This window comes from Watersipora subatra, chromosome 5 (genome assembly GCF_963576615.1).
Source record: "Watersipora subatra chromosome 5, tzWatSuba1.1, whole genome shotgun sequence".
Lineage (NCBI taxonomy): Eukaryota > Metazoa > Bryozoa > Gymnolaemata > Cheilostomatida > Watersiporidae > Watersipora > Watersipora subatra.
Genome location: NC_088712.1, coordinates 47,104,691 through 47,248,869, shown reverse-complemented (window position 1 = coordinate 47,248,869; position 144,179 = coordinate 47,104,691). Strand labels below are relative to the sequence as shown.

General features: G+C 35.8%; 1 protein-coding gene across 1 annotated transcript; it reads right to left on the bottom strand.

Annotated features, from left to right (window-relative positions):
- Positions 1-107,921: 107,921 nt before the first annotated feature.
- LOC137396428 (inactive serine protease PAMR1-like) lies at positions 107,922-111,434 on the bottom strand. The gene is made up of 4 exons (XM_068082708.1): positions 111,192-111,434; positions 110,165-110,410; positions 108,737-108,890; positions 107,922-108,276 (listed from the first exon to the last, which is right to left on the bottom strand). Exons 2-4 carry the CDS (start codon positions 110,225-110,227, stop codon positions 108,155-108,157), a joined length of 339 nt encoding a protein of 112 aa, XP_067938809.1. The 5' UTR covers positions 110,228-110,410; positions 111,192-111,434; the 3' UTR covers positions 107,922-108,154.
- Between the last annotated feature and the right edge of the window lie 32,745 nt (positions 111,435-144,179).

Genomic DNA, 144,179 nt, shown 5'->3' with positions numbered 1-144,179 from the left:
TTTATGATGTTTAAAAGGATCGGACTGGCAGAATGTTTTAACATCAAGTCAGCAAAACTTGATCGCGGTTCAAATGCACAAAAGAAGCAAATGCGCTGAAATGACATCACTAGTTTCTCGGTTGCCTGTCTCTCTCGTTATCGATGTTGGCTAATGTGTTCAAGCTGCAGCATCATGTGTTTCTATTCTGTTGGTCTACTGCTTTAAGGCAACTATAGACGTCGCAATCACACTTTTGTTTGAATCTGAAACTGCAATAAAGCTTTATTTAGTTTAAACTTGAACGATCCTTGAAATCAGATCACCCCAATCATCAAAAGCAGTCTTAAATGATAGAAATATAGCTATAATTTCTGATAAAGTCAACTAAGGTCTTTGTAAGTCCAACTTTGAGTTCTGATCACTAGCTCTTTATAAGAAAAAAGCTTTCATGTTATTTAAGATGCGTTTACGACAAGACCGCCTGGTTAAAAGAGCATAAAACTGCTATCAAAAATGTGTGCACAAAATAAAGTTTCTGACCTTGACATAGTCAAAGCAGTATCTGGTGCCATCCTCACCCAGGAAGCTGTGCAAGCTTAGCATTGGAACGAACTCAAGCTTGATCTGCTCATAGGGAGGAGATACCTGGATGTGCCACCTGCATGTAGTGTTGTCTAGATGATAGACTGGGAAACCTGGAGTATGAAAGTATCCAGAAGGAGCGGTATAGGTACACCTGCAGTCTAGTGGCCTCGTAGTTTGTCTTTTGTTTCTGCTTACTTCTACCTGTAAGAAATACAAGATGCAATACTAGAAAGCAGAATATACATGTGAATTCACAAATTAAGTGTTTATGGAGTTAGACGTTTACCTAGATTCTGTCCGCTGTGTTAGTGGCAGCAGTGGCTATTTAAAATCCTCAATTTGAGATAATTTCCAAATACAAACTTTTAACTGAGTGCATGAAAAATGAGCACAATTTCGTGTTGACATGATCTAATTTTTGATAAACTAGTCTAAAATTTTTGAAAACATCACAGCTTTATAAATGAAAATAATGAAGTTAAATAAATTGGAAAAAACAAACAAAACAAGGAAATTATGATTGAATGCAAAAAGTATTAAAAGAAAGCAATCCCTGTTGCATTTACATGCACAGGCAAGTTTGCCCCAACCTGCCCTCAACCTAATTTCATGCTTGCAAAAACGATAAGTTTTTTAAAGAAAATTTTTTAATTTTTTCAACCTTTTGTAAATAAAATAATTTCACACCGTGAATAATTGAATATTATAAAAAAATACATTTAATTAAGTTAACTTGTATACTTTCATATCACAGTTAAACTAAGAAACTGTTTTGGTTTTTAAATAATAACCAGTTTCTGTCACTCTCTTCAAACATTTCTTTTGTACAAGTCAGTGTTACTTCATTATTTTAACCCTGTTTGACGCCAAGGTCCTAACTGTGAAACTTCCATCTATTAATTCTTTTGCCAGGCCAGGTTTTTCAAAACATTGCTAATAATCTCACACCACAAAATGCCTTTTCAGCTTCAGAAAAAAAATCATTTTGAAACAGATTTGTAGTTTACAGATCTACCAAATCACCTACATACCTGCCAGGAGACAAGTCAATTATATCTAATACTAGCTGCATTACCTCCCTACAGGAACAGATTCACGTGCAGCATAAGGTTTATTGAGAGTTGTCTTTCGTACTGTATAACAACTCTAAATATGCAGTCTATTGGAATTGTTGCCCTGATGTATTATTATGTAAATTGTCTACTGAAATTGTTGCCCTGAATATGCATACACATATACATGTCAATAATGTTGGGGAGAACAATAGAAATATGCAATGTGTTTTACAGATAGATGTGTGTAAAATCTAGTAAATATTGTAGTTTCATGCATCTGTTCATACCCGTCTATATTTGCAGTTGGTGATCGCGCACTTCTGCCACCGAGCCCCCACCTTGGCTGACCAGTCTTTACCCGCCTCACAGTTGACCATTGCACTCTTGCACTTGCCTCGCAATCAATCGCCTCGCAATTAACCGCCTCGCAATCAATTGTTTCGCACTCAATCACTTTGCACTTGCCTTGCAATCAATCGCTTTACACACGCCTCGCAATCAATCACCTCGCAATCAATCACCTCGCAATCAATCGCCTAGCACTCAATCGCTTCGCAATCAATTGCCTCGCGCTCGCCAACTCATTCATCCGGAAAGCCGCGCCTGGATACTCTTGCTGCGCTTGGGGCAAAAAAGGTCTCCGGCGCATCCCTGAGTGACGCCACGGCCCCAAACTGCTAGCTGCATTACCCGTCCACGAGAACAGATTCATGTGCAGCAAAAGGTTTATTGAGAGTTGTCTTTCATATTGTAAAACAACTCCAAATTTGCAGTTTACTGATTTTTTTTGCCCTGATCACACTATGCATACACATATGCAGTCATATATGTCAATAATGTTGGGGAGAACAATGGAAATCTGCAATACATTTTACAGCTAGTCTACAATGCATCAGTCTCAAACCACTCAAATCGGAGTTGCTCTATTTGTGTACAGAGAACTGATAATGAAAATGACATTGCTAGGCAAACTGAAGTTCTTCAAACTGGCAGTATTAAAAAGTTTTTCATCTTTTAAAAAATTATACAAAATATTTTGTTATCGCCAGCATTTATTGAATGGAGACTTCTAGATGCTTAAAACACTAATCATGACTCACCAGTTTTTCGTCTATAGACTGTGTTTTGACATGGTATATACAAATAGTAATGAGGTTGCGTCGATAAAATTTATATGCATAACAGCACAGACAGTATGATGTCAAGGCAGATACAGCATTAGCACCTTACAATAATAAAACATAGCGCCAACATGATAGCCTTTGTATGAAATACAATAAGGAAAACAAATGCATGAAAATATATATATAATGAAAAATATGTTAGAAAATGCTGCATGTGGTATAGCAGAACATGAAGAACCTAGCATGACATAACAATAACACAATGTTAGTTCAACGTAACACTTGCAGGTTGACAAAATTTTTTGTTTCTCTGTCGGGTGTATGAACAAACAGTTTTTGGCTTGTGTCTACTTTTGAGCAGGCGACGTACAGCTGGTCATGGCTAAAGCAGGGTGACAGTAAGTCGATACCAATTGCTCTCTTTCTTTTCACCATCGCCTATCGGAACCCTCGGAGTACTGGTGCAAGCTCTGTAGTAATAAGTTACAGTAGGCCTACTCGTAGCTGGAAAAAAAATTAGTAACTCAGCTGCTGAAGGAAATGAACTTGTCCCACTATCACGAACAGTGGCAAATCCAACGTTATTAAGTAGTTGAGCTGTGGCAATTTATAGACAATACACTACAACATTGAATGAGAAGTACTTACCTTTTTGAAGTCGAAATTTAGTAGGTAAAACGCAGTAGCAGTACCCGTGCAAGTTCTGTAGTAGCTGTAGTTCTGTGTACTCGTAGCGGGAAAAAAAGTAAAAGTAACTTGGCTGCGGAAGGAAATGAACATGTTTACTATCACAAATAGTGGCAAATCCAACGTTTTCAACCCTTTCACTGAAGTAGACTCATTTATGCGTTTTCTATGGGCGACCTCTTAGACGCATTTTTGCGATTTTACCAGCAATTGCTAGTAACTGAATTTTATTATTGTTGATAACAAAACCAACGGTCTTTAGGACTTTTATGGTAGTGACAGTGTTGTCCTAAGATTTCTCTATAAAATTAGCCTAAAGTTTAATTTTAAATCTTTGTTCGAGAGTTTCCAACTTAAAAACCAAGATTTTTTGTGCCAGCTCATTAAATGCGTCCGAGTTAGAAAACAAATAACTACTTATGTTGATGAAATTATAGCCGATTCAGATTTTTGTGATTACACAGATAATTAAAATAGCAATAGCAGCACTGACTCTGATGGTGGTGAAAGTAAAGGTTTTGTAAGAATAAGGAGCATTGTAGAGGATCGTTTTAGCTTTGTAGCTTCACATCGCTTTATCAATGCACAAAGTATAGATACAATGAATTTTTTGCATAGCAGTGCTTGTTAACATGTTGGCAAAATAAAATATATAACCAAACCAACCGTTCTAGATGGAGTTTGAAATTGAAAAAATATTGTATACATATGAAGCAATATCGGCACAATAGCTGTCAGTAGGCCGATAGCTAAATTTGTACAAGGACGCAAGTGAAAGGGTTATGTATTAAAAGTGTGGTAATTCATAGACCGTACAACATTGAATAAGAATCACTTACCTTTTGGATGTGGAACTTCAGTAGGTCAGAACTGCGTTTTTCCAGTGGCCGCAAGAAACAAACGTTTACGTGACCTTCTCGGTACACGTTAGCAGTAAATATTAATTGCATGTAAATAACTACTCATAAATTTATTTTATTTACTGAGTAGTACATTTGTATAGCTGTATAGACACCTTTGTATAAGCCGCAGAACTCAAGACGGTGCTTTTTAACGCGGCAGCAACTTTGCTGTTTGAAAAGCGTGCTAACCGGAGATTTCGGTTAATGCGCTCTCGCGGTGAAAGAAAAACAACAGAATCGCCGCACCTCAATATAAGCCGCTTGTCTCAAATCGTCAGACAAAAGTAGCAGCTAATAGTCCGAAATTATGATATTTACTACTCATATTAATTCGGTTGGCATCGTACGACCGAATGGAAAAATAAAGACCGCTCTATAATTTATTTACTGTTACTACACATATTAATTCAGTTCGCTTCGTACGACCAAAATTCATACGACGATAAAGGAAAGACCACTCTATAAGGCGGACACATACACAGACAGATAGACAACGATTGCCGTTTATACAGTAGATAATTGAAAAACTGCACAATATTTAGTTTTTATTTTTACATGTTTGTAGATATAAGAAAGAGGTCAGGCAGACATTGAAAATTGGTTATTAGAATCCTGCTTTGATGATACGTATAAATACCAAAGTTTTCTTTCAGATTATTGCAGAATAGCAAATATAATTCTGCCTTAATTAGCAAATGCTATTTAAAAAAACAAAAATATTTTAGTGCGCATTACATGTAAGCTCTAGTAAGTTGATAATAATTTTAAAAATGCTTGAAATATATATAAATCGATTAACGTCATTCAAAGGCATGAACTAAAAACTGGTCTAAGATGAAAACATTCAAGCCTCAGCTTTCAACTATCTTTTCAAAGTAAACAAGCTGCACGAGAAACAGTAATTATGAAAATAATGGACACTTACTAAACGACCTCCTTTTCTTTGATATGCTTCTCCAAAAACTATCAAGCACGCTCCTAAAATAGCAAATAAAGCAAGTTTTGTCTGAAAATCCATTCTAAAAAACCTCTTTTCACTTGTTGTTACGGAACCACTTGAGCAGGCAATTAAAAATGTGCAGATTAACCAAACGACGAGTCACTGTTTTATATGGAAAAACACTCTGGAGAAGGCATGTAGCTCAGCAGCATTAAACACATAGTTGGCAACTAACACAGACTGCGTTGCTCTGACGCTGTAATGGTAATCACATAATCAGTAGACACCAAACATGACATTCCAAACGAAGTGTAAGACATGACAATGCCAAATGACACTTCGGCGAAAAACTCATTCATATGCGTAGCTTGCATCGTCTGTTGCGAGAGCCACTGATTGATCAAAGTTGTCTCTCATCCGACTGACTAGGCACATCACACAATCGTCTAGACTGTATGTTGCCTGGAAAACTGCAAGTTGAAGATGTAAAGTCTAAAGAAGCAAGAGTCGGCTGTCCACTACGTCTACAGATATTGCATATGGCATAAACCATAGCTTTTATCAAACATCAAGTTAGTTGATATGGCGACTGAAGTTTGAGGCAAGACTTCATTATTATGATAGGAACAAGCAACAGCTCTAGTTTGAGAGGTCCATGCAGTTTCATAAGCAAACTTTTAAAGAAGAAGCAAGTAATATCTGAGAATTTTATAAACATAATAAGTAATACATCAAATGAGATTTTAATATTCTTAAAAAATATATGATGCAAAAGCAAAAGTTAGAACTTATAAGACGAGTTTAGTTTTTTGATATGGGCTTGCAGATTATTCAATTACAATAATCTCTCCTATTTTGTAGAAGTTATGTTTTAGACTCATTATTAAGACAGAAATTTCTTCAAAATATAAAATAATTTTTTTAAGTATGAGCACAAATTGCCATACTTAAAAACCAATATTTTTATATAATTTTAAAGCTTCAGAACACTTAAATTGATTTATAAACTTCTCAACTACTATTATATGCTAGCACATCTACAAGTACTTCTACATGTGACAGACCGGTATGCCTATACTACATTTTACATATTTTATATTACTATGTAGCGTATATAACATATAGAACACTGTACATATATTATCGCACTATATAACATATAGTACACTGTACATATATTATAGCACTATATAACATACAGTACACTGAACATATATTATCACACTATATAACATATAGTACACTGTACATATATTGTAGCACTATATAACATATAGTACACTGTACATATATTATCACACTATATAACATATAGTACACTGAACATATATTGTAGCACTATATAACATATAGTACACTGTACATATATTATCACACTATATAACATATAGTACACTGTACATATATTGTAGCACTATAAAACATATAGTACACTGTACATATATTATAGCACTATATAACATACAGTACACTGAACATATATTATCACACTATATAACATATATTACACTGTACATATATTGTAGCACTATATAACATATAGTACACTGTACATATATTATAGCACTATATAACATACAGTACACTGAACATATATTGTAGCACTATATAACATATAGTACACTGTACATATGTTATAGCACTATATAACATATAGTACACTGTACTATATGTTATATATTACATAACATAAAAAAAAATTAAAAGGTAAAATCACTGTTTTTAAAAGAATGCAAGTTTTGATAAATCCTTAGTTAAATTTGAATTTAATATTTATTGAGCAGAGTTGGGATGAACAAAAATAGCACAACTATTTGAGTCACACTAGCAGAAATCAATATTAGACTTGACCTTGACCTTAACCCATGAAATCCCAAAAGGATGACTTTTGTCCGGTCATGGCAATGCCTTAATCATCTTAGTAAATACTAATACAGTCATCGATACCAACAAAATATTAATGAGTTTTCTTATTATATTTTGTAAAGTACTCAGCTACTTACCATCATGAACAATGAATTAATAAATAATTGCAGTTGAATATTAAAAACTAGCATACAAATACGACGTAGATATGTTGAGAATGCTGCAAACAACCGAGTAAATCTTCAGAATAAGTGTGCTTTTGTACTTTTAGATCTATATTAATAAATCACACTTTGTCATTGTGCCTGTGTGTATGCTTGTGTGTCCTTGTGTGTACTTGTGTGTACACATGTGTACACGCATGCGTGCTTGTGTGTACACGCATGCGTACTGGTGTGTACATGTGTGTGCCTGCGCGTGCTTGTGTGTATGCGTTTGCGCGCATACATGCTTGTATATACGTATGTGAGTACTTGTGTGTACTCCTGTGGACTACCTGGTTAATCAGAAAAACTTAAATCTATCAGTTCAATAGTTTGCTGTTGCAGTAATGACACATGTTTCACAATTACAATGAGTGAGAGAGAAACAAGAAAACAGAGCATCTGGAGACCCATTCTGCTGAATGATTAGGAGAGAGAGGAACTAAGTATTTTCCCTCGCTAATCCATTCCTTGTACTCATTGCCATAGCAATGTGCGAAATATCTGGATTAACGGTTGGCTTTTCTGTCTATTTTACAATCTTCTTGAACCCGAATGCTAGATTTAATGATTCGCTTAAGCTAAAAGGTTAAACAGTTTTTAATACTCAATCTAGCTGAGAAAACATAGTGCTCTCTCTAAAGTAATTATAACTTCAAGATCTCGTTGGATGAATTTAGCAATAATAAGTATGGATACTGCTCACCAGATAGGTAGTGAGTGTGTAATGTTTTTGTGTCACTGCTGTGAATGTATAACTACACATTGTTATATATGTCAATATTAAAAAAAAATGCGATCGGAAACCCTCAAAAGATTGAGGTGTGTTTTAAAACTCCAAATTTGAAAATAAATATTTTTTCAAATAAAAAATTGAGTTCATGTATAGTTTTCTATTACTCTAATATGCAAAAAATAGGAACTCAAAGATGAGTTGGGCGTTTATGCATCAAACCTGTTTCCGGTGATGCCGCTGTTTAGAAAATTTATGAAATGCTTTATTGACAAACTAAAACTGACTACTGACAACGTGCGAATAAGCAACCATAATCTTCACTAGAACTACTGCTACTATAGAGCAATGCAAGTATAATCATTACTATGTAGTTCAGCTACAAACTAACTGACTGTCATGAGTGATTTAATCACTCTGACTGGTACTCATAATCTGTCTCGTAAGTTTGAGCTTTTGCGACAGTTTTCTCTCAGTTAAAAGCTATAAGCCTCCAATGCCAGGGATTTTCTTCGTTTTCACCCAAATAGCTCATACATGTATGTGTATGTTTAATAAAATGATTCTAACCAGATAGAGTTTTGAGACCAATAAAAAAAAATTTTGTCGGCTGAATTCAAGGAGCATATGCGGGGGAAGTTAAGAAGTGAACAAGTTGTGGAAATGCATAGTGTTTTATTTATTTGGTTTTTTTGATTTAATCATCAAGATTTACTCTCTCTCTTCTGCATGTATGGGACTTTATTCCAAACTAGATTTATTCATGAACTAAATATAATGTGGCTATCTGCGCATGGGATTTGGCACAGAAGAGATTGTGGCTAGATGACCTACCTAACACCACCAATGGTCCTTCTGTGACTTGAACCACTGACCTACTGATTATATGCCGGCGCACTAACCACTGAACCACTGAACCACTGAACCACATCTGCTTCGTTTATGCAGACTAACAGACAGACACAATGACAAAATAGAATTTATTAATGGCAACCCTAGCCAGGTTTTTACCGTTTATTGAGCAATAAAATTCTAGGAAAATAATTATTCTCCATTCTTAGGGTCACAAGTTCAAATCTTATAACCAAACAAAACTGCAGTTGATACAAAGAATGAAAATTTGATGGTATATCAACCAAGGATTCAGAAACAGATTCTATCTCTAAGTACCATTTCCTGTGTGGAGTCTGGTGATCATGGTTCGTCCTACTTCTTATAACCATGACTTTTGTTGGCAGGTTTTAACAGCGGTTTGCCATTGCCTTCTGTTAGGTGGTTTTATTGAGACATCATCTCTAGCTAGCTGTCCGTTGGCTCATAGAGGAGCTCCTCCACCTGTTGTCAAAATTCAGTGGCGCACTAGCCACTGAACCATGGTTGCTCCGTTAACACAGACTAAACAACAGACACAAAGTGGCAAACAGACACAGATGACCAAGTAGGATTTATTAATGTAGATACTAGCCAAGTTTTTACTGTTTATCGAGCAACAGATTTAACAGCGGTTTGCCATTGCCTTCTGTTGGGTACTTTTATTGAAACACCATCTCTAGCTAGCTGACTCTTGACTCACAGAAGAGTTCTTTTCCCCTTTGTCAAATTTTATTTTCATTTATGCAGGGTTGCTAGCCACCCTCTTCATTCACGCTAGAGCTCAGATAGAAAAGCCGGTTTAGTTGCCGATGAACCAACAAAAATTACCAAGGTCAAGAAACAGATTAAGCAAGGAATTATGTAGAAAAAGTTACAGCTCGTTCACTGGTCAATCACTGTATGAAAGCTGCGCCTGTGCCAAATGGTCATAAACGCAACTTTGAGGTTGCAATAATAGATTTAACTTCAAAGTAATAGTTGAGCAATGAATCATGAGCTAAAGAGAGTTGGTTAGCTAAAAAGTAATATCATTTTCAAATCTAGTTTAATAGCTAATCAGACTCTCAAGTAGATAAACTGCTTTAATGCTAAAACAACTATAAAACTTGTCTAAATGTTTAAAGTTTGAATTTTTAATGAGTTTTAAATTTTTTATTACTGATAACTAGCATATATTTTAGATAGAACACAGCAAAATGCAATAATCTGCAAGGCATTCAGCTGGTCACATGAAACCAACTTACTTATCAGCGATTCATACATGTAGATGTGCATGCAGGCATGACAATCCGAAACTTTATAGGCGTTAGAAAATGGATGAATTCAACCCAAAAGTAATTATGACAGCGAAATATCTAGTCATATTCTTCTATTCTACACATTAGTAAAGCAGTTGGAACAGCGGGGCTAAGAATGAGTAGTTTGGTTGTGTGCCTGTATGCGTGTGTGTGTTTTATTTTATCAATTAGTAGAAATATAACATTAAACAAAATTAAGATATAGTTACAATATTGATTAGGTTAAAAAAATAAATGAAAAATTAGTTCCAAGGAGTGGTAAAGCATGATGAGTCCCACATGCACAGTAGCACTGCAGCTAGTTGAGGCACTGGGCCCACAAGAATTGGCACACTAAACTGCAGGTTTGATTAATCTAGGCTTAACAAATGACTTTGGAAATTAACTCTAAAACAAGTAAATGCAAAGGCTTTGCGTAACTCTATTTAAAGACTGTTCCATTGTGATGGTACTCTGTATTCGATTGTTTTTTGACCTGAAGCGGTATAAAATAATGGAGAAAGTAGATTGATGATAGGTAGATTGGTAGTGTCAAAAATATTCACACTTGTAACACCAGATTTTTAGAAATTTTGTATTATAGTGTGAACTTATTTTGTTTTGCCATCACTTGAATAAAATTTGTTGTGCATAAGCAGTGTTGTTGAATGCTAGACTATTAGGCTTTCATAACTTTCTACCTATGCCAGCCGCTGTGCCATCAAAATAGGTCAGTGGAGAGAAAAAATCTGATGGTTGTTATAGATGATTCATATTCTCTGATCATGTATGTGGCGAAGTCATATCTATCTAATTGCCCAAACAAAACCCCTTGCCCTGACTACGTGCCAACTGACAACAGGTGTTCTTCGATAGATATCTTTAACTAGAATTATCACATGAGCAATTATATAACAAACAGGTTGTAAAATTTAATGCAAACCATGACATTTATGATCACTGTTTGGAGTTGCTTCCCTTTGCAACATAACGATAGCAAGACAGAATGCGATTAGCATAGTTCTAAACACTTACAAACTGGTTCAAATTTTAACTCTTTTACTACTCAGCTAAATTCGCTATTTTGACCAAGTTAAGTTGAACTGATTTTCGAAAATGTGATACACCGCTAGCATTTATGAAATATTTAAAGAATTCACGAAGATATTGTTTTACTGTAAAATGCATCTTATTCAGAAGAAAATTTTTAACAAGATAGGCTTCTGATGCTTACTTTGCAATGAACGAATGCAGTGAATTTTTTTTTGCCGTAATGGTAGTGATGTGGTTTTCTTTTGCCGTAATGGTAGTGATGTGGTTTTCTTTTGCCGTAATGGTAGTGATGTGGTTTTATTTTGCCGTAATGGTAGTGATGTGGTTTTCTTTTGCTGTAATGATAGTGATGTGGTTTTCTTTTGCCGTAATGGTAGTGATGTGGTTTTCTTTTGCCGTAATGATAGTGATGTGGTTTTCTTTTGCCGTAATGATATTGATGTGGTTTTCTTTTGTCGTAATGATAGTGATGTGGTTTTCCTGTTAAAAAAATAGAATTGCTCAGCAAAAAGACTTTTGATTGGTTACAATTGATTAGCAATAAGGTTGATTCGTTGGAGAAAAATTGATTGGTTTAGTTAATGCTTATGCTAAGAGTTAATGAAAGTTAATATTTAGTAAGAGCTATCATTGTCTGTCTGTCTGTCTCTCTAAAGCCACAGTTACGAGGTGGAATAAAGGATTACACATGATTACATTAAGCTTTGTAGACAACAATTTAACAACTGCACTAATCAAGTCTGGCCCTTGAAAATTGATTACAACTAATTATCTTTCACAGTGCACCAGAGTTCTAAAGTAATTGTGTAAAGAGCATACTTATCTTGCACTTGAGAAGGCATGTTTACTTTTCAAGCTAGTGGATTACAGAGCTAGTAGTGATACGGAACAACGACAGTACTATGACAGATTTATTTGTTTCTAATTTACGTAACATCACTTGTCAATGAAAAACTTTATCAGATAAACAGTTTTATTAAAAGACCTCAAATGGTGAATATAACAGCAATAGTACTAGCGATGCTACTCACAAACAAATACACTCAGCACACTCGCATTCTGAGTGTATTATGTTTGTCTCCCTGCAGTGACCGTATAAATACACATTGTTATTTAAGCCAAACAGTAAACAAGTGTTTTCTTGAAAACCTCAAAAATTCTGAGATGAGTTTGAAAATTCCAAAACGTTTATTGAAAAATATAAGCATACGCTAAGTTTTCTATCACTCCAGAAAAGAAAATAAATCTTTTTTGTAAAAGATCTTGTGGCACAAAATATACTACTTAATTACTTTTAAAAGCTGAAAATGGCTTATCTACATTTTTGTAGCCAAATACCATGTAAAGATATCATGCTCATTCTTTTGCAAGTGTAAAATATTTATAATAAAAAAATCTAAAAATTTTTTGCTAAATATGCTAAATAACAATGCTAAATTTTTTTGGGTGTATAAGCAATTCTCAGGTAAACAAACAACCATTATCAGAAATTAAAAGCCTCTTTTTTGGAAAATTTTAGAACAGTTATTCTTAATATAATCAGAAGCAAACTTTTCAGAAAGGAGAATTGGTTAATGCAAAGAAAATGCTACATATATCGGGTGGAATGGCTCAACAGGTAATAGGTGATGTTGGAGGCCTCTGTGAAAACTCAAACACGGGAGTTAGGTCTGGTAAGATGAAAAGGTATCGTGTGACTCAAAGGGTAGAGAAAGTAAGAGGAATTAGATTAGACAAAAGTTATTTTGACAAGAGTCGAATACAAAGAAAAGTCAGAAAGTAGCGTAAACAAGGTAATTCCATGTGTATATGCAAGGCTTCGGAAAGCTTACCAGCATTTACATGCGGGTCAAAACTTGAAGAGGTATCAGGCTATAAAATTTAATGTTTGATCATTTGTCAGAGACTGCATGAACTTTGTTACAATGTGGCCTCAAAGGCTATAACTAAAGTGATTACTAGGGTCTTGTCATTTGTCGGTATGTTGGCCTCAGGAACTAATACATAATTTGATGATATTCTACAAAAGGAGCCAACTGCATGAGTCAAAGTAGTGTACAAATATTGGCTAATATGCCGTTTGGTTACTAAAAATCTAGTTAGTTTACCAAATACTAGAGTACTAAGACTGAAAGTAGTTCTTGATAACAGTTACTAGTATGATGAACGTCTATCGTGTTGTACAAGATTATCATGAGCGTTAATAAAGCACAGAAAACCGCTATCTGCACAATAATTCTATAATCCCAGATTAGTATAGGAGTCAGACTATCAGCCTACCAAGATGAACCTCATGAGTTCAAGACCTGTTTGTAATAATCTTTTATCCCGACCTGTAATCTCAAACCTTGGCTTCAGATGGTCAAACACAGCTTTTATTATACTAAAAATTGAAAATGTTGTCATAAATAGCATTGTGAGACAATTTTACTTTAAGTAATTGGCTTGCTGTCTGTCGGGAATCGACAATGACTTGCATGTTAGCAATGCTTGGGTTGAGCGGTATGGTAGAGAAGAGTTCTCAGTATCTACCACTTCCGGAACTGTCAGGTTAACCTGAAGGGATGCCTTAACAAAACGTCCAGTCTGACAGAGCCAGGTAGCCATTTCACTTTCCCAATGTGCAAAAGACGGAGATAGATCTTTAATGTGCCCGCATTTTCATTGTGGTACACAGGGCCTCCAAGTTATGGTCAAGATCCAAAAGACCCAGCAATTTAGGGTTGAAAGCTTGCTGAGAGCTTTGTGTCAGATCAGCATTAAGCAGGAATTCAACCACCAACCCAATGGTTGACAGTCAAAGGTGCTACCACTAGGTCACCATGACACCCTTCTTTGCTGGGACTTGTTACTTTTTAGTAATAAAGAGTAACAAAAAGCGAGTATCAATATTTCTGTGCTGTGTTAACTACACACTATGCTGTAGCAATGCATTTTTATATTGCAAACAGCTATTTTTAACGAAGGGGCAACCACCTGTATGTGAGATGAGGTAATGCTTATTCTCACATTGGAAATGATGTAAGACCATGTACGTAGAATTTTGTGAATATCACTTTAGAGTTTGACATAATTACTAGGCATGTAGAAGATATTAGGTTACCAAATCCCTGCCTTAATGGTATGGCATTAATAACATTGGCCGTCGTACCCTGTCAGGTGGCAAGATTTTTTTCTCGTTGAAATACGCTTTGACTAATGACCAGGTAGAGATCATTGAAAGCTTTAGGTCTGTGAGAAGTGTTAGGAACATTAAGCTTGTCTTTTATGTACTAGTTTGGTATTTCTGTGCTGGCGGTAAGCAGCAGAAATGACTTAACTGAAGTGAACAGACAACTAGTAGGGTGTCATGATCAAAGGTATGAGCAAAGGACAATTTTCCAAGCATTTTAGGAGGCTTGCATTCAATACATATTGTTTATTTAGGAGCATGTCAAATGGTGCCGCTAATCAAACCGTACTCTAGAAACAAGTTTGAACAGAATCAGTCAAGAGTTTTTTGCGGGAATGTCTTACTTACCAGAAGGTTTATCCATCACCCATGAAAGGAGAAAAAAAAGCGGCGTTGATGCTAAAATTTTTTGGCCGAGTTGGCAACTGAACAAGTCATGTAAACAGTGTTCCTTAGTTGACAGTATTTGATTGTGTGTGGTGGATTGTAGTTTCAAATAAAATTAAAACAGAATCATTCATCAAAATTCTTTAAAGTTGGAGAGAGGCCCACTTTAGGTACTATCGTATGCTAATAATTTATGTAACGCTGCAAAGGTGCATTGTACAGCATCAAAAATGTCGGTCAGTCTATGTGAAAGTTTAAAAAACTTTTGGTAATCAGATGACTATTATTCTAGTGACATGCAGCCCAATGAGTGTGTGGATGAGTGTGTTAATGAGTGTGTGAATGAGTGTGTTAATGAGTGTGTGAATGAGTGTGTGAATGAGTATGTGAGGGTGAGTGTGTGAATGAGTGTGTGAATGAGTGTGTGAGTGTGAGTGTGTGAGTGTGAGTGTGATTGTGTGATTGTGTGAGTGTGTGAGTGTGTGAGAGTAGTATGTAAAATGGATAATCTGACTCAGAATTTTCGCCCTGGCATTTTGCCTTAAAAAATGTAAAAAGTTCCAGCAGTAAGTTTTTCAAAATCCCCAGGGATTTTGAAAATAATGAATGTGAGAAATCTATATGTTATACGAATATTGCACGGCTGCCAAAGAGCACGCGACTGCAGTATCTAAATGCTGGTCACGCTTGCCATTTGTACAATCTCTTTTATTATACGCTTTTCTTCAAGCCTCTGATTGTCTATTTATTACACGCTTGACTGAACATTAGGTCATTTGCCAGCCGAAGCGAGAGCTTGCTAGATGCAATAGTAGAAACTACTAGTGTAAATGCATTAGCTCGCTAACAGCTGAAGCAAACATTTTATTGAGTGTACAACTGTATAAAAAACCATTTGATTTTCTAATCACACCGTCAGTGGCACTGGCGTACCCCCAGATATTTTGTGCAACAAAGCGTGCATGCTTTGCATAGACTAACAGCGCGTAATACTTGTCACAAAATCATTCAAGCGCAGAAAGGATGTTCATTCCGCGCATCTAACAACCGTATCAACATTTCTTCGTTACTAAGGAGTATAATCTGACAGGCGAGGCTTAGTTTTTAATGATTGTCTGCTCGCTATTTAACAAATTCACTAAAAATTTTTACAAATTCACTAAGATATTTTACAAATTCACTAAAACATTTTACAAATTTGCGAAAACATTTTACAAATTTGTTATAATAAATGGAAAAACTTAAAGAGTTGTATTATTCATCAGCCGGTTATCAGCGGGGTACAAGAGCCGCTGAAAAACTCCATAAAAAAACTTCCTGAGCTATCTAAAAAAGATATTCAGCATTGGTTAGATAAACAGCCTGTATACCAAATTTACAAACCAAAGCCTAAAAAAGTAATGTTTCCCCATTACGGTCAAGAAAAGCCAAATCACACTCACCAAGTAGATATACTTTATTTACCGCATGATGGAAAATATAAATACGCGTTGACTGTGATAGACATAGCCTCTAGATACAAAGAAGCCGAAACTCTCAAAACTAAATTAGCAACGGAAACTGTAGAAGCGATACAAAATATATATTCTAGATCACCACTAAACTACCCGAAAGAGCTTAAGGCTGATAAGGGTAATGAGTTTATGGGCTCTTTTATAAAACTGATGAAAGATCACGGTGTAAAAGTTAAAAGATCGCTAAACAAGAAAAAAAAAGGCATTTGTGGACAGATTTAATCGCACTTTAGCAGAAAAGGTTTTGCTCTTCAGTACACCGAAGAGATTGAATCAAAAAAGGCATCACGTCAGTGGGTTAAAATGCTACCAGAATTGCTAGAACCAATTAATGGTGAGGGAATGATTGAAATGAAACCAGTTGAAAAGATAAAGCTAGACAATGTTCCACAGCCTCAATACGAAGAAATACCGGAAAAACTGAAATTAGATGATTTAGCTCAATACCTCTATAAACCAGGAGAAGAGCATAATGACACGCGTTACAGAGCCACAGACGCTATTTGGTCTGTCGACATTTACAAAATTGATGAAATTCATTCTTTTGAAAAACAGCCAGCATTGTACACTTTGTGAGGTATTGATAACAGAAAATTTACGAGAGCGCAGTTGCATGTTGTACGTCCTTGTTTAGATCATCTTCTAGGTTTTTCTCATCACCTATTGGCAATACTCTCACCGCAGTTTTGGTCCAAGTTTTAGCAAACATCTTCGAAACTTGATCTGCCATTCGTTCGACAACCCCCTGTTCGTGTTTTTGATACAGCTTCTTTACATTCTCATCCAAAATCTTGCAAAGATCATCTTCAGTCTTCACTCGTGCTTTGACTAATCTCTGGCGATATTTATCTGACTCATCTTGTTGAGTTGTGAATTCGAGAATACTTATCGATGGTCCTGCCATTTTATTATATAGACATATTATTCGCGTGTAAGCTTTTACGATTAAGAAGCTAGTTACTGTAAAAAAGATCAACCCTGCGAGGTAAAATATTTGTTTTATCATTTACTGAGAATTAGATATTTACCGAGGTCAATGTTGAGAAAAAGCATAAATTCATTTACGAGGCCCGCTTTTATTTTGGTGTGATGTGCAAGGGGAATTATATCATTTTCACTAACCAATGTTTCAAAGGATTTTTTACACATGTTTTTAGTGACTAGTAGCCAGTGGATATTTTTTCTAAAATCTTTTGGTGCGGAAAAATAACTCTGGGTTATAAACTAAGTGGTAAGATTAGCGTGCCTTCCACTAAATGCGATTTTGCTGAGAGAGGTGTGATGTTTGTTGAGATCTTTTTCGGCGCTACAATCATCAATGATTATTAAAGACTTTCTTCCAGAAAATTTCCCACTTTTAGAGTGCAGCTTGATAAGATTGCCAAGATTGTCTATGAGTTTACCATTAACCATGACTGTAAAACGATTAAGCCTTGGACGGTTGTAGGTTTCGTTATCGTAAAATGTAGGGCAGATGATAAAAATGTAATCAAACGAGTGTAAGTAATATTTTTCGATTATGTTTAAGCGTGATACATTTTACCCGAGTTTGTACGCTCGCTGATAATCGTGTTGTGTGGATATTTTGGAAGTAAATTGTCCATTTATTGTTCGATATTACTAAGTTGGTTGTTTACAAAAGAAACGCGTTTGTCGGTCACAAGAAATACAAACGTTTTGCCATTGGCTTGTGTTACATCTTCGGACACCTTAAGCTTCACACAGTATTTGATCTGTCGACCCGTCCCACTTGATCTTTCAGCATTCAAAGTCCTCATATCTATAACTAAACCAAACTTGTCTGGATAAAATTTTTTTTGGTTGATGAACGTTTCTCGCTGACCACCAAAGTACTTGACTGCGACCTGATACGAGTATGGAGCTAAGTAATTTGATGTAAATTGCTGATTTGTAGTGCCATCTATATCTATTTTGACATCTTTTAGCATCGGATTATAATAAGTAGTGTCAACAGAGTTGTCCACCTTGAAAAACACCAAGATCGCTCGAAGATTTTCATAGCTGGCATTTATGTTTATTTCAAACTCAGACTTTTCTTTTTGTATATCTTTGGTCTTGTGAGATTTGTAATTGTTGGTAATGTGACTATGATTAGAATATTTTTGTTTAATGCTTTCAGCCAGACTGGATTCTAAAATGTAGTCATATTCCAAGCGGAGGTTGATCAGCGTATACTTACCCGCGGCAAATTTGATATGAAACTCTACATTGTTTTGGATCACCTGTGGAGTAAAGGCAGCGTATGTCAAAAATGAACCTAATGAAAAGAATATCTCTCATCATGAATCTTTGCAAAAATATCTTCAGCCGCACCACTTATCGAATGTCGTTTCTTTTTAGTCGCTGTAGACTGAATACCTCTATGCGTAAGATCATAAGTATATCTTTCTTTTAAATGTCAAAACTCTCTATATATCGCTAGATGAGCGTAGTTTGATATGTCAGATATAGTTTGACCATTTATGGTCATCTTAAACTTTTTTACGATTGCTGATATAAGATGATCGAGAATATCTGCTTCAGTTTCATTGCTGGCTAGTTTGAAATTGTAGGTAAGATTAAGCGATTCAGGGTAAAGAACTATATTGGGTGTTAGCTGTGGCACTTTAATTACCAGCTCATCACCAGTACTCGCTGTAGATGGATTGTGCACAACTCGCGCGCGCGATTTGGGCTCTTTTAGCCCCTGTCTGTCTCTCGCCGACGCGTCCTGGTTTAATTCTCCTGTATATATTTATTATAATAATAAATATGAAAATGGAAGGTAAAGACTTTAATTCTGATCTCGATGAAATACTAGAAGAGACATCATTTATCGACCCAGGCGCGTCATCATTTACCGAGCCGCACATTCATGAACAAAATGATTCGATATCTAAAGCGAATAATTGGCTTGCTCAAGCTGACTTGCCTAGCATTGATGAAATAATTTCAAAAAAGGGGAAAGGTAAGGTTGTAGATAAACGTTTGTTTTCTGCCATTGTTGAGGCTGTAAAACTCCGAGATGTTGATGGAATAAACATGGCTATAAAGATTTATGACTAATACTCGTAGCATGGAGGTACTTATGATGATTTTGTTAGTAAAAGGTTTCGCACGCAAGAAGAAATTGATAGCTATCTCGGATCCTCTTTTATAGATAGCGTACCTAATCCTCCTGTTAACACACCAGGTGTAGACATGCACATGCAAAATACAATCGGTGTAAAACTACCTGAGCTGAATATATACTCTGGCATAGATCATTCCAAGTTTGTTCTGATGGATGACGGTGGCCTCGCGGTAAAAACGAGCAAAGGCTCTCAAATGTTGACTTATGTACGTAACCCCAAGCTTTTTGTTAAGAATCCAAAGATCCCAACCGCGGAATATCGAGGAATTTTTGGCTTGGACAAAGACGAATACGCGAGAAGAGTACAAAAAAGCCAATGCTAGAACCGTCGCTTCGGTGGATGAAGAAGTGGATGCGGATCAAAGCAATTTGACAAACTTCAAGTCGTGGCTATCTAAACAGGGAGACGCGGTAAAAGACCGAGCAAAAAAATTTGTAGATTGGCTCAAAAGTAACAGACAGACATCAGAGTTTAATTATCGCGAAGAATTTGAAATGAGTGATGTAGCGGGAAGGTTACTGGAACGAGAGTTAGTAGCTATCGATCAAAGATTTCAAACTATATCAGGGCAAATATCAGTAGCTGTTTCAAAAGCTGCGGACCTGACGGATCAGATACAACAACTCGATGCTAAAGAGGACAAATCTCCTAATGAACTCGCAAAGTTGCAACAACTAAAAGATGAGTTGGATGCGCAAAATGGTTCAATAAGCAATCTAAAAGGAAAACTTGCGGATAATACGGCAAAGATACGAAAGCAGCGCAACCTAATTTTAGGCATTGGCGGTGGATTAGCGGCTGGAGGAATTTTAATGGCCATATTTGAAGCAGTAGCGAATGCATTGGAATCTGATGCGGTAAAAGCTCTTATTCCTAAATCTACCAATCCGAGGGATATTATCGAAAGCGGCATTGGCAAAATTATTAAGTAAAATCTGGAAGACTTGGCCGCGTACTTTCATGACAGATATCTAAACACTTCCGGCACAGTACAAGAATTTTGGCACATAATGGAAAACGCTGTAGATTATCTCGTTAGCAACTTGTGGATAATCATTGCCGCTGCATTAACTTTGTTAGCGTATGAAATAAATAAGCACAGATAAATCTTTTATGATGCCATAAAAGATTGTTACAAGGTTCGTTACAAAGGTTGCGTAGATTTTTACAAAGATTGTTGTGTAGATTTTTACAAAGATTGTAACAAAGATTGTTGCATAGATTTTTACAAAGATCGATGCATTACAAAGATTGTTGCGTAGACTTTTACAAAGATTTTTACAAAAATTTTCACAAAGATTGTTGCTTAGATTTTTATGTTACAAAGGTTGCGTAGATTTTTACAAAGATTTTTACAAAGATTTTTAAAAATATTGTTGCGTAGGTTTTAAGAAAGGTGGTTAAAAAGATTTTTACAAAGATTGTTAAAAAGATTGTTGCGTAGATAGTTATAAAGATTATTGCATTAGCGCAAAACCTCCTACACCCGCAGCTGTGGCAGCACCTACAAATATTTGCTCATATTTTTTTGTTCAGAGCTAGAGGTGTAGTTTAAAGAAGGCACTTTTATATCAGGGTGAGGTAGTGTATGCTTTTCACTATAGAGCTTTACATAAGTATCAAAGGCTGAATTTACCGAGTATATTTCATCAGTAGCCTCTTGCTTTCGAGCATTTTGCTAGTTTAGCCAATCTTGGTTTTTGGCTCGTTTGATGTTGTAATCCGCTTGTTCTGCGTTTAGCTTTTCTAGTGCCACATTATATCTCTTGGCTTCTTCTTGAGCTCCATTTTTATCAATCTTTGAAAAAAGATAATTTTCACCGGCAAATGCTAAAAAGTTTACGACGGCTCCCACTACCATAATCACGATACTAGCCATTTATTATATCTTATAAAATACTATAAGCTCCTTTATATCAGTACTGAATACGATACAGGTCACAATTCTGTCTACCTGAAGATTGATCACGTGTAGTTTATTAGTTAACACCCCGGAATACGTGAAAATCTCGAATTCGTCATTAAAAGATTGTACATCTAACCCCACAACGGATGAGTATGGCCACTAAAGAATAATATCTTTAATATTTCCACCTCGAGGAATAACTAGCTGAAACAAGGCTTTTTTATCAGAAACATTTATCCGCTTTAGCCTGACTTGATGCACATTCACAGATTTTGATTTTGATTTTGATCTGCCATACATTTATTATACGACAACTCAATCTCAGCAACAAACTTGCCAAGATAGGCATTACTTCGTTCATCCGAGATTGACACGTTTAAGCTATTGAGCTCACCAATAAGCATGGATTTGTAATTATTGGTAGGATGGTATTGTAGATTTCTCCCATATCAGTTTTGCCTATGGAAATCATCGAAAAGAGATTTGCCCGCTTACCGGTCCATAAATTTTTAGGTGCGTCTATTCTATTGATGTATAAATACAAACACCATGGGGTCAAATATAAATATTCATTCTCTATCAGTTTGGCTAGTTCACCCATAATTGTCACGTCAGTATTAGCCTTTAAAGTGTTTTGGTGAACTTTAAATGAGCCTGGTAATTTGGAAAGGAGCTGCTCATACGTGTAATACCCCGGCTGAATAGTAGTCGTTCTACCGTTGTACATGTAACTGGTCACCTCGGTCAAATTGTAAAAAGATAAATATAACGTAATTGTCTTAAGGCTAATACCTGAGGCCTTCACGGGTTGATCGAGCTCAATGCGACCGGTTTTGTTTATTGTCAAAGAGGTCATTTATTAATAAATGACTGGACCACTATCTAGCGGTTATCCCATAGATTTTTACAACTTAACTGTTGTCGTAGCGATAAACGAACATAACAAAATATCGTATAGTTTTGTCAAAATGTTTGTTGATATCTCACTAGCACCGGTAGTGATAAAAAGCTTTGATGATGTCAATCGATGGTATGACGATCCATGTTATATTATTTTCAGCAATATAAATTTGCCTTATACTGCGCGACTGCTTTGTGCGGCGTGTGTAAAGATCAGCCGACACGAGGTCTACCTCTTACCAAAGCTATTTTAAACTTTCATGTTATGTACTAAACTGAAAAGATGTTGGCACAAATAGAGATTAGAAATCCTGGAGATCGAGATTTTGATCCGTACAACAATCCTTATAACAAAACCGAGCAATGCAAGTTGCTCAATTAGTTTAGAGTAACCGCTAAAGATATTCCTGAGATTGATCAACCAGCTAGAGGTCTCAGATTTATCATGCAAGACGGTGGTAGAAAAGAAGGTTTTCTACAAAAACAGTTGGGTTATCTAGGCATGCATCACAACCCGTATCCAAAATATCCATCAAGCAGTAAAAATAAGACGGATATGGATGTGCAACGGAGTGGTGCCAATGGTTGGGGTACTTATTACCAGTTTCCAGAGTGGAATTCGAGTGTGGGTACTAAAATGGTTTCGGTAACTCAAGACCCTTTGACTACAAAAGGGTAGTGCCCGACCATAGTAAGTCATTCACATCCCCCAGAATAGTTCGACTTAATGATAGTATTAGAGCTTACGTCTACTGCTTACTGGGAGCTCAAGTGCAAGCTAGACAAGCGGGTTTCTCCCTCGAGTCTCAACAAGAATTTTTAGTTCTGGTCAATGACTTGATCTTGAAAAAGCAATCTCTCCAAGATTCTATATCAAACTTTGAAGACACCCTTACTAAAACTCGCTGCAAATAAATTATGTTATAGCCAAAGGTCTGTACATGATACCGTCAGAATTGAACTTGAACGCTTTAGGACAAAGCGTAAAAGGATTTAACGACAAAATTAAAATAGCTCAAGCATTTGAAAGCGTAGGAATAAAACCTCCACCACCAAAACCCAAACCTGTGCCGCTAAAACCTTCACCTCCAAAACCCAAACCTGTGCGACCTGCACCACTACAACAGCCGAAACCCAAACCTGCGCCGCTAAAACTTTCACCACCAAAACCCCAAACTGTGCAACCTACGCCACTACAACACCCAAAACCGACGCTAAAACAACCTTCAGCACTGATACTAAAATCAACTCCTGTAAAGTCGTCTATATTTCCTTCAGAATTATTTTCACCAAATCCAATGCCTTTTATAAATCCATCTACAGAATTGCTTTCACCCACTGATCCATCCGTAAGAGAGGGCGACGTTCACAAGGGTAATAAACTGTTCATCAGCAGCGCTATAGTCGCCGTGGGTATAGCCTATTCTATGATGTAATTTTATACGACTGTATAAAATTATGACAATGCGGCTTGTAGAGCCGCCTTTTTCATCGTCTTGTACCCGGGTATACCTTTTGCCTTGGCCAGCTTTTTGAATTCGGGTAGCTTAACATGCATTTCATACCTAGGTATGGGTCTACCTCGATGTGTATATCTTTTAGTAGACTCTTCATATTCGTCATACACAGGGGGTCTGATGAGATCAAACAACTCCATTTACTATACAAAACCTTTCAGGCTACCATCTCACAGAGCCCCAGACTTTCAGGAACTTGACGCTGTAAGCACTTGTTTTATTCTATAATGCCCATGCGCAAGGCTGTTTACCGCATCCATGTAATAACGCTTGTCATCAAAAGCAGAAAGAGTTTTTTTCTAAAAGTCCAGTTCTGGATCTCGTGCAGTCATGATCAGAGGGTTGTCATTTCCGCTTCTGGAGCGGGATCTCCGGTATTCAAACACCGCTTGTACGTATCAAAGCTTAGATTTTTATTTACGCATTTTTTCACACCCTTGCATTTTGTCACTCCCTAGCCCACCCCTGCAACACTATAAGACTTGGCCTGTAAAGCTGCAAACTCTGCTATCGGTTTGCCACCACCTTTATTCTTGGGTAAGCCTATCACTTTCTTGTTTTTCTCACTGTAGCATGGATGATCTTTAGGGTAGTTGCTCGTATCATATCTTTCGAGTGGCATTTCCTTATAAAAGTCTTCCGTCTCGATGAATAGCACAAAGCTGTCCGTGTCAGTATACATCATTCAAGCATCAGGGTATTATCGTCATATGTCATCATAAAAGAATTCATACATGAGCAGTTTGGACAGATCTAGAATGACCTGACCGACGTAAATAGGTTTATTTAGGGTCACTATAGATTTGCTGATAAGAATGGCTGACAGTTGATCATTAAACTCTTTCTTACACTTGAATCACAGCTTATTTATGAGCTTTTGTTTGCGATTCATTACAGTAGTCAACTTCACATCTATCTGTTTGCGAACATTCTCCATCGATTTTCCGAATACGGCGTTGTTCATGACCTTAAAAAAATCCTTTTCAAAATCAGTTTTGGCCTTTTTTCGAAGCTCGGTATTTAGTCAAATGTATGACTCCATCCATGCACTTTTCTTAAACTTGAAAACTCGGTGTACTTTGGTCAGCCGCATACCCTTTTTCAAATAAAATTTTAGAATTTTGTGGTGCACGATGTACTTGCGCTTATCTCGAAGGTTTGACACCAGCTTAGGAACTTTTGCATAGCACGGTTCACCGTGCTGGTCAAGCTCTCCCACATCGCGCATATACTTTGACCACTGGTCAGGTTTCATTGACTCGGGTGCTAGCGGATAATCATTGTGTTTGTCTTGGAGCTTGTTTGGGTATTCTAGATCTACCTTCGCAGTGTAGCCTTCATCATCATTAATGTCTAGCAGGTCATCTCCCCACTGAAACCCACCAGTCGGTAGCTTTTGTGACATGGCCCACCCGTACAAGTTGTTCATGTCTAAGTACATCAAGAAGGTAGTCGGTTTCTTTTCATCATACCTTTCCACATAAAGATTCTTGGCCTTGGTGTATCGCAAGCCTCCGCATGTAGACACCCCACTTCTTATACCATTCTCTACAAAATTGTACATGTCTACATCACTGATGAGCTCCAGTTCTTGTTTTGTTATTTTAAGCAATGCATCCCATGATAATGAGGGTGCTGAGATGTAGTGACACAGATCAAGACCATATACATCCATGGCTGTTGATCTATGACTCTCAAAAACATCCGTCAAGAGCAAGACATCTGTCTTAAGATAGAGATCATGATAATCACCCAAAGTCTCGCACCCCAACTCTTTCCACACTTTTTGAGCATGCTGGTAGTCCTCATCACTTATACCGGTGTAATTGTCAAGCGATGAACTAAAGTGCACTTTATCTGAGAGTTGTCGTTCTTTAAATCGCTCGTGAGAATCCATGTACTCGTACGGGTATACACCCTTTCTGGCAAGTAGACTGGCATGTTCTGGATATTCTCATTTCAGGTGTAGTAGATCATCCAAACCTTCCACCAATTAGGCCAATGAGCTATTGAGGTGCTGAAGGCTGTCCATAAGCTCAAACCTACATATTCTCATGAACATGTACTTTTCATCAGTGTTGGCTATAACACCAATATCGTCTGCCCCCTCGAAGTTTTTACACTTGTGCACCTGCTGCCATATGGATGACTTTTCATTTGCACATGCTCTATGAGCCACTCTCAACTTTTTGTCTGGGATTTTTCGCATCACTAAAGGATCATCTTTATATCCCTCCAAACCGCATGCAAAGCAGCACTTATCATTCTGTGGCTCATCTAGACTATCGTGTTGAGAAAGTTTGCATTTTTTATGTACAAACAATTTGTCAATATTGTGTTTATACACAGTAACCAGATTCGCACCAACGTCGGCCTTTTCCTTACACATGTAGCATTTTATTTGTCTACCTTTCCAAGCTTTGACAATAAGGTGAGAGTCATAGCCACAAAAATTATGAAATATCACTTTAATCTTTTTAGTTTGTCATAAATTAAGATTGCATTTGTTATGAGTCAGACCTCTACACAACCCCAATAGATGATCATGTTCTCTAACCATAGACTCACCCGGTTTTCCACATACCCAGCACAACAATGTGATTTCTTCAACATCACGATAAAAGTTTTGCTCCTGTTCAGGAGTGATGATCATCTCAGCAATCGGTATACTATCAACGTATTTTTCCAACTCATCTAACACCTTGAAAAACTGCTCTATACAGTCCTCACCTCTGTACATTTCAAACCTTAGTGACTTACCCATGCTATTAACCAACTTTAACCTATACCCACACGCACTATGTACTTTTGTCTCTCTATCTATAATTGACCCAAAATCTGTGTAGACTGTATAAGGAGCCTTTTCCATATTTTTAGTGTTCTTAAATTTCATTACCGACCCTGGTTCGAGCATCTTAACAGCGCAAGTTCCATCATAAAGCTTTAGGCACCCTTCAACATGATCTTTAAAAGTTTGCTCACAAGTAGAATGATGAAGGCATCGTAGGCAAATGTATTTGCTACAACCTCCAGTATGATCCTTCTGGGCATGCAATAACGCTGACACACTCTTGATTCACATGTAATGGTCTTTGTAGAGAATTAAGTTTACCTCAGGGAAACCTTCCTCTCTGTATAGCCGATCATCCGTGTGAACAATCTCTATCTCACCATCTTTCCACTCCATCTCACCGTCTTTTCACTCAAACACATTAATCACAAGTTTGTTCTTGTTAGCAAACTTTTGGATCTGGTCTACTGTAACTGGGTACTTTAACATTTTGGTATTCAGGCTATTTTGATATGGTGTATACTTAGCTAACCGATCAGCATTATCGCTTGGTAGGTATAAACATGAGAGTACCGCCCTCAAGAACCACTTGTTGTCAACCAAAACCTCTGGATCTATTTCTTTTTTCAAACAATTCTGACTTTTTTGTTTTAGTAGTATACTTTATGCTTAGCGACTTTGCAACTTCTTTAATCTCAGGCATCGTCTTGTCACCTCCATTATTAACATTAATAACTGCCTTTTTAATCACTAAAAGCTTTGGAATTGGTCTGTAAGTTCCACCCCTGAGAGGTTGCCAATGATAGATTTCTAAGTAGAATCTAGACACTCGTTCCAAAATCCATCCAGAGCCATTGTTTGTAAATTCATCTATTTTTCTAATAATGTTTGCTAGCTGTCTGTTCAACTCATTAGATAGATTACAAAATGCTAAGATAGGTACCGCCCCTTCCCTGGGAGTACCCCAAAACCGAGTGGTTATAGCACCACGCTCTAGATGGGAGAATACAACCTCTACACTCACCCGATTCTTTTTTGTGTCAAATGTTTGCTGAATCCTCTCCATAATGATGTGTTTAGCGTATCTCCACACAAAATCTATGTCAGCTGATTGTTAGCTAGACACATCAACAGTAGACTTGTTTGTTACATCATTCATAAAAGTATTTCTTATCTCAACCCGCGTTGTTCTGTCAGTTCTACCTCTCAGAAGACCAACTAGGTCCGCTTTTTTTATACGCTGTGTAACTGGTATATCTCTATCTCGAGCTAAAGATTTTAAATCCTTCGCACTCAGATCGTTTAGTGTAAGATGTTGCTTACCATTTACAATATCTTCAAGATCAAAGTTTTCAAAGTTTGCTCGTATTTCCAAACCCCAAGTGCTTCACCTCCTCTCTCATTTGACTAGCTGATGCCTCTCCGTACAAATTTCGCACATTGCGAAGAGCATCATCCGGGTCAGGCTTTTTATAAACACCGTCTAGCAATATCGGTATGCCCTTTCTGGTTTTACCAATCACCTTGGATTGCTCACCAGCGTGATACGCAAGCTCAGCCTTGCTCATCTTGCTATATCCTTCTACCCTGATTCTCTTGGCATCTTGTCGAAGCCAACTCTTATTCCTCTCTCCATATAAATTACTCACATTCTCCATTCATTATATGAGTATTGCTTTAAGCCTACATCAAATGACCTAATGTTCAGTCAAGGGTATAATAAATATACAATCAGAGGCTTAAAAAAAGCATATAATAAAGGAGATTGTACAAATGGCAAGCGTGACCAGCACTTAAGTCCTGCAGTCGCGTGCTCTTTGGCAGCCGTGCAATATTCGTATAACGTATAGATTTCTCACATTCATTATTTTCAAAATCCCTGGGGATTTTGAAAAACTTATTTATTGCTGGAACTTTCTACATTTTTTAAGGCAAAATGCCAGGGCGAACATTCTGAGCCAGATCATCTATTTTACATACTACTGTGTGAGTGCGTGAGTGCGTGAGTGTGTGTGTGTTTGTGAGTGTGCGTGTGTGTGTTTGTGAGTGTGTGTGGTTGTGAGTGTGTTAGTGTGTGTGTGTGTGTGAGTGTGTTAATGTGTGTGTAAGTGTGTGAATGCGTGTGAGTGGGTGAATTTGTGTGCAAGTGCGCACCTGCGCGAGTGCACCTGCGCGAGTGCGCGACTGGCCGAGCGCGCGACTGGCCGAGCGCGCGACTGGCCGAGCGCGCGACTGGCCGAGCGCGCGACTGGCCGAGCGCGCGACTGGCCGAGCGCGCGACTGGCCGAGCGCGCGACTGGCCGAGCGCGCGACTGCCCGAGCACGTGACTGCCCGAGCGCGCGACTGGCCGGGCGCGCGACAGGCCAAGAGCGTGACTACGCAAAGTGGGTGTGTATAAAGGCTTGAGGTGTGTAAGCTACGAGCACCAAGAGTGTACCACTCTCTTGTAAAAAAGTGCTGGCTATTTGTATGGTTTAGAAGAAAACTATTTATCAATTATAAAGCTTTGGTATAATCTCGTTCTTATGCAAGGATACGAGTTATCATAGCCAACAAGCTAAAACAAGTGCAAATAAGCTAGTATGAACATAAAAATAAGAGACCCTTTGGCACATCTATAATCATAGACTTATTCATAGACTCGTAGCTTTAGGTATTTAGTCATAGACCTATTCATAGGCTTATGACTTTAGTTATTTAGTAATAGACTTATCCATAGACTTGTAGCTTTATTTAGTTAGTCATAGACTGATTCATAGATCTGTAGTTTAAGTCTTTTGATCAGATACTTCATCATAGGCTATTAGCTGTTGGCTTTAAGTCTTAAACTTATCCAACAGCATTCTCTACAGCACAGGTAAAAATAAACAATACAATTTTTTGTGAACAGTAAAGGTTACCATAATTACTAGGCATGTAGCAGATATTAGGTTAGCAGCTCACTTCTTTAATAGTGTGAGTGACATCAATACCGTTGGCTGTCGTACCTTGTCAAGATTTTAGATGCTTAAGCATGGTATGACAATGACAGTGATGGTTTAATCAAATGAGAAGAGTTAGGAACAGTAAACCTGGTACTTTGTCTGCTAGTTTGGTATTTCCCTACCAGCAGTAAGTTTAGTAGTGCCTGGAATCTCTTTCATTGTCAATCCAATAGCCTGCATATGGGTGTTTAGAGATTGACTTGCAACAAAATTCACATTACAGTTATTTGATATGAAAAGATTCACCATGTCTTACTCTGTTGTGTTGTAGGTGCAAAATACGTGGAAAGGTCATTACAAGCTCTTAAAAGCTCAAAAACAAACAGAAAATCGCAGCCACATGAGACCGCCGTAGTTTGGATTCCCTTTCCAAAACAGCTCAAATGTGATGTAGTTGTGAGAGATGGTTTTTGTTTACACTTTCTTGAAACCTTATTCGTCAAAATATTTTCACAAATATACTTCACGCATTCAATAAAACTATGTCTATTGTTCTTACGCGTCTATTTTATTGTCATTGTAATGCTGTCACTTTTAGCACTGATATCTTATAACTTACCGTAAAAAATCTTTAAACTTTTTAACATTACCTCGAAGGAGTACATATCATTGTCTGATAATCATAACGAGCCTGTTGGTCACCTGTGATATTCGAAAAGTGCTGCAAAAATTATTTGCGAAGTATTGGGTCACATGATCAGATTACGGCTTGACAATTGAATAATGCCGAAACAAAACTGTAAAGTACAAGCATTTATATTTGATACAGGGTCTTCGGTAAAACCTAAAGTGTTTGTCATAAACTAGTACTACGATAAGTTTTATATTGAGCTTTGTATTGGCCTTTCAATTCACGCGAGAACATCACATGACAAGACAATAACCAAACTGTAATGACTACGTCAGATAAATAAAGAGATTCCAATCTACAGCGGCTTTTCGCTTTTGAGCTTTTAAGAGCTTGTAATCACATTTCCACATATTTGGCACTTACAACACAACAGAGTAAGACATGGGGAATCTTTTGATACCAAATAACTGTACTGTGAATTTTGTTGCAAGTCAACCTTTAAGAAACTGGTTCTCAGAAACCAGATGGAGTTTTAAAACTAGTTAATTTTACTGACTTGCTGGAAGGAACGGAGCATATGCATGTGAAGTTTGGATGCAATCGATAGAAAATGTGGAAATTCCTGACATTTACAAATGCTAACCTAAATGGGTGCTTGCGTTTGCATACACACACACACGCACACACGCAAACAAGCACACACACAAGCACACACCATATCTTCACACATACTACAAGCTCCACACACCACTTACCATGTACCATGCACCACGCACAACACGCCACATACCACACACGCACATATCATACGCACACACACAATGACTAAGTGTTTTATTAAGGTAGATCTGTGTGAGTCATGTCTTATACTGTCAGAAACTTGGATCTAGGGTTTGAAATGAGTTGATAATCAAGGGGTGATGTGAGCTGGGTTAGCAGGGTTTAATAGGTAATTTGGCATGCTGGATGTTACACCACTTTCCCCCTTTTGCAATGTTATGATTTAAAACTTTGACAAAAAAAGAAGAAAAGTATTAATTGACATTGTGAATTATTTGGTTTTGTATAGGAATGATGATGAAAGATTAGCTGCGTTCAAAATTGTTAATTATTGTCTCAAACACAAAGCATCAGTTTGATGGTTTTCAGTAAGCAACAACTTTACCAAAAATTGTTTTATTGTTTTGAAAAAAGTCATTATATCTTGCCGTGTCTCATTGTTGTTCTCAAATTACCGAAGTTCTGAGCAGGTTTTGTTACCGCTTTGAGCAACCACATAATGTTAGGGGTAGAGACTTCTTTTCTGTTCTTCTTTGATGAGTTATGTTCCTTTAAAGATATTGTATGCTTTTTGACATCAAACCAATTTGTTTTAACTACTTTGTACATATATTGAGCTTTTGCGTGCAGATTTTGGCAGCTTGATAAATTTTCTGTATCTTCGAAGTGTAATTTATGTATATTCACACTTTATTTTATTAATAGCAATAAAAAGCTTAGCACATGTATCATTTTGTTAGATCTTGTGTAATGAAAGACAATTAGGCCAATTATTTTACCAGAGAAAATTTTTTCTAATGTGTAAATTGTTAGAAGTTGAAAAATGACACCATTTTGGCCCAGTGTACCAGCGAAAGTTTAATAAACAAAATTAAATTTGCTAGCGTGATATGTTTGCCAAAGAGCAGTTATACTATCTATATTAACATTTCAAGTAATGTATCAGAGTTTTGCAAGGAGTCGGAATCAGTTTATGTTAATGTTATGTCGAGCAGTAGAAGGCCAGCGTCAGGCTGCGTTCCAGTCTTATATTTTAGCTAATGCAGGTCTCTATGACCAGCAGATGTTATCAGATAGATAATATTATGTTTAACTCGTCAGGAGCTCAGTGGAAGCTGTTGAGTCTTAGATGGTTTCTTTGCCAGAGTCAGAAAGTAATTGCTTAGATTCTTCCTCCATCTTTTCGAGATCAACGCATTCAGTAGTGTTGTCTGCTCTTATTCCTATCAAGAAAATTATAATACTCTAATAGAACATCAAAGAATAAGACCTAATACAATATAATATATAGCATAATATAATACCGGACTATAATATGATCTTTACTCTAATCAAAGGTGTGTTCATCCATCTGTCTGAAGCTATGGTGATACGTTGAGATAAAAAGTTACTTTGTATGAGAATCAAACTAACAACATGTGATATGTTGGGTCAACACTCTAGCACCTGTGTAAATCAACTACTCACTACACATAATAGCTGATATACACACTGCGTAGCACATACTGCACAGAATAACTGGACATATAGTTATTACACTTGATGATTTCTCACAGCATACTTGTATTATATATTGGTATAATATAACATGAGATAATATAATTTAAAATTAAATACCACAATATAAAGCAAAAGCATGATGTATTGCACCACAATAAAGCTGAATAAACTTAAAAAGAAGCTAGAAAAACTGCCATACCTGCATATATTGCCATGAAGCCTCTATAACTCGCTGGGTATAAATCGCTGACAAATTCCAAGTACATGCTGTTTCCAGTGGAGTAGAGGGGTGGGGCAATACCATGCCCACACCATAATTCAAATGGAGCCTCAGCTGAGTTTCCATCATGAACCTATTAAATAAATGGTTAAATTTGTGAAGCCTTTTGTCTTATATCAAAATCTTTCATTTGTACCATCATTGATAACATTTTAAAGCAACAATAAACAAAATGTGTGATGTTTCTTTTTCTGTTGCATGGCAAACTGCCATGATAATTTTAAAAACGCTATTTTCAAAATGTATTTTGAGGTAAATTAAAAAATTTGCTTTAATTTTTTACTTAGCCAATGATATTATATTAAACATAATTTTTGCATATGACAACCACTAACAATATTTAATAGCTTCAAGTATGTTTGGTGTGGTAGAAATAAGTTTTAGCCTTGAACAAGTTCAATTTGAAAAAAACTAAATCTGTTGTTTTGAGAAACTGTTTAATGGAAAAAGTGTATTACCAACTACTTACTGCATTATGTATTCACTGTAACCATAAAAGCTAAATCTAAAGCCTTGTAAAATATTTAGCAAAATGTTTTTTAAGAATATTATCTGCATTGCAGGTAGAATATCGAAAAACGTTAGAGAAAAAAGCTGAATTAAAAAGCCCCTTCCTAAAACAGCCATGAAGAAAATTTTCCTAGCTCAACCAGGTGAATGCTTTAAAAATTGATAAATGTAAAGCCTACACAGCATCTTCAACAAGACAAGCTTCATTAAAGAATAACTTGCACAAAACTTTAATAGACTATCAGAAAATACTTACTTTTTATCATTTGCAATCGTTTTTGATGTTTAAGGTGATCGGACTGGCAGAATGTTTTAAGATTAAATCAGCAAAACTTGGTCGCGGTTAAAATGCTCAGAAGAAACATATGTGCTGAAATGACATCACTAGTTACTCGGCTGCCTGCCTCTCTCGTTATCGATATTGGCTAGTGTGTTCAAGCTTCAGCATTACGCGTCTCTATTTTGTCGGTCTCTTACTTAAGTGCAACTATAGGCGTCATAATCACACTTTTGTTTGAAAATGAAACTATGATAAAGCCTTGTTTAGTTTAATCTTGAACAATCCTTGTAGTCAGATCACCCCAATCGTCAAAAATAGTCTCATATGATAGAAATATAGCTATAATTTCTGATAAATTCACCTAAGGTTCTGGTAAGTGCATCTTTGAGTTCTGATCACTAGCCAATAATGAGGAAAAAGCTTTCATGCTATCTAAAATACTTTTACAACAAGACCGCCAGGTTATGAAAAGTAAAAAACTACTAACAAAAATATTCGCACAAAATAAAGTTTCTGACCTTGACATAGTCGAGACAGTATCTAGTACCATTCTCACTCACAAAGCTGTGCAAGCTTATCACTGGAATGAACTCAAGCTTGATTCGCTTATAGGGAGGAGATACTTGAATGTGCCACCTGCATGTTGTGTTGTCTGGATGATACACTGGGAAACCTGGAGTATGGAAGTATCCGGTAGGAGCGGTGTAGGTACCCCCGCAGTCTAGTGGTCCTGTAGTTTGTCTTTTGCCTCTTCTTACTTCTACCTGTAGGAAGTACAAGATACAACATTAGAAAGAAAAATATACATGTGAATTCACAAAGTGTTTGTGGTGTTAGACGTTTACCTGGATCCTGACCGCTGTGTTACTGGCAGCAGCCGCTATTTTAAAATCTTCAATTTAAGATCATTTCCAAATACAAACTTTTAACTGAGTGCATGAAAAATGAACAATTTCGTTTCGACATGATATAATTTTCGATAAACCAGTCTAAAATTTTTGAAAACATCACAGTTTTATAAATGAAAATAATGGAGTTGAGAAAATTGAAAAAAAGAAGCAAAAAGAACAAAACAAGGAAGTTATGATTGAATGCAGAAAGTATTAAGAAAAAGCAACTCCTTTTTTGTATCGATGTGCACTGGCAAGTTTTCCCCAACCTGCCCTCAACCTAATTTCATGCTTACAAAAACAATAAGTTTTTTTAAAGAACTTTTTGTAGTTTTTTAATATTTTATAAATAAAATAATTTTCACCATGAAGAATTGAATATTGTATAACCAATATCAAATTAAATTAATTTGTATACTTTCATATCATGGGTAAACTAAGAAACTCTTTTAGTTTTTAAACAATAACCAGTTTCTGTCACTCTCTCCAAACGTTTCTTTTGTACATGTCAGTGTTACTTCATTATTTTAACTCTATTTGATGCCAAGGTCATACCTCTAAAACATCCGTCTATAAATTCTTTTGCCAGATTTTTTCAAACATTGCTAATGATCTCACACCACCAAATGTTTTTTCGGCTTAAGAAAGAAAGCGCATATTTAGGCAGATTTTTAGCTTACAGATCTACCAACTCACCTACAGACCTGCCATGATACAAGTCAATTACATTTTATACAATTGAAAAACTGCACAATATTTAATTTTTATTTTTACATGTTTGTAGATATAGGAAATAAGTCAGGCAGACATTGAAAATAGGTTAGTAAAATCCTGCTTTAATGATACGTATAAATACTAAGGTTTGCTTGCAGATTATTGCAGATTAGCAAATAAATATCTGCCTTAATTAGCAAATGCTAGTTAAAAAAAGAACAAAAATATTTTAGTGCGCATTAAGCTCTAGTAAGTTGATAATAATTATAAAAATGTTTGAAATACAGTATATATGTATCTGTATATATAAATCAATTGACGTCATTTAAGTACATGAACTGAAAACAGGTCTGAAATGAGAACACGCAAGCCTCAGCTTTCAATTATCTGCTCAAAGCAAACAAGCTGCAAGAAAAACAGTAATTATGAAAATAAATGACACTTACTAATCGACCAGTTCCTCTTCCTCCTATTTGATATGCTTCTCCAAAAACTATCAAGCACGCTCCTAAAATAGCGAATAAAGCAATATTTGTCTGAAAATCCATTCTAGAGAATCTCTTTTTACTTGTTGTTAAGGAACCCCTGAGCAGTCAATAACAAATGTGCTGATTAACCAGACGAGTCGCTGTTTTATTTGGAAAGAAACTCTGCAGAAGGTGTGTGGCTCAGCGGCAATAAACGCATAGTAGGCAACTACACTAACTGAGTTGCTCTGATGCGGTAATGGTAATCACATAATCAGTAGACACGAAACTTGACATGCCAAATGAAGCGTTAATTTTGCCTAATAGTGGCATGACTAATAGGTGCAGCCAACTTCTATTTATTTGAACTAATACAAACTAGGTCATGTCTGGACATTGAAACAATCCGAAGATTAAAATTGAGTACAGTACTGTATATTAAACAGTCTAAATTGTGTCGCACACATACTCCAAAGCTACAGTATGGTACAATATACATATACAGCATACATGAGGGAGTTACATATGGTTCTTCTGGCAATTATAGGATACAATATAATATTACAATTATAATATTACTAGCAGTAATAATACCAAAGGAAAGTTTAAGTACGACACTCTGGAGGGAAACTCACTCATATGCGTAGCTTGCATCGTCTGTTGTGAGAGCCACCTGTCGATCAAAGTTGTCTCTCTTCCGACAGACTCGGCGCATCATACAATCGTTTAGACTCCGGATGTTTTCTGGACATTTGCAAAATGAACATGTAAAATCTAAAAAAGAGTCGGCTGTATTTTACGCCTACAGATATTGCATATGCCATAAACCATAGCTTTTATCAAGCATCAAGTTAGTTGATATGGCAACCGGAGTTTGGGGAAGTTTGCATAATTATGATATGAATAAGCAATTGTTCTATAGTTTTAGATGTGCATAAAGTTTCATAAACAAACTTTTAAAGAAGAAGCAATAAATATCTGAGAAATTTATAAACATAATAAATACATCAAATGAGTTTTCAATGTTATTAAAAATTATAGGATGCAATAGCAAAAGTTAATATTTATAAGACGAAATTAGTTTTTTAGCAATGCTCGCTGAAATGGGCTTAAACATTATTCAATTAGAAGTTATTCAACATTCTAATACATATTCAACATATACATGAACAAAATAAATATATATATATATATATGTGTATATATATAATTATATATATATACAAGTATATAGCCTGTGTATGTTCAGTCGTGGCTCTAAAACGACTATAGTTCCAACTGGAACTGCTGACTGCTTTCTAAAAAATGCTTGCCTAAGGTTTTAGCTTTATTACCGCCTTATGTATTTTAAATACTATAAAATATTAATTCGATATAAAACTTATCATATTTATAAATTGCTTAGATATGCATTAGTTCTTTGTTACAAGTTTGCTTATGATGCCTTGCAAGCCTCTAAAGCCAAGAGTAGTTGTATGTATGTCAACTCAACTCATTCATCAGCAGATAAATAACCAGGCAGCATTTACATCAGCAAATTTAGTTGCTGCTAGTTGTAAAGTAATTAATTTTTAAAATCACAGAATATAGCAGCAAGGTGAAAGGTTTATGCTGACAATAGCCAGTTCTGAGCAAGCTGCATTCAGCTAAAACCGGAGTATCTGTACATGTAGGTCATGCATTCCAGTGTTTGTTATAAAGATGCTATATGCAGGTACACGTATGTCAATCTAACTATTTTGCTGGTGGTCTTGTGCCATGAGAGACTGTCATGTTTGATGACTGTGACCACAGTTATTCTTAAATGTGAAAAAGTGGTCAAATTGTACATTGGTAGTATCTGGCTTTGAAGTAAAATATGCGAGTTTGATTTCTATGTGGTGCAATATTTTTCCTATGGCTTTTAGTTTGGCTTTAGACAATTGAACACGACTTTTATCAAAGTAGAGACTAAGTCTCTGTTAGCCATTTATTGCTGACGGAAGTTACACAGTAGAAGCCATTTCAATTATACGCATTTTAATTTCTACGAGATAAAAATTAGAATTATATGCAAATCTTTTTAATATTAAAGATCTTTCTAACTTTTATCTTTAATCATTTTATCTTAAAAATAATTTTTCCCTAACAAAACTATTTCCTTTTCTGAAAAGAGAGCTCTAAATCACTTTAGTCATAAAAAAAAATATTATATGGCCATTCTAGGCACTTTAAAGGTAAAAATATGTACAAAACTTCTACTAAACAAATCGTTTCAAAATTCTTTACCAGAGGAGAAAGTAATTTGGTGTGGAGTTGTCTTCACTACCGATAATATTTATATAAATGTACTTTATATAAATATATACTGTATATATGCAACTTTATATATACAGTATATATTAACTTTTTGAATAAATGTTCTAATGATTATGTAAAGCTCATAAATGATAATCTCTAAATAAAGTAATTCAAAACATTTAGCTTGGCTTTATATGCTGACTTTTTATACAGCTAATTCTTTCCACTATGTCATCTTATTAAAATGTTAACGTATTAAAATGACTTTAAATGCTGATTTTGTGGGCTAATCAAATTGAAAATACTTCTATAGTGAAAAGCAGAGCTCTTCTTATAAAAGCTTTTAATATGTGGTGACAAACAATGGGTGAAAATCTATTAATTTCGAACCAAAAAGTAAAATAAAAAAGAACTAAAAAGTTTGATGCTAAAAGTTAATTTATTGACTAAAATGACAAGGGCAGTAATAAAATTATTTAAATCTGCTAAATACATTAGCCAAACTGACTAGACACGTGTAATCACAAAACAAATATCTTCGTCTGAGGTGTAATGTAGCTTCACATGTCACCAAATATTAATAAACATTTTTGTAACAGGCCAATGAGCTTAAAGAGGCTTATAGGCAAGCTATCAACGAGGTTTCGTAAAGAACACATCCTATTTTGCATTCTTATCCCTTCAGGCTGTAAAAAGTCAACCTGTCACATGATCTCAAATATATATTTAAATTCAGAGCAAAAGCAATAACATACTGCGGCCATCAGCGCATGGGATTTGGTACAAGAGTATTTGTGGCTAGATGTCCTTTGTAACACCACTGATGGTCCTTCTGCGATTTGAACCACTGAACTACTGATTGCATGCCAGCGCACTAACCACTGAACTATGGTACTTCGTTCACGCAGACTAACAGACAGACACAGTGACAAAGTAGGATTTACTAATGTAGATACTAGCCAAGTTTTTACAGTTTATCAAGCAATAAAATTTTTATGAAAATAACTGTTTTTCATTCTTAGGGTCAAAAGTGTAAATCTTATAACCAAACAAAACTGCAGCTGATACAAAAAATCAACTCAGTATATCAATTCAGTATACGTATCAACCAAGGATTCAGAAACATAATCTATTTTTAACATCATATCCTGTGAGGAAACCGATGATCGTGGTTTGTCCTTATTCCTATAGCTATAACTTTAATTGGCAGGTTTTAACAGCGATTTGTCATTGCCATGTGTTGGGTGTTTTTATTGAGATACCACCTCTAGCTAGCTGACTCCCGATTCACAGAGGTGCTCCTTTCTACTTTGTCAAATTTTATTTTCAATTATGCAAGGTTGCTAGCCACCCTCTTCATTCACGATAGAGCGCAGATAAAAAAGCTGGTTTAGTTGCCAACGGCCCAACAAAAATTACCAAGGTCAAGAAACAGATTAAGCAAGGAAATATATAGAAAAAGTTACAACTTGCTCACGGATCAATCATTCTATAAAAGCTGAGCCTGTACCAAATGGTCATAAACATAACTTCTGAGGTTGCATTAATAGAGTTAACTTCAAAGTACTAGTTGAGCAATGAATCATGAGCTAAAGAGAGTTGGTTAGCAACAGAATAATATCATTTTCAAATCTAGTTTAATAGCTAATTAGATTCTCATGTAAATGAACTGCTTTAATGCTAAAACAACCATAAAACCTAACTTGTCTAATTGTTTAAAGTTTGAACTAATAATTTTTTATTGCTGACAACTAGCATATATGTTAAATGGAACACAGCAAAATGCAATAACCTGCAAGGCATTCAGCTGGTCACATGAAACCAACTTAATTATTTGGGATTTGTAGATGTGTACCCAGGCACGACAATCACAAACATAATAGTCGTTAGACAATTGATGGGTTCCTTCAACCCAAAAGGAAAGTGGTTGGGGCAGCAGAGCTAAAGATGAATAGTTTGGTTGTGTGTGTGTGTGCGCGCTTGCGCGCATGTGTGTGCCTGTATGCGTGTGTGTGTGCCTGTATGCGTGTGTGTGTTTTATTTTATCAATTAGTAGAAATATAATATTAAACAAAATGAAGATATAGTTACAATATTGATTAGGTTAAAGAAAATAAATGAAAGCTTAGTTTCTACTTGTTAAGGCATGATGAGGCCCACATGTGCAGTAGCGCGGCAGCTAATCGAGGTGCTGGGCCCACAGGAATTGGCACACTCAAACACCAGGTTTTTGATTAATCTAGGCTTAGCAAATGGCCTTTAACATTAACTCTAAAACTAGAAAATGCAGAGATTTTGCGTAAGTCTTTTGGAGGACTGTTAAATTGTGATGGTGCTCTGTATTCGATTGTTTTTTGACCTGAAGCAGTATAAAGTAGTGCTAAAGATAGATTGGTGATCGGTGATTGGTAGTGCCAAAAATATTCACACTATAATACCAGATTTCTAAAGATCTAGTTTTTTTTGTTTTGTCATCCCTTGAATATAATTTGGTGTGCATGAGGAGTGTTGTTGAATGCGAGACCGTTAGGTCTCGCATTCTATAACTACACTATCGCTATAACTCTCTAATAATAATCTATAATAATAATCTAATAACTACACTATCACTATAACTCTCTACCTCTGCCAACCACTGTGCTATCAAAATAGGTCAGTGAAGAGAAGGAATGTTAGCATCTTTATAGATGATTCACATTCTCTGATCATTCATGTGGCAATGTCATATCTATCTAATAGCCTGAATAAAACCACTAGCTCTGCCTACGTGACAACTGACAACAGGTGTTCTTCGTTAGATATCTCCAATTAGATTTATCACATGAGCAATTATATACAAAAGACAAAAGTTACTTCAAACCATGATGCATATCATCTCTGACTGGAGTTGCTATCATTTGCAACATAGTGATAGTAGGGCAGAATGCGATTAGCATAGTTTTAATCACTTACAAACGGATTGGAACCTTAATTAAAGATGTGATTGCGTCAAAAAGGTCGATTTAATGAAATTAAGACCAATAAAAAACTAAAATACCAGCTACAATTTGATGTCTTTTTGTCTTCATAGACTAATCCTGTCCAGAGATATAAGCGTTTGACTCAGGCCATCTTTTAAAAAGCTCAGATTCAAGCGGCTGCTTCGTTCGTGGCGTAACGAGTAACACATGTGAAAAGAGTCCACGAGCGATAAATATAAAATCTCTTCATTAGCCAACTATCAGCACTTTTTATATAGGTCATATTAAATATTATCGCGCATAAAACGGTTTGTCTCTGATTTTGAGGATTCTCGCTGTTAGGGATTTTACTCTATTACTAGTGAGCTACGCTCATCGACTAGTAGAAAATTCTAGTAGCTACGTGCATCAACATTTATTTTGCTGATTTAATTGACATCGTTAATTTACTGAATTACTGCACCGGCACGTCTTATTGACATAATTGTAACAATGCTCAGTTCAGCGAAGGTGACTCAAAGTTTTCTGAGTGTCTGGTGATTAAAGATTGGGGCAGACAGGTTATGGTTAGAGCTGACAGGCGTCAACAGCGTTACGCTGCAGAGAAATATAGGAGCATGGAGGTAAATTTATCTTCAACTTGGAGTATCCTTTACATATATACTAAACTAACGGTAATAACTTTTGTAATCGTGAATACATCTATTAATAAGTAAAATTACAGTTTTTTGCTATCACAAATCATCATTTCATAACTTTTTAATCGTTTAACAACTTTTTATCGTTTCAACTAGCTATAACATTTGCTTAAAATTTTCTTTGGCATTTTAGCTAGTAAATTAGATTAATGATTAGAATTTATGTTTATTTCTCACTTGTAGAAAGTGAGAAACATTAATTAACCAATGCTCATCTTTAACCCTCAGAAACAAACCTTTGAGTTTTTGGCTTTGCGTATTTATGCTTTTGTTAAACATTTATTCATATTGAAAATTACGCTCGCAATCTATCTAACTCTCAAATTGAAAGCTTTCAGTAGATACGCGTTACAATGTTATATATGAATGACATTTGTTTTATTGTTGCAGAATGTTTATGTGGCTCACTAAGGGAGCAGTCGTGTCGGTCTGGAAACTGCCATAAATGGGAAAGAGAAACACGAATGTGTGCTGCACAAACCATAATATGTTTTGTTTGAGTTTGCTGCAGGAGATTAATTTTTTTTACAATATGAACTGAAACTATGTAAATGGCCACGACTTAGATGGATGTTTTAATAAAATTTTTTATGCTGCAATGAAAATTTTTTGGTTTGTAAAAATTATATAATAAAACTAAAAATTCCACTGTCATACAGCTCACGACCAAAGTGATATTGGAAAAAAGAAAGGGTACTGCTGGTTGAGAAAAGCAATATTAGCAGTCAAATGGCACTGCAGTGCAATAGGAGAACTGCAATGCTAGCTGTAATTTGTACTGGGTGTTATTATGTACAACAAACAGCAACAATGAAAGAAAAAGATTATAAGTCTAACATTGATAACTCAAACTTCACAGGACCGAGTGAAAGTGTTCAAGTTATTAGAGCGTTCAAGTTATCAAAGCACTGTCATAAGTCCATGTATTTATTAGTAGATACATGTACATATACAAACTATGATATAAATCAAAAGCATGAATAGCCTGTTTCAAATCAAATGCTTCTAATGCAAAGTTAAAAAATTTTTTTATCAGAAATTATAGAGATTTTTCTATCTCTTGAGATTTGTTTATTGTTATATGTGATGTGACTGCCAGGACGTTTTCAGATTAAAATTGGCAAAACTTGATTGCTGTTGAAATGCTCAGAAGGAAAGACATCTTTTTTTGAGCGTTTTAATCAAAATCAATTTTGCCGATTTTTCTTGAAGTTTATATGAAGGTTACCTCGCTTTTCCTTGCCTTCGAAGGACCATCGCTAAGCAGATGTTTGGTAAAAATCAAATTTCACCAAACCTTTAGAAAATTCGTTGACAAAAATATTTTGCAGATGATGGTAACAACAAAGCCTACGAAGTACTAAAAGTTGAGGGTTTATCTCTATGGCTTGGAATAAAGTGATATTTTAAAGCAATAACAACCGTCTCGGTAGCCATTGGGCAAAAAACTGTTTGAGTTAACGAAATTGAGGTCGAGTTATCCGAAGCAATTTATCATTGCATGTGAACGAACCAAACAAAACCGTACAAGGTAACCATGTGTTTGAGCTATTCGAGGGCGAGTTATCCTTGTTTGACTATGTTTATATCACTCCCCTGCAATAGGAGAAATGCAATATTAGAAGTAAAATGGCAAGCTGCTGTGTAATATACACAGTTTGAAAGTTGGTTGTTTTGAATGTAGAATGGTTTTGACAGCGATCTGTAACAGAAAGCAAGCATTAGCATTCACATGTGTCTGGAAGTTTTCTGCAAACAGGAGCAAAATAAAGAAATGTTCTTGTCATAAAAGGGCATTGTAGTTCGGCCCTAGCTTGTACATAAGATGTAAAAAAATTTGTCTAATGTTCTAGATAATTTAACTCTTTTGACCCAAAGCCCTTCAAGGCCTGTAAAACGAGCAATGTTTCAGCGTGCAGATCCTGAGTTTTTCCGAAATAATTCAATCTTTGATAGATCTTTTTAAAATCTTTTATCCATTTAAAAAATCTTCAAAAAATTAAAATTAATAATTCCATCAATTTCTGTAGGCTTTATACTACTTGTTTGAGGCTACAAATAATCCCTAATACGCATGTGCAAGCAAAACACGTTGCAAAAGATTTGATCTTCCTTGTTGGAAAGTTATTCATGGTGGACGCATGCGATTGTACAAGCTCTGCTAAAAAATTTTGTTTAGAGGAAGACATCGGCTGGTTTGGAAGTGAAGAGGATATTAGGTCAGAAAAATGTGGAGAAGACGATGGAATTGAAAAAAGAAGATCAACAGTGTTAGATATTTAAACAGGAAGTTTTCTTTATTTAATCAGGTCAAAGTTACAACAGTGTATAGTAACAAGGTCAAGGACATTCAGTAGAATAATAGAGTTAGTAGAATAGTGTAGATGAGCTAGTTATGTACAGCCAACATTCGCCCCATCAAAGCAACTACAACGCAATAACATAAGCTGCGTTAAAAAAGCATGTAAACCCAAAAAAGCAATGTTTGCAACAAAAAACAACTGCACAAACCGTGGATTAACTGCACGACCGGACCTGGTGGTATGCCTAGGCAAAACTTGATGATTGACAGGTTGAGGTTTGTGACCGGCATCAGTAAGGCTGGGGTTGTCAATTATAGGTAATGGTGGATTGGCTGGCTGACTAGGCCTTGATGGTTGCGGAGAGCATTGTGCAGTGGGATCTTATGGTGATGAGTCGCTGGATTGAGCTGTTTGTAACGACAAAAGTTGGCGCCTGTTTCACCTAAACCTGCGCCCAGTTTGTTGATTCTGAACTATGTATGATCTGGGTGTTTCGGCCGTGCCCATTACATCATAGATCTGGTCAGTCCACTCCCCATTGGTTTGTACTCAAACAGGAGAGCCAGATGTCAACTGATTGAGAGGTTGATTGAGAGCTGATTGATCGTAATACCTCTTGGCAGATATCTTAGCCTGTAAATTATTTCCTAGGACTCTTTCAGTATCCACGTCAGCACCTATCATTACCTTGTTAGGGCTGTATCCAGTAATGGTCTGGAGCATCTATATATCATTAAGGCAGCTGCTGGGTCATCTTGTGACAAGATCTTTTTGGCTGTTTGAACAGCTCCCTCAGCAGCCCCATTAGACTAGGGGTAATATGGGCTGCTAGTCACATGGTCTATACCAAGGTCAGTCATGAACTTGGCAAATTCATAACTATTATAGGGAGAACCATTGTCACTAACTAGTTTGATAGGGATTCCCCAGCGAGCAAAGATGGACTTGAGCTTCTGGATTATAATATGTGATGTGGTGTGGTGTTTTGGGTGCGGCTAATCTCAATGTAACGACTGTATAAGTCTACAACTACTAAGTATTTTGAACCTTTGTAGTCAAGTAAGTCTGTCGCAATGGTATGCCATTTACTCTCAGGAACGCTCGGTAAAATCATGAGCTCTTTTCGATTGGCGGGCTTATGCTTGTTACAGAATTCACATGCTGCTATGTGGGACTGAATATCACTGTTTATGCTTGGCCACTAAACCACCTGTGCTGCCGTAGATTTGCATTTTTCCAACCCCAAAAGACCTTCATGTATTGCCGCAAGGATGTCTTCCCTCAGTGACTCTGGAATTACTATTTTATTCTCAAAGAGAAGCATGTTTGCTGCAACGGATAGGTTGGAGTGTACATGAAATAAAGGATGTAGTGCTTGGACAACATTTTTGCTGTATTTGGGCCACCCATCTAGAGTATAATGAAGCACTTCTACCAAGATGCTGTCTTTTTGTGTAGCTCTGATGATGCTGTCTATTTTAGTGTCAGATATGGGGAGATTTGTTCTTAATGAGGTGAGATGCTCCTCTATTTCTTCCGTCAGTCTTACGTCTGGCATGTCATTAAGGTCTGGTGATCAAAAAAGAGTACCAGGAACAACCATCTGTGGCTTTGGAAGGTATCTTGCCACCGGATTATATCGCATGAGACGCATCAGTAAACGCTGACAATGGGGTGGGACTGTGTTCAGGCCCTTTCCGTTAATCATGGGGAATAATGGGGAATGGTCAGTGACTAGGTTGAATTTCACCAAGCCGCGCAAGTATTGGTCAAATTTTTTGCAAGCCCAAACAAGCGCAAGGAGCTCACGCTCTATGTTGGAATAGTTTTTTTTGGTCTCATTAGTAGTGCGAGATGCAAATGACACACAACGACCTTCTTGACAGATCATTGCCCCTAAACCATCAGTAGATGCATCTGCATACAAAGAAACTGGGAGTTTGTTATCATAGTATCTAAGGCCGGGAGAACCTTTAAGACTTTCTATAATTGTCTTCAACGCCTCCTCTTGTTGTTGTTCCCAAGTCCAGACAGTGTTGTTCTTTAGCAGTTTGTTTAGTGGGCTGGCGGGTTGTGAGAAGTCCGGGATGTATCGCTGCATGTAGTTTACCATGCCAAAAAAATGTCGCAGAGTATGAACATCTCTGGGATGACCACTGGCCTCAATTGCTGTCAGCTTAGATGGGTCTGGTTTGATGCCACTAGCATCGAACATATGGCCCAGAAATTTGACTTTAGATTGCTTGTATGAACACTTGTCGTTGTTTAGTTCCAGTCCATGTTCTGCAGCTCATTTCAAAACTACCTCTAACCTCCGATCATGTTCTTTCATGACGTGACCAAAAATAAGTAAGTCATCTTGATAGACAACGACTCTTTCACAACCTGATAGAATTCCTTCCATGGTCCTCTAAAACAACTCGCTAGTGCTGGATATCCCAAATGGTAGGCGTGTGAAACGAAACCTGCCTCTGTGTGTGATAAATGTGGTCAGCAGGCTTGATTCCTCATTGAGGGCTATTTGGTGGTAGCCACTGCGAGCGTCAAGTGTTGAAAATACTGTTGCATTGCTAACCTTGGCTGCCAGTTCTTCAAAGGATGTTATTGGATAATTTTCCCTAACTACTGCGCGGTTGACAGCCCTAAGGTCTACGCAGAGCCATACATCGCCAGACTTCTTCTGGACAGGAACTATGGGAGAGCACCACTCAGTGGGTTGTGTTACCGGTTTAAAGATGTTTTGACTGAGTATTCTATTTAGTTCTTTGTCAACTTTTTTTAACATTGGGAAGGGGATGCGATGCGGGGCGTTGATGCAAATAGATTTTGTTACTTTTGAGGTTGATGGTTACAGGTTTCCCTTTAATCTTACCCAACGCAGCACCAGGCCGAACCACAAAAGTCGTGCAACACCCGACAGCACCAACCACAGAGCTGATGACCGCCATATGCTTAACCGCATTCCTTGACAAAAGGTTAGATCTACAATTAGCTACATAACATTTGAGTGAGTACTCATGACCATTGTACTTAGTGTTCAATATAAAATAGCCAAAAACAGTTGCATCAGAATTAACAGACTTTAATTCAATATTGGCTTTAGATAGAACAGGTTTATCAATAAGTAAGTCATAAGTGTTTTTGGATAATATGGTGACATCAAGACCTGTGTCATCCTTGAACTTTATGTTTGTGTTGTTTATAGGGATACTCACACATCACGGCTCGCTGTTTTCTTGTATTTGTGTCACTGCATTTAGGTAGTAAGTCTCTCCTTCTGGCATATTCTGATCGACAATCTCTGCAGCAGCCGGAGTTAATCTGGCTCTACTCCTGCACTTTTTGGCAAAGTGGTTTGGCTTTGGGCAATGGTGACACTATTTACCAAATGCTGGGCATTGTCTTCTCTTGTGTTTAAGGCCACAGTTATTACAATTAATGGCTTCTTGGTAGTTGGCATACAATTTTGTTACTGCCTGCCTGTCGCTATTCTTCTGGCTGGTGCCACAGCTAGCAGATTATCTGCTAATTGAATCAATCTCTACTTGTTTGGCAACCTCATTTTTGACTAGCTCATGGTGTCGAGACATATAGATAGCTTTGCTAAGTCTAAGTTTTCCTCCAGCTGTAGCTTTGCAGACAGTTCTTTAACTAGCAGTCTAATGACTAATCTGTCTCTGATAGTGTCATCTTTTTTTACTGCAAACTCGCAGTGCTCACTGATTTTGTATAAATCTCTAATAAAGCTCTCAATACTCTCATTTGATCTCTGAGCTCTTGCATGAGATATACTTCTAAGATGAATTACGTTCCGCTTTGGGTTAAAGTAATCCAGAAGCTCCTTAGAAACTATATAAAAATCCTTCTTCTCAATATCATCAGCAAATGTAAATGTTTCATACAATTGTTCAGCATTCCCACCCATAGTTTATAGGAGGGTTGCTATCTGTACACTACCGTTCTTATCCAACAAACCAGTAGCTACCCTATACAATTTAAATCGCTTCAACCATTCTGGAAACGATGCTGGTGATGGAGTCAAATCCTTGTGTTGCCTCAAGCTTAGACATGATTATCAGCTAAGAATAAGCAATAGATGGCTACTAGCAATCAGCTAAGAGTAGGATTAAATAGATAGTTTTGAAGACAAAAAAGGACACACTGCCACCATGTTAGATATTCAGACAGGAAGTTCTCTTTATTTCATCAGGTCAAGGTTACAACAATGTATAATACAAAGGTCAACGACATTCAGTATAATAATAAAGTTAGTAGAATATTAGATGAGCTAGTTATGTACAGCCAACAAACAGAGTGAATTAGATTGCGAAAGTGACAGTGAAACGACCGGCGATGAAACAGGGAGTATTTACGGATTTCAAAGAGGAGCTGACTTAAAACAAAAATAATTACGTTTTGCTGACAGTTTGGCAGGAGTAAAAGTTCGAATTTTTAAACAGGCAAGTTTTTTATTATTTAAAGCTTTTTATAACATTGGCCATTATAAATTTTATATTTAAAGAAACGAATAAATATGGCTTTAAAAAAAAATTGCGATGCTTCGGACCCTGTTGACGATAAAGACATCTGGCGAGTTACTGGTTTAGTTATGCATACAGGTATTTTTAAAAAGCCTACTCTGTTGTCTTACTGCTCCACAATCCTTTATTATCTACACTGATTTTTAATAAAATTAAAAATAGAAAGAAAAATAGAAACAGGTTTACTTTTTGCTGACTATTTTGAACAGCCTGCTGGCAATAAATTGTTCAAGTAAGAAGATGTTTTTGCCATGATATGCGACCAGTTATATTCTGTTTTGCCGCCTGGTAAATTTATATCTATAGATGAAAGCTTGCTGGCATGGAAAGGATGGTTCAGCTTCAGGCAGTATATTCCATCTAACAGATCTAGATTTGGAATAAAGTTATTTGCTCTCTGCGATGCTGTCTCTGGCTATGTGCACAAGTTGTCTGTATACATCGGTGATAAGCGAGAGCAAGCTGAAGGTGCAGTGGAGTCACTTGTGGAGTATCTTTGTGTGAGTCATGTTTTGATCCTTGCCATGCTAACTAAATTTATCAACAAATTGTATTTTATTTAGTTTCTACAAATGCTTCATTGCTTCGTATTGCTAGCTTGTACATCGTTACATTTGCTGAAATGTCATAATCTATGGTATTTGTTGTGCATTAGTATGTTGTATTTGTTGTCTACAGCTCTCCTTAGGGCACTCACCTAATCAAAGAGTTCAGTTCTTATATTGTTTTGCAATCTAGCAGTCCATGATTTGCTGTTTCTGCTCATAATAAATGTTGCTTCCTGTCTTTTGTTGCTTCACCAAATGTGTGAATACAGGCTTACCACTCAACTTTTCTTGTACACCACCAGTTAATCTTTGCTGCAGCACACATGAATTGGTGCAATGACTTTATATGCAAAATTGTTACTGGTACATATATCTATAGTTTCAAGAAATACATATAAATCTGACTGCAGAGAATCATAACTGCGGATAAATAGATCTCAAGTTGCAAAGACTTTTAAGCTGCCTAGAGGAAAAGATTTCAGTCTGTAGAGAAATATCTCAGCTTTCAGATGCATATTTATTTGCAGCTTTATGTCAATTTGCATGTAAGTTATAGCTAAATTCAGGCGACCATGTCAGGCCTTCATTTTTTGCTGGTCTTTTGGGTCACGCACTAAGAATTTCGAGTGGGGCTCCCGTAATGCTTCGGAGCTCATAACTGCACTTTCAAGGCTTTCCAACGACCAATTTCTTTTGAAAATTGTTGTAAACCTATGAATTTTTGTAACTAGTATTTATACAACATTGTCAATTACTTTTAACAATTAGAAAAATGCAATGGAAAATGGAACACGAAAATAAAAAATCATTGCTTCAACAACCTGAGACTTTTGCTGGTAAGCACCATTTGCAAGCTATCTGCGTAGAAAAAATATCAGCTTGTAGAGAAATTTCTCCGTTTTCTTATGCATGTTAGTTTATGTGACTAATTAAATTGTGATGTAAGTTGCTGCAGTATTTATGCAGTCATGTCGAAGTATCAAATCGCCCTAGTAATTGCCTCTGTACGCTGGTACTTTCCTAGTCGTAAGCGAGCCGTAGCGAAAGGGTTAATGGAACCTTCGGTAATTGGACAAACAAACATAGGCTGATAAACTGAGTACCACATTTTTGTACCTGTAAATCGTTCTACGGTCTACGCCTCAAACAGTCTACATTTTTTACAGAAACCTTTGGCAATTGGACAATGCCATAGACTAGTGAAATGTGCACGTTTTATCTGTGAAATGCGCACGGCTTTATGGTTCTACTATCTGTTGCACGGCTTTATGGCGTTGTGTTGGCCGGTCTTAACTTTGATTAAAAAGGCTTGTCAGGTTTTAATGGTGATTTTAGGCCAATTTAATCTTTCTAGTTATGTGTAATCCAATCAGATGGGTAAGTTTTAGGATATAGTCAGCACTTTTCAAAAACTTGGTAACAACTTTAAATAGGTTTATATGTGTTTTGTATCATTATTACACTTAAACGATTCCACAGAAAAAATGGTTAAATTTTTTGATGGGATTTCAGTACAAGAGGTTGGGTATGGCCGTTGATGAATACTTTTCAGAAGTTGTGTGCACACATGCATTTATCATAAAGCTCCCAAACACTCGCTTCGCTCGTGTTCAGTCGTGGGATAATGTTGTTGAAGACAACGTCAAACATTATTAGCAGAACATATTGAATACATCATAGCCCTGTTGCCATATGTGCTGAAATCTTCTCTGATATATGAATTTATGAAGTGTAATCAGAGCTGTATTGGCAGGTACTTCTGCTTAGCTCGACTCAATTTCAATGGCCCAAATATAAGGTTCAAACAATTTTACGCTTCACCCTACTAAGTGAAAACAGGAGAGTCCACAAACCGCCGACCAGGTGCAAGAATGGCTTTAGTAATCCTTTGCCAGAATTGGTGGGGTAATGGGTTTCATTGAAATTGACGTTGTTTTGCGTTCACTATTTCAATCAACTCATAAAACCATTTGTTTTGTACTTGATCAAATGTGACCAGGGAACTAATCAAATGTGACCAGGGAATTTTTCCACAAATTGATACTGATAATGATTAAATAAGGCTGACTATACCTGACTTTTTGGGATGCGGTTGGTTCTGCCATATATTCGAACATATTCTTTTCTTTTCCGGTGTGGGTAGCAACTGAGAACTTAGCTGATACAAAAGCCATGATGAAATAAGTTAACTCAACGACATAAGTTAACTCCTCGACTTCATTACCATAGACCAGCAGAATCGTAATCGATACTCAGATGTTTACACAGCAATTAAAGGAAGGTAATATGACACGTTTTTAATTTCCCTTATTTGAGGCGTTTGAGACATTCATAATAATGTATCTGTAGCTGGATTAAAAATTTTATTCTAGCCAACATGAGCAAATACACAATAAAATATATATTAATAGAGCCGCGTAGGACTAGACTTTTATTGCAAATAGCCGATGTGAATACGAGAGATAGAGACAGGTTGCATCATTTATTACATTATTTTGGGCGAGTCTGGGCATGTTTTTTTGACCTGAGCATTTTTACCGCGATCAATTTTTTTCGATTTTAATCTTCAAATATCTTGATAATGAGATCGCCTAACACAACAAACAGCATATCAACTAATAGACAAAAGAAAATGCTTTCTTTTAAAGTCACCTAATATTTGACGCAATCCCATCTTTAAAGAAGGTTAATATTTAGTAAAGGCTGGGTCTGTTTGTTTGGCTGTCTCTCGAAAACTGCAGTTACAGGTTGGTATAAAATAATACTTCATGCAGGTTTTGAACTTATGACGTTCAACTTTGTAGACTGACAATTTTATTTGGTGATCAATCAACGATCAATTCTGACACTTCAGAATAGGTTACACCCGATGATCACTCACAGGGCACTAGACTTTTAGAGTAATAGTGTGAATAGCATATTTAAATTATACTTGAAAAAGCATTTTCAACTTTTCAAGCTAGTAGATTACAGAGCAAGTAGTCAAAATGAACAAGAACAGTACTATGACAGATCTATTTGTTCTTAAATTACGCAATATTGCTGGTCGATGTAAAACAATATTGGACAAAATTTTATCAAGAGACCTTAAACGGTGAATGTGACAGCAATAGTACTAGCGATGCTAGTTTAAAAAAAATACACTCAGTACAATTGTGTAGTAAGTGTAAAATTTTGGTCTCACTGCAGTGATCGTGTAAATACACATTGTTATTTAAGCCAAACAGTAAACAATTGTTTTCTTGAAGACCTCCAAAATTCTGAGATGAATTTGCAAATTCCAAAAGATTTATTAAAATTATGACTATACGCTAAGCTTTCTATCACTCCAAAAATGAAATTGAATTTTTTGTGGCTCAAAATATACAACTACACTATTTTTTAAAGCTGAAAATAGTTTTTGAACATTTTTGTTGCCAAATACCAAACAAAGATTTTGCGTTCATTCTTTTTAAATTTTTTGAAAAAAATCTCTATGCTAAGAAAATCAGAAATTATTGAAAAAAAATCACATTGCCTGATTAAATGAGCTTGCATGCCGTTGTATTGAAGTTAAACTTAAAGAATGTTGAGTTATGGATAATAACATTAAATATGGTTCATGGTTTATAGCATCACATAAAAACCTACAACCTTAGGAAAACTCTGTAAAAGGCAACACTTTTGATCACGCAGCATTTAAATTTATTAGCTAACCGATTTTTTAAATACAATATTTTAGCAAAATCAACCACTTACTTTTCTGCTGGCTCTCATTCAAATATGCAGCCTTTTGAAGCTCTATAAGCTCCACTCTAGTAAATATTTGATAATCATTGGTGTATTGTGATTACCCATGATGCATCATGTATAAACAAGTGTGTTTAGAGTAAAAAAAATCATTCTTATTGGTAAATGTGAGCTATATAGCTATACTTGGCGTATTGGTGTTACATAGCTTTCTTTCTACCTTCATACAGATATTATGTAAGTTTCTATTGGATTTATTAGCCCTGTCTGTAGACTAGCTTTGTATCTGAACTATGAGAGACTATCACTTGATGAATTTGAACAAAGTTTCGACAAATTATATGCTTAGTTCTACAAACCATTTTAAAATTTTTAATATGAATGATGAAAATCTATCAGAAAGAATATCACAATCTATTAATAATCTCTACTTTTGCAGATATTGTGGTCTGTATCACAAAATGGACTTTTAACAAAACTTCAAAACATGTGTATTGCCTTTTTAATCTTATATTTTTCACAGTGTATAAGCAATTCTCACATAAAAAACAACCATCATAGAAAATTAAAAGCCTCTTTATTGAAAAACTTTAGAATAGTTATTTTTACCGTAATCAGTTTCCGAAGCAAAATTTTTAGAAAGGAGAATTGGTTAATGCAAAGCAAATGCTACAATGAGTGGAATGACTCAACAGCTAATAGGTAATGTTGGAGGCCTCTGTGTAAACTCAAACATGAGAGTTAAGTTTGGTTAGATGAAAGATCACAACCTGCATGAAGTTGGTTTTGAAAGTGGCCTCAAAGGCTATGACTAAAATGATCACTAGGGTTTGAATTTGGCGGTGTGAATGCCTGAGGAACTAATAGGTAATTTGATGATATTTTGTGAAAGGAGCCAACCGCACGCAAGAGTCAAAGTAGTGTACAAATACTTGCTAACCTGCAGCTTGGTTAGTAAAAATCTAGTTAGTTAGTCAAATACTGGATTACTAGGACTGAAGGTAGTTCTTGATAACAGCTACTAGTAGGATGACTGTCTACCGTGTTGTACGAGATTATCATGAGCGTTGATAAAGCACAGAAAACCGCTATCTGCACCATAATTCTATAATCCCAGATTAGTGTAAGAGTCAGACTATCAGCCTACCAAAACGAATTTCATGAATTCAAGACCTATTTGTAATAATCCTTTATCCTGACCTCTTATCTCAAACATTGGCTTCGGATGGTCAAACACAGCTTTTATTATACTAAAATTGAAAATGTTGTCACACGTAGCATTGTTAGACGATTTTGCTTTTAGTAATTGGCTTACTGTCTTTCGGGGATCGACAATGACTTGCGTGTTAGTGATGCTTGAGTTGAGCGGTATGGCAGAGAAAAGTTCTCAGTATCTACCACTTCCGGAACTGTCAGATTTACCTGAAGGGTTGCATTTGCAAAATGTCCAGTCTAACAGAACCAGGTAACCATTTCACTTTCCCAATGTGCGAAGGACAGAGGTAGATCTTTAATGAGCCCACGTTTTCATTGTGGTACACAGGGCCTCCAAGTTATGGTCTAGATTCAGAAGACCTAGCAATTTAGGGTTGAAAGCTTACTGAGAGCATTATGTCAGATCAGCATTTAGCAGGACTTGAACCACCAACCCTATGGTTGATAGTCAAAGGTGCTACAACTAGGTCACTCTGACACCCTTCTTTGCTGGAACTTGTTTCTCTTTAGTAGATAAGAGTAACAAAAATAGAGTATCACTACTTCTGTGCCATGTTAACTACACACTATGCTGTAGCAATGCAATTTCATACTGCAAACAGCTATTTTTAATGAAGGGGTAACCACGAGTATGTAAGATGAAGTAATGCTTATTCTCACATTGGAAATGATGTAAAACCATGTATGTAGAATTTTGTGAATATCACTGTAGAGTTTGACATAGTTACAGGCGTGTAGCAGATATTAAGTTACCAAATCCCTGCTTTAATGGTATGGCATTAATAACATTGGCTGTCGTACCCTGTCAGGTGGCAAGATTTTTTTCTTGTTGAAGTACGCTTTGACTAATGACAGAGATCGTTTAATTAGATGACCAGGTAGTGATCATTGAAAGCTTTAGCTCTATGAGAAGTGTTAGGGACATTAAGCTTGTCTTTTATGTACTAGTTTAGTATTTCTGTGCTGGCGGTGAGCAGCAGAAATGACTTAACTGAAGTGAACAGACCACTAGTAGGGCATCGTGATCAAAGATATGAGCAAAGGACAATTTGCCAAGCATTTTAGGAGGCTTGCATTCCATACATGTTGCTCATTTAGGAGCATGACAAATGATGTCACTGATCAAACCATACTATAGAAACAGAGTTTGAACAGAATCAGTCAAAAGTTTTGTGAAGGAAATGTATTACTTACCAGAAGGCTCATTCATCACCCTTGAAATGAAAAAAAATGGCATCGATGTGAAAAATTTTGGGTTGGGTTGGCAACTGAACGAGCCATGTAGACAGTGTTCTCTAGTTGACAGTCTTTGATTGTGTGTGGTGGATTGTAGTTTCAAATCTTGCTACACACAACATAGTGACATGAAGCCCAATGTGTCTGTGTGTGAATAAGTGTGAATAAGTGTGTGAGTGTGTGAATGCGTGAGTGTGTGAGTGTGTGATTGTGTGAGTGCGTGAGTGCGTGAATGTGTGTGGGTGTGTGTGTGTGTGAGTGCGTGGGTGTGTGAGTGTGAGTGTGTGAGTGTCTTAATGTGTTAATGAATGTGTGAGTGTGTTAATATGTGTGTGAGTGTGTGAATGTGTGCGAGTGCGCGACTGCCCAAGTGCGCGATGATGCGAGTGCGCGAAAACGCGAGTGCGCGATGACGCGAGTGCGCGATGACGCGAGTGCGCGATGACGCGAGTGCGCGATGACGCGAGTGCGCGATGACGCAGGTGCGCGATGACACAAGCGCGAAAATGCGTGAGTGAGCGACTGCGCGAGTGCGGACTGCGCGAGACTGCAAACTGTGTGTGTATAAAGGCTCGAGGTGTGTAGGCTACGAGCACCAAGAGTGTACCATTCTCTTGTAAAACAATACCGGCTATACGTATAGCTCAAAAAGAAACTATTTCTCAATAAAGCTTTGGTATAATCTCGTTCATATGCAAGGATACGAGTTATCAAAACCAACAAGCTCGAACAAGTGTAAACAAGCTAGCATGAACATGAAAATAAAAATAAGATACCCTTCAGCACGTTTACATGTATAGTCATAGACCTATTCATAGATCTGTAGCTAAAGTCTTTTAATTAGATACTTCATTACTTCACCACTCACCACACACACACGCACAATGACTAAGTGTTTTAATATTGTAGGTGTGTGTGTGTGCGTGCGTGCGTGTGTGTGTGTGTGTGTGTGCGTGCGTGCGTGAGCGTGTGAAGTGTGGAGTGTGGAGTGTGGATTGAGGATTGTGGATTGTGGATTGGGGAGTGTAAAGTGTGAAGTGTGAAGTGTGGATTGTGGAGTGTGGAGTGTGGAGCGTGGAGCGTGAAGTGTGGAGTGTGGAGTGTGAAGTGGAGATTGGGGAGTGTGGAGTGCGAAGTGTGAAGTGTGTGAGTGCGTATAAAAGCTTGAAGTGTGTAGGCTATGAGCACCAAGATTGTACTACGCTCCGGTAAAAAGACTGGGCCGTTTGTATGGTTCAAAAGGGAACTAGTTATCAGTAAAGCTTTGGTATAATCTAGTTCATATGCAAGGATACGAGTCATCATCAAAGCCAAAAGCTAGAAGAAGTGTAAACAAGCTAGCATGAACATAAAATATAAATAAGAACCCTTTAGTGCATCTATTGTCAATTCAGCCAGATTGTTTGACATATTATTGCTGAAGATTTTGTTGGCCTACGATAGTTATTTAGTAACTTTTATAGGTCAGCAGACAAAGAGATAGTCAGAATAATTGAGCCCAACAAGAAGACGATCAAACGGAAGGTCGTGATATCTTAAGAAGCTGTTAATGACAAACCGTTTTAAACTTTTAGAACATTATAACAAACAGCCAAATAGTGAAGGAGCTGTGTTATCCAAGAACATCTACAGCTATCATGTGAGGTCTGAAATACATGAAAGTCTCAGTAAGAAGTTATAAAAGAGAGGCCAAATCTGAATTATTTGGTTTTTAGATTTAACTCAAAGATCTATTCATTGTCTTACCGCTTTAGTTATTTAGTCAGAGACTTATTCATAGACTTGCAGCTTTAGTTATTTAGTCAGATTTATTCATGGGCTTGTAGTTTTTTTATTTAATCATCGACTTATTCATAGATCAGTAACTATTTAGGTATTTAGTCAGCTACTTATTGATAGACTTGCAACCTTTGTTATTTAGTCATAGACCTATTCATAGACTTGTAGCTTTAGTTATTTAGTCATAGACTTATTCATAGCTCTGTAGCTTAATTCTTTTAATCAAATACTTCATCATAGACCTGTAGCTTTAGTTACTTAGCCATACACTTATCTAACAACTTTCTCTAGAGGACAGGTAAAAATAAACAATGCAATCTTTTGTGAGCAGTAAAGGTTACCATAATTACTAGGCAAGAAGCAGATATTAGATTACCAGCTTATTGTTTTGGTGTTATGAGTGACATTAATAACATTTGTCACCCTACCCTGTCAGTTGGCAAGATTTTAGATGCTTAAGTACATTATGACAATGACAGTGATGATTTAATTAAATGAGAAGTATTAGGAACATTAAACCTTGTCTTTTGTGGGCTAGTTTGGTATTTCCTTACGAGCAGTAAGCTCGATGATGCCTAATATTTCTTTCATTTTAAATGAAATAGCCTGCAGACAGGTGTTTAAGAGGCTGGTTTTCAGAAACCAGGAAGTGTTTTCCAACTAAATATTTTTACAGACCTGGTGGAAGGTATGGCGCATATGTGCGTGAAGTTAGGATACAATCGGCAATAAATATGGAAATGCATAGCATTTACAAATACTAACCCACATGGTTGTTTGCATACACACACACACGCACGCATGTACATACGCACGGACACACGGTTAATTTATACTGTCAGAAACTTGAATCTAGTATTTAAATGAGTTGTTAATCAAAGGGCGATGTGAGCTGAGCTAGCAGGGTATGATAGGTAGTTTGGCATGCTGGGTGTTACATTATTTTTCCTTTTTACAATATCATGATTTAAAACTGTGAGAGGAAAAAGAAAAGTATTAATTTACATTGTGAATTTTTTGGTTTTGTATAGTAATGATGATGAAAGATTAGCTAATTTCAAAATTGTTGACTATAGATTCCATCACAAAGCATAAGTTGGATTGTTTTCAGTAATCAACAACTTTACCAAAAATTAATTTGATGTTTTGAAAAATTGTCATTTTATCTTGCTCTGTATCATTGTGGTTCTCAGGTTATGAAAGTTTTTAAAATGCTTTTTTACAGCTTTGAGCAACCACATGACAGTAGGGGTAAATAACTTCATTTCTGTTTTTCTTTGATGAGTTATGTTCCCTCATAACTTTGTATGCTTTTGGAGATCAACCCAATTTTATTCAGTTACTTTGTACATATATTGAGCCTTTGTGTATAGATTCTGGCAACTTGATACATTACCTGTATCTTAGAACTATACTTATATAGTTTCACAATTTATTTTTTTTAATAACAATAAAAATCTTAGCACTTTTAACTGTTTGTTAGATATTGTGCAATGAAAGACAATTAGGCCAATTATTTTACTGATGAGAAATTTTTCTAGTGTATAAATTGTTAAAAGTTACAAAAATTTACACCATTTTGACCCACTGTACCAGCAAAAGTTTAAACAAAATTTAATCTGTTAGCTTGATATGTTTGCTAAAGTGCAGCTATACTTTCTGTATTAAAATTTTAAGTAATGTATCAGAGTTTTGCAAGAAGATGAAATCAATATATGTTAGTGCCGTGTCGATCAGAAGAAGGTCAATGATAGGCTGCGTTCTAGACTTATATTTTAGCCAACGCAGATCTCTATGGCGAGCAGATGTTATCAAGTATCTAACATTATGTTTAACTTGTCAGGATCTCAGTAGAGGCTGTTTAGTTTTACACAGTTTCTTTGTCAGAGTCAGGAAATGATTGCTTAGGTTCATCATCCGTTGGCAAGCTCATAGGCTCCTCCATCTTTTCTAGGTCAACGCATTCAGTAGTGTTGTCTGCTCTTATTCCTATAAAAAATATAATATTCTAATAGAATATGATAGAATAAAGCACAACATAATATAATATATAGCATAATATAATACTGGATTATAATATGGTTTTTACTCTAATCAGAGGTGTGTTCATCCATCTGTCTGAAGCTATGATGATATGTTGAGATGAAAAGTTACTTTGTATGAGAATCAAACTAACAACATGTGATATGATGGACCAACACTCCAACATCCCGTAAATCAACTACTTACTACACATAATAGTTCATATACATACTGCGTAGCACATACTGCACAGAATAACTGAACATATAATTATTAGACTTGATGATTTCTCACGGCATACTAGACTGCCAGCTAACTCAAATGATATAACATGAGATAACATAATATAAAATTAAATACCAAAATATAGTGCAAAAATAAAATAAATTGCAATACAATAAAGCTGAATCAACCTAAATAAAAAAGATCAGAAACACTGCCATACCTGCATATATTGCCATGAAGCCTCTATAACTCGTTGGGTATAAATCGCTGACAAATTCCAAGTACATGCTGTTTCCAGTAGAGTAGAGGGAAGGGGCAGTACCGTGCCCACACCATAATTCAAATGGAGCCTCGACTGAGTCTCCATCATGAACCTATTAAATAGAAAATAAAATTTGTGAAGCATTTTGTCTTTTGTCAAAATATTTTATTTGTACCATAATTGGTAACAGTTTAAAGCAACAACAAACAACAAATAGCATGGCAAATTGGCATGATAATTTGAAAAGCATTAATCTCAAAATGAAATTTTGAGGTAGATTTAAAAGTTTGTTTTAATTTTTTACTAAGCAAATTAATTTTTGATCTAAAAGGGAAATAAATATATTATTTAAATTAGTGATAAAGTCTGCATATGAGCAGCAACTAACAATATTTAATAGCCTCAATGTGTTTGGAAGAAATAAATTGCAACCTTCAACAAGTTCAATTTAAAAAAATAATTAAAAGCTGTTGTTTTGAGAAATAGTTTAATGGATAAAACGTATTACCAACTACTTGCTGCGTTATTCATTCGTTGTAATCATAAAAGCTGAATCTAAACCCTTGTACAATATTTAACAAAGTATTTTTTAAGAGGAAAATTTTTTCTGGTTCCACCGGGTGAACGCTCTGAGAAATAATAAATGTGAAGGCTGCATAACATCTTTAAAGAGAAAAGCCTCATTAAAAATGAACTAACCCAAAATTTTGGTAAATTTCATGAGGAAGTATCAGTATTTTATATTATTTTCAATCATTTTTTATGTTTGAGATGATCTGAATGCCAGAATGTTTCAAGATTGAAATCAACAAAGCTTGATCGCGGTTAAAACGCTCAGAAGAAGCATATATGCCGAAATGACATCACTAGTTTTCTGACTGCCTGACTGCTGCCTGTTATTAATGTTGATCACTGCGTTCGACTTGCATTGTTACACGTCTCTATTCTGTCGACCATTTTGCTGAAGTGCAACTATAGATGCCACAATCACACTTTTGTTTGAACTGAAACTACGATAAGGCCTTGTTTAGTTTAATCTTGAACAATCTTTATAGTCAGATCACCCCAATCATCAAAAGCAGTCTTAAATGATAAAAATATAGCTATAATTTCTGATAAAGTCAGCTAAGGTCTCTGTAAGTCCAACTTTGAGTTCTGATCACTAGCTCTTTATAAGAAAAAAGCTTTCATGCTATCTAAGATGCTTTTATGACAAGACCGTCAGGTTATAAAAAGTAAACAACTGCTAACAAAAATGTGCACACAAAATAAAGTTTCTGACCTTGACATAGTCGTAGCAGTATCTGATGCCATCCTCACTTACGAAGCTGTGCAAGCTTATCATTGGAACAAACTCAAGCTTGATTCGCTCATAGGGAGGAGATACCTGGATGTGCCATCTGCATGTTGTGTTGTCTAGATGATAGACTGGGAACCCTGGAGTATGGAAGTGTCCGGTAGGAGCGGTATAGGTACCTCCGCAGTCTAGTGGCCCTGTAGTTTGTCTTTTGCCTCTGCTTACTTCTACCTGTAAGAAGTACAAGATGCAATATTAGAAAGTAAAACATACATGTCAACTCACAAAGTAATTGTTGGTGGAAATAGACGCTTACCTGGATCCTGTCCGCTGTGTTAGTGGCAGCACCCACTTTTTCCACAAACAAATTTTTTAACTGAGTGCATGAGAAATGAGCACAGTTTTGTTCTGAAATGATGTAATTTTTGATAAACCATTTTAAAGTTTTCAAAACATTACAGCTTCATAAATGAAAATAAAAAAGTAAAAAATAAAACAAAGAAATTATAATTGAATGCAGAAAGTTTTAAGAGAAAGCCTCTCCCTTTTGTATCGATGTGCACTGGCAAGTTTTCCCCAACCTGCCCTCAACCTAATTTCATGCTTACAAAAACGATAAGTTTTTTTTAAAAAACTCTTTTTATTTCTTTTAAATTTCTGTAAATAAAATAATTTCACACAGTGAAGAATTGGATATTATTTAAAACATATTCAATCAAGTTAACTTGTATACTTTCATATCACGGCTAAGCTAAGAAACTGTTTTAGTTTTTAAATAATAACCATTTTCTGTCACCCTCTCCAAACATTTCTTTTGTACATACATGTCAGTGATATTTCATTATTTTAACCCTGTTTGGCACCAAAAATTCTACCTGTGAAACATCCCTCCTTTAATTCTCTTGCCAGGTTTTTTAGAACATTGCCAATGATCTTACATCATAAAATGCTTTTTTCAGCTTCAGAAAGAAAAATCATATTGAAACAGATTTGTAGCTTGCAGATCTATCAGCCCACCTACATACCTGCCAGGAGACAAGTCAATTATATTTAATATAATTGAAAAACTGCACAATATTTAGTTTTTATTTTTACATGTTTGTAGATATAGGAAACAAGTCAGGCAGACGTTGAAAATGGGTTATTAAAATCCTGCTTTCACGATGCATAGAAATACTAAAATTTGCTTGCAGATTATTGCAGATTAGCAAATAAAACTCTGCCTTAATTAGGAAATGCTATTTAACTCTTTCACTGCCAACCATGTACAAATTCGGGTATCTGTCAAGTGCCAGCCATTTTACCGAAAATTGCCGATATTGCTTCATAATATGTAAACAGTATTTTCCAATTTCAATCTCTATCTAGAACATTTTTGTTACATATTTTAATTTGCCAACATTTTAACCAACATTGGTATGCAAAAAATCAATGGATCTATACTTTGTGCGATGATAAAGCTGTGTGAAGCTACGATTGATGCAAAGCTAAAACGATCCTCCATAATGTTCCTTACTCTTACAAAATTATTACTTCCACTATCAGAGACAGTGCTGCTGTTTTAATTATTTGTATAATCACGAAAATCTGAATTTGAATTGGCTATAATGTCATCAACATAACTAATTACCTGTTTTCTGACTCGCGCGTGGTAATTAATGAACTCACACAACAAAAAATGTTCGCTATTAAATTAGAAATTCTCAAACAAAAGTTTAATATTGCCTCATTATTTTAGGCTAAATTTATAGACAAATTTTTGGACAACACTGTCAATTTCATAAAAGTCTTAAAGACTGCGGGTTATGCTGTCAACGAATAATAAAATTAGATAACTACACAATTGCTGGGAAAGCCGCAATAATGTGTCTACAGCAGTCGTCCCATGAAAATGCATTTATGCGTCTACGGCAGTGAAAGGGTTGAAAAAAACAAAAATCTTTATTGCACATTTAGCTCTAGTAAGTTGAGAAGAATTTTTAAAATGTTTAAAATATATATAGATCGATTGACGTCATTCAAGTGCATGAACTGAAAACAGGTCTGAGATGAGAACATGCAAGCCTCAGCTTTCAACTATCTGTTCAAAGCAAACAAGCTGCAAAAAAACAGTAATTATGAAAATAAATAACACTTACTAATCGACCTCCTCTTCTTTGATATGCTTCTCCAAAAACTAGCAAACACGCTCCTAAAATAGCAAATAGAACAAGTTTTGTCTGAAAATCCATTCTAAAAAACCTCTTTTTACTTGTTAAGGAACCACCTGAGCAGTCAGTAACAAATGCACTGGTTAACCGGACGAGTCGCTCTTTTATATGGAAAGGCACTCTAGAGAAGGCTTGTGGCTCAGCGGCAATAAACACATAGTTGGCAACTAACACAGACTAGGTTGCTCTGATGCGGTAATAGTAATCACATAATCAGTAGACACGAAACATGACATGACAAAGCAAGCGCAAATTTTGCCTAATAGTGGCGTGATTAATAGGTGCAGCCAACTCCTATTTATTCCAACTAATACAAACTAGTTCATGTCTTGATCTCAAAGACCATACAAAGTTTTGAAGAAACACAACTCCTCAAGAAAGAACAGAAATGAAGTTATCTAGCCCTAAAGTCATGTGGTCGCTCAAAGCTGTAACAAAGCATTTTCAGGACTTCCATAACGTGAGAACAACAATGATACGCGGCAAGATATGACTCATTTTTCAAAACACTAAGTTAATTTTTGGTAAAGTAGTTGATTACTGAATACAATTAAACTTATTTTTTTGTGTTTGCAACAATAATCAACATTTTTTAAATTAGCTAATCTTTTATCATCATGCTTATACAAAACAAAAAAATTCACAATGTCAATGAATACTTTTCTTTTTCCTTTTTAAGTTTTAAATCATAACCTTGTAAAAGGGAAAGAATGATGTAACACCCAACATGCCAAAGTACTTATCAAACCCCGCTTTCCCAGCCCACATCACCCCTTGATTATCAGCTCATTTAAAACTATAAATGCAATTTTCTGACAGTATAAAAAAAGACTCACACGCATGTGTGGTTTGTGTGGTGTGTGTGGTGTGTGTGGTGTGTGGTGTTTGTGGTGTGTGTGGTGTGTGGGGTGTGTGGGGTGTGTGTGGTGTGTGTGGTGTGTGTGGTGTGTGTGGTGTGTGTGGTGTGTGTGGTGTGTGTGGTGTGTGTGGTGTGTGTGGTGTGTGTGGTGTATGTGGTGTGTGTGGTGTGTGTGGTGTGCGTGGTGTGCGTGGTGTGTGTGGTGTGTGTGGTGTGTGTGGTGTGTGTGGTGTGTGTGGTGTGTGTGGTGTGTGTGGTGTGTGTGGTGTGTGGTGTGTGTGGTGTGTGTGGTGTGTGTGGTATGTGCATGTGAGTGAGTGCGTACAAGCGTGCGTGCGTGTGTGAGTGTACGTGTGCAAGCATGCATGCATGCATGTGTGTGTGCGCGTGTGTGTGCATGCGTGTGTGCGTGTGTGAGTGAGTGCGCACAAGCATGCGTGCATGCGTGCATGTGTGTGTGCCCATGCGTGTGTGCGGGTGTGTGATTCAAGCAGGTTGTGAGCAGGTTTAAACGGTTTATTACTGCCCTTGTCATTATATTCATAAAATTTATTTCTAGCATTAAGTATTTTTAGAATTTTTTTAACTTTTTGTTTGTAATTAATAGATTTTCGCACAATGTTTGTCGCCACATATTTAAAACTTTTATATAGAAGAGCTTTACTTTTAAAAATAGTTTATTTTAAAATTTATTACCCCACAAACTCAGCATTTAAAAGTCAGTTTAATACGTTAACATATTAATAAAGGTGACATAATGGAAATAGTTAGTTGTATAAAAATTCAGCATATAAAGCGAAGCTGAATGTGTATAATCGCTTTATTTAGATATTATCATTTATGAGCCTCACATAATCCTTAGAAAAATTAATTAAGAAGTTTGTACGTGTATATACTGTAAATATAAAGTTACATTTATACAGTATAATATACTGTATTATATAAGTATATTATACTTATATAATGTATCTAAATATTTTCCGTAGTTAAGACAACTCCACACTAATCTTTTTTTCTGGTAAAAAAATTTGAAAAAATTTCTGTAGTAGAAATTTGGGGAATATCGTTTTGCTCATTCAATATATGCTTATTTCTCAGTTGTCATTTTTTTTCATTTATTGGCTTAAACAAAAGTTTGTTTATACATGTATGTTGTTTTTATAAATAAATGTTTTCAAACCAAAAACATTTTCTGATATAAGAATATATTTACATTAATAGTGTTATAGTTCAAAAATAAGTTTTTGGTAAATGGTCAATAAATTACTGCAAATTTTTAAAGATTTTATCAGTAAGTATAAACATTTGTTTATCCTTTCAAGTGTTGCTTGTTGTTTTAGAGGATCTGACTGCAAGAATGTTTCAAGATTAAAATCGACCAAAATTATTTGCAGTTAAGATGTGCAAATTTGAAATTTTTAAAGAGAAAAAATGTACATGTAGAAGTAAAAACCTAAAATTATCAAATAAATAAACTGCAGTATGAAAGTTAAATATAACTGAAGGCCAAATCACATTAGGCGTAAATCAAGAGGAGTTGCAAATTTTTGCACTGATTTCTGGTATTCATTTATTAGACGTGTTCAAAGTTTTGAAGAGAAAAGTACTAACTTGGTGAAATTACAGTATTGCAGCTGTAACAAGTTATTCGCTGAATCAACACTCAATCAGATTTCCATTGCTCACTAAAGCCTAAACAGGTGACATCTGTATAATCCCCATATAAGGGCAATTTCAAAACAAACAAAAACTATGCTTATATATGGAAAAAGGAGACTCTAACAGACATATTTGTTTGTATTTTATCTATACTACAACACTCTCAAATATTGTGGAAGATGCGTTCGTTTTAATATCCAGTTTGTACTCGTCAAGTCATAGTTAGAGAATGGAGACTCCAACAAACATTAAATTTTACGAGAATATTTATTTACTTGTATTTTATATTTATGTATCTATAATATAAATATACATATTGTATATTTTATCTATTTAATCTATCTTACAACAGCTTGTAATCTTGTGGAAGATGCATTTGTTTGATATCCTGCTACTTGTCAAGTCACTTCATGTTTTTTAACTCAACCTCTAACCATGGCTTTGAACAGATGAACAAATAATCTGACTTTACTCACATTGTAGTAAGGATTAGCTCTTAAAATTACATTTTAATAGTTTGCACTTTTACCATTAACAATAGTAATTCTTTTCTCTAATTTTTAATTGTGTAATAGTGTTATTCATGGAACAGAGCTGAAGATATAAAAAATTACATTTACTGGGACAATGCACTCTCTCTTCTGCATCACCCATTCCGCACCGCACCCTTCATACAAAATATTAGAAACAATTATCTTAGTTCTCTTTTAGTATGTTGTAAAAATAGATCCCAAGTTTCAAGTTCTAACGTTATATTAAACATATTAGATTGGGTAATAAACTATTAAATTTGCTATGTTGGGTAAAGAACACCAACTAGCAGTAGCACTGATAACATAGTTACCCTTTCATTGCATGACTCATAATATTCATACTACGTACATATTTTTACCTTTGAATGCCTAAAACGGCCATATAATGTTTTTTATAGCTTACGGGATTTAGAGCTCTCTTGTCAGATGAGGAAATAGTTTCGTTAGGGAAAAATTATTTTTTAAAATAAAATGATCAAAGATAAAAGTTAAAATGATCTCTAATTTTAGAAAAATCTGGATATAATTTTAACTTTTATCTCATAAAATTAAAATGTGTACAATTGAAGTAGCTTCCACTGTTTAACTCTTGCGGACAATAAATAGCTGACAGAGACTTAATCTCTACTCTGAGAACAGCCATGTTTGTTTGTCCAAACCCAAACTATGAGCCATAAGAAACATATTGCACTGCATAGAAATTGAACTCACATATTTAACTTTAAAACAAGATATTATCATTGTACAACTTGACCACTTTCTCATATTTAAAATTAAGTGTGCTCATAATCATCAAACATGACAGTCTCTCATGGCGCAAGACTGACAGTGTACTAGTTAGATTAACATACACGTATTAGGTATATAGCTTCTTTAGAGCAAACATTGAAATGCATGACCAACATGTTCAGTTACTTCGCCTTTAGTTAAATGCCGTTTCCTCAGGATTAGCTATTGTCAGCATTATTAGCATGGACCTTTAAACCTGCTGCTATATTTTGTGATTTTAAAAATTATTCACTTTACAACTAGCGGCAACTACATTCGCTGATCTAGATGCTGCCTGGTTATTTATCTGCTGATGAATGAGTTGAGTTGACATACATACAACTGTTCTTAGCTTTAGAGGCGTGCAAGGCATCATAAGCAAATTTGTAACAAACAACCAATGCATGCCTGAGCAATTTATAAATATGGTAAGTTGTGTATTGAATTAATATTTCATAGTATTTAAAATACATGTACATAAAATGGTAATAAAGCTAAAAACTTAGGCGAGCATTTTGCGGAAAGCAGCCAGCAGTAACTGTTCTGGTTGGTACTGGTCATTTTAGAGCCACGGCTAAATATATATATATTTAGTAAATAAATAATTATTTATTTACTAAATAATTATTTATAATAATAGTAAATAATTATATAAATAATATAAATAAAATTATATTATTTATATAATTATATGTATATAATTATATATACATATATAATTATATATATATTTATTTTGTTCTTGAATATGTTAAATGTGTATTAGAATTTTAAATAACTTCTAATTGAATAATGTTCAAGCCCATTTCAGCGAGCATTGCTAAAAAACTAAAGTCGTCTTATAAATTCTAACTTTTGCTATTGCATCCTATAATTTTTAATAATATTGAAAACTCCTTTGATGTATTACTAATTATGTTTATAAATTTCTCAGATATTTATTGCTTCTTTAAAAGTTTGCTTATGAAAATGTATGCACCTCTAAAACTAGAGCAGGTACTTGTTCATATCATAATAATGAAAACTTTCCCCAAACTCCGGTTACCATATCAACTAATTTGATGTTTGATAAAAGCTATGGTTTATGGCATATGCAATATCTGTAGGCGTAATGTACAGCCAACCCTTTTTTAGATTTTACATCTTCAATTTGCAAATGTCCAGACAACATCCGGAGTCTAAATGATTGTCTGATGCGCCGAGTCTGTCGGAAGAGAGACAACTTTGAACAATTGGTGGCTCTCGCAACAGACGATGCAAGCTACGCATATGAGTGAGTTTTCCACCAGAGTGTCATATCTTACCTTTCCTTTAGTATTATTACTGCTAGTAATATTATAATTATAATATTATACAGTATTCTATAATTTTGCCGGTAGAACCATATGTAACTACCTCATGTATGCTGTATATGTATATTGTACCATACTGTAGCTTTGGAGTCTGTGTGCGACACCATTTAGACTGTTTAATATACAGTACTGTACTCGATTTTAACCATGGGATTGTTTCAATGTCCAGACGTGACTCAGTTTGTATTAGTTCAAATAAATAGAAGTTGGCTGCACCTATTAGTCGCGCTACTTTTAGGCGAAATTAATGCTTCATTTAGCATGTCATGTTTCGTGCCTACTGATTATGTGATTACCATTACCGCATCAGAGCAACTCAGTAAGTGTTAGTTGCCTACTATGCATTTATTGACCTTGAGCCACATGTCTTCTCTAGAGTGCCTTTCCATATAAAACAGCGACTGGTCCGGTTAACCACTGCATTTATTATTGACTGCTCAGCTAATTCCTTAGCGGCAAGTAAAAAGGGGTTTTCTAGAATGGGTTTTCAGACAAAACTTGTTCTATTTGCTATTTTAGGAGCGTGTTTGATAGTTTTTGGACAAGCATATCAAAGAAAAAGAGGTCGATTAGTAAGTGGTATTTATTTTTATAATTACTGTTTCTCTGGCAGCTTGTTTTCTTTGAACAGATAATTGAAAGCTAAGGCTTGCATGTCCTCATCTCAGACCTGTTTTTAATTCATGCACTTGAATGACTTGGCACTTGGTATTTATACGTATCATTAAAGCAGGATTTTAATAACCCATTTTCAATGTCTGCCTGACCTCTTTCTTATATCTACAAACATGTAAAAATAACAACTGAATCTTGCGCAGTTTTTCAATTATTTAAAGTGTAATTGACTTGCCTCATGGCCGGTCTGTACGTAGGTTGGTAGATCTGTCAGCTAAAAATTTGTCGCAATGTGCTGTTTTTTTTCATAAGCCAAAAAATCATTTTGTGATGTGAGATCATTGGCAATGTTTTGAAAAACCTGGCAAAAGAATTAATAGACGGATGTTTCACAGGTACAACCTTGGCGCCAAATAGGGTTAAAATAACAAAAAAGCACTGACATGTACAAAAGAAGTGTTTGAAGAGAGTGACAGAAACTGGTTATTATTTAAAAACTAAAACAGTTTCTTAGTTATGAAAACATGCAAGTTAATTTAATTTGATATTCTTTATACAATATTCAACTCTTCAAAGTGGGAATTAATTTATTTACAAAAGATTAAAAAAACTAAAATAAGTTTTTCACAAAAAACTTATCATTTTTGTAAGCATGAAATTAGATTGAGTGCAAGTTGGGGCAGACTTGCCTGTGTATGCCGAAACAACAGGGATTGCTTTTTCGTAATACTTTCTGCATTCAATCACAATTTCCTTGTTTTGTTTTGGTATTTGTTGTTTGTTTTTTAAATTTTTAAATTTCGTTGTTTTCATTTATAAAGTTGTGATGTTTTAAAAATTTTTAGACTGGTTTATTGAAAATTAGATCATGTCAAAACAAAATTGTGCTCATTTTTCATGCACTCAGTTAAAAGTTTGTATTTGGAAATTATCTTAAATTGAGGATTTTAAAATAGCGGCTGCTGCCAGTAACACAGTAGACAGGATCCAGGTAAACGTCTAACTCCACAAACCTTTACTCTGGAAACTTGCGTGTATATTCTCCTTTCTAATATTGCATATTGTACTTCCTACAGGTAGAAGTCAGCAGAAACAAAAGACAAACTGCGGGGCCACTAGACTGCGGGGGTACCTATACCGCTCCTACCGGATACTTCCATACTCCAGGTTTCCCAGTCCATCCTCTAGACAACACAACATGCAGGTGGCACATCCGGGTATCTCCTCCCTATGAGCGAATCAAGCTTGAGTTCATTCCAATGATAAGCTTGCACAGCGTCGTGAATGAGGATGGCACCAGATACTGCTTTGACTATGTCAAGGTCAGAAACTTTATTTTGTGTTTACATTTTTGTTAGCAGTTTTGTACTCTTTATAACCTAGTGGTCTTGTCGTAAAAGCATCTTAGATAGCATGAAAGCTTTTTTCTTATAAAGAGCTAGTGATCAGAACTCAAAGATGGACTTACAAAGACCTTAGCTGACTTTATCAGAAATTGTAGCTATACTTTTATCATTTAAGACTATTTTCGACGATTGGGGTGATCTGACTACAAGGATTGCTCAAGATTAAACTAAACAAGGCCTTATCGTAGTTTCAGTTCAAACAAAAGTGTGATTATGACACCTATAGTTGCAGTTAAGCAAGAGACCAACAAAATAGAGACGCGTAATTCTGAAGCTTGAACACACTAGCCAATATCGATAACGAGAGAGGCAGGCAGCCGAGTAACTAGTGATGTCATTTCAACACATATGTTTCTTCTGAGGAATTTAACTGCAACCAAGTTTTGCTGATATAATCTTAAAACATTCTGCTAGTCTGATAACTTTAAACATCAAAAAACGATTGTAAATGATAAAAAACAACAATACTTTCTGACAGTCTACTAACATTTTGCGCAAGTTAGTCTTTAAGGAAGTCTGTTTTGTTGAAGATGCTATGTAGGCTTTCCATTTATCAATTTTTGAAACGTTCACTTGGTTGAACTAGGAAAAATCTTTTTTGTGGCTGTTTTAGGAAGTGGGTTTTTAATTTTGGTTTTCCTCTAGCGTATTTCGATATTCTACCTGCAATGCAGATAATATTCTTAAAAAACCTTTTTGCTAAATACAAGGTTGTACAATATGTACAAATGTAAAATTACACTTTGTACAAGGGTTTAGTTTTAGCTTTTAGATTTACAATAAATGCATAATGCAGTAAATAGTTTGTAGTTTTCTCTATGAAACTATTTCTCAAAACAAGTTTTTAATTTTTTTTAATTGAACTTGTTCAAGATTAAAACTTATTTCTACCAAACCAAACATACTGAAGCTATTAAATATTGTTAGTGGTTGCTCATATGCAGAAGATATGACAAATTTAAAATAAATGATTATTTACATTATAGATCAAAAGTTCATTGGTTTCGTAAAAAATTAAAGCAAAACTTTTAATTTACCTCAAAATTACATTTTAGCAATAAAGTTTTTTAAATTATCATGTCAATTTACCATGCAGCAACAAACAAAACATCACACATTTCGTTTGTTGTTGCTTTAAAATGTTATCAATGATGGTACAAATAAAAGATTTTAATATAAGACAAAAAGCTTCACAAATTTCACCATACATTTATTAGGTTCATGATGGAGACTCAGCCGACGCTCCATTTGAATACCGGTGTGGGCATGGTACCACCCCACCCCTCTATTCTACTGGAAACAGCATGTACTTGGAATTTGTCAGTGATTTATACCCAGCGAGTTATAGAGGCTTCATGGCAATATATGCAGGTAGGGCAGTTTTTCTAGCTTCCTTTTAAGTTTGTTCAGCTTTATTGTATTGTGATATGTCATGTTTTTGTTTTAATATATTACGATATATTACGTATGTTTTCATGTCATATTTTGTTTTTTTAATTTTTTATTACGTTATCTCATGTTATATTTTACCAATATGCTTTGAGAAATCATCAACTGTAATAATTATATGTTCAGTTATTCTGTGCGGTATGCGCTACGCAGTATGTATATGAACTACTATGTGTAGAAAGTGATCGATTAACACAGGTGCTAGAGTGTTGGTCCAACATATCACATGTTGTTAGCTTGATTCTCATACAAGGTAACTTTTTATCTCAATGTATCACCATAGCTTCACACAGATGGTTGAACATGGCTCAGATCAGAGTAAAGATCATATTATAGTCCAGTATTATATTATGCTATATATTATATTCTATTATGTTTTAGTCTATCATATTCTGTTAGAGTAATGTAATCTTCTTGGTAGGAATAAGAGCAGACAACACTACTGAATGCATTGACCTAGAAAAGATGGAGGAACCTAAGCAATCACTACCTGACTCTGGCAAAGAAACCGTCTAAGACTCAACAGCTTCCACTGAGCTCCTGAACAGTTAAACATAATACTAGTTACCTGATAACATCTGCTCATCATAGAGATCTGCATTAACTATAATATGACTGGAATTCAGCCTGAGTCTTACCTTCTACTGCTCAACACGGCACTAACATAAATTGATTTCGACTCTTTGCAAAATTCTGATACATTACTTAAAATTTTAATATAGAAAGTATAACTGCGCTTTGGCAAGCATATCAAGCTAACAAATTGAATTTTTTTTTAACTTTTGCTGGTACAGTGGGTAAGAATGTGTTGCCTAATTGCCTTTCATTAGACAAGATCTAACAAAATGATACATGTGCTAAGCTTTTTATTGATATTAATAAAAATCAATTGTGAAGCTACATAAATTACACTTCGAAGATACAGAAAATCTATCAAGTTGCGAAAATCTGCACGCAAAAGCTCCAGCTATGTACAAAGTAGCTGAAACAAATTGGTTTGATGTCAAAGTGCATACAGAGTTTTGAAGGAACACAACTCATCAAAGAAGAACAGAATAAAAGTTTCTACCCGTAACATTATTTGGTTGCCCAAAGCTGTAACAAAGTATTTTCAGAGCTTCCGTAACATGAGAACAACAATGATACACAGCAAGATATAATTGACTCTTTTTCAAAACAAAATAGTTTTTGGTGAAGTTGTTGCTTTCTCAAAACAATCAAACTTATGCTTTGTGTTTGAGACAATAGTGAACAATTTTGAAATTAGGTAATCTTTCATCATCACTCATCTACAAAACCAAAAATTTCACAATGTCAATTAATACTTTTCTTTTTCCTCTCAGTTTTAAATCATAATATTGTAAAAAGAAAAAATAATGTGACACCCAACGGTCCAAAGTACTTATCAAACCCAGCTAACCCAGCTCACAACCCCCCCACCTTCATTATCAACTCATTCAAAACCCTAGATTCAAGTTTCTGACAGTATAAGAAACGACCCACACACACACACACCACACCACACCTCACCACACCACACCACACCACACACACACACACACGCACGCACACGCTCACACGCTCACACGCTCACACACTCACACACTCATTGGGCTGCATATCACTATAATAATAGCCATCTGTGACAACTGAGAGTTTTTTAAACTTTTACATGGCCTCATTGGCATTTTTGATGCTGTGCATTACACCTTTGTAGAATTGCATAAATTATTAGTGTACGATAGTACCTAAAGTAGCCCTCCCTCCAATTTGAAAAGAATTTTGGTGAATGGTTCTGTTTTACTTTTTTTTGAAACTACAATCCAGCACACACAACCAAAGACTGTCAACTAGGGAACACTGTCTACATGACTTCTTCAGTTGCCAACCTAGCCCAAAATTTTTTTAACCTTCTAAGCTTTTTTTCTCACTTCATGGGTGATGGATGAACCTTCTAGCAAGTAAGGCATTCCCTCACAAAATTCTTGACTGATTCTGTTCAAACTTTGTTTCAAGAGTGCGGTTTGATTAGCAGCATGCTTTGTCAAGCTCCTAAATAAACAATATGTATGGAATACAAGCCTCCTAAAATGCTTGGCAAACTGTCCTTTTATATCTTTGATCATAATGCCCTACTAGTTGTCTGTTTACTTCAGTTAAGTCATTTCTACTGCTCACTGCCAGCACAAAAATACCAAACTAGAACACAAAAGACAAGTTTAATGTTCCTAAAACTTTTCATAGAACTAAGCTTTCAATGATCGCTACCCGGTCATCTAATTAAACCATGACTTTCACCAGTCAAAGCTTACTTCAACAATAAAAATCTTGCCACTTGATAGTATACCACGACCAATGTTATTAATGCCATACCATTGAAACAGTGATTTGGTAACTTAATATCTGCGACATGCCTAGTAATTGTGTCCAAGTCTACAGTAACATTCACAGCAGATTGGACTGCTTTTCTTCAGCCTGTGCAATAGAAAAAGCTTTTAAATAGGTCTACGACTGAAAGCTCAAATTTATGAATAGGAGTATGACTGAAAGCCCACAGCTAATGTCATTTGGTTATGTCTATAAATAAAAGTCTTAAGAAACTTTAGCTTAAGGCTGGTTCACACTATATCGCCATATCTCGGCGTTGATTCCACAATACTTCGGTGATTGCCATTGATAACAACGTTCACACTATCACAAACCCATCAACATTTGCATCAGGAAATGTAGGAAAAATGCATCGGCAAAATATCGGGAAAGTTTGACAGCTGCAAAATTTCCCAACATGTCCACGATGCTTCGCTGATGGCATCGCTTTATGGTTCACATAATTGACAATGAACGCCAGAAGTAAAACGCTGACTAATGGCGATATAGTGTGAACCAGCCTTAATATACCAACTTTACTCTAGCTCATTTGATAGAGCAGGCTTTAAAAACTAATTAAATCATGTGCAGTTATTTCAGTCTAAGCTGCTGCTTTCTAATGATCATTTCAGACTGACTACTAATTTTTGTTGTCTGGCTATCAATAACAACTGAGTTTATTTACCTCTAAAAATTTGGTTATTCATGAATAACTTCTATGTCTATTTGTTTCTATTTTATAACAAAATTTTCTTGCCTGAAAGCTTATTCAAACTTCAAAAAATAGTTAGTTATTCATCTATTTTCTTAACCAGGTTGTACTTTTTACAATCTTATTGTGAATCTTCCAGCGTTGACCAACGGCAATACTATTAGCTTTAATGTACATTTCTCAGGAGTGGCTGATGACTTTGTAGTCACAAAATTAAGGTTACTGACATTCTACACGGTCTCACATACAGGTTGTTGTCCCTTGATTAAAAATAGCTGTTTGCAGTATGAAATTTCTTTGTGTTATGTCTTATTCCCCAAGGTCAACTATCTAGCAGAAATGACCTACTTACGCAATTGTTGTTTTTTGCTTAGAGTGACTCATTTTCCTAATATGGCTTGCTATCTTTTTGCATGCTAGTCAGTTGACTAAATTGATTGTAAGAGAAAAGTCAACCTCTCATTTCTACACAACCTAAGGACTTATCACTGGTGTTAGAAGTGGGATATGTCTATCAAAAAACTCTTAATTAAATAAACGCTCAAGTGGACAATGGAGGATACGGTTAAGGCAATGATGGATGCTATGCAGCAGCAGCAGGTTTTTTTCCAAAAACAAATGCTAGAGCTGATAGAAAAATCAGAAACAAGAATGTTGCAAGGTACGAATTCCACTCCAGCTATTCCGAAGTTTGACACGTTTGACAAGGAAACTGAGAAATGACAAACTTATTTGGAACGTTTTAACCAACACTTTGCTGTTTACAATGTTACTGAGGCTAAACAAAAGCGAGCCTGCTTGCTGTCTTGGGTAGGCGTGCCAGCGTATGACCTAATAATGAATCTGTTCAGCTCAGAAGATATAAGGACAAAATCTTTTACTGAGCCAACACAGAAACTAACCAACCACTATAAGGATGGTAGTGTTCATATACAAGCAGCACGGTATGAGTTCTATCAGTGTAAAATGAAAAAGAATCAACTGTATGCTGATTGGGCTGCAGAGTTACAGAGCTTAGCACGCCACTGTAATTTTACTTGCAAAAATAATGACTGTGACCAGATCTATGTAGATGATCAGATTAGAGACGTCATAATCAAAGAAACACCTCATGCTGATTTGAGACGCCAGTGCTTACTGGAAAACGACCTTACCCTTGATGATGTGCTCGCTAAAGCCGTAACATACATCAAAACTATGGAAACGGATAGAGTGCTAAAAGGTGAGTTCAAAGAACCACCTCCAGATTCAGTTAACAGAATGTCTGGCACATATGAACACAGAACCAGACAAACCCAAAGCGCCCAATGTAGTAACCAAAGAAACTCTGATTCTAACTCACTAAAACCCTGTCCGAGTTGTTTTATCAAACACAATCGCAAAGATTGCCCTTTTAGAGAACTCAATTGTAGAATTTGCAACAAAAAGGGCATATCGCACCTGTTTGCAAATTGAAGGGTGGGCAATTCACAAAGGCTGAAGTCCAAAATTCAAATCTAGCTGAAGAATCAGTCTGGACAGTTAGGCACAGCCGTGACACTACAAAACATGCCCAGCAAAAAACAAAGGTAGACATAATTGGATGAGTTGGAAAACAAATCTGGGTGAATCTAAAAGTCAATAGAATTGACGCCCAAGTTTCAGTGGGACACTGGAGCTACATGTTCCATGATAGACTTGGAAGGATATAAACAACTCGGCTCACCGCAACTGGGGGAAGCGAAAACTTGTATCAGTGGGTATGGAGCTCGCAGACTTCAGGTCAAAGGAGAATGCTGCAGAGATGTTAGAGTCGGAGGCAAGGTAAAACAAAACTTTTGTTTGTTAGTAGTTGATACACCCATAGGATTTAACCTATTTGGCTTAGACTAGAGTGATCTTTTCGGCTTGTCGCAGATGGGATTGTCAGCGGTGCTAGAAAATGTAAACACAATTCAAAACCACCTAGTTGAGGGTTTGGCAGGTAAAGTCAGTGCACTGGCAACAAAATATCCAGAAGTGTTCAACAAAAGATTGGGACGCTGTAAAAAACTGAAAGCTTCAATACACCTCAAAGAAAAATCACGTCCAGTTTTTTTCACGCCAACTGCAGTACTATTTTTCCAACGGGAAGCTGTGAAACTAGAAATTGAGTGCTTAGTTAAAGCAGGAGTGTTGGAACATATTGACTTTAGCGACTATGTGGCACCAATTGCGTCTGTATCAAAACCTAATGGAAAAGTGAGAATTTGTGGGGACTTTAAGATGCTAAACAAACAGATATCTGTCAACCAGCATCTTTTACTAAAATTAGATGAGCTTATGGAAAAACTTCAAGGCGGCCAACGTTTCACCAAAATCGATCTTGCTAATGCCTATTTAGAGATAGCGTTAGACAAACAAGCTAAGCAACTGCGTCATTAATACACCTTTGGGGCTTTTCCGTTAAAACAGAATGTGTTTTGGAGTTGCATGCAGTTCCGCTCAGTTTCAAAGATGCATGGACACAATGACTAGTATGTTACCAGATGTTGCTGCATACCTAGATGGTCTCATAGTAACTGGCAACACCAGCGAAGAACACTGGAGCAATCTCGAAAAAACTGCTAAAAAGACTACAAGAATTTGGCTTCTGTATCCAGCAGTCAAAATTTCAGTTCTTCAAAACCTCTGTAGACTATCTGGGCCACCAAATTGACAAAAATGGTAAAGCACCATCCAATGAAGCCATAGCTGCTCTTGAGTGCCTACCAATGCTTCAGAATGTCCATGAAGTTAAGGCTTTCCTGGGAAAAACCAACTACTATGGCAGGTTCATAGGAAGCCTCGCAGACAAAGCAGCTCCACTCAACAGACTGCTTTGCAAAAATGCTACTTTTCAGTGGAAACCGCAGTGTGAGAAATCATTTGAACAGCTAAAGCAAAATGTTCTTCGCATTACCCAGCTGACTCATTTTGACTCTAGCAAACCCGCATCTTTATCCACAGATGCGTCACAGTATGGCATCAGCGCAGTACTGCTATAAGAAGAAAACGGCGTAGAAAGGCCAATAGCTCTTGGTTCAACAAAGTTACACGCACCACAACGCAATTACTCACAGATTGAAAAAAAGACTGAGCATTATCTACGGTGTGAGCAAATTCAGACAATACTTATTTTGTCATAAATTCACCCTTGTCACAGACCATGAGCCTTTAGTTGCCATATTTTCCCCTGACACACACATTCCGTTGCTCACCACCCAAAGACTCCAGAGATGGGCACTGACTCTCATCGCCTGTCAATATGATATTCTATATAAACTAACTCAGCAACATGGCAATGTCGACAGCCTGTCTCGCTTACCCCAAGGCCCAGACATTGCTTTTGATTTACAAGAAGCTCGTGATAGTGAGGAAATATTGCATATAATTCAAGAGGATTTGGTGGCTTTACCACTTGATGCTTCCTTAATCTTGCACGAAATGACAAAAGATGCTGACCTTTAATTAGTCAGAGACTGGATCACGCAGGGTAACTGGCTGAAGAAACTGCCAGCATACATTTTGCCTTTACTCCCCTATTTGAGAATGAAAGATTCTTTGTTTATACATAAAGGAATACTGTTGGTACAATGAGATGCACACGCCAGGGTAGTTATTCCTAAAATACCATTCTTCAGGTCCTTGATACACTGCACACATTCCATTGGAGAATTATTAGAATGAAGCAGCTCGCTCGTCACTATGTGTGGTGGCCTTCTATTGGCAAGGACATTGAGCACATGGTTAGAACCTGTGAACCATGCCGACTCTCAGCTAATGAACCACAACAAAAATACCCTGCATGGCCAGAATCTCCAAAACAATGGGAGAGAATTCACTTTGATTTTGCTGGCCCTCTTCAAAGACAAAATGTGGCTATTGTGTGTTGACTCATACTCTAAACATTCGTATGTAGCCAATATGAATGTAGGAAGCACGACATCGTTCCACACTATTACTATGCTGCGCCACATTTTTATAACAGGACTTCCTAAATCTATAGTAACGGACAATGGCAGACAGCTCGTATCAGATAAGTTTGAGAAGTTTTGTAGAAAACTCGGCGTATACCATCTCACATCGGCACCGTTTCATCCAGCTTTCAATGGTAAAGCAGAAAGATTTGTACAGCCACTAAAATGAAGCATTGAAAATACTTGTATGGGAGGAGAATCGCCAAAGATTGCCCTTCAAAAGTTTTTGAGCACCTACAGATGTATGCCACACCCAGGGCTAAACTGGAAGTCACCAGCTGAAATACTTTACGGTAGGCAACCTTGCAGTATGCTCTCATTGCTTGAGCCATCCCACTATACCAAACCACCCAACCAAGCTCTGACGACTAGCACCATGTACGAAGTTGACTCATTGGTCTATGCCCAAAACTACAGAGCAGGACCAAAATGGTTACAAGGCAAAGTAACGGCAAACATTGGTGGTGTAATGTATGAGGTCTAGACAGATAGAGGTATTTGTTGACGCCATATCAATCAACTGCATCCAAGACTGCATGTTGTTGACAACACTATTCCGATACCCCAGAATCTACCAGCTGCTGCTCCTGAGCTACAACAACCAGCTTCGGCATCCAACTCACCTACGTAGATACCCATGACATAACCATCGTAAACCTGACTACTATGATGCATCAAAGTTCTAACTTAACTCACCTTGTATTAACCTTGATTGCTGGTGGGGCTAACCAGTCACAACGTTCGAGCTCAAGCTCAAAACACTATGTTCGCTTGTTACTCAAAATACAATGTTCAAATAATTACATGTTGGAGACTGCTTAATTTTAGTATTTTGTATTTTGTGCGGGAGGATTGTTATGTCTTATTCCCCAAGGTCAACTAGCTAGCAGAAATTACTACTTATTAACAATTACTACAATGACTACAATTAACAATTTTTGTTTTTGCTAAAAGCAAGGGTTCCCAACCTGGAGTACAAGTACCCCTGGGGGTACATTTTAGAAATATAGGGGGTACAATACAAGTTATAAGCTTAATAAATTTTGGGTTTTTTTTGGCTTTAATTATTAATAACTTTGCTAAAACCACCGCTATAGGGCTATTATTGGTATCATTTTAAAGCCAATTAGTTTTGCCATTCAGAAAAAATTAGGCATGAATGGTACAATGCTTATTAAGATTGTAAGTAGACAAAGCCACTCTGCGGGTAGAGCTTCGTGTCATGACATACCGTCTAGCTGGTAGAGCTTTGTGTCATGACATAACGTCCAGCTGCGTATCAAGTTACACCCCACAAGTGGTAGGCGGGCAGTTTACTCTGTTATGTTGTTACATTCTATTGACCCCAACTCACAATATTTACTAGCAGTTTTTGCATTAAAATTGAAGATCAGTAAATAAATTTCTAGATTCATTTTCAATTTTCAGATTTGACTATACAACACAATGCCAGCAAAGAAACGTTCGTATCACACTAAGTACATTAAATATGGTCTCACATTGTTTCAAAGACAAGAGAAGCAATTGCCACAGTGTGCTTTGTGCCTGAAAGTCCTTTTTGAACCTAGCATAAAGCCAAGCTTTCTTAAATGCCATCTAGAAACAAGACATGCTGACAAGGCCAAAAAGAATATTGGATATTTTCAGAGACACGGACAAAGCTCTAAAAAAGCCCGCTTGGATGAGTCAGGCCCCTTTGCTCAGGAAAACAAGACAATGGTACATGCTTTCTATCTAGTGGGTATCTCAAGGTAGCAAAAGAAAAGAAGCTACATACAGTTGGAGAGAGATTAATATTACCCTGCTGTAAGAATATAGTTTGTTGTGTTATTGGAGACAGTGCTGAAGCCAAACTAAATACATTATCGCTATCAAACAACACTGTTCACAGCATGCAGGGCTTTTTTGGGAAATGTATGTGCTTGTACCACAGATGGACCACCGGCAATGATGGGTTGCAGGTCTGGGTTTTGTGCAAAAGTATTGCAAGCCAATGGCTCAACAAAATACCTCCATTGTATGATCCACAGGTATGCATTGGCAGCAAAGACTCTTCGATTAAACTTGAATTCTGTGCTATCAGATGTAGTTTCAATGGTAAATTAGATAAAAGCATCAGCCATAAACAGAAGGTTGTTTCGTCAATTATATCAAGATTGCGATGCAGACCATGAAAACCTCCTTTACTACACAGAAGTGAGATGGCGTTCTAAAGGCGATACCCTGAATCGATTTGTGGGACTGATTGATGAGATTGCAGCTTTCTTTGCTACACAGACTTCTGAGAAAGCTGCAAGATTCAGTGAAAGGTTAAGGACTTCAGAATGAAAATGGAAACCTGCATATCTGAGAGATACCTTTTTAAGATTAAACACTGTCAACACATTACTTCAAGGGAACTCTACCACTATTATCGATTTTACAGACAAGCTTAGAGCATTTTTCATGAAGCTAGAAATGTGGAAAAAGTAAGTCAATGCTGGCTCATTTGGTATGTTTGATAGCTGGTCAGAAGTATTGCTTTCACATGATTCAATTTTATTCATGAAAGATCTGGTTGCAGACCACCTCTCTCGGCTGGCTTGCGAGTTTCAACAATATTTTTTTGACTTAAATTACGCAGACTTGAAGTTGGCTAGAAACCCATTCAAGTTAAATGTAGCTGATATTAATAGTGACATGCAAGAAGAGTTTATTGACCTTTTCAATGACTCTGGTACACATGATAGATTTGAAGATTGCGTTCTTAGCAAGTTGTGGTGCTCATTGATAACATCCTACTCAAAGCTTTCAGAGGTTGCTTTAAAAGTGCTACTCATATTTCCTAATAATTATAAGTGTGAGCAAAGATTTTCCTCACTTTTGTACATGAAAAGCAAATATCGCTCACGACTAAATGTTGATGATGACCTCAGAGTTTCGTTATCTGTTACTGAACCGAACATCAAACAGCTCAACTGATGCAAAGCAGGCACAGCCTTCCCATTAGACTGGCCTAAATAAAGTAGGAAAGTAACAAAACATTGTGATGTATCAAAGTTGCACTGCATAGTTATCATTTTTTCAATAAATAGCAATTTCGTACCATACCACATTTCTTTACCTGTTTAAGTGACACATTTTAATAATGCACACATGTCATATAAATGAAGTTAAACCAATAATACCCTTGATTGAACTGTGTTTTCCAAAGGGATGCATTTTCTGCCATATGATTCCCAAGGGGTACCTAGGTTAAAAAAGGCTGGGAACACCCGGCTTAGAGTGACTCCTTCTCCTAATATGGCATGGCTTGCTATCTCATTGCATGCTAGTCAGTTGATTAAATAGATTGTAAGAGGCAAGTCAACTTTTTGTTTCTACACAACCTAAGGACTTTTCACTTTGCTACAGCATAGTGTGTAGTTAATGTAACACAGAAATAGTGATGCTCTCCTTTTGTTACTCTTTATTACTGAAGAGTAACAAGTCCCAGCAAAGAAGGGTGTCAGGGTGACCTAGTGGTAGTGCCTTTGACTATCAACCATTGAGTTGGTGGTTTAAGTCCTGCTTAATGCTGATCTGACACAAAGCTCTCAGCAAGCTTTCAACCCAAATCTGCTAAGTCTTCTGGATCTAGACCATAACTTGGAAGCCCCGCGTACCACAATGACAACATGGGCACGTTAAAGATCCACATCCGTCCTTTGCAAATTGGGAAAGTGAAATGGCTACCTGGTTCTATCAGACTGTACGTTTTGCAAAGGCATCCTTTCAGGTTAATTTGACAGTTCCGGAAGTAGTAGATACTGAGAACTGGGTTACCTTTTCTCTAACATACTTATCGACCCAAGCATGCCTCGCTAACACCCAAGTCATTGTCGATCCCCGAAAGACAGTAAGCCAATTACTGAAAGTAAAATTGTCTCACAATGCTATGCGTTACAAAATTTTCAATTTTTAGCATAATAAAAGCTGTGTTTGACCATCTGAAGCCAAGGTTAGAGGTTAGAGGTCAGGATAAAGGATTATTACAAACAGGTCTTGAACTCATAAAATTTATCTTGGTAGGCTGATAGTCTGACTCTTACACTAATCTGAAATTTTTGAATTTTTTTGAAGATACTGGTTCTCTGCGCTTTAAAAAAAGCTCATGATAATCTCGTACAACTCGGTAGACAGTCATCATACTAGTAACTGTTATCATGAACTACCTTCAGTCCTAGTACTCCAGTATTTGGTAAACCAACTAGATTTTTAGTAACCAAACTGCACTTTAGCAAATATCTGTACACTACTTTGACTCGTGCAGTTGGCTCTTTTCATAAAATATCAAGTTGTTTTTAGTTCCTGATTCAATCACACCGCCAAATGAAAACTCTAGTGATCATTTTAGTCATAGCCTTTGAGGCCACATTCAAAACAAACTCCATGCAGGTTGTGAAATACGATTTCCCATTAAGATTTATAGCCTGACACAGCTGTAAGTTTCAACAAGCATGTAAATGCGAATAAGTTTTCTGAAGCTTTGCATAAACACATGTAATTACCTTAGTGACGCTACTTTCTGACTTTTCTTTATAATCAATTCTTGCCTTTTCAAAATAACTTTTGTCTAATCTAATTCTTGTTGCTTTCTCTACTGTTCGAACCACCCGATACCTTTTCATTTAACTAAACTTAACTCTCATGTTTGAGTTTACACAGATGCCTCCAACATCACCTATTAGCTGTTGAGCCATTTCACTCATTGAATGTAACATTTGCTTTCCATTAGCCAATTCTCCTTTCTGAAAAGTTTGCTTCTAAAAGTGATTATATTACAAAGAACTATTCTAAAATTTTCCAATAAAGAAGCTTTTAATTCTCTATGATGACAGTTTTTTTTATCTGAGAATTGCTTATACACTGAAAAAAATATAAGATTGAAAAGGGAATACGCATGTTTTGAAGCTTTGTTAAAAGTCCATTTTGTGATACAGATCACAATATCTGCAAAAGTAGAGTTTATCAAAATACTTTGATATTATTTCTGAAAAATTTTCAACATTCATATTAAAAATTCTAAAATGGTTTGTAACATTGAGCAGATAATTTGTCTAAACTTTATTCAAAGTCACCAAGTGATAGTCTCTCAGAGTTCAGATACAAAGCTAGTCAACAGACAGGGTTAATAAGTCTAATAGAAACTTACATAATATCTGTTTGAAGGTAGAGAGAAAGCTATGAAACTTGCAGTATGCCAATTATAGCTATATAGCTCACATTTACTAATAAGAGTGATTTTGTTTACTTTAAACACACTTGTTTATATGTGGTGCATCATGGGTACTCACAATACACCAGTGGTTATTGAATATTTACTATTGTGGAGCTTTTAGAGCTTCAAAAGGCTGCATGTTTGAGTGAAAGCCAGCAGAAAAGCAAGTGGTGGATTTTGCTAAAATATTGTATTTAAAAAATTGGTTAGATAATAAATTTAAATGCTGCGTGATCAAAAGTGTTGCCTTTTACAGAGTTTTCCTAAGGTTGTAGGTTTTTATGTGATGCTATAAACCATGAACCATATTTAAGGTTATTAATCAAAACTCAACATTATTTAAGTTTAGCTCAAATACAACAGCATGCAAGCTCATTTAAGCAGGCAATGTGATTTGTTTTCAATAGTGTCCGATTTTCTTAGAATAAATATTTTACATTTGCAGAAAAATGAGCATAATATTTTTACTTTGTATTGGACTACAAAAATGTGAATAAGCTATTTTTCGCTTTAAAAAATAATTAAGTGGTATATTTTGAGCCACAAAAATTTCATTTTCATTTTTGTAGTGATAGAAAACTTTGCGTATGGTCATAGTTTTTACTAAACGTTTTAGAATTTGCAAACTCATCTCAAAATTTTTGAGGTTTTCAAGAAAACACTTGCTTACTGTTTGGCATAAATAACAATGCATATTTATACAGTCAAGGCAAGGACACAAAAATATTACACTTACTACCCAAATATACTGAGTACAATTTTTAGCAAGAACATCGCTAGTACTATAATTGCTGTCACATTCACAGTTTAAGGTTTCTTAATAAAACTGTTTTTCATTGACAAAATTAATGATATTAGAAAACAAATAATTAATGATTAAAATAATTAATAATTAGAAACATGGCATAGTACTGCCTTTGTTCATTTTCACTGCTGGCTTTGTAATCTACTAGCTTGACCAGTTAAACATGCCTTCTCAAGTATAGTTTAAGTATGTTATTCATACTATCACTCTAGAAGTCTAGTGCACTGTGAGAGATCATCAAGTGTAATCTGTTCTGAAGTGCCAGAATTGATCGTTGATTGATCACCAAATGAAATTGTCGGTCTACAAAGTTGAATGTCATGAGTTCAAAACCTGTATGAAGTATTCTTTTATTCCAATCTGTAACTTCAGCCTACGAGAGACAGCCAAACAGACTGACACAGCCTTTACTAAATACTAACCTTTTTTAAGGGGCCAACCAGTTTGTAAGTTATTAGAACTATGCTAATCGCATTGTGCCCTACCATCATTATGTTGCCAAGGGAAGCAACTGTAGTCAGTGATGATATGCATCATGGTTTGCAGTAACTTTTTGTTTTAATATATTACGTTTTACAGATAGATATGCAGTATGAATTAGTTTTGTTATTATAATAAGAATAATACACGTAATTAACAAGATAAAATACTAATAATATCATATTACAATTAAATTACATTAATATTGTAATATTAAATATAGATTAATACAGTAATATTAGGAGAATACTAGAAAATAACCCGAGTTACTACTACTAATACAAGTAGTTCATAAAATAAATTACTCACGTGCTTTGGTGACATGTGGAGTATGCAAACCGATTAGAAAACGTCGTCTTTGAAATGGCGAAAACAAAGGTAAGAGTAAGCAGGCGAATAAATAAAGTTTGTCATATCTAGCTTCATCCAGTAGCTCCACGCCCGGTGAAGGTCTGGTCTTTTCTCTGCTCTTGGCCAAGAAAAAAGGTGCTTCTCAGCTTGGCAGCTGCACAAACACGATGTGGCGCGTTAGACATTATGACGGATTGAAATTAACAAGTTTAATACGAGAAAGCGTGTCCCCCATTTGCGATAGATCAAACTTGAACTGAAACTAACATTATCTGATCATGTGACTTACAATTCCCGCCATATGGCGCGAACAACTTCTACAGCATTTTTTGACCATCACAGCGGACCAAAAGGCTCATCATGTTTATCAGAGAATGATATGCAATCGTTCAAGCTAAGATTAAAAATTAAACATATTTTTATGGTAGGTTTTGAGATATCAGTGCTCAAAGTTGCAGCATTACGATGCCGATAAAATAGATGCGTAAGAACAATAGACATGGTTTTTATTACAAGCGTAAAGTATATTTGTGAAAATATTTCGACGAATAAGGTTGCAAGAAAGTGTAAACGGAAACCATCTCGCACAACTGCGTCACATTTTAGCCGTTTTGGAAAATGAATCCAAACTACGACAGTCTTGTGTGGCTGCGATTTTCTGTTCGTTTTTTAGCTTTTAAGAGCTTGTAATCACATTTCCACATATTTGGCACCTCTTCCATAACAGAGTAAGACATGGAGAATCTTTTGATACCAAATAACTGTAATGTGAATTTTGTTGCAAGTCAACCTTTAAGTAGTATATTTTGTGCCACAAAATCCTTTACAAAAAAAGATTTATTTTCTTTTTTGGAGTGATAAAAAACTTAGTGTATGCTTATATTTTTCAGTAAACATTTTGGAATTTGCAAACTCATTTGAGAATTTTGGAGGTTTTTAAGTAAACACTTGTTTACTGTTTGACACAAATAACAAAGTGTATTTATACAATCACTGCATAGAGCCAAAAATTTTACACTTACAGGTGTATTAAACAAATGTACTTAGTGTAATTTGTTCCAAGCAGCATCGCTAGTTCTATTGCTGTTACATTCATCATTTAAGGTCTCTTGATAAAACGTTTGTCCAATAATGTTTTACATCAGCAAATAGATCTGCCATAGTACTGTTCTTGTTGATTTTGACTATCATCTGTGTAATTTACTAGCTTGAAAAGTTAAACATAGCTGCTCAAGTATAAATTAAGAATGCTATTCACACTATTACTCTAGCAGTCTAGTGCGCTGTGGGAGATCATTAGGTGCAATCACTTTCAAAGTGCTAGAATTTATTAAATTGTCGCTCTATAAAGTTGAATGTCATGAGTTCAAAAACTGCATGAAGCATTATTTTATTCCAATTTGTAACTGTGGCTTTAGAGAGACAGCCAAACAAACAGACACAGCTGTTACTAAATATTAACCTTCTTTAACTCTTTCGCTACCGTAGGTCGACCTATCGACAATTGCGGTAATAGAAGTACAGACCGTCAGCCGATGAATCGGCTAATCAATGGGTTTTCACTTTTCTTTTCATTACGAAGCTTACACATTAGCTAGATCGATCAAATTTTTTGTCTCCATTAAAGCAACCTTGTTGCCCATGACTCGCAACTAATCAAAAATCTTTTTGCTAAACAATTTCATTTTTACTTGTTTTAAAAAAAAATTATATCACTACCATCATGGCAAAAGGAAATTCACCGCTTTCGTTCTATGCAAAGGAAGTGTCAGAGATTTTGCGAGAATGAGATTCAAATGATTGATTTTGTACTTATCTTGTAGAAAATTTTGTTTTGAATAAGATGCATCTTACAGTAAAACTATATCTGCATTGATTATTGAAATATTACATAAATACTAGCGGTATATCAAATTTTCAAAAATAAGTTAAAATTATTTTGGTCAGAATAGCAAATTTAGTGGAGTAGTAAAAGAGTTAAGGTTCCAACCAGTTTGTAAGTGATTAATACTATGCTAATTGCATTCTTCTCTACTCTCCTTATGTTGCAAAGGGAAGCGACTTCAATCATGGATGATATGCATCATGGTTTGCAGTAACTTTTTGCAGTTTATTTTTTATATAATTGCTCATGTGATAAATCTAGTTGGAGATATCTAATGAAGAACACCTGTTGTCAGTTGTCACGTAGTCAGGGGCTAGTGGTTTTGTTGGGGCGATTAGGCAGATATGACTTTGCCGCATACGTGATCAGAGAATGTCAATCATCTATGAAAACCATCAGATTCCTTCTTTTCACTGACCTACTTCGATGGCACCGCGGCTGGCAGAGGTAGAGAGTTATGAAAGCCTAATAGCCTAGCGTTCAACAAAACTTTTCATGCACAGCAAATTTCATTCAAGTGATGACATTATAAAAAATATTTACATTTACTGATTTCTAGAAATCTGGTGTTATAGTGTGAATCTTTTTTACACTACCAATCTACTAATCACCAATCTACCTTCACCATTATTTTATATTGATTCAGGTCAAAAAACAATCGAATACAGAGTACCATCACAATTGAGCTGTCTTCCAATAGTCTTACGAATCTCTGCATTTAATAGCTCTGGAGTTAATGTTAAAAGCCATTTATTAAGCCTAGATTAATCAAACCTGCTGTTTGAGTGTACCAATTTCTGTGGGCCAACGCCTCGACTAGCTGCGGTGCTACTGCATCGGGACCTCATCATGCCTGAATAAATAGGAACTAAGCTTTCATTTATTTTGTTCAACTATGTCTTCATTTTGTGTAATATTATATTTCTACTAATTGATAAAATAAACACACACACGCATACAGGCACACAACCGGACTACTCATTCTTAGCCCCGCTGTTCCAACTGCTTTACTAATGTGTAGAATAGAAGAATATGACTAAATATTTTGCTGTTTATTTACTTTTGGGTTGAACGAATTCATCCATTTTCTAATGCCTATTAAGTTTCTGATTGCCAGGCCAGTGTGCACACCTACAAATCGCTGATAAGTAAGTTGGTTTCATGTGACCAGACGAATGTCTTGCAGGTTATTGCATTTTGCTGTGTTCCATCTAACATATACGCTAGTTATCAGTAATAAAAAATTATTAGTTCAAACTTCAAACATTTAGACAAGTTAGGTTTTGTGGTTGTTTTAGCATTAAAGCAGTTCATTTTCTTGAGATTTTTATTAGCTATTAAACTAGATTTGCAAATGATATTATTCTGTTGCTAACCAACTCTCTTTAGCTCATGATTCATTGCTCAACTAGTACTTTGAAGTTAAATCTATAAATGCAACCTCAAAATTTATGTTTATGACTACTTGGCACAGGCTCAGCTTTCATAGAGTGATTGATTAGTGAGCAAGCTGTAACTTTTTCTACATGTTTCCTTGCTCAATCTGTTTCTTGACCTTTGTAGCTTTTGTTTGGTCATCGGCGACTAAACCGGCTCTTCTATCTGCGCTCTAGCGTGTATGGAGAGGGTGGCTAGCAGCCCTGCAAAATTAAAAATAAAATTTGACAACGGGTAGAAGAGCTTTTCTGTCAGCCAATGACCAGTTAGCAAGAGATGGTGTCTCAATAGAAACACCCAAAAGAAGGCAATAGCAAACTGCTGTTAAAACCTGCCAACTAAAGTCATAGCTATAGGAATAAGGACAAACCACGATCATCGGCATCCTCACAGGATATGATGTTGGAAATAGATTATGTTTCTGAATCCTTGGTTGACATACCATCAAATTTTCATTGTCCGCATCAACTGCAGTTTTGTTTGGTTACAACATTTGAACTTTTGACCCTGAGAATAGAGAATAGTTAGTTTCCTAGAATTTTTTGCTCGATAACGGTAAAAGCTTGGCTAGTATCTACGTTAATGAATCCTATTTTGTCACTGTGTCTGTCTGTTAGCCTGCGTGACCGAATCACTATAGTACAGTGGTTAGTGCGCCGGCATGCAATCAGTAGGTCAGTGGTTCAAATCACAGAAGGGCCATTAGTGGTGTTACAAAGGACATCTAGCCACAATTACTCTTGTGCCAAATCCCATGTGCTGATAGCCGCAGTATGTTATTACTTTTGCTCTGAATTTAAATATATATTTGAGATCATGTGACAGGTTGAACTTTTACAGCCTGAAGGGATAAGAATGCAAAATAAGATGTGTTCTTTACGAAACCTCGTTGATAGCTTGCCTATAAGCTACTTTAAGCTCATTGGCTTGTTACAAAAGCGTTTATTAATATTTTACGTTACATATATACAGTATATGTAACGTTATAATGTACACGTATGTAAATATTATCAGTAGTGAAGACAACTCCACACCAAAGTACTTTCTTTTCTGGTAAAGAATTTTGAAAAGATTTGTTTCGTGGAATCTTTGTACATATTTTTACCTTTAAAGTGCCTAGAATGGCCATATAACAGTTTTTATATAAATAAAGTGATTTAGAGCTCTCTTGTCATAAAAGGAAATAGCTTCGTTCTGCAAAACTATTGTTCAGATAAAATGATTAAATACAAATTTAAAAGGATCTTTAATTTTAGGAAAATTTGCAGATAATTTTAACTTTTATCTCGTAGAAATTAAAATGAGTACAATTAAAATAGCTTCTACTGGTAACTTCCGTCAAAAATAAATAGCTAACAGAGACTTTATTTCTGCTATGATTAGAGCCATGTTCAATTGTCTAAAGCCAAACTAAGAGCCATAGGAAAAATATCGCACCGCATAGAAATCAAACTCGAATATTTGACTTCAAAACCAGATATTACCAATGTACAACTTGACCACTTTTTCACATTTAAGAATAAGTGTGCTCATAGTCATCAAACATGACAATCTCTCATGGTGCCAGACCACCAGCGTATTAGTTAGATTAACATACACACATAGGTATATAGTATCTTTATAGCAAACATTGGAATGCATGACCAACATGCTCAGTTACTCTAGTTTTACCTGAATGCCGCTTACTCAGAACTGGCTATCATCACCTTTCACTCCGCTGCTATATTTTATGATTTTAAAAATTAATTGCTTTACAACTAGCCGCAACTACGTTCGCTGATAGAGTTGCTGCCTGGTTATTTCTCTGCTAATGAATGAGTTGAGTTGACACACATACAACTACTCTTAGCTTTAAAGACTTGCAAGGCATCATATGCAAGTTTGTAACAAAGAACCAATGCCTACCTAAACAATTTATAAATATGATAAGTTTTATACCGAATTAATATTTTATAGTATTTAAAATACATAAGGCGGTAATAAAGCTAAAACCTTACGCAAGCATTTTTCAGAAAGCAGCCAGCAGTTCTGGTTGGTACTATAGTTGCATTAGAGCTATGACTGAACATTTATATATGTATATACATATGTTCAGTCATGTACATATACATACATATATATGTATATATGACAGACATTAACACTGCTTGTAGCAAATCTGAAATATATATACAATTAATATTTAATATATATAATTGTATGTGTATATATGTAGATATACATATATGTTCAGTCATGGCTCTAAATATATATAAATATACAGTGGTGTGAAAAATAAACGGACCACCTTATAAAACTTGATCAATGCTAGCGCTCAGCACTCAAGGTGATTAAATCCCTCATTAAGCTCTTGTTATTGTGTAGAACCTATACATAGTATACATCAAAAGAAAGCTTAGAATAAGTAGAACTTGCTGAAACTAATTTTAGCTTAAAACAACAATGTTAAATAAGTTTTAGAGAGAGTCAAAGTTAGCAATTATTTTTAGCATTTTCACTCATTTCGAATAAAATTAAACCTCTATTTTATTTATGTTTAAACTTAAAGCAGTGATGCTACTCAGATCAAAGACGTTGTGTGAAACAATCCTCATGTCGTTACGTTTTGTACAACAGAATAATTTGTCTTTGAAGTTGCTAACTTGCTATAAAAGTGAACTTCTAGCGTTGGTAGATTCATTCAGTCAAACTTCGACATCATGCCTCGTCATCTTACAGAAGCAAAGCGAGCAGTCACCGTACACCTTTACCAGGAAGGCAAATCACAGCAGGAGATTGCCAAAGAAGTAAAGGTTGCTAAAAGTACTGTTTGTAACACCATCAAACGGTTTGGTGAGCAAGGTGACTTACGGGAAAGAAAGGGTAGAGAACGGAAAAAGACAGTTACGCCACGTGCAGAAAGAACATTAGTGCGGCTCAGCACAAGAAATCGGCGCCTTAACAGTGTAGAATTGTGTAGAGAACTGAAGGAGTCTACTGGTAAAGACGTCTGCCCTTCTGCAGTCAGAAGAGTTCTACATAAAACTGACTCAAAGGCTGCAAACCACGCAAAAAGCCGTTTCTCACCGAAGTTCACAGAAAGAGGCGTTTAGAATGGGCAAAAGAGCACCAACATTGGACAGTTGAGCAATGTTCTATGGTCATTTTTAGTGATGAATCAAACTTTACAGCACAAAATCATGCTGGTCAGAGTCATGTTAGAAGAAGAACTGGTGAAGAGTACAAACCCGAGTGCCTTCTGCCTACCGTCAAGCATCCAACTTCAGGCATGATGTCGATGTTTGACTGAATGAATCTACCAACGCTAGAAGATCACTTTTATAGCAAGTTAGCAACTTCAAAGACAAATTATTCTGTTGTGCAAAACGTAACGACATGAGGATTGTTTCACACAACGTCTTTGATCTGAGTAGCATCACTGCTTTAAGTTTGAACATAAATAAAATATATGTATGTGTGTGTGTGTGTGCGTGCGTGGGTGTGTGTGTGTATGGGTGTGTGTAGGTGTTTGGGTGTGTGGGTGTGTGGGTGTGTGGTTGTGTGGGTGTGTGGGTGTGTGGGTGTGTGGGTGTGTGGGTGTGTGGGTGTGTGGGTGTGTGGGTGTGTGGGTGTGTGTATGTATATTTAGAGCCATGACTGAACATATATATCTACATATATATATGTATGTGTGTGTGCGTGCGTGGGTGTGTGTGCGTGGGTGTGTGTGTGTGTATGGGTGTGTGTGGGTGTGTGGGTGTGTGGGTGTGTGGGTTTGTGGGTGTGTGGGTTTATGGGTGTGTGGGTGTGTGGGTGTGTGGGTGTGTGGGTGTGTGGGTGTGTGGGTGTGTGGGTGTGTGGGTGTGTGGGTGTGTGGGTGTGTGGGTGTGTGGGTGTGTGTATGTATATTTAGAGCCATGACTGAACATATATATCTACATATATACACATACAATTATATATTTTATATATAAATTATATATATATTTCAGATTTGCTACAAGCAGTGTTATTGTCTGTCATTAAACTAACAAGCATAGCTTTTCGCTACAAGCATTGATATTATCTATGCCTTTAGTTGATATAAACACTTTAGCTTCTAACACTGGTCAATAGTTGATTAGCGAGGCCACCTTAAAGGATTATATGAAGGTGTGCAAGTTTTTCAATTTCTCATAATAAAGAATATCCAAATTTACAAATGTTATCTTTACAAGCCATACTATTCACAACAGCTAGTCTTTAATATATCTCCCCCACTTAAACTGGGGCAAGTCTTACTAGTGTTGGGAGAATTATCTCCTAACTATAGTACGTGTTAATACCATATAACAAGCCAATTAATGCATCTGTCTGTTTTTTACTAACCATCTTGTAAATTTTCTAATATTGTGCACATTATTTTTGTGTTCATATGCATGGTTTTCTGTATACAAGGCACAATTAAATGAATAAAGTGAATAAACCAAATCAACTGACAAAAACATCTATTCGGTTGTCACTATCCATACATCCCAACCAGATACTAGAACAGTGCCAATAGACAGAGAAAGAGGAACTACAGCCACCACCTTCTTTTTGACTATGAATGAGACTAAAATGGATAAGACTACGATTGTTGAATTGAAGACCAGGCGCAGCAGAGCCTGATCAGCGCTAACTTCGATATCTAACAAGTTCAAATGTAAGAACATTTTTATTAGCAAACTAGAGGCTTTGCGAAAACAACTAATACAGACCTGCAATTAGTTAATTGACCTGCACAGCAAATACGTTGATGCTGGCTGTCTTATCAGATCAGCAGTTCACTGTTTTTTAAACAGTTTCTGGTCTCTCACTTGATGATTATTTAGCTTTTTCGTGAATGGCTGTTTAATGACTCAATAGCTCAATATGCCAAATTGTCATGCACTTCCTATTCTTGTGACTATAAGATTGCAATTAGGAAAGCTGAGCTCCTGCTTGAAAGTTCAAACCCTTTTAACCAGGCATCTACTTATATTGCTACTCTAAAAGATTTGTGCAATCATTTTGAGACTTACCCTTTTGATGATTCCTCTAGTTATGTATCAAATTTAAACAAGCTTATAGTAGACCTAAACTGCATGCATGGCCAATCCTCACAACCCTCAATGCAAACTGTGCAGCACAGCGTACAGTTTCAGCCTGCCTCAATGCCTAGTAATGTGTCAGAATCTACCACTCACTCACAACTCCAACCCACCGCTAACCCATCAAGCAATGCTACCTCTACCTCTGAACTTGAGGGTACACCACCAAGTGCAAGTGGCACCATTAGGCCTGGTGTCACTCAATCTAGGGGACTAGTTATACTCAGGCTAGAGGTAGCGGAGAAAAGGTTAAACTGATAACAAGACACACTGAAATATCCGCTTTACCATTAGCATTTTCTGCTACCTGTGAACAATGTGATTTGTCTATAACAACCAAGTATGAATGCCTTTATCACAGGTCATCTCATGAGAACCCAGCTAGATCCAAACCAGCGCATGATGCTGTTCCTAATTCAAGGTTTAAATTTAACAAATCACCATTACCTACCTTTAGCGGGGATCACAGATTGTGTGGGAAGTTTAGATCGATTTGACACAAATTTGCTGCTCGGGAATGTTTTTCTGATCAAGAGTGAGCCTGGGAATTAAAACAATGTTTGAAAGGGAAAGCTTATGAATGTATCGAGTTTATTAATAGGGTCCACCCTCATGCCTACACGGTAACTTGGAAACGCCTTGATGGCCGTTACTGTAATGTGAGTCTGAGCTTTAAGGAAGTGTATTCAAAGTTATCGTCTTTTACACTCGTTTGTGAAAATGATATGCATAACCTTGTTGAGTTTGTTAACCATGTGGAGCTCTGTTACGAACAGTGGGGAGAGATTGGGCACAACAACAGCGTCACTATTTGTCAGATTGAAGAGTTGTGTAGGCTGCTTCCTGCATTATTTACCTGTCAATGAATCAAGGAGATCAAAGTCGCCTCTATGGATGAACAGCTTCATCCATTCTTTGCATTTATGCAATTTTTGAAGAGTCAATAAGACACAGCTGCCACGCTGGCAGAGTCTTAAGCTCTCGCTTCATGTGGTTCATCAACAACCAAGCAAAGGAAAAAAAGCACAGTCTGCAATGCTGCGCAAGTAAAACAGACATCAAAGATTGAGGAGCCAAATGTACAGCAGCTCAACTGCTACCTACGATTAAAGGGCAACCACATACGAAGGACTGCCGGTTGTTTGGTTGTTTGGAGACCTTACAACTGATGAGAAGTACAAACTTCTGAAGGAAAATCATGCTTGCTTCCACTGCCTCAAGAAGCACGCCAGGAACAAGTGCAGAGGTGGCAAGTGTTCAACATGTAAGAAGAACAATCACCATACACTCCTCTGTCGAGGAACTGGCAAACCCCTTTCAGACAGTTTTTTACCCCATCATTCTCAGGATAAAGCACTGGCTGTCAAGAGCAACCACTACCTAGCTGGCTCATCAACCCTACTCATAAAAAAATTACAGATGTACAGGAACTCAAAGTTCCTGAACATTTTGTTACGAAAGCGGCTCTAATGCTTTATTGATCACTCATGCAGCTGCCAAGCGCATACACGCTCAGAGGGTCCGCTTTCTAAAACTTGACTTGAGGACTACAGAAAATGTTGAGTCACAATACGAAACCCAAGTCTATGAGGTCATTCTTCAAACTACTACTGGTCTGCCCACCACAGTCTTAGCCTATGGACTTGATGAAATCACGGGTGGGACAAATCAGCTAGATTTGGAGATGCTGAGTCAGCTCTTTCCAAAGATGGACGTCAATAAACTAGACAGGGATGAATGTGTGGAGCTTTTTTTGGTTAGTGATTATACTGGGTTACATTCTAGGAAAAAACTGGCTAAGGCAAGGAACGACTTGTGGATTCTGGATAGACTCCTGAGCCAATGTGTACAAGGAAAACATCCAAGGCTAACTCTTTTTTGTCATCTAACCTTTTCTAGTATTCATGCATTAGCCGCTGCCCGTGATGTTCACAGACTCAATCACACAGAGTTTTCTTTTCCCCATGTGCATTTCACCAAAGCGCAAGAGTCACGCATTAATCAGTTTACTCAAGGCGAAACGATGGGTACTGAATTAGCCATCATGTGTGGTGGCTGCAAGTGTGGCAAATTCCCAACTCCAGGACACGCGTATCCATTTAAAAATAAGCAAGATTTGCAGCTGATTAAGCAAAATCTCTAGTATGATGGCGTAAATCAGTGTTGGACAACTTCATATCCCTGGCTCAAAGATCCTAATGAACTTCCTGACAAGAATGCCCTTGCTACTCTTCAGAACACGGAATGGACCCTATGGAAAAATTCGCAATGGGCTGAGGTCTACTATGAGCAAATAAAGACATGGTAGATTGCGAGGTGGCAAAGGTTCTCACTAAGGAAGAGCTCGCTAATTGGGAAGAACCTCACTTCTACATTCAGTCGTACAAAATCATAAGTCCACCTCAACACCTGTTCATATTGTATTTAACTCGAGTCAAGTCAGACAAGGAGTGTCGCTGAACTCATTCCTAACCAGGCATCCTGATGCCTATATAAATAACCTTCTGAGTATCCTCCTTCGTTGGCTCCAGGGACTGGTTGCTGTGGTAGCAGATATTTGCAAGATGTACAGCTCTATACATATTGAACAGGCTGTCATCGTTTTCTCTGGCAAAAACTGGAAAATTGGCAACCAGATATTTATATCATCACCAGAGTAAATATGGGGGATTGACAAACTGCTGCAATTAGTTCTGAGGCAATCTATAAAACAGCAGAAATGGTAGAAGATCAACACCCTGATGTAGCCATTCTGCAAAAACAATCTAATTATGTTGATGATATTGTTCACTCTTTTGCCTCAAAGGAAAAAGCCATTGACTTGGCTAGAGACACAACTTGTATACTTAGCTCTGCAGGCTTCTCTCTCAAGCACTGGCTTTTCAATGGAGAGTGTGAACCCAGGATATCTCTAGACAATGAGCCACTCTCATCAATAGATTCTAACAACAGGATGCAAGTACTTGGCATTCATTAGAAATCATTGTCAGATAAGATGGTAACAGTGGTCAGACTGAACTTTTCTCTTAAAAAGAAAGGAGTTTACACTGAGCCTGATTTGACTTCCGGTCAGGCACCATCTGGTCTGCCTTGTACTCTAACTTGCCATATGGACTTGGAGCAGACTATGAAGCTGAATGATCCTTTAGGAATTTATTGTGCATTCACATTCTAAGCAAAGATTCTTCTCTGAAAAACCTGGCTTCTGAATTTAGGTTGGGACACTCCTCTACTAAGTGATTCGACACAATGCTGGGCATGCTACTTCTCTGAGCTATTCGAAGTCACTCAGTGGGAGTTTGATGGAAGCCTGATTCCGCCCAATGCTAAATGAGACTCCAATCTAATAATTCTGTCCAATGCGAGTGGCCAGGCTCATGGGTTTGTGGGTTACATCAGGTGAAGGCTCAGTGATGGTCAGTTTTAGTGCAGATTCATAATAGCCAAGTGCAGAATCGCTCCCCTAAAAAAACTAACCATCCTTTAACTGGAGTTCTATGGAGCCGTTTTATCAAAGCGCGGAAAAAATGTCATTGAATCTGAGTGTTCCTTGAATTTCCAGAAGGTTTATCAGCTAGTAGACTCGAAGGCTATTCTGTGCTTCATCAACAAAACCTCATCTCGGTTCAAGATCTTTGAGGGAGTTAGGATGGTTCTCTTAGGCTCTCTTAATGATTGGAGCTGGATCAAGGGTACAGATAATACTGCAGACTGGCTTACCAGAGGGAAGCAACCTGCTGAGATTGATCATTATTTAGAGTGGTGGTCTGGACCTGCTTTCCTGTACAAGGATGTTACTGAATGGGATATAAAATCACTCCCTAGTGTGTAAAGGAGGTGAACTGCTCTGCCACCATCACTGAACAAGATGAGAAAACTTACTACATTGACCATTCTAACTTTAAGTCTGCTCACCACACCACTTGGACTTATGCTAGTGTTGTCAATATACTCAAGATTTTTCCGTCTAAAGCTGGCAGAACTGAAGTCATCATGCCTCAACTTTTTTACTCTGCCAAGAGATACCTCATTAGGGAAGCTCAAAATTCTATTATCAAAGATATCACTGATAAAAAGGTAAATTCTCAAAGCTTTCTCTTGTTCAGGATGGAGAGGAGATCTGGTTTGTGAGAAAATGGCTGGCCCACAAAAATCCAATGACTCCATGCTCACAGAGTTTGCAGATACTCTTACCTGCTCGCAAAGCCTTCTCAAGGTTACTCATGAAACAGGCTCATATGGCCAGTGGGCACAAAGGAAGAGATGCAACTTTAGCTCGTATTTGGTTTGATTACTGGATAACCCAAGGTTCAAAAATAGCCTGTCAGATTGTTGAGTCTTGCCAGTTGAGTAGATTCCACAAGCTCAAACTTATTTCCCAGATGATGGGTGCACTACCAACTGAAAGACTGACCCCAGGTTCACCATTCAATCAGTCAATGATTGATACGTTTGGCCCATATCTTGTACGTGGAGATATACAAAAGCGAGTGTCTGGGAAAGTGTATGGCATACTCTTTACAGATATGACCTCCAGAGCTATGCGCGTTGAACCAGCATTTGCCTATGACACAGAGTTCTTTCTCATGGCTCTTCGAAGGTTTACTAACATCTGTGGATGACCAGAAATGATCATTTCTGATCGTGGCTTACAGCTCATTGGAGCAAACAAAGAACAACTCGCAATGTGAAAGGACCTGAGCAAGGAGAGTATTTACAAGTTGAGTGCAAACAATGGTACTACGTGAAATTTTAGCCTGGCTGACAGCGCCTGGCGTCAGGGTGCAGTCAAATCCTTGATCAAAGCTGCTAAGCAGGTGATTCAGTTTGCGATCAATGATTACAGACTGAGTCCTACAGAGTTCTTAACTCTGTCTTCAGAAGTTTGTAACATACTGGACAAATGGCCTCTTAGAACTCTGCTTTCCGTAGGCTCAACGATAAACATCTTGACCCCAAATGTCCAACTCATTGGAAGACATTTCATAGCCAATCCGCATAGCTGGTGCCAAACAAGCAGTGCAAAGTCTCGACTGTGTCTGCCGGACAAAATCTCTAATGAATTCTGGACCCAATGACGAGAACAATATGCCCCGACTATGATAAGACAAGGTAAGTAGCACACCTCATCGCAAAACATCAAACCAAGCAGTGTGATTGCAGTTGCCGACTCAAACACGTTATGGGGCAAGTAGTTCATAGCCCAAATACAAGAAGTGTTTCTAGGTTAAAGATGGTTATGTGCACAGAGTAGCTTTACGGTATAAAAAACTTAAAGGCTGGGGAACAAGTCCATCAGTACATGGATGCCCGAGATGTGTTAATTTTTAAAAGTGTTCAAATACTAGCTCTTTTAATCTCGGTGGATGAGATCCCTCAGTAGATGGGTGCACATTCACAAAGTAATTATTGGTGGTGCATCTCTACGAGTTTTGCTAACAACCTCCAGCATTCGGCATCCTTATCATTCTAATTGTATTTTCTTATTTGCACCCTCATCTTCTATTGTCAATCACATATCATTATTTTACCTTAGCAACAGGCTGTTTTTGCCAGATTTCAAATTGCATTGAATTGGACATGAATGCATTGCTCCGTTGTTATTTTAAGTTAGGTAATCAGAATTATGTCATATATGTCAACCTCACCCCTCCGGTGTTTCAGATTTGCTACAAGCAGTGTTATTGCCTGTCATTAAACTAACAAGCTTAGCTTTTCGTTACAAGCATTGATATTATCTACAACTTTAGTTTATATAAACACTTCAGCTTCTAACACTGCTCAATAGTTGATTAGCGATGCCACCTCAAATGATTATTCAAAAGTGTGCAAGTTTTTCAACTTCTCATCATAAAGAACATCCAAATTTACAAATGCTATCTTTACTGGTCATACTACTCACAACAGCTAGTCTTTGATATATTTCATCCACTTAAACTGGGGCAAGTCTTACTAGTGTTTGGAGGATTATCTCCTAACTATTGTAAGTGTTAGTACCATATGTTCAATTCAATTAATGCCTTTGCCTGTTTTATACTTACCTATACTTTTTTAATATTGTGCACATTCTTTTTGTGTTTACATGCATGGTTAGCTGTATACAGGGCACAATTAAAAATATAAAGTGAATAAACCAAATCAAATGACAAGAACATCTAATCATTTGTGACGATCCATATATCCTAATGTAATCTAATCCTAATATATGTACATACGTACATATATATACATATATATACACATATGTACATATATATACATATATATACAGATATGTACATATATACATATATATATGTATGTAACTATTTATATATGTATACATACATATCAGATTAAATATGCACGCATATAATTATATGCAAATAGGCATATATGCATATATTTGCTCATAAATATGCATACCCATGCGAGTAAACACAAACAAGCGTGCATACATGTTTAATAGTGAATGTACTGCTCGTAGTAGGTAGCAGTACATTCACTATTATTTAGCATTATTCACCAGACACAATAAGATTCCTCCCTTTGTTAGATTACCATACCGATTTATATTAGTAAATCCTGAGAAGTTAAATGATATTGTTTCTTGGTACTAACCACTGGCTCAAAACTAGCATCATGGTCGTTAGCATGATGTAATGGAAAACAATGTATGCAAGGAATTTATGGAATTTAACAGGCTACAAAGCTCAACTACTTTTACGTTTTCCCTGTTCAGTTTATTCAAATTAACCTTGTCCCACTCATTTGTTAGTAAAACTTCTATTAACTTAGACAATGAATGACCATATAAAAAAAGTCAAATTACTGTTTTATTGCATCTTTCTGAAGCCAGTTATCATACTTCCTCTCCGAATGCCAACTTTTAGACCTGTACCCACTCCTGTACTCTAACAATTTTGTTAAAGTCAGTCTAATAGTGTACCTCAACGTCACAAATCACACTGTAGTCTTTATAGTTCTGTCTCATTCTTTTTTATCTGTGGAGCTTTAGTTTTATGCAATTGTAAAAACTGCCTCAAATCAATTGTTATTTTTGATAAACTTAGCAAGTTTTACAATCTACCTCAAGCATAATTATGTAGCTAGCGCTAACATTCTGTTTAGCTAATATTTCACCAAACGACTCCGTATTAGATGAAAATGGTTTGCTTACTCTTCCAGCGCTCATATGACTGACATATTATCATAGTAACAGGTAAGTAAAATCTTTCCAATCAATTAATCTAATCCTAACATTGCAACTCTTTGGTAACAATGAATGTTGTCGAATTCTATAAAGAGCTGCAATCAGTTTAGCTATATCAATAGAATCTACATGTATATTCGTGATGTGTGTATGATAAACAGAACCAGTCATCCATTCCTCTATCACTGAAATACTTAGCAAAAACTGGCATCAGGTTGTTCCATATGAGCATACTACAAGTTTCATGTTTCTGAGCACAATTAACATTAGAATCTATTCAAGGAATAGAATTTAAAAACCTACACCGAGATGGTATCAATCAGTTGTTATTTCAGAGGCGCCTTTGATAGTATATATGAACAGCCATTTTGTTATCAACAAAACCTTTATTGGAAAGCTACATGTAGCAACTGGTTGACCAAGTTCTAAATACTGCAAAAAGAAGCTTCACAATAGTCAAGCATTTAATAACATATATCAATAACATATATAAACAATTTACAATCTAGTGCCTATGCAACTGTATATCACAAAAGCGTTGCGGGACAAACAGCTTACAATAGCAAGTTACCATGTTCTGTTCTGAGCAACTCTATCTACAGACTAGAAGTCAGCACCCAAGCAGAGTAAAGAACATATATATGCATATTTGTAATAAATATTGCAATATATATTAGAAATATACGTAGCGCCTATGTATATTTGTAATATGTACAAGTATATATATACATGTAGATATTAATATATATATAGATATAATTATAGATATATACATGTATGTATAAATATAGATGTAAATATATATTTAAATATATATATATATTATATCTACGTTCAGTCATGACTCTAAAACGACTGTAGTACCAACCAGAACTGCTGGCCGCATTCTGAAAAATGCTTGCTTAAGTTTTTAGCTTTATTACCGCCTTATGTATTTTAAATGCTATAAAATATTACTTCAATATATAACTTATCATATTTTTAAATTGCTCAGATATGCATTGGTTATTTGTTACAAGCTTGCTAATGATGTCTTGCAAACTTCTAAAGCCAAGAATAGTTGTATGTATGTCAACTCAACTCATTCATCAGCAGATAAATAACAAGGCAGCGTCTACATCAGCAAATGTAGGTGCTGCTAGTTGTAAAGTAATTAATTTTTAAAATCACAGAATATAGCAGGGGTGAAAGGCCCATGCTAATGATAGCCAAATCAAAGCAAGTGGCATTAAACTAAAACTGGGGTATCTGTACATGTCGGTCATGCATTGCAATGTTTGCTATAAAGATGCTATATGCATGTACATGTATGTTAACCTAACTAGTAGGCTGTCGGTCTTGCTCCATGAGAGACTGTCATGTTTGATGACTATGAGCACAGTTATTCTTAAATGTGAAAAAGTGGTCAAGTAGTAACAGTGGTAATATCTGATTTTGAATTCAAGTGTGTGAGTTCGATTTCTATGAGGTGCAATATTTATCCTATGGCTTTTAGTTTAGCTCTAGACAATTGAGCATGGCTCTTATCAGAATAGAGATTAAGTCTCTGTTAAATATTTATTGTCGGCGAAAGCTACACAGTAGAAGCTATTTAAATTGTACACATTTTAATGTCTACGAGATAAAATTTAAAATGATATCCAAATTTTCCTAAAATTAGAGATCCTGTTAACTTTTATCTTTAATCATTTTATTTTACAAAAATAATTTTTCCCAAACAAAACTATTTCTTCATCTGATAAGAGCGCTCTAAATCACTTAAGCTATAAAAAACTATTGTATGGCCATTGTAGGCACTTTAAGGGAAAATATATGTACAAAATTTCTAGTAAACAAATTTTTTCAAAAGTCTTTACCAGAGAAGATAGTAATTTGTGGTGGAGTTGTCTTCACTACCAAAATATTTATATGTATTTTATAAGTATATACTGTATATATTTAACTTTATATATACAATATATATTAACTTCTTGAATAAATTTTCTAAGGATTTTGTAAAGCTCATAATTTATAATCACTAAATAAATTAATTATAAACATTTAGCTTGGCTTTATATGCTGACTTTTTATACAACTAATTCTTTCTGTTATGTCATATTTATTAAAATTTTAACATATTCAAATGACTTTTAAACCGTGATTTTAGAGGCTAATCGATTTAAAAATAATTCTATATTGAAAAGTAGAGCTCTTCTATATAAAAGCTTTTGATACGCGGGGACAAACGTTGTGTGAAACTTTATTAATTACGAACCAAAAAGTAAAAAAAACTTTTAAAAAATTTGATGCTAAAAATAATTTTATGACTAGAATAACAAGTACAGTAATAAAACTGCTTAAATATGCTAAATATGTAAATTAGCTGAACTGACTAGACACATGTAATCACAAAACAAATATCTTTGCCTAATATGTAATGTAGTTTCACATGTTACAAAAATATTAATAAACATTTTTGTAACAGGCCAATGAGCTTAAAAAGGCTTATAGGCAAGCTATCAACGTGGTTTCATGGATAAAACTTTTTGTTTTGCATTCTTATCCCTTCAGGCTGTAGAAGGGCAACCTGTCGCATGATCTCATATATGTATTCAAATTCAGAGCCAAAGTATAAACATACTGTGGCTATCAGCACATGGCATTTGGAACAAGAGTAATTGTGGTTAGATGTCCTTTGTACTACCACCAACGGTCCTTCTGTGACTCGAACCACTGGCTTATTGATTACATGCCAGCGTTTTCACCACTGAACCACGGCTGCTCCATTCATGCAGACTAACCGACAGACACAGATGACAATGTAAATTTAGTAATGTAGATACTAGCCAAGTTTTTACCGTTTATCGAGCGATAAAATTCTAGAAAAATAACTCTTCTCCATTTTTAGGGTCAAAAGTTCAAATCGTATGACCAAACAAAACTGCAGCTGATGCAAGAAATCAAAATTTGCCGATATATCAACCAAGGATTCAGTTACAGATTCTATCTTTATGTATCATGTTCTGTGAGGATGCCGATGATCATGGTTTATCCTGCTTCATATAGCCATGACTTTAGTTGGCAGGTTTTAGTCACGCTTTGCCATTGCCTTCTGTTTGATGTTTTTATTTAGACACCATCTCTAGCTAGCTGCCTGTTGGCTCATAGAGGAGCCCCTCCACCTGTTGTCAACTTTTATTTTTAACTTTGCAGGATTGCTAGCCACCCTCTCCATTCACGCTAGAGCGCATATAGAAGAGCTGGTTTAGTGGCCGACGGCTCAACAAAAATTACCAAGGTCAAGAAACAGATTAAGCAAGGAAATATGTAGAAAAAGTTACAACTTGCTCACTGATCAATCACTCTATAAAAGCTGCACCTGTGCCAAATGGTCATAAACATAAATTTTGAGGTTGCATTAATAGAGTTAACTTCAAAGTACTAGTTGAGCAGTGAATCATGAGCTAAAGAGAATTGGTTAGCAACAGAATTATATCATTTTCAAATCTAGTTTAGTAGCTAATTAAGATCTCATGTAAATGAACTGCTTTAATGCTAAAACAACCACAAAACCTAACTTGTCTAAATGTTTAAAATTTGAACTAACAGTTTTTGGTTACTGGCAACTAGCATATATGTTAGATGGAACACAACAATGCAATAACTTGCAGAGAATTCAGCTGGTCACATGAAACCAACTTAATTCTCAACGATTCATACATTTGGATGTGCACCCAGGCATGACAATCACAAACTTAATAGGCGTTAGAAAATGGATGGGTTCATTCAACCCAAAAGTAATTATAACAGTGAATTATCTAGTCATGTTCTACTATTCTACACTTTAGTTCAGCAGTCTAAACAGCAGAACTAAAAATGAGTAGTTAGGTTGTGTGTGCGCGTGCGTGTGTGTGCGTGCATGCTTGTGTGTGTGTGCGTGTGTGCGTGTGTGTATGCGTGTGTATGCGTATATATTTTATTTTATCAATTTGTAGAAATATAACATTAAGCAAAATGAAGATATAGTTATAATATTGATTAAGTTAAACAAAATAAATAAAAGCTCAGTTCCTACTTGTTAAGGCATAATGAGGCCCATATGTGCAGTAGCATTGCAGCTAGTCGAGACGCGTGGCCCACAGGAATTGGCACATTCAAACAGCAGGTTTTGATTAATCTAGGCTTAACTAATAGCTTTTAATATTAACTCTAAAACTAGTAAATGCAGAAGTTTATAAGTCTATTGGAAGACTGTTCAATTGTGATGGTACTCTGTATTCGATTGTTTTTTGACCTGAAGCGGTATAAAAAAATGGTAAAGGTAGATTGGTGATTGGTAGGTTGGTAGTGTGAAAAAGGTTCACATTATAACACCAGATTTCTAAAAATCTGGTGTGATAGTGTAAATATTTTTTTGTTTTGTCATCACTTGAATAAAATTTTCTGTGCATGAGGAGTGTTGTGGAATGCTAAACTATTAGGCTTTCATAACTCTCTACCTCTGCCATCTGCTGTACCATCAAAATAGGTCTGTGAAGCGAAAGAATGTGATAGTTTTCATAGATGATTGACATTCTCTGATCACGTATGCGGTGAAGTCATATCTGCCTAATCGCCCCAACAAAACCACAAGCCCTGATTACGTGACAACTGACAACAGGTGTTCTTCATTAGATACCTCCAACTAGATTTATCGCATGAGCAATTATATAAAAAATAAACTGCAAAAAGTTACTGCAAACCATGATGCATATCATCCATGATTGAAGTCGCTTCCCTTTGCAACATAAGGAGAGTAGAGAAGAATGCAATTAGCATAGTATTAATCACTTACAAACTGGTTGGAACCTTAACTCTTTTACTACTCCACTAAATTTGCTATTCTGACCAAATTAATTTTAACTTATTTTTGAAAATTTGATATACCGCTAGTATTTATGTAATATTTCAATAATCAATGCAGATATAGTTTTACTGTAAGATGCATCTTATTCAAAACAAAATTTTCTACAAGATAAGTCCAAAATAAATTATCTGAATCTCATTCTCGCAAAATCGTTGACACTTCCTTTGCATTGAACAAAATTGGTGAATATCTTTTTGCCACGATGGAAGTGGTATAGTTTTTTTTAAAAACAAGTAAAAATGGAATTGCTTAGCAAAAAGATTTTCGATTAGTTGCGAGTGATTGACAATACGGTTGTTTCATTTGAGACAAAAAATTTGATCGAACTAGCTAATGTGTAGGCTTCATAAGGAAGAGAAAAGTGAAAACTCATTGATTAGCCGATTCATCGACTGACTGTCTGTACTTCTATTACCGCGATTGTCGATAGGTCGACCCGCGGTAGCTGGAGAGTTAATGAAAGTTAATATTTACATATAGTAACGGCTGTGTCTGTCTGCCTGTCTCTCCAAAGCAACAGTTACAGGTTGGAATAAAGATTACTTTGCACAGGTTTTGAACTCATGACATTCAACTTTGTAGGCCGACAATTGAGTAAATTCTAGCATTTCAGAATAGATTACACCTGATGATCTCTCACAGCACACTAGACTTCTAGAGTAATAGTGTGAATAGCAGACTTAAATTATACTTCAAGAGGCATGTTTAACTTATCAAGCTAGTAGATTACAGAGCTAGTAGTCAAAATGAACAAAGACAGTACTATGACAGATCTATTTGTTCTTAATTTGTGCTGGTATGGTATTTATGCCTAATATGCTGGTCGATGGGAAACATTATCGGACAACATTTTATCAAGAGACCTTAAACGATGAATGTGACAGCAATAGTACTAGCGATGCTACTAGCAAAAATTACACTCAGTAGCCTACACTTATGTAGTACATTGTAAGTGTAAAGTTTTTGGCTCTATGCAGTGATCGTATAAATACACACTGTTATTTGTGTCAAACAGTAAACAAGGGTTTTCTTGAAAACCTAAAAAATTCTCAAATGAGTTTGCAAATTCCAAAACGTTTAGTAAAAAATAGAAGCAAACGCTAAGTTATTTATCATTTAAAATAGCAATAAATCCTTTTTGGTAAAATTTTGTGGTTCAAAATATACCACTCAATTACTTTTAAAAGCTGAAAATGGCTTATCTACATTTTTGTAGCCAAATACCAAGCAAAGATATCATGCTCATTCTTTTGCAAATGTAAAATATTTATGCTAAGAAAATCAAAAATTATTGAAAACAAATCATATTGCCTGATTAAATAACTTGCGTTTTGTTGTATTGAAGCTAAACTAAAAGAATGTTCCGTTTTGAATCATAACATTAAATAGGTTCATAGTTTATAGCATCACATAAAAACCTACAATTTTAAGAAAAACCTGTAAAAGGCAACACTTATGATCATGCAGCATTTAGATTTATCAGCTAATCGATTTTCGAAGCACAATTTTTTAGCAAAATCCACCACGCTTTTTTTAATCATAACAATAACATATGGTTCATTGTTTATAGCTTCCTCCTAAAATTGCTGGCTCTCACCCAAACTGGCAGCCTTTTGAAGCTCTATAAACTCCACTCTAGTAAATATTCAATAATCATTGGTGTATTGTGATTACCCATGATGCATCATGTATAAACAAGTGTGTTTAGAGTAAACCAAATCATTCTTATTGGTAAATGTGAGCTATATAGTTATACTTGGCATATTGGTGTTACATAGCTTTCTCTTTGCCTCCATACAGATATTATGTAAGTTTCTATCAGATTTATTAGCCCTGTCTGTTGACTAGCTTTGTATCTGAGCTATGATAGACTATCACTTGTAGACTTTGTTAGAACTGTTAGAAGTTAAAAAAATTACACCATTTTGGCCCACTGTACCAGCAAAAGTTCCAGCAAAAGTAAAGCTGTTAGCTTGATATGTTTGCTAAAGTGCAGCTATACTTTCTATATTAAAATTTTAAGCAATATATCAGAGTTTTGCAAGGAATCAAATTCAATACGTGTTAGTGTTATGTTGAGCAGTAGGTCAGTGCCAGGCTGAGTTCCAATCTTATATTTTAGCTACTGCAGATCTTTAAGACGAGCAGATGTTATTAAGTAGCTAATATTATGTTTAACTTGTCAGAAGCACAGTGGAGGCTGTTGAGCCTTACACGGCTTCTTTGCCAGAGTCAGGGGGTGATTGCTTAGGTTCATCATCCATTGGCAAGCTCATAGGCTCCTCAATCTTTTTTAGGTCAACACATTCAGTAGTGTTGTCTGCTCTTATTCCTATCAAGAAAGTTATAATACTCCGATAAAATATGATAGAATAAAACATAACAGAATATAGTATATAGCATAATACAATACTGAACTATAATATGATCTTTACTCTTATCAAAGGTGTTCATCCATCTGTCTGAAGCTATGGTGATACGTTGAGATGAAAAGTTACTTTGTATGAGAATCAAACTAACAACATGTGATATGTTGAACCAACACCCTAGCACCTGGGTCAATCGACTAATTTCTAAACATAATAGTTCATATACATACCGCGTATCACATACTGCACAGAATAATTGAACGTACAGTTTTTACAGTTAATGATTTCTGATAGCATACTCAAATAGTATAACATAAGATAACATAATATAAAATTAAATACTAAAATATAGTGCAAAACATAATATATTGCAATACAATAAAGCTAAACAAACTTAAAAGGAAGCCAGACAAACTACCATACCTGCATATATTGCCATGAAGCCTCTATAACTCGCTGGATATGAATCGCTGACAAATTCCAAGTACATGCTGTTTCCAGTGGAGTAGAGGGAAGGGGCAATACCGTGACCACACCAGTATTCATATGGAGCATCGGCTGAGTCTCCATCGTGAACCTTTTAAATAGATGGTGAATTTTGTGAAGCTCTTTGTCTTATATCAAAATATTTTATTTGTACTATCATTGATAACATTTTAAAGCAACAAAAAACAAAATGTGTGATGTTTTTTTGTTGTTGCATGGCAAATTGCCATGATAATTTAAAAAACGTTATTTTCAAAATAGAATTTTGGGGTAAAATAAAGTTTGCTTTAATTTTTTACTAAGCAAATGAATTTTTGATCTAGAATAGAAATAATTGTATCCTTTAAATTAATCATAACTTCTGCATATGAGCAACAACTAACAATATTTAATAGCTTCAGTATGTTTAGTTTGGTAGAAATAAGTTTTAGCCTTAAACAAGTTCAACTTAAAAAAGTTAAAAGCTGTTATTTTGAGAAACTGTTTAATGGAGAAAACTACCAACTATTTACTGCTTTATGCATTTGTTGTAATCATAAAAGCTAAATCTAAACCCTTGTACATTGTTTAACAACATGTCTTTAAGAAGATTATATGCATTGCAGGTAGAATATCGAAATACGTCAAAGAAAAAACCCAAATTAAAAACCTACTTCCTTAAAAACAGCATGAAGAAAATTTTTTCTAGTTCAACCAGGTGAATGCTTTAAATTTGATAAGTGTAAAGCCTGTGTAGCATCTTTAACAAGACAAACTTCATTAAAAACCAATTTGCACAAAGTTTTAAGAGACTGTCAGAAAGTATTGTTATTTTTTATCATTTGCAATAATTTATGATGTTTAAGGTGATCGGACTGCCAAAATGTTTTAAGATTAAATCAGCAAAACTTTTTCGCAGTTAAAATGCTCAAAAGAAACATATGTGTTTAAATGACATCATTAGTTTCTTGGCTGCTTGTTTCTCTCGTTACCGATATTGGATATTGTGTGCAAGTTGCAGCATTACATGTCTCTATTTTGTCGGTATCTTGCTTAAGTGCAACTATAGACGTCACGGTCACATTTTTGTTTAAAACTGAAACTGCGATAAAGCCTCGTTTAATTTAATCTCGAAAAATCCTTGTAGTCAGATCACCCCAATCATCAAAAATAGTCTCAAATGATAGAAATAATTGATAAAAGTATAGCTATAATTTCTGATAAAGTCAACTAAGGTTTGTGTAAGTTCACCTTTGAGTTCTGATCACAAGCTTTTTATAAGAAAAAAACTTTCATGCTATCTAAGATGCTTTTATGACAAGACCGCCAAGTTATAAAAAATAAACAACTGCTAACAAAATGTGCGCACAAAATAAAGTTTTTGACCTTGACATAGTCGAAGCAGTATCTGGTGCCATCCTCACTCACGAAGCTGTGCAAGCTTATCATTGGAACAAACTCAAGCTTGATTCGCTCATAGGGATGAGATACCTGGATGTGCCACCTGCATGTTGTGTTGTCTAGATGATAGACTGGGAACCCTGGAGTATGGAAGAATCCGGTAGGAGCGGTATAGGTACCCCCGCAATCTAGTGGTCCCGTAGTTTGTCTTTTGCGTCTGCTTACTTCTATCTGTAGGTATTTCAAGATGCAGTATTAGAAAGAAGAATACACATGCAAGTTTTCAAAGTACGGGTTTGTGGAGTTAGACATTTACCTAGATTCTGTCTGCTGTGTTAGTGGCAGCAGTCGCTATTTTAAAATCCTAAATTTAAGATAATTTCCATATACAAATTTTTAACTGAGTACATGAAGAATGAGCACAATTTTGTTTTGACATGATCTAATTGTTGATAAACCAGTCTAAAATTTTTGAAAACATCACAGCTTTATAAATGAAAAAAATGAAGTTTAGAAATTTAAAAAACAAACAAAAAAAACCAAAAAAAACAAGGAAATTATGATTGAATGCAGAAAGTATTACGATAAAGCAATCCTTGTTGCATCGGCATGCACAGGCAAGTCTGCTCCAACTTGCACTCAATCTAATTTCATGCTTACAAAAACGATAATTTTTTTTGATAACTTTTTTAATCTTTTGTAAATAAATTAATTTCTACTTTGAAGAGTTGAATATTGTACAAAGAATATTAACTTATCAGCAGATAAATATCTGCCTTAATTAGCAGACGCTATTTTTACACAACAAAAACATTTTAGTACGCATTAAGCTCTACTAAATTGATAATAATTTTAAAAATGTTTGAAATATATTTAAATCGATTAACGTCATTCAAGTGCATGAACTTAAAACAGGTCTGAGATGAAAACATGCAAGCCTCAGCTTTCAACTATCTGTTCAAACAATCAAGCTGCAAGAAAAATAGTAACTATGAAAATAAATAATACTTACAAATTGACCTCTTCTTCCTCCTCTTCTTCCTAGATATGCTTCTCCAAAGACTAGCAAGCACGCTCCTAAAATAGCAAATAAAACCAGTTTTGTCTAAGAATCCATTCTAGGAAACCTCTTTTTACTTGTTGTTAACAAACCCCCTGAGCAGTCAATAACAAATGCACTGATTAACCGGACGAGTCGCTCTTTTATATGGAAAGACACTCTAGAGAAGGCATGTGGCTCAGCGGTAATAAACACATAGTTGGCCACTAACGCAGACTGCGTTGCTCTGATGGGGTAATGGTAATCACATAATCAGTTGACACAAAACATGACATGTCAAATGAAGCGCAAATTTTGCCTAATAGTGGCGTAACTAATAGGTGCAGCCAACTTCTATTTATTCCAACTAATACAAACTAGGTCATGCCTGGACATTGAAACAATCCAAAAATTAAAATCGAGTACAGTACTGTATATTAAACAGTCTGATTTGTGTCGCACACATACTCCAAAGCTGCAGTATGGTAAAATATGCACATACAGTATACATGAGGGTATTACATATGGTTAAATCTACTATTATAGAGTAACCTACAGTATAATACTACAACAAAATTAATAACAGTAATTTCAACCTAGGACTAGAACTAACTGTAAGTAACTAAGACTTTTTCTCAAATAGACTGTGTGCTCTGCATTCACCCATTCTTTTTAGCGAATTATGTAAATTTTATAAACAAGTAGATAACTTGAAGTTTTTTTGATTGATTTTTGGTTTATATTGCATATTCAGCTTTAGTATTTTAAGCAAATAATGCAACTATGCTTTAGTACGGACTTGATCTGGTCGGTAGGTTTGTGCTTGTGGTTAAATGGGTTCATTTTGAGAAGGGAGTCACTGTTTGTAGAAATGAAAGAGAATAACTCTTGTTTGTCACGATGTATAATACATAATCAGCTTCATCGGCAAGACGAGTAGTGTACTGCTATATGCATTTGAATGAAGGACATCAAAACCCGTCTTGCTACAAAGCCACTAAAGCTGAAGTCAAAACGTGGGGGGATTACTGTATACATATTTATGTTGACTGCATCATACCATTAAAAGTTCTTATGAGAACATATCCAGGTAAAACTATCTGTTAATTCCTTAAAGGTTCTGTTGGACCATGTAAATGGAAAACACTTTGCTAACACCACACTGTTCAACAGAGTTTTTTTTGTAGAATCATTAAATTTAGGTTAATTTAAAGTATCCGAGTTCTTGTAACTGGTTAAATTTTGATATATATATATCGGGTTGATACCGTGGTTCTTATTGAGCTGAGACATATATATATATATCTATATATATATATATATATATATATATATATATATATATATATATATATATATTTATATATACATATATATCCACATTATATATATATATACATATATATCCACATTATATATATATATATATATATATATATAATGTAATACATAAACATATACACCACCATTAAAATAATCTATAACGGTCTCAGGCTAGTGGTAGCTTTCTGGCTTACACGGTCTTTCTACTCAGAGTATATATATATATATATATATGAAGTCTGAAAGTTGTTTGACAAAGTTTGAAAACTTTTAAAGTTGCTTTTAATTTCTTTCTTAATTTATTTCAATCCCACAAAAGAGTTATATCATAATATTTAGTTTGAAAGTTAGAATGGCAAATGTTGTTATATGTTAAATACAAATCGGTCTGCTATTCGAAAACTTTTTTATTACCTGAGCAATGCCAGGTAGTACAGCTAGTACATTTATGTATATAAGTATATATATATATATATATATATATATATATATATATATATATATATATATATATATATATATATATAAACATAAAAAGTTGCTTATTATTGCTTACAAACTGTCATCTGAGTTTTCAAATTGTGAGTTTACTTTTGAAGTTAATCTATAAAAAAAACTACAACTTTTTACTGTGCTTTAGCTTTACAGGCGGTTTACTAGCAACATAAGCTACTCCTTTTGCATTATTGTTGAGGGCGGACAACTACTATATATGCCTTGAAGTTCTTTTAGAAACACATTTAGAAAAAACAATCTGCTAAAACTATGCTATGAAACAGAGTATTTTATGCAGTCATCAAATTTTAATTCCTTCAAAGCGTCAGAGTTCTTGTAACTGGTTAAAATGTAGGTATATATATTTAGCCGTGGCTCTAGAACGACTATTGCCAACAAACCAACTAAGTTTTTAGCTTTATTACCACCAAATTTATTTTAAATATTATGAAATATTAGTTCAATATATAATCTACTGTATTTATAAATTGCTCAGATATGCATTGCTTCTTCAACACAAGTTTGCTTATGGCACCTTGCAAGTCCCTGAAGCTAAAAGTAGTTGTATGTATGTCAACTCTAGCCGCTCATAACAGAGCAATAACCAGGCAGCATCCGCATCAGCAAATGTAGTTGCTGCTAGTTGTAAACTAATTGATTTTTAAAACTATAGAATATAGAAATATAGAATATAGAAATATAGAATATAGAAATATAGAATATAGAAATATAGAATATAGAAATATAGAATATAGAAATATAGAATATATAATAAAACCATATGAAATGTGATGATAGCGAGTTCGGAGCAAGCGGCATTCAACTAAAACTAGAATACCTGAACATGTCGGTCATGCATTCCAATGTTTGTTATAAAAATGCTATATGCATTTACACGCATGTTAATCTAACTAGTAGGCTGTCGGTCTTGCGCCATGAGAGATCATCATGTTTGATGACTAAGAGCACAGTTATTTTTCAAGAGCAAAAGGTGATCAAGTTGTACATTGGTAATATCTGGTTTTGAAGTCAAATATCTGAGTTTGATTTCTGTGCGGCGCAAAATTTTTCCTACCAGCTTTTAGTTTGGCTTCAAACAAACAAATACGACTCTTATTATAGTAAAGCTTAAGTTTATATTGGGTATTTATTGTCAGCTGAAATTACAAAGTAAATGCTATTTTCTATATTTTCTACAGTTTTACTTTTTTTATGTATCTCTTTTAATTTTCCTAAAATTAGAGATCATTTTAACTTTTATCTTTGATCATTTTATCTTAAAAAATGATTTTTCCCTAACGAAACTATTTCCTTATTTGATAAGGAAGCTTTAAATCACTTTAACTATAAAAAAATTATATAACAGTTATATAATGTTTTTTTTTTCATAGCTATTATTGAATAGTTACTATTCTAGGGACTTCAAAGTTAAAAATATGTACCGTACTTTTCGGATTATTAGCCGCTACTTTTTTATGTTTTGAGCCATGCAGTATATATAATGGTGCGGATATTCTGTGTTTTTTTCTTTTATCGCTAGGCCGCATCAACCGACATCTCCGATTAGTGCGCCTCTAGCGGTGAAAGAAAGTATGAAACAATGGCTGACGGTACTGTTCCGTTAGGCACTTGGTTAAAAAGTATCAGGTAATACGGAACAGTGCCTAACGGCACTGTTCCGTTTTAACTAGCAAAGTTGCTGCCGTGTTAAAAAACACTGTCCTGAGTTCTGTGGCCTATACAAAAGGTGCGGCCTATGTATTGTTTTATTATCATTTTTTTAAATAAAGCAGATGTGGCTTGTATAAGGGTGCGGTTAATAGTCCGAAAAGTACGGTACATAGTAGGAATATTATGAGTCATGCAATGGTAGGGTAACCATGTTACCAGAGCTACATGTAGTTGGTGTTCTTTACCCAACATAGCAACACTTCTGTCACACCTGGTGTATTCCATTATCACCACAACTATTAACAATAACAAAAACCTAATTTTTCCTCTTCTGGAAAACCAGATTAATTGTCAACTACTAATGAAACATGAAAAGTAAAACTAGGCAACAGAGCAAACAAAAGCAAAGCATTAGTGCATCGGTTGTAACCAGATAATCAAGTATCAAAACTATTTTTCTGTGTTGAAAAAAATAGTTAATTACCAAAACTAGCATGTTTGATATAGCCTTAGAACTTGAAATTACCAAAACTAGCATGTTTGATATAGCCTTAGAACTTGAAATTACCAAAACTAGCATTTTTGATATAGCTTTAGAACTTGAAATTACCAAAACTAGCATGTTTGATATAGCCTTAGAACTTGAAATTACCAAAACTAGCATGTTTGATATAGCCTTAAAACTTGAAATTACCAAAACTAGCATGTTTGATATAGCCTTAGAACTTGAAATTTTTAAGCGCTAAGAAAACTAATAAAAGTAGACATAAAACATAAAAAGTAGAACCTGAAATTTGGAATCTATTTTCACAACACACTAAAAGAAAACTAAGATAATAGCTTGTTAGATCTTGGATACAGAGTGAGCAGAAGAGAGAGTGTGTGGGTCCAAGTAAATGTGATTATATCATCAGCTCCATTTCAGGAATAACACTATTACACAATTAAAATTAGAGAAAGATTACTATAGGTAATGATAGAAGAACAAGATATTAAAATGTAGTTTCAAAAACTAATATTTACTACAATGTCAATAATGTCAGACTGTTTGTCTGTTTAGAGCCACGGTTAGAAGTTGGGATAAAAAAACGCAGTCAACAAGACTCCAACACACACCATTCAGCTTGGTAAACTCACACATTGACATCTGTTCCATGCAACCATACTTATTCTCTCTGCTTTACTGCTACACCTGATGACCTGATGACCTCTCATGAAGCTCAATAGACTGCTAGAGTGCTAGTAACTAGTAACTATATATGCAAAGGTATCTCTTGGTGTTCTGAGGTAAAAGAGTGTCAATTATACTGTGACTTGGCAAGTAGCTGGGTATTAACCAAATGCATCTTCCACAAGGTCCCAGGCTGTCATAAAATAGATAAAATAGATAAAATACATAATATGTATATCTATATTATAGATGCATAAATATAAAATACAAGTAAATAAATATTCTAATAACAATTAATGTTTGTTGGAGTCTTCATTCACCAACTGTGACTTGACAAGTATCAGGGTATTAAAACAAATGCATTTTCTACAGTATCTCAGGCTTCTCTAGCATAGATAAAATGCAAATGAATATGTTTGTTGGAGTCTCCTTTTTCTATATGTAAGCATAATTTTTGTTTGTCTAAAATTGCCTTTAAATGGGAATTATACAGATTTCACCTGTTTAGGCCTAAGTGAGCAATGGAAATCTGATTGAATGTTGATTCAGTGAATAACCTGTTACAGCTGCAATACTGTAATCTCACCAAGTTAGTGTATTTCTCTTCAACACTTTACCTTATGTATATTAAAGAAATGACTAATAAATGCGTACCAGAAATGAGTGCACAAATTTGTAACTCTTCTTGCTTTACACCTAATGTGATTTGGCCTTCAGTTATAGTCAAACACATCAATTACATAATCTTTTTATCATATATTTCAATACATCAGAGTCTTGGCTTTCGAATGAGCTATCGTTTGACATGGTGAGACAGACATTGGTTGGTGTTTATAGGATTTCCCCAGAGGTCTACCGCAAAAATGTTTAATGGTATAAGCTCGAAAATTGTGACATCACAAATTTCCTATTCGGTGTTGTGTGCTCTTACCTCTTATTTTATTGCTTACCGGCTATATTTATCAATTACGATAATGACGCTAGTGGCAGGCGAAGGTACGCCAACTCCAGAGAACCAATGAAGATGACAAAGGAATCAGTGTCACTAGCTCTCCATGTACAGATTATTTCTATGATAAATAACTCAGATTTTAAGCATCATACTATGTTTTCCCAATGATATTATGCACTAGCCCTCTCTTTTTATTGTGATGTTAAGGGGCACGACTGAGACTATTTAATTTCAAACCTCGCATAATCTTGCGAAAGTGCGATTGACATATAGTCCTAGGGCTAGACAACTGCAGGTCACAATTTAACCGATGTGATAAAGACTCTGATGTATTGAACTATATAATAAAAAAAAATATATAACTTATGTGCTTTAACTTTCATACTGCAGTTTATTTTTTGATAAGTTCAGGTTTTTACTTCTGCATTTTCTTTCCTTAAAAATTTAAAATTTGTAAATTTTAACTGCAAATACATGTAAGTTTGATCAATTTTAATCTTGAAACATTTTGGCAGTCAGATCCTCTAAAACAATGAGTAACACTTGAAAAGATAAACAAATATTTATACTTACTGATAAAATCTTTTAAAATTTGCAGTAATATATTGATTATTTACCAAAAGTTTGTTTTAGAACTAAAACACTAATAATGTAAATATATTCTTATACCAGAAAACGTTGTTGATCTAAAAACAATTATTTATAAAAATAAAATTTAAACAAATTTTTTTTCAAACCAATAAATGAAAAAAATGACAACTAAGAAATATGTATATATTGAATGAGCAGTACAATATTTACAAACAATCTACAACACAAATTTTTTCAAATTTTTTCCCCAGAAAAAAACATAGTGTCTAGTTGTCTTCACTACCAAAAATATTTATATACACTATAAAAGTATATACTTTATATATGCAACTTTATATATGCAGTATTTAAGAAATTCTTAAGTAAATTTCTAAGGATCATGTGAAAGTCATAAATGATAATCTCTAAATGAAGTGATTATAATCATTCATCTTGGCTTTATATGCTGATTTTTCATACAACTAATTTTTTCCATTATGTCACCTTTATCATAATTTTAACGTATTAAAATGAATTTTAAATGCTGATTTTGTGGGGTATTAAGTTTTAAATAAAATACTTCTATATTGAAAAGTAGAGTTCTTCTATATAAAAGCTTTAAATATGCAGTGACAAAAATTGTGTGAAAGCTAATAATTACGAACAAAGAATTAAAATGAAAAATTCTAAAAAATTGTTATGGTAAAAATTAATTTTATGATTAAAATGACAAGGACAGTAATAAACTGTTTGAATCTGCTCATAATTTGCTTAAATCCCACACACACCCGCACACATGCACACACACGCATGCACGCACGCACACACACGCACTCACACACACACCCCGACACACACACACACACGCACTCAAGCACTCAAGCACTCAAGCAAGCACACACTCACACAAACACACACGCACGCACGCACACGCACGCACGCACGCACGCACACACACACGCACTCACGCACACACACCACCACACTCACACACACACACACTCACACACAATGACAAAGTTTTTTATTAATTTGGATGTTTGTGTGTGTGGGTCTTTTCTTATGCTGTCAGGAACTTGAATCTAGGGTTTTAAATGAGTTGATAATCGAGGGGTGAGGTAAGCTAGGTTAGCTGGGTTTGATAAGTACTTTGGCATGTTGGGTATTACGTCATTTTCCCTTTTTACAATATTATGATTTAAAACTCTGAAAGGAAAAAGAAAAGTATTAATTGACATTGTGAATTTTTTGGTTTTGCATTAGCATAATGACAAAAGATTAGCTAATTTGAAAACCGTTGATTATTGTCTCAAACACAAAAAATAAGTTTGATTGTTTTCAGTAATCAACTACTTCACCAAAAATTAAGTTAGTGTTTTGAAAAATTGTAATTGCATCTTTTTGCGTATCATTGTTGTTCTTAAGTTTTGAAAGTTTTGGAAATGCTTTGTTACAGCTTTGAGCGACCAAATGACATTAGGGGTAGATAACTTCATTTCTGTTCTTTCTTGATGAGTTGTGTTCCTTCAAAACTTTGTATGGTCTTTGAGATCAACCCAATTTGTTTCAGCTACTTTGTGCATATATTGAGCTTTTGCGTGTAGATTCTGGCAGCTTTATACATTTCCTGAACCTTAGAACTGAAATTTATGCAGCATCAAAATTTATTTTATTAATAGCAATAAAAAGCTTAGCACTTGTAACATTTTGTTAGATATTGCACAATGAAAGACAATTAGGCCACATCGTTTACTGGTGAAAAACTTTTTTAATGTATAAATTGTTAAAAGTTAAAAAAAATTACACCAATTTGGCCCAGTGTACTAACAAAAGTTCAAACAAAATTAAATCTGTTCGGTTGATTATTAAGTAGCTAATATTATATTTAACTCGTGAGGATCTCAGTGGAGGCTGATGAGTTTTACATGGTTCCTTTGTCAGATTCCGAGGATGATTACTTAGGTTCCTACACCTTTTCTAGGTCAACGCATTCCGTAGTGCCATCCACCTTTACTCCTATTAAGAAAATTATAATATTCTAATAGAATATCAAAGAATAAAACACAATACAATATAATATATAGCATAATACAATACTGAGCTATAATATGATCTTTACTCTAATCAGATGCATGTTTATTCATCTGTCTGAAGATATGGTGATATGTTGAGATAAAAAGTTACTTTGTATAAGAATCAAACTAACAACATGTGATATGTTGAACCAACACTCTAGCACCTGTGTCAATCAATCACTTTTTACGCATAATAGTTCATATATGTACTGCATGGTACATATATGAACCTGACACAATTGACACCTGTGTCAATTGACTACTTACTGCATATTTTAGTTCATATATATACTGCATAGCACATACTGCACAGAATAACTGAACGTATAATTGTTACAGTTGAATTCTCACAGCACACTAGACTGCCAACATACTCATATAATTTAAAACAAGAGAAAATGATATAAAGCTAATTAACAAAATATGACATAAAAACATAATATATTGCAATGCAAGAAAGCTGAATAAACTTAAATGAAAGGAAACCAGAAAAACTGCAATACCTGCATATACTGCCAGGAAGCCTCTATAGTCTGTTGCATATGAATCGCTGACAAATTCCAGTTACATGCTGCTTCCAGTAGAGTAGAGGGGTGGGGCAATACCATGTCCACACCATAATTCATATGGAGCCCCAGCTGAGTTTCCATCATGAACCTATTAAATAAAAAATAAAAGTTGTGAAGCGTTTTGTCTTTTGTCAAAATTTTTCATTTCTATCATAATTGGTAACATATTAAAGCAACAATAGACATAACGTGTAATGTTTTGTTTGTTGTCGCATGGCAAATTGCCATGATAATTGTAAAAACGTTATTCTCAAAATGACTTTTTGAGGCAAATTTAAAAGTTTGCTTTAATCTTTTACTAAGCCAATAATAGGTTAATCCAAAACAGAAATAAATGTATCATTTAAATTAGTGATAAATTTTGCATATGATCAGTCACTAACAATATTTAATAGCCTCAATGTGTTTGGTTTGAAAGAAATAAATTGCAAGCTTTAACAAGTTCAATTTGACAACAAATTAAACTATTGTTTTGAGAAATAGTTTCATGGAGAAAACGCATTACAGACTACTTACTGCGTTATGCAGATAATGTAATCATAAAAGCTAAATCTAAACCATTGTACAATACTTAGCTAAATGTTTTCTAAAAATATTATCTGCATTGCAGGTGGAAGACCGAAATACTACGTTAGAGAGAAAACCAAAATAAAATAACCACTTCTTAAAACAACCATGAGGAAAACTTTAGCTAGCTCTACCGGGTGAATGCTCTGAGGAATAATAAATGTGAAACCTGCGTAACATCTTTAAAAAGACAAACCTCATTAAAGATGAACTCACACAAGATGTTATTAGATTTCATCAGGAAGTATCGTTCTTTTCTTTTATTGGCAATCATTCTGATATTTGAGATGATCTGATTGCCAGAATGTTTCATGATTAAAATCAACAAAGCATGATCGCGGTTAAAGTGCTCAGAAAAAGCATATGAGAGATAACAAAGTCCAGACTCTGGGACAGACCTCGGATTTAGTCCGGACAGACAAAATCTCCCAAAAATTTCTAAGAATTTTCTTAAAAATTTCAAAAAGTTAAAAGAAGTTGAAAATTGTTCCAGTCATTTTGGAAACTTAAGGTCCCACAATTTCCAAATCATCTTTTATACTGCAAAAACTTTCTCTAAGAAAATTATCACTGCCTGTGTGTGTTTTCTGCTGTGCCATTTATTATACTAAGAAATAAAGGCAAGCGCAACCATTATTGTAGAGTGAAACCAAACCAATTACACGTTTGAAAATTTAGTGCTTTTTTTAGTATAATAAAGGAGCTGTACAAATACGGCAAGCACACTTAGCACTTAGGTCCTATAGTTGTGTGTCTTTTATGGCAGCCTGTGCAGTGACTATCCGACAATTTTATCGTTTTTTTGGCCATTTTGTTTGTGCACACAAACAAAATACCTAATAAATGATTGACAAATATTTTAAGCTGATAACTCCTACCGCCTATGGAAAATCTAGATTTTATAAGCAATGCATATTTCTACCTTGCATTCAAATGGAGGAACTAAAACGGATGGCTGAAGATCGAGGAATAAACGATTATCATAAGATGACCCGAGCTGAGCTTGTAGTAGCTCTAAATGTTTAATAAATGTCAAATATAAAAAAACCGCGTGTATCGCTATAGGATTACTTGCAGCCGGTTTTATAGCTGTTGGTACAGGGTTGTCGATATATTACACTACTAATTCACGCAGTTGACTTTTTAGCAACCGTGAAAAGCCCCTCAGTTGTAACAGGTGTGACCGAGGGTGTCTCAGCTAATTCATCCTTAACGGCGGCAAAAAGCGTGACGTCTGAATATTTAGGTCCGGTAAGAGGTGATTTACCCCGTGATATTACAACTCCTATTCTTAGATATTACTCCTATGATATGTATACCAAAAAGGCTACGATTTTAGATAGCGCAAGGCAACCCGTAAACTTTCCGAGGGGTCAATATAAAATTGCGGCGGTGCGCGGAAACAGTAATGGATCAGCTACAATGATGTTTCATTACAAAAACGCAACGAGACAAAAAGAGTTTAAAGATGGTTTTGCCTCACTACAAATATCGCTGCAATTTTTACAAACCACCTTTCTCAGCCTCGAATACTTAGGAGAACTAACTGACATAAACCTGTTCGTTTTTCGTGTAAAATAAATGGCAAATACAAGCGGGTTCTTGCCGATGGAAAGCATTGACAGTCTGTTATCTAGCACTAGTGATACTCAATACATGAACACAGCAATGAGCGCTATTCAGCTGCTGATGTTGGTTGGCTTTGGGATTTTAAAACTCAAAAAACGGCTTCGCACCAATGAAGAAAAAGTTGAAATAGTGGAGAGAAAGATGTCGCGACTGATGAAAAATCGTGTTACAGAACTATAATTTTTATACACAGTAGCGTATAAAAATAATACAAATTTAGTAGACTACAGACATCTTATTTCTATCCGATATTAATTTTATTAGACGATCGGATATTACCACAGCGTAAGCCTGTGTGTCAGCTGGAGCATTAGCTCTAAATCGCGCTTTAATAAGCATGTCAGTGACACTGTTTTTAAGTCGTTCACTTTGCTTGCTAACGTCAAGCACAAACAGCGTATGTAATGTAGCGTAATCAGCAGGTGTAATGTTGGAGTTGCCTACAAGCTCATCCAAATCATAGAATTTAGATCGGAAAACTGCAGCATCACCGTACACACGACTAAACTGATACTTTTCAAACGAAGTGTTTGAGTCGATTAAGGGATATCTTGTTGAGTTTAGCATGGCATGTATAGTTATAACATCTAGGTTGTCAAACAATGAGGGATTGGTTTCTTGATCACCGCTCTTATTGGTCTGGAAACCAACAATTATATACCGAGGCTTTTCAGAGGATGACTTGACCCCTAACCTCCATGTGAAATTAGTGGTTTGAGGAACTGCAATAGTGTCACATTGTCTCATGCGGAAGCCTACATCGAGCTGAGCCTTGCTTTCAATGGTTTTATAGAGTTGAAACTTTGGAGCATCTGCTGGCATTACATGAAGCGTAAACCAAGATATTTTGCTTAGCGTAACTTTACCAGCGTCTGCAGCAGTATGTCTAAATATTGCATTATCATTTGAGTCTCTAGTTAGCGTAAGGGTGTGCTTAAAACCATAGACTACCTTATCATAATCTTCAGCGAACCCAAAAATATGTTTTAGAGGAATTTTAAAGCTAAATGTACCCTTGGGATTTGGATATTGTACTATATAATTTTGCCGAGCTGCGAATCCAGTATTATTAGCAAGGACAGCAGTTGTATCCGTGTCTTTGAACCACAGTTGGTTGAGACCCTGAGACTTGCTAAAGTCATCGGGGTATTTTAAAAGACCTAGCATAGTTGTTGATTGACCGAGGTAGAGCACAGACTCAATCTCTTGACCAGACAGAGCATACTTAGCATCTCTAAATAGATGCATTATACCATTGTTGGTTAATGCAACTGCATCAGCATTTGCGTAGGCGGTTCTATCATTCTTTGTGAGACGTCCTTCTACAAGAATATAGCTCTCATTCGGATGCGTAAAAATATCTTGAGTTTCGATATTAATACGAATTTCACCAGGGTTGTCTAGGTTAGTTCCTGTAATTTGTTCGTACTTGTGGTATTCGTATTCTTCAATAAGCTCGCCTTTCTTAACAGGCGCTGTGATGTTTAATACATGTATATTCTCCATTTATTATATACATTTTTTATACAATCTTTAATCCATTTCCATTAAGTCTACGGACAAGTTTTTTGATAGCGATTATATCTTTTCTTTTACCGGAGCCAGAAATGAGGTTGTTTAATGAAGGATTAGGTGTGACTTTAGTAATTGAGCTGGCAATCATTTTTTCTAATTTCGCTTTAAACTCCGGTCGTATGCTTCTTTATCTTACCTTTGATATAGTGTTTGCTACAGCGTCAACAATCCTTTTACCCGCTTCATCACTCGCCTTTTTAGCGGTAGTCTCTAACAACGTTTTAGCGGCATTAGATGCAACAGTCTTTGCGGTTTGGCTGCTGATAGCTTGACCCATTAGTTGGGCTATGTTGCTAAAAAGCCCCGCGCCTCTAGGAGTATGTTTATGCATTCCCATGCTTCGTCTGAGAGGCCATCCACGGTTTCGTATTATAATCATCTTTTTATTACAAGGCAAGAGATAGCTTTTTGTACTTGCTCTTTTTAATGATTTTACGTCTTGAGAGTTTGTCTAAGATGCTAACCATCTCATTGATTACACCCGTGTTACCAGCCTATCTGCTCGCTCGCAGCAGTTCTAACCTATCAATTAAAGCGGTATGGTCTTGAGGTAGAAAAACCATACCACTACCTTGAAAAGATTTGTTTTCCCAGATTGGTTTAACAATTTTAGCCCACTTAGCTCCTTTGTTCGACTTTGGATGTCTAGCGCTGGGGTCATTGTCTCGTTTCATAGCGTCAGTAGCCCAAAGGATTTTAGCATACTCTATGAAGTCTTTTGCTGTGTAATTATTGTCTTGCGGATCTCTACTCTGTATCAGCTCCCACAGACCAGGTGTGCCCTTATACCGGTCTCCTTCAATTATTATATCATTGTTGCCAATCTCAACCGGTAATCGTCCTATGTATGGTTCATCTTTTTCCATTCTAATTCCAAAAACAGTGTCATGATCTTTGTCAGATCCTAGAGCTCGCAGAAAGCTAGACGATGGCATCGATCCATACAGCTGATGTCGACTTGTATCTCTTAGTGCAAAGTCTTCATACATTAGTTGTGGTACTTGAGGCGCACGAGGGATTTTACGGACAGCATCAACAACATTTGTAAGATTGTCAGAAACCACCCGTTGCGAGTCTACAACGGGTTTAGAAACATCTTCCCAGTTTCTTTTAGTAGAAATTTCTCCTAATCGCTCAGACTCACTAGCTTCCTGGATGTCACGTTTTGTTTTTAGATATTCACGAACAATCGCGTCTCTTTTCTTTGGATCTTTTATTTTTAAAAAGCTCATGTTTATTATAACCCGAAAACGCGAACGCGATTGCGTTTTACGTTTTGCGTTTTGCGTTTTACGTTTTACGTTTTTAGGTTTATGATTGACTCTGTATCAACTCATGAATTAAAGCTCTCAGGATATCCTAACCATTTTACTAAAGACTTGTTACCACGCTTACGAATTACTCGCTCGATACGGAAAGTATCTTGAGTTGATTTTTGCAGTTCAGGCTCATAGAATGATCCCTTGATGTCTTCACCGTCTAACCCAGCAATTTTATAAGTAACAGGGTTTGTGTACTGAATACTCATTATTTTGAATAACTCTTCCGTCCATCTAGGTGTATACCCTTTTTCAAAAGTCCCTTTCTTCCTCGTAATTCGAACAGTGTCTCCCACTTTTAGCTTTGGCTTTCTCGCAGGCTTTAACAACCGATAAAGCCTTATCCTGACAAGATCTTCATTTTGTTTCTTACTAGCTTCCACGGATGTCATACCTGTAGACGAGTGGATAGTATTATTATACTGCTTGATCAGGTCGGGCAAAACGTTGATATATCTTCTTGTGTTGTTAGCGAAAAAATATTTGTACATTCTCTCTTTCATCGTCCTATTCCATCTTTCTACCACCACAGACTTTCCTTCATTTTCGGTGGAATACAATGGAATGATACTTTGCACCCATTGGTTGTAAAACTCTAAGCCTTTATCCACCCACAATTTTTTGGGCTTTCTAGACTTGAATATCTTTTTAGCTCTCGGGCTACTCCTTTACCCGTTTTATCTTTTAACGGAATTAACCAGCCATACTTGGAAAAAACGTCAATCACAGCCAATAAAAAATTAACACCACCATTGTACTTGGATAAATGACTCATATCTTCTAGATTAACCGCCCATATGTCGTCAATACCTTCCACGTAAACTCTACGTCTTTCAAAGTTATGTCTAACGGGCTTGTGTAATTTTTCAGCCAACTCATCAGTCCATGTTATTTTTTTTAAGTCCCCAGCCAAATCTTTTTTTAGCGCCAATGGCGGTGCGAGCTGAACTTCGATGAAAGCGCTCGGATAGAGTAGGGTCTATGATAGCGTCTAATGCCTGAAGCATGTCTCTGTCACAAATCTCATTACGGGTCTTAGTGTCACGATGTTTCGCGTAACAAAGGTCATGCTCGTACGCGATGGCATCATCTCTATCGACGGGCTTACTCCAAGACTTTGGTGTGCCATCGGGATTTAATCGCTTGTTTAATTTAGTACCGGGCCCTAGAAAGTTATGACTGGGCATATGCATTTCAAACGGAAGTTTGTTGATCAGGTTGTTGACCAAGCCTTTGCCTCGCTTTATAAACTGGGTCTTTTTACAACCGCAAATGGCGCAGTTACCAAATCGCATCGGTTGTCCATTTTTTGCTGCACGCTTCCCTTGTTGAAGCGTATTAGTAGAGCGTTTACACTTTAAACAGTACATTTATTATATAAGTAAATGGAAGTATACGATCTATCATGGAGATCATCTTTAAACCGACACAACAACTCGCTTCTACCTAAGAGTATAAGGGGTGTGATAGTCGGCAAATCAGGATGCGGAAAAACCTCATTGCTTACAAATCTGCTGGCTAGACCGGGATGGTTAGACTACAACCAGCTGTATGTATATGGCAAAAGCCTTTTTCAACCTGAATATAAGATTTTACAACAGGCTCATGATCTTGGATTGTCTAAAAAAGACATTGTTAGTGTGTATCAAAATTGTGATGAAATCATAAAGTCTGGGTGTGAGCCTTGAGAAGTGATGGAGGCAATGGCTAAAGAACATAAAAAAATTATCCTATTACTTGCCAGTTTTATGAGTCAGCTGATGATGTTCCTGACCCTAAAGACATAGACCTAGAAGCAAACAGTCTAATGGTGTTTGATGACTTGATGCTAGAACCGCAGAACCAAGGTGAAAAGTACTACACACGAGGAAGAAACAGCAACGTTGACTGCTTTTACCTCTCTCAAAACTACTTTAAGCTTCCTCGACAAACCATCAGAGAGAATGCCAACTTTTTTTGTCTATTTCCACAAGATGCTAAAAACATAAACCACATCTACAATGACCATGTGGGTGGGGACATGCCTAAAGATGATTTTAAGAGGTTATGCTCTAAAGCTTGGAAAGTACCTCACGGGTTTGTTACCATTGACCTATCCAGTAACAAGTCCAATGGCAAGTACAGAAGCGGTTTTGATGATTTTTTTTGTTATAGAATAAATGGAAGATCTACTGAAAGAAATCAGTGCTAACACCGCTCCAAATACATCCATGTCTTTTTTTGCGAGTGATAACAAAACACGATTTACCACAACATTTAACCCACCCATAAACCTTGATCCAAAAAAACGATATGAAATGGCACTTGACAACATTGAAATGTATTATTCATTTCCAAACATTGATGAGACCCGGCACCAAATATGGTGAAAATCTCAAACTGGGGCGCCTCAACGAAAATTTAGTCTTCCGACAGGATCTTATGACATTGAGCAGATCAACTCAGCTATTAAAAGGGAACTTGAACGTTTAGGTGATGACAAAGACGGTATCACTGTACAAGCCAATTCTGTGACACTCAAGACTATTTTAAAAATAAAGCAAGTGTACCGAGTAACTTTTCCAGAGCAAGGTGGTTTACATAAAGCACTGGGGTTCACAGCTGGAAGCTATCAAGCTTCCTACACCAAGTCACAAAATGTAGTAGACATTCTAAAGGTCAACAGTTTGCTCATAAATGCTGACATTATCAGCGATAGTTACGTAAATGGTAGTCAGCAGCCAGTCATCTATTCTTTCTTCCCCAATGTGGACCCAGGCCATAAAATAGTTGAAAAACCTTACAACCTCGTGTACCTACCCGTACACGTCAGAAGCATCCAGAGCCTCACAACCACCATTACTGACCAGGATGGTGAAACGCTTAACCTACGCGGAGAGCGTGTAACCATTCGATACCACCTGCGAGAAATTTAACTATATAATAAATGCCATACATACAAACTAAGATAACCATTTCGCAAGCGCAAAAGGATAAGATCCGCAATGCCATTGCTGAAGGTGACGATTGCATAACAATTAGGTTTAGCTATCAAGACTTGGTAGATGGGGACGATGTCATCGCCTTGACTAAAATACAAATAAATACCATGCAAAAGGCTGCAGCTAATAAAAAAGGTGTTACAATCTCGATGAGTCCTGCTCAGCTCAAAGCTAACAAAAACATTGAAGGTGGATTTCTTAGCACTTTGGTGGGGCTCGCTACCCGATTTTTACCTGAAATTTTGGGATCCCTTGGGTTAGGGGCACTCTCTGGAGCAGCAAGCGCTGGTGTGCAAAAGGCAATTGGTAATTCTGGATCCGGATTGTTTCTAAAAAAAGGTGGACACCTATGTACCATGGAGACAGATGGAGAAGGTCTGTACCTACGGAAAGCAACTGGCCCTCCACGCGCTTTGTCATCTGCTGGTGATGGTGTGTATTTAAGAAAAGGAAGTGCAGTTTCGCCGGTTGGTAGTGGGTTGCTGTTAGGACCAAACAGCCCATTTAAAAATATTCCAATACGCGGTGCTATTCTGTAATAGTTTTTTGAATTAGTTTTGTAAGCTTTTGCTTATAAAACTGTTTAAACATATTTGTAGTCGACCTATAGGTACCTTTCGTAAAGCCTATGGCACTTGGACTGGTTATACGCATAGTAATAGAAGCTCCTGCAGGCACGTCGAGTGACAATGAAGTTAGAGAACTGTTAAGACTGTAGGTCTTTGTTGTGAGGGGAGTGCTTTGTTCTTTAATGTCCACTAGTAATGTCAATGGTTGGTTGCCAGTACGCCTAGCATTCATTCCAAAGTGTAAAAGACGGATTGAATAATGAGCATTAAATTTATTTGACTTAAAAAGCCAAGCTTGTTTATCACTTGAAAAAGCGAGATCACTTGGTATGTAACCCATTTCACTGCAAATATTTGTTGCTTCAATGCCATCAATCCTATTATCCAAGAGTGTGTGCACTTGGTGGTATTTTTCCTGTGCGACTGCGGATTCAACAAATTCTCCATCAGCACCAGTTAAGACAAAATGTCCTGCTCCTCTCGAATTGGTGATCTTGTCAGCCTTTCCATCAATCATTGTTTCAACAGCTGTAGCCGCATCTGTCAATTTAGCTGTGGTCTCAACCACGTTTTTGTCATCCCCACTGACCAAAATATAGTCTTTGCCACGAGACTCTGTCAACCGTATCTCTTTGTCATCGACATATTTTTTGGTTGCTACATCTTGATCATCAACAGGGTCATCGACTCTGGATACTCTGTTATTACCCATGTCTAATGTACCAGTTGCTGATGAAGCTCCATCACGACGTAAGTAGTTGTCTAACATAGCTTCAACATCAGCCTTAGTTGCTATGTCTGCTATTTTGACATCAGTTTCAACCACTTCGTAGTCTTCCCCACTGGCTAAAATATAATCTATTCCTTCAGATTCACAAAGATATGCACAGGCGCTATTAGCATAAACCTTAGTTGCTATGTCTGCTAGTTTGACATCAGTTTCAACTACTTTTTTGTTTTCCCCACTGACTAAAATATAATCTGTTCCTTTAGATTCTCCAAGAGTAATCTCTTTGTCATCAACACATTTTTTGGTGGCTGCATCCTGAGCATCATCTGGATCAACAACCCTAGACACTTTGTTAATTCCCATATCTAATGTACCAGTTGCTGATGAAGCTCCATCCCGACGTAAATAGTTGTCTAACTTAACTTCAACATTAGAGATATTAAGACCGCTCTTACGCCAACCTGATTCTCCACCAAGTTTGCACACCCCGTTTTCTGTCATTTATTAAAACAGATCATTTACCACCTCTTGTGGTTGTCTACCTTTGGACAGCTGCTTCAAAACGTGCAAACACAAGTGCCCGCAAAATACCTGGTCACTAGGCTGTACTCGTTCTGTGTTCCAACGTATAAGACTCTTTAAGTAGGATACAATTTCATCCGGAGGGTTCAACCCAAAGCTGTCAAAGTAAAACTTTTGTTTACCATTTTTATACCAAGCTACCCAGTGCGTTCCATCACCATCAGATCCATCTAAATTTAATATCCCACATTCTTTAGAACGATACTTTTTTGGTAATGCATTTCGCATAAAAACACCTCGAAAATAGTGAACTTTTAAAGCTTTCACAGCATCCATCAACTGGAAATTGGAGAGGCTTTCATTCGGTCATACTATATTGTCTATTGATATCATTTATTCAACAGCTGTTGCAGTTCCTTTTTCTTCATTCTTGAAAATCCTTTAATTCCCTGTTCTTTCGCTTTAATTTTGGGTTCTGTTAATGATGATGCTTTTTCTCGTTGAACCATTGGCTTTCCTTTTAAACAATAACTCTGTGATGCGTCGCTAGGTTTATCATATGTTGGAGGATGCACTAACTCAAAAAGTTCATAGCAACTTATCAAACATTTCAATTGTTCATCATTCTTGTCACGATATATTGTTCGCAATCTAAGTTCAGGTTTTTCCCGTTCCATTTATTCTACCAAATCTTTATGTCCATAAGCCAGTGTATGTATTCCGTCATCCATGATCACTCGCTTGTCGCCATCAGCTGATAGCGCTATTTTATTAACTTTCTCCGTGTAAATGTTGTGCTTTCGGCTACGGAACACTGTCATACTGCGATAAACATGGGAGCCGTTGTAAGCATCCATAACAATATCGACGTCGGTATTTTCTGAATGCTGCTTAATTTTTGATGAATCAATCTTTATTTTACCATCATCAACATTTACTCCCTTTCTACGGTATGAGAGCATCTTGGTGTGAGACTTCAAACAATTCAAGTAGTCATCATAGGTAATACGATTTTCGACAACAGCTCCTTTAACTCCCTTGCATTTTTTGACAGTAAACCCTTCTACAACGTACGAGTATAACTTGGGTCTAAGACCTACAAAGTCAGTGATCTGTTTGCCACCGGCTTCATCCTTAAACTTCCCAATCACCTTCTTGTTTACACCAGTCTCAATGCCTGAAGGATGGTCTTTCGGGTAGTTGCTGGTGTCAAATCTTTCGCGTACATCCGACTTAATATCCTCATAAAAGTCATCTGTATGCGTGCGATAAATCAGACTGCCCGTGTCCGTAAATAGCAGCTCGGCTCTGTTTCTATACTTAAGTTTGATATAATCGTAATGAAAGTCATACATTATTGTCTCGCTGATATCTAAGATCGCGGATCCCAGATACACAAGCTTATCAAAGTATAGACTCGTGGTCTTCATATGAACTGCGGTTAAAGGCTCATTAAATATTGTACGAGTCTCATAGTTGGGTTGAGCGATATGTTCTCTCGCTTTATCTTCAGTAGACACTAGCTTAATATTGCTACGGTTTCTAATGTTCTCCATGGTTTTACCAAATACGGAGTTGTTCATCAGTTTGAAAAAATCCTTCTCAAAGTCATTTTTAGCCGCTGCTCTGAGGGTAGTGTTCTTAGCTATGTATTTCGCCAACGCATCACTCTCTCTAAAAGTAATCCCCCCATGAATCTTCTTCAATACGAGACCGTTTTTCAACGCTTGCTTGAGTAGTGAGTAATGTACTACGTATCGTTCTTTATTTTCCAGGGTTGGCACAAGTTTTTGAACTCTGTTTATCGTCTTTCGTTCCGGACAGAATGGATAGTCATTGTGTAAGTCGTGGAGCTCTTTAGGGTACTCTAAATCAACATCAACCATGCACGGCACGTCTTGCCAGTTTTCAAGCTGTTCATCAGTCATCCACTTAAAATCACCTACCGGCAAAAGTCTACTCATCGCATCACCGTATAAATTGTTGGCATCAACATATATGATGAAGCTATCGGGTTTGCTTTCATCGTAATTCTTCATGTATTTATTATTCGCTTTAGCGTGTCGCTTAATAATCATGCTGACCCCACCTCTAACGCATCGCTCAAAAAACAGCAGCATGTCTGGACACGTTATCAGGTCAAATTCTAGCCCAGTAGTTTTCAACATTGCATCCCATGACAACCCTGGAGACGTATAATACCAAGCTGGGTCTAGATCGTATTATTTCATGCAGACGTCTCTAAATCGTTCAAACACATCAGCGAGGTGTAGCACGTCGGTTTCTAAATACAATTGCAAATATTCTCTAAAAGTCTTCATTTCAAATCTATTCCACACCTTTTTTGCGTGCTCGTAGTCCTCATCAGATATGTGCCGTAAGTTTAATTCGGACCAGAATGCTTCTTTAGGCGGTAGCTGTGTAGCCTCAAGCTTTGACAGATCATCAGTCTTCATACGGAAATACCCCTTTTCTAGAAACTAGCTGAAGCTTCTCACCGGAATAATACCTTTTGAGCTGTTTACGGTCTTCTGGTTGGAGGTTAGCAGCCAATTTGTCTAGCGAAGAACTCATAAATCTAAAACTATCTAAAAACCTCAGTTCACGATAAACTTTCACTTTTTCTGGTTCACCAGTCTGTCTGTTTTTACCAATGAACTTGTCAACTAAAATATGCTTAGAAAATGCTATGTATTTTTCTTCATTGGTAGGAATGCAATTCAGGCTACCTTTATCGACTCCGAGGCTCTTTACAAAATGGTGCGCGTCATAACCGGAGAGATTGTGGAAAAATATTGGATAAAATTTAGATATTCGATAGTCTAGATTGCATTTGTTGTGAACAGCGCCTCAATATTTACCGGTAAGATGGCAATGATCCGCAACTTTATCACCGTCAAGCTCTCTTTTGCAAATGTGACAATGCGTAGCTTCTTAGTGTTCTTGTTTATGTTTGTTGATCTCAATTTTGCTTAACGGCTTTTTAAATTTGTGGTTGGCGTATAACTTCTTTACCTCTTTTTCTACCTCTCTAACAAACACCAGTCCTATGTTTTCTACCTCGTCATCATTCTTAGCCATATAGGTAACTTTATCATACTTTTCGCCTATCGAGGTCACAATTTGATAGTCAAACCCCATTGGCTTATGGTACTGTTGAGTATTTGTATAACTGTCATTAAGTTATGGGTCACAAGATTGCACTCATCTTAAGTAGCTCTCAAAATCTCCGTAGATCACAAACGGCACCTTCATAGAATGGTTATAGTTTTTGAACTTAATCTTGTTTGCTAACTTTGGAAATCTTATAGCAACGCTATCTTTCTCAAAGCACCATTTTTGATGATTTATCAGAGCTTCCTTAGTTCGACGTAGGTTCATACAATTGTAACAGACATGCTGAGCTTCCTTGTTTTTACTTTTTTGCGCGCTAAGCAATCGACTCATATTCTTAATCCAGCAATAGTGCTGTTTTTCACCAACAGATATTTGCATAATATCTACCACACACACTCTTTCTCGCCTTTCCTTACATTGTTCCAATTTTTTCTCCAGATCTGCAATTAACCTTTCCTTTTCTTCTACATCCCTCTTAAACTTTGTTATTTTTATTTTTTCCCGTAACTCTTCCAATTCTTTCAACTCGTTCTGATCAACGAAATGTTGTACATCATCTTGATCAAGATGATTTATACCATACTTATCCTTTAAAGTTTTTTCTAAGTAATGTCTGTTTTTCTCCAGTGACTCGAGTGTTGTGTTTTTCTCTTCTGGCAAACTGTTTAGTTTTTGCTTTAACTCCGCAAGTAGCTTTTCTTTTTTATCAATATCATTTAGCTGTCCTAGCACTTCACCCGCTTCTTCAAGATAAGACTTTATATCATCATCATCACTCGCTTCGTCATCATCATCATCATCTTCATCATCACTCGCTTCACCATCATACCTGGCCTATAGCCACTTTATATATTGCTCTAATCCATCCTTTGACATTGTTATTAGATCATTATCACACGTGTCTAAGTATTCTTTCATCTTTTTTAGCTCTTCTTCCAAGTCGTTTACCTCTTTTTTTAGCTTTTTCTCTTCATCTACAATTAGCTTTTTCCTAGAGTCTACATTTTCTCGCAACAGCTTTAGATATTTTTCTTGCGCGAATGTCCTTTTCAACTCGTTGTTCTGGCTGCTATATAGAGGGTATACTATTTCTTGATATTGTTCCCAACCAAACACATTAATCGCTATATCAGGATTTGCTTTTTCAAATGCTAACACGTCTTCCTTTTTAGCTGGAAAGTTGACACCATTCCAACATAACTTTTTGGAGTTGTCCTTTACCGTTTGCGTAATACGTTCCGGGTGGTCCTCTGCAGGGTCTAGTCCTATGCTTACAGCCCATTTAAAGCATTCTTCATCTTCATTCTTTGGATTAACGATTGCATGCTTTTTAGACAACTTAGATGGTAATTGTATCCAAGAGCCACCACCCAATGCCTCGTATTTGTCCACAAAAATGTCTAATCCAATTATCGATTTCAATGCTAGAGTGTATCCGTACTTGTTATATTTTCCTATTTGAACTTGAATTTCCTCAACCATGCTTTTGTACACATTGGCTAGGTCTGTAAATTCTAAAATAGTATGATATTTTGACCTAAAATACGGTGTAAATACCTTAACTTCTTCAGTCTTTGTGTTAACTCTTTTAAGCTCTATGTTTAGAATGAGCTGCATTTTAACACCCGTTTTGAATTCTGGCTGACGAACGACATTTTTTACTACATCTTTGACACATCTCATATACAAGTCTACATTGTGGATCACTAGCCCCGGTATTTCATATGTCTTAAACCAACCTTTCACGGATGTCTCCTTTTCTATGACTACATCAGAGAGCTTTTTCATTAGATCACTTTTCTTCATTCTATGGTGGCCAAATGCATTAGGTAGATTTGCTAAATTATCTGTAGGAATAGTGTCTAATACACCACGAATAGTTTCTAGCAACTTGGACCGCTTTAAGTTTTTACCAGACGGAAAAATGTCAAGCAGCTGCTTGGTTCTAAATTTATTCAACTTGCCTCTAATGTTTGATATCAGCTCTTCTCGTTTCATCCATTGCTGAGCGATATCTCTAAGCCTGCCAACAGGTAAATCCTCTAGCTCACTGTTATGAACCAATCGCTGTAGCTGTTCTTTGCTATACCTACTGACTCCAGTAAAGCCCAGAGCTTTCGCTCGTGACTTTAACCATCTCACAGTTCCTTCTTTAGGTGGTCTATAGACCCCTGTGACTTTCATTGGGATGCCAGTCTTGGTGTATCCAACCATTTTATTGTTATTTTGTGCCATATTTATTACACAAAAATCTTTCTCTTTACTATATGAATCCTTTAAGCCTCGATCAATTGATAAAAATAGATTAGAATGTGGTTGCTAGGCAACTGACACTAATGTACTTTTATCAATTGATCGAGGCTTAAAGGATTCGTATAGTAAACAAAAGACACACAACTGTAGGACCTAAGTGCTGGTTGCGCTTGCCTTTATTTCTTAGTATAATAAATGGCACAGCAGAAAACACACACAGGCAGTGATAATTTTCTTAGAGAAAGTTTTTGCAGTATAAAAGATGATTTGGAAATTGTGGGACCTTAAGTTTCCAAAATGACTGGAACAATCTTCAACTTTTTTTAACTTTTTGAAATTTTTAAGAAAATTCTTAGAAATTTTTGGGAGATTTTGTCTATCCGAACCAAATCCGGGGTCTGTCCCAAAGTCTGGACTTTGTTATCTCTCATATGTGCCGAAATGACATCACTAGTTTTCCGGCTGCCTGACTGCTGCCTGTTATTAATCACTGCATTCAACTTGCAGCTTTATACGTCTATATTCTGTCAGTCTCTTTTGTGATATGCAACTATAGACCTCACAATCCCACTTCTGATTGAATCTGAAACTGTGATAAAGCCTTGTTTAGTTTAATCTTGAACAATCTTTGTTGGCAGATCACCCCAATCATCATAAATAGTCTGAATTGATAAAAGTATAGCTATAATTTCTGATAAATTCAGCTGAGGTTTTTGTAAGTTCCACTTTGAGTTCTGATCACTAGCTCGTTATAAGAAAAATGCTTTCATGCAATTTACGATGCTTTTATGACAAGACCGCCAAGTTATAAGAGTAAAAAATTGCTAACAAAAATGTACCAACAAAATAAAGTTTCTGACCTTGACATAGTCGTCGCAGTATCTGATGCCATTCACACCCAAGAAGCTGTGCAAGCTTAGCACTGGAACAAACTCAAGCTTGATCCGCTCATAGGGAGCAGAAACCTGGATATGCCACATGCATGTTGTGTTGTCTAGATGATTGACTGGAAATCCTGGAGTATGGAAGTATCCGGTAGGGGCGGTATAGGTACCCCCGCAGTCTAGTGGCCCCGAAGTTTGTCTTTTGTGTCTGCTTACTTCTACCGGTTGGAAGAACAATGTGCAATATTAGAAAGGAGAATATACATGCAAGTTTCCAGAGTAAGGGTTTGTGGAGTTAGACATTTACCTGGATCCTGTCCACTGTGTTAGTTGCAGCAGCCACTTTTTCCACATACAAAATTTTTAACTGAGTGCATGAGAAATGAGCACAATTTTGTTTTGACATGATCTAATATTTCATAAACCAATCTAAAATTTATGAAAACATTACAGCTTTATGCGCAAAATCAAAAAAATTTTACAAAAAAGAACAAAACAAAGAAATTATGATTTAATGCAGAAAGTATTAAAAGAAAGCAACTCCTTTTTTGCATTTACATGCACAAGCAAGTTTGTCCCAACTTTCCCTCAACTTAATTTCATGCTTACAAAAACGATAATTTTTTTTAAAGAACTCTTTCTATTTTTTAAACTATGGAAATTAAAATAATTTTTCATAGTAACAAGGCGAACATTATATAAAAAATAATAAATTAAATTAACTTGTATGCTTTCATATCACAGCTAAACTATGAAACTGTTTTAGTTTCTAAATAATAACCAGTTTCTTTCACCCTCTCCAAACATTTATTTTGTACATGTCAGTGTTACCTCAATATTTTAACCTTATTTGATGTCAAGGTCCTGTGAAATATCCGTCCGTGCATTGTCTTGCTAGGTTTTTCAAACATAGCCAATGATCTCACATCACAAAATGCTTTTTCAGTTTAAAAAAGAAAAAGCATAATGAGACAGATTTTTAGCTTACAGATCTATCAACCCACCTATACCTACCTGTCATGAAACTAGTCAATTACATCATATATAGTTGAATAACTGCACAATACTTAGTTTTTATTTTACTTGTTTGTAGATACAGGAAAAAGTCAGGTGGACATAAAAATAGGTTATTAAAATCTGGCTTTGATGATACGTATAAATACTAAGATGTGTTTTAAATTTAGCGAATAAACTTCTGCCTTAATTAGCAAATGCTATTTTTAAAAGTCAAAAATATTTTAATGCGCATCAGGCCCTAGTAAGTTGATAATAAATTTAAAAAAATTTTGAAATATAAATAGATTAACGTCGTTCAAGTGCATGAACTGAAAACAGGTCTGAGATGAAAACATGCAAGCCTCAGCTTTTAACTATTTGTTCAAAGCAAACAAGCTGCAAAAAAAACAGTAATTATGAAAATAAATGACACTTACTAATCGAGATGACGCTCTTTCATAAGCTTGCCCAAAAACTAGCAAACACGCTCCTAAAACAGCAAATAGAACAAGTTTTGTCTAAACATTCATTCTAGAAAACCTCTTTTTACTTGTTGTTAAGGAACACCTGAGCAGTTAATAACAAATGCACTGATTAGCTGGACGAGCTGCTCTTTTATATGGAAAGACACTCTGGAGATGGCATGTGGCTCACATGCTTTTTCTAAAAATAGTTTTCTCTTGTTAAAATCTTTTGACGCTGTTTCCTGATGTAAACATGTACAGTCAATGTACAAGTAGATGTACAAGTTTAGTGCACAGGCACAGCTATTGAACTCTATATAACATATCTATTTTGTTTCCTTTGATGCACATGATAACAGGTAATCCAATGCGTTCTAGTTTTTAGAGCTATTTTTAATATTACATCACTCCGCTAACAATATACACAATGCAATCCTTTGAAATTTTATACCTTAGAGAATGTTATTCTAAAAACCATATTTCAGAGACATGTGTCTAATAACACAGACCATTCATTCATCCATCAATTACAAAGGTTTTAGTGAAAACTTGCCAAAGGAATAGTCATGCTCTACATATACTAAGCACCAAGTTTAAATTGAATCATGCTTTTCATAATATGTAACGAATTCAGCAAAAACATTTAGGCAGAAGCCATAATGTTTACCATCTTTCAAAAACAAGGTACAAATTAAAATACAAAGGGCTGAGTGAAAGCATTATAATAGCAAAAAGCATTGCATATAATTTACAATATTTCTCCCAGTGATACTGACGCAGCTTATGCATGAGAAGAATTTTTACTCAGTTTTCCTCTGTTATGTCTCAGATTTCTGTTAAACTCTGCAACTGATTATTTTTAATGGCAGTCAAATTTCCTTTTTTCATTATCTTTTTTGCATTCATTTTCTTTTTTTTTTCTAGTTTAGCTGGACAGCTACATGTATAGTCACCTTTAACTAGTTTTATTGTTCCGTTAAAGCTAATACATCTACCTAACTCCATCACTACAGATTGTCTTGGAGATTGGATAATGACAAAAAATACCATAAAACAGGGAGCTCATCTTACGCCCTTTGTTCACACTTTTCCAACCCATTAAACAGCATGCTTTAAATTAAAAAAAACTTATTTTCAATGTATCTGGTCAGTTATACAAAAATAAACATCACGCATATTTATCAACATGGTGTCTGCTATATCTGTGGTCAAAGGTTTATAAGTCGTGAGGTACTTTTACAAGACATTTTTAAATACTTTTAACTAAAGACCATTTAGTTCTACTAAAACAAATTTCTCCAAAGTTGATTCTTGACAGCTTCCTAATCTTGCAATTTTAACAGGTAGCAACTGCTCAGCATCATTTTTTGTATTTGTATTCATTGAATTTTTGTATTCTCCTCCACCACAGCTTATTTTTTTTCTCAGTCACATCGTAATATTTTACATTAGCTCCTACCCGAATTCTATTGGATATGAACGTATCATCACTAATCTTTTATTTCGGCAGAAAAAAGAGAGACTGCAGACTCTACAAGCTTTTTAACTATTTTAAAGGTCAAATTCTTTAAGTATTTGCAAGTTACATGTAAGTATTGCATGTTATGAAACTTCATGTAAGCTTTATTAAATAAACTACAACTATTGCACAAGAGCAAGCAGCTTCTTAGTTTAGTAGACTTTACTGGAACAATAACCTTTTTATAGCCAAATAGATGTAGCTGGTTTTATTGATCTTCACGCTATAGCTATTGCATAGCCTGGTGATTCTCCATCTGAGCTTTAATTTGAGACTAAGCCTATGTTGCTCGCATAGTGATAACATGTAATACGTCTCTTACAAGCTCACATATCTCCTCTTAATATTGCATCACTTTGGTAACAGAGAGAGGATCGTTTTTGTAAGATGTTATGTAAGTTTGCTCATTTTCCCTGTTTTGTTGAAGCGGGTAGCCGACTCATGTCAAGTATGGCCATTATTGAATTTTTTTTATCAAAATGGTTTCTATCTCTCTCACTCGAATGAGGTGGATAAAAGACCATATACGATTCAACTAAAGCTGGAGAGCGTCTGGCACGTTCATATATGCAGTAGTTTAATCTTTTCGGGTTTTCAAGTTTTTTGGTAACAGCTGTTCCATTATTCTTAGCTGTACCGTTTAGATAATATAAGTACTATAATATGCATAATAATGCAGCCAGTTGCAAAAATAATAATACACTTCAAATTGCTACAGAAAAGCGCAGGTCATCAGATAAAGAAATACTTACGCAAAAGTTTATTTTATCGCGAAGTATTGCTATTGTCTATCATTTGTGATTGATCTTCATGTTTGAGGTGGTGTGACTGCCAGGATGTTTTAAGATTAAAACCAGCACAACTTGATTGGAGTTAAAATGATCAGATCAAGCAAAAATGTGATTAAGACGTCTATGGTTTCAAAAAGCCCAACAGAATAAAGACATGTAACATTATTACTTAAACCCAAAAGCCGATATCGACTATAGCAATGATAAGAACTATAGTGACAGTATTTCGCATATATTTTTCTTCGGAGGATTTTAACTTTGAGCAAACATTCTCAGTTTTAACCTTAAAATATCCTGAAAGTCAGATCATTTCAAGCACCAAAAACAAAAGCAAATGATAAAAAATATATATAATTTTTTATAAAACCTACTAAATTTGTTAGCAAATTCATTGTTGAATGTGTGATTAATACATATAACTTGTTATTACTGTCGGTGGAACAAAAAATTTACTTTGTATCAGTGTTCAGATAGAGACAGGAAAATTTAGGTAAGGTTTAAATTTGTGGTAGATGTAAGCTTAAAAGGGCCATCTACCCCATTAGTTCAGGCACGCTGCCAAATAAATTTATTTGGTTGAAAACCAGTATATTTGTTCGCGTGAAACACAAAAGGAAAATTGTTCCTATTATTTTACTTATTCATCTTTCTAAAGTTTGTTTACTAGCTGAGATTTTGATTAGTCAATTATTTAGATACATGTAAGTGCCGACAATATTGCTATAGATTACCAGCATACCAGCATGCAGAATTTAAAACAATTAATGAAAGGTTTAGGTTGACTGATATGAATATAGTTAGTGTAATCTTTTTAGGGCTTGAGATTGTTTGAGCTCATCAAAGTATTCCCACAGCATCATTTTCTTTTATTAACAAACTTTTTTGTAGATATATTAAACATGGCATTTCCAGATAACTGCTCTAAGTATTTGCACAATTTATATGATCATGTGCATCTCATAAGTTTTAGACATTAGGAAGTAGATTGTTGCTCAAGGTGATTTCAATATGTTCCATAAAATGCTTGATTTATTTTGCATGAGGCTTTTTGTGTGTATAGGCTGAACAACTATTATCAAGCTTGTTAAAAAAATTCATTGATACAGAACTCAGCTGAAGCAGTTTATCATACAAATGGCACTGAAATATAGAATGATTGATCACATCAACCAATGAGCAACATTTCAGATAACACAAAAATCGCATCCTCTGCCGAAGTTATGCAGTATTAAGAATATGTTTAAGAACTGGAAGATGTTGGCGTACTTTTAATTATGTTATAAGTACAGAAAGCATAGCTTCAATGTAAAACAGTGAAAATAATATACATGTATTTCAAGAAAGCATTTCAAGATTTCAGGAGTCATCCAGCAATGAGAGAGGCAATTAATATGATTAATGTCTAAACTATAAGAATATGTATAACTATTCGGTGCTCCAACTCTTTTCTTTTTCTTAAGAATGATAGTACAGTCTTTTTTCTTTCTCCCATAAGAGAGAGATAGCAATGACCTTGAAAACCCAATAAATTGCAGTTAGGAGGCTTTGATTAAAGTATAAGATGTGAGTAAAATAATAGGCTGTACATGAAAAGACTGAGAAGCTATGGAGAAAAATGAGGCCAGGCTGTGATTGTCTCTTGACATCGCAACATTAGGTGGTGTCAACAGTCAACATTTAAATAGCTTGTTGAAGAAGTTTTAGGTGGTTTTATGGTGGAGGCATTTTAAGGGCTGAAAGCCTTGTTATCCATACCTTTCTGCAACAGCTTCCACAAACAGGATGTTGATGAGCGTGCAGGATATGTTTCATGTTGTCGCTTCTCAGATAAATTAAAGTAAGCTTCATGTTTCAACGGTAGTTAGGTGTATTAACTGTGCTACAAAGTAAAATATTTTAATATATTTCACTACATATTTTGGTTAACAAAGCATTGCAGTTAGATTAGATGCAAGAATTATAGCGGAGTTGGATTACCTGTAATTACGACACCTGCTACACAGTGTGAAATTCATACCAAATGAAAAAGGAAAATATGCAAGAGTATAGCACTTCGATATCAAGTTGATTGGCCATAATATGGGAAGCAATTGAAGATTATGTGAATGTATTAAACCTAGCCAGACATGTTTGTTAGATATAGTTCAATAGGTGGGTCATGTTTACAAAACTTGTAGGCCATTTCGGCGATTCCTTTTTATATTGTTCAAAAATTTCAAATAATCTTTGAAACCTTTGAGCGCTATAGTTAAAATATTATTTTAACACAATAACCAAATTAAAATAGATCTAGGAGCTGGAAGGTGTTGGATTACTTATGGTTATAGTGCAGACTCTGTTAGCTGACTTTCAGTCTGAATAACCAAAAAAACATTTGGAGACAAAGTATTTCTTGAGATACTGAACAGGCACTGAACTTGGCAATGTTGGAACACCAAATACATAAAAGCAGCTACATATCTTTGCTACAAGAAAGTTATTGGCCCAACTAAATGCACGAATTTTGGAACTTGCTCTGAGAACCTGACTTATATAGTGCATAAAATATTTAAGATAATTTAACGAAGCTCATCGTAAGTTTCTTTTTACATTGAAATAAACAAATCAAATGACTTGTAAAGTTGCACAAAGCTCATGTGCAACTGCGTGCAATCCTGTGTTCTAACAGCCTCTTTTCTTCTGCCCAGGAAAAGAGATAGTAATGAACTGGGAAACACCAATAAATTGCAGTTAAGAAGCTTCAGTAAGAACACAAGATGTTACTAGAATATGAGAATTGTAGAAGGCTAACTCTCAAGAAAGACCATTCTGTGCACAAAGATAGACTAAAAATGTCAAATGGCACCATCAAATATATAAAAGAAGGGTACAAGTACTTGGAGATTATGTAAAACAACATCAAACATGAAGCCGAAGTATGTCATAAAACCATTACCAAATACAAGAAACGCATTCGGCAGGTCCTACGAAATCAGCTCAATGTCAGGATTCAAGTCATATACAAATTCAAATACATATGCACTGCCGGTAATAAGATACCCACTAGGTATAATAAAGCGGACTGAGGAAGCAATCAAGAAAACAGATATAGCAACACGTAAACTGCTGACTATGCATGGAACACTCCACCAGAAATCTGATACTACTAGATTGTATCTTGATAGGAAAGATGGAAATAAGGGACTCAAAAGTGTACAACAGACAGTGAAAGAGGAAGTACAAAGCAATAAAACTGATGCAGCCTCCGTGACTACCTCAAATAAGTTGCTAGCTGAATTTCAAACGGCTGCTCTGACATTGGAGCTTCGCAGTGATGAAGAGAAACTTGACTGGCACATGAAACCTCTTCATGGTGCTTAACACCAACAAATATATAAGGCTGGTGGTCTCTACCAGACATTTATGTGGCTGAACAAAGGAAACAACGACCAATACAGAGTCGCTACTCATGGCAGCCCAGGAGCAAGTGCTCCCAACAAGACAACTCCAAACAAAAATCTAAAACAATAGAAACGATTCTAGATGCAGACTGTGCCAAGATGCACCGGAGGCCATCCAACACATCATCAGTGGATGCAAGCAGCTAGCAGGAAATGCATATACTGAGCAGCATAATCACGTTTCAGATGTTGTGTACAGAAGTAAATGTGATGAGTATGGCCTCAATAAACCACAACACTGGTGGGAAGCTCCTGGTAAGGTCAATAAAAATGACCGCACTAAGATCCTTATGGGCTTCTACATCTGGACTGACAAGTATTTTCTAGCAGACCAGCCCGTTATAGTGGTGGTGGACAAAGAGAACGAGAGGACTACTATAATAAATATAGCAGTACCCAATGACTACAATATAGCAAGCAAAGTAAAATAAAAAGTAAAGAAATATTTCCCACTTGTCAAAAAAAGTTCTATTATTCACCAAGCCTCAAAAGGTTTTTGCAATGCAAGTCTTTACTCAGTAAACTGCTAGACCATTAAAAAATCATGGCTTCAGATAAGCAACTGACTGAAGTTTGTTGTTAATAGTAAAAAATGAGTGTCCTGGTCACACAAAAAACTTTGAATAAATCTACGAATATCTGATCTTAAACTCGCCGAAAGGATTGTGTAGATATCAATTGCAATCAAATATTGTAAAAAGACACCTGTAAAATGTTGCATGAGATGAAAGTCACCGGTCTGTAACTGGGATAAGAATATTTGCAGCTCAAAAGAAAAG

Bases quoted from the DNA above. Each gene is read 5' to 3' on its own strand.
- LOC137396428 (XM_068082708.1), bottom strand. From the start codon at position 110,227: ATGATAAGCTTGCACAGCTTCGTGAGTGAGGATGGCACCAGATACTGC. The intron at 108,891-110,164 runs GTCAAAAACTTT...TCTATTTAAAAG, and splicing joins ACTGCTTCGACTATGTCAAG to GTTCACGATGGAGACTCAGC. The intron at 108,277-108,736 runs GTATGGTAGTTT...CTTTCTTGATAG, and splicing joins CTTCATGGCAATATATGCAG to GAATAAGAGCAGACAACACT.